The following is a 125,383-nucleotide window of genomic DNA, read 5'->3' as shown; positions in this document are numbered from 1 at the left end:
GGGGTGTGCTACAGGCAACAGGCAAGAGCAGAGCTCAGCTAGCTGGGCAAGGTGCTCCAGCAGTGCTCCTTGCAGGTGCTGGCCTTGCAGCGAGCAGGCTGCCATGGCTGTCACCTTCTGATCCCCAAACTGGCTGATGGTCACCCTGGGCCCGTTCATGTGCTGCGTGATAATGAGGGGCTTGTTCATGTGCTGAGAGTGATAATATAAGAGGTCTGGCCTCCAGACTTTTGGATAAGATCAGTTTCTAGTGGCAATCAAGCTTGTGAAATAACCCTGCTGGGTGATCCTATCTCATGCTGTGGGAAGAATGATAAGAGTTAATTGAAGGAAAGCACATTAAGAGGCCCTGTGCCAATAAAGTGGCCTCCGGGCCTCCTCTCCCACTCTCATCTCAGAGGAGGGATGCCAAATCCAGCCTTCTCCTCACCGTCTCCTCCAGCAAAGCGCTCCTCCCCTCCCTGCAGGTGGGAGTTTACAAAAGCACCTTTTTCCCATTCTTGCAGCCCAGCTGCTGCCTTGAGCCACCAATCAGCAGAGGCTGTGGGAGCGCTTCCCTCTCTCAGGAGTGCAGCTTTAGCCTTTACTCTTGCAGAGGGTTGCTAGAGTGGCTGCTCAAGGGGCTCACCCCCAGCTAAAATTCCCCTCTGCTCTGCTGCTAGAGAGGGAGAGCTGCAGCTCCTCAGGCAGATGGTGAAGTTGCTGTCCCAGTGCAGCTGGGGCTGATTGGACATAGCTGGGCTTCAAGCACCTTCTGCCAAGAAGGAAGCCACCCCTGACGTGTCTGTGCTGAAAGACCAGGAAGGAGTCGACACTCTGACTGCCTCCCAGCTCCACTTTGGAGGGGAGTGTGGCAGTGAAAGTATGAAACTGAGCAAAATTTCTCACCCTTTGTGGGTTCTCCTGGCAGGGCAAAGGCAAACAACCCTAAGCTGGTGAGGATGCAAACCTACAGCCTCCTCACCAGAATTTCTCCTCCTTGGTGCGGGGGAGCTGTTCTCCCTCCAAGAACAGCAGGGACCCGGGGGAAGGAGCCTTCACGAAGCCTGCGGCAGAGCAGCACAACACGGCTGCTGCTCCCCTTGACCTTCTGCTGGAACCAAGAAGGTGCAAAGGGGAGCTGTGGGGAGAGAGGAGCAGACGTGTGAGGAGCTGCCCCATGTCAGGATCAATATGGGGATCTGCCAGCTACTGCCCAGGGCTTCCCAGCTGGGATTTGGGGCAGAGGAGGAGGGCGGGCACCAGCTGAGCTGGCCCAGGGAATAAGCCAGGCTCCATGCATGTAGCACACCGGACAACAGGGCAGATGGAGAGGGAAGGGCAGGCACAGAAACAGCTACTTGAGAAGATGAACTGGATGACCGGGAAGCAGGATTTGAGTCGTAACTTTCTCACACTCACAATCCTGGGTGGGGCTTCTCTTTCCATGCAGAGCTCTGTGATTTATCCTTTGGGCAGGGTTAGCATGTGTTGTGTGCCTTGCTGGGCCTCCTGTTTGCTCCTCCTTTTTTTAATCCCAGGACCAGCTGCCTCAGTTTCACCTTCTGTGACACTTCCCCAGGCAGCACTGCTGAAGTGTTACTTTTTATTCCAGCTTTCCTTTCCCACAAAACACCCACTCTGGGCAGTTTTTTTCCTCTTTGAATGACACCTCGGCACTCCATCTATGCACACGTCAGCCTAAGGGCAGCATGCCTGCCGAGAGAGGAGCGGGGACTTCCAAGGTGCTTCAGTGGCTTCAGAACATGATTCTTCTTTGTCATGATTGCCCTGGGAAGACCCCTTCCAGGTTGCTTTGCTGCTGCCAGCCTTTGCTGGTGCCATCGGGAACGATCTGTGGCTCCAAAAAGTTTGAAGAGGGGTACACCTCTTTGCTCTCTCCTGCCATGGGAAGTGCACAGCAGACGCCCCCTTTCCCGAGTCTCACTGGGCACATGGTGATCCCCATCCTCGCCGAGCCCACGGTGCTGACAAGCCCTGTTCTCCCTCCCTCAGCACATGTAAGCTGCTGCCTTGATCGAAGTACACGCAGAGGGAAGGAGAAGGAAAAGGCTAGGGCAGACAAATGACTAAGGCGATGTTGGATTCTGCCCACCTGGCTGTCAGCAGCACCGAATTCAATACGGTGCTAGTGCCTCATGTGCCTTAGTTTTAGGTGATATTGTTAGACAGTTTCTGCCTTTGGTGCCTCTGAAATGTAGTCTTTGAGATAACAGGAAGAGATAACCCCACAACAGAGGCACTATCTGCATAGTAGTGCTCATTGGTTGCATTTCCCACTCGCTTTCTCTGCCTATGTAACAACAGCAGGCAAGCATTTTGGGTTGATGCCCGGCCTCCCCCACAAATACGTGCTTTCATTTCCAGCCCTTCTGGGTGGCGTGGGGCAGGTGAGCGAGCACGGTGCAAAGGCATGCGAGTAGAGACATGCATGGCGCAGGCACTGCTGATGGCTGGCGGGGAGCAGCTCTGAAACAAAACTGTCTGCAAGGCCTCCCAAAGCTGCATTTCTACCCTTACCACTCCCTGGATGAACACCAGTGAAATGGGGACAGGCAGTAAGGCCGGTGCCTTAGGACAACTAGCCCTTGAAGAGCCCCACGCTGAGATGTAATGCCTGCTGGGATGGTCTGGGACTGCTGCTGTTAGCAGCCGGAGTCAGACAAACCCCTCTTCCTCTGTTAAAGGCAAGGGGAGCTTGCCTGTGGAGAATGGGAATGAAATAAAGGGGCGCTTATTTGCCAGCGAGTTCCTACATAAGGGTGCCCTGGTCTCCAGCTTTTCTTCCACAAAACACATGTGCACCTCACTTGCTTCCATGATGGGCTCTTCCCAAAGCCTGCTCCCATTCCCCATTTGGCTGGGTGCCCCAGAGCCCCCTGTGTTTGCTGGTGGGTCCACTGGAGGGTCCGGCTGGGCAGAAGCTCACTAAGCTTCTTGCCCCGGGAAGAGCTCTGCGCTAGGGGACTGGTGACTTGCTCTGCTCTTACTCTTGACCCCTCATCTCACACTGATGGTGTGTCCTGTCCCTCGGTGGTTCTCTCTGACCCGAGCACTAGGCAGATGGCAAACCTGGGAGAGCAAGGGCAGTCTGTAGGCTTCGGATGCTCCTGTGATGCTCCTGTTCATATTCCTGCTGGGGATGGTGTCCTGATTTCTCCTCTTGTCTGAGAAGGGATTACTTGTAGGTATCAGTTTATGCTGGCATCACTGTTTATTCCATTTCTACTTTTCTGGAGGTTTTACAGCTGTTAAACACACCACCTGAGGGAGCTGTGTCTCCGAGAATGGCTGTACAAAGCTGGGCCGTGTAAATTCCTGTACAGCGCGACACAAGGGAGACTGCAAGGCCTGTGTGCCGCAGGCACACTGGGCACTGTAGTAGCCAAAACTTCAACTTTAGTTGGCTTCAGTGTGATTTCAGTATCCAGGGCCAGTGTGAGTGAATGGCAGAGTGAGGATGTGGTTCCTATTGCAGGGGAAATGCCTGCCTCTCAAACCCCAAACTCAACCAGCAAAACCTCCAACACCCTTTTGCTGAGCTTACAGTTTCTATAGACTCTATTTTTCTTTTAGCCATTTAAAAAAATAAAAGCTTACCCAAAAGCTAGCCATTGCAAAAGAGGAACCAAGTAACATGAAGTTTTTAAAAAAGCACTGACAGGAAGGAAACATGTCTGCACAGCAAGTGACTTGTAGGAGCCTTCCCTGTGGTAGAAATTAAATACTGAGTGTTAGAGGCGTTGCTGGGAATCCAAGGCTTCCAAAAGAAGGTCTGTTTAATATGGAAAAAGGGGTGGAAGTAAATGGTCTCCCCACCCTCTTTCTTTACCAGACATTTTACCTTGCCTAGAAATTCAGGCTGCATGTGGGCTGCCTAGTCTGACACTGCTGAGAACAACAAACGTGTCCCTGGCTATCGCAGCCAAAGTACACTCTGCTAGCAGGCTTATTCTTGTCCATCCCACCCCTCTTCCTTGGCACCCCTGTACCACAGGGATGGCTTGCCTGGGGTATGTTCTACAGAAAAGAGTCTGGATATGTACGTCTCTGAATTTCAAATATTACCTGCAGTAGACTTCTCTACTGATGTTGGGAACATCACACCATGAAAATTGTGACAGCTTTAGGAAAACAACCGAACTGCAGCTGTGAAGAGCCACAGATATGCCAGAGTTAGAGGGGATGTGGACAAGTGAGGAGAGGCATTTCAAGATGGCAACTGTAGAAGTAGCTGTGAATTTCCTTCCTCTCAAAGCGTCTGTGCTAGAGAAGAACATCTGTGGCAGAGCACCTGAGGCAAATTCAGGCGTGATGTCTTATCTAGAGATGAAATACTGTATCACTACTGGCGGGCACGAAAGCAGCTGTCTCAACTGACTCAACATACTTACACATACGCTAAGCAAGGAGAACTGTTGGTCCTCTCCCTTTCCTGAAGTTTTGAAGGACACGTGCTTCTGAAGCCCTAGTAAGAAAGAGTACAGAAGAATGGTTTACAGGCCTAGATTGAGCTGAAGGGAGGCAAAAGCTCTGCTTCTCCGAGTTATAAAAAGAAGATGCTGCATACTTTTGGAAAACAAAACAAAACAAACTGCTGTAGGAAGATGGGATGAAAGAAATGATGCTGACTATATTTCTCTGTGGGAGAGGTGAGGCCTAGCCCTGCGCTGCAAACTGTGCTCATCTCTCACGCAGGACCCGGCGGCTCTGCACCTCCTCCCAGCTGGAAAAGTCATGGAGGTGATTGTGTGAAGAGCAGGCGGAATGGTCTCATGGAGCAGTTGTGCCTCGAAAACAGAAACTTGTCTGCAAATGGTGTGGCTCCCAGCCAGGAACCCAGCGCATGGATCTCTGGCTGTGGGTCTCTTGGCAGCTTTGGCGAGCTGGACACCTAGCTACGGCCACTCTAGGGCCAGCCTTCAGTCAGGTACAACCCAGAGTGGGCCAGGATGGATGTCCTACCTAAAACATGCCACTGAAGGTGTTCCTTGGGGGCACTTGTGTGCATGAAGCATGGGATTTTGTGTTATGCCCGTTTTACACTCACAGCTGGCCCTTTCCAGTGGTCCAGGGCTAAAGTCTCCACCTTGGGTGGTGAACAGCGTGGCTGGAGGAGGGGACACAAAGCTCAGGGGGCAGCTGGGCCATTGCTGCCGAGGGAACTGACAGCTGCGTGGTCGCCCTGGAGGAGAAGGGGTATTTGTGGGCTGGCGGTACAATGACAACAGTTTAGGGATGCCCTGTTTAAGCGCAGCACCTGTTAGCCAGCTTCTGGCGCACACCTCTAGGCGGGGAAGGCAGTCGACAGCGCAGAACTACCTAGCAGCTCCTGTCCAGAGCCCTGTCCTGCAGGATTTGGCCCGAGTGCTTCGTTCAGCTGCGCTGTCAGGTGTCTCCAGGGCCAAGAAGTGGAGGCAGCAGGCGCCCTGCCTGCAGCCAGCTGCGTGGTGCTGGTGTGGGCGCGGGGTGCACCACATGTTGGTGCTGTCATCTATTGGGACTACATGAGCACAGCCCAGCTGTGGCTCTGTGCCCTTCCTCCCATCCCCTTTTACTCCTCCTTTGCACCAATTTACATCCCAACTAATAGGCCTGGGAGCATTTTTGGGGCCATAAGGCTGTTCCCTAGAATAGGCAGTGGAAAAGCTGTTATTGTTACAGGCTTCATACACAGCTTTTATCATGCTTGTGTATCACAGGCTACGCTTTAAGGGAGCTCATCCAAACTCCTTAACTCAGCTGGCCCTCACTTACCTGCCCCCAGTAGAATGTATTTTGTGCCCGTAAAAGAGATGAGCCCAATGCACAAATGGAATAATGGTTAATTGCCCATATATTTTAGGTCTTGTTTTGCACCCAAGGAGATCTGAACGGTCAAGGCTAGAGACTTCTCTTAAACACTTGATTTCTGTTATTTGTAATCAAAACACAACATCAGTCGCTACTTTCTGTTTGTGAACTCCACTATGATCAGGTTCAAGTTTTGCTTCCTCTTGCAGCTGTTCAGACGTGTTCTGCCACTTCCACAACACGTGGCAAACCTCCCCGTGGGCTGCCCCAACTTTTCCCAGAGGGTACATTGAGACGACTTGTCTTCTGGAAGACAAAAGCCAATGCCAGAGGCTCAGCATTTGCGATGTGTTCAAGGCTGAGTGGCAGAGGAAGGACAGAGGTGGGAGTAGGGTCTTTCCTGGCCTCTTAATGGCTTTGTCCTGTACATGCCTCCTCATTCCTCACACAGCAGAGGGATTGGTGGAAAATCTGATGCTGCTAATTCTGGTGGAGGAACTGGAACGTGAACTGCAGACTGGGCAGGGGGTAACAAGGAACTGAAAGCAGTCTCCCAAATGAGAAGAGTTGGCATGGTTTTATTTTTAAAGATGCAGGCATTTGTTAACTGTATTTTAAACAGAACCATAGAACAGCCCAGGTTGGAAGGGACCTCAGAGATCATCTGGTCCAGCCTTTCATGGGAAAGGGAGCCCAGATGAGATTATCTGACACCCTGCCCAGTCATGTCTTGAAAATCCCCGGTGATGGAGACTCCACCATATCCCTGGGGAGGCTGTGCCAGTGATTGATTGTTCTCACTGTAAATGTATTTCTTACATCAAGCTGAAATCGCTCATTGTGCAACTTGTACCCATTTCCCCTTGTCCTCTCCATGTGGCTCCTTGTGGTTTAGGTTGAAATCCTTCACCTTTCCATCTCTGAAACACTTCTGTTCATGCGTGATGGAGGGTGATTTTGGCTGGTAACACAAAGTAAATACAGTTAAGAAGGTATGTGTCTCTGTTGGTCCCCATTCATGCTGTCCTCTGCCCTTTCTTCCTACCTTTCTAGACTTTTTTAGGATGCAAATTAACCTGCAGGTTACATTTGCTTAAGTACAGTAAGTGTTCGGCTTCTGAAGAGCTCCAAGCTTAATTTCTTCTCTTCTGCTGTGTAAGGCACTCCTTGCCCCCTGGTTAACTATTCCAGCTCACAGTGTCACTACGGCGGCTGCCGAACATCAGCGGTACAAGCTGATGGTGAATAGAAGAAGGTCCTGGTGCGATTCCCTTTCCACACATGGTGACGATATGGGGGTCAGGGGGAAAAAAAAAAAAAAAAAAAAGAATGGCCCAAACATATTTACTCATAGAAGACTCTTTTTGGTGAAGGCTGTCAAAAGCTGACAGTGCTGTGTCAAAGCGAGCAGCCAGGACCGAGCCAGAAACTTCACATCGGGGCCACGAGGGCACCACCAGCGCCTTCCTGCCCCTGCCCAGCCACCCTGCACCCTGCCCGCGGCCCAGGACCTCATTTCGGGCCCCTGCCCCCCAGGGAGGTGCCCGGGGCCGGGGGTGCCCCGGGCCGTGCAGCCTGCCCTGGCCCGGCCCGCGGGGGAACCCCGCCAAGGCCAGAAGAGGGCACCCCAAAACAACGGGTTTGTGCGCGGCTCGGTCTGATTTTTTTTTTTTTTTTTTTTTTTTTTTTTTTTTTTCCCTGGGAATTTTCTGCTTTGTGGCATGAAAGGAGAGCACAAAGCCCGGCTCGGTGTGCGGGCAGCCGCCCCTCCCGCCAGCACCCAGCCCCCACTCCTGTTGCCCCAAATTCTCTCCCTTCCCCCCCCCGCTCCTCACACACGCCCATGCCCGCGCCTAGCAATAAGCTCAGCTACAAATCTCACCGGCATATGTAAGTATATTGTAACCACACAGCAATTCAGGGGCCAAAACCAGATCTGTTTTGCTTCCCGCCTCCCCCTTCTTTCCTGAAACATGCAGATTTCAGTAGAACAGCACCTGTGTTCAAACCACAGTGGGGCTTGGAGGAAGGAAAAAACCACCCCACCTCAGCAAGCAAGAATGTCAAGCTGCAAGCAGTGCCGGGCTGGGCTGTCTTTTTTGAGGCACCACTACACGCTGGCCCTCTTTGTGCTAATACTGATTGAATGTTGCTCCTTGAAAAGCCTGGTTTTCCAAAGGCTGAAAACGTTTGCCCCAGAGATGTTGCACATCAGATTTCAAATCACAGGTATGGAGGGAGCCTGAGAAATGTACAGAGCTCAGCTGTGCTGGGGCGTGGCCAGGTGCAACACCAGTATCAACCAGATTATAAAGCTCCTGAGGTTTGTTGAGTGAATTCTGACACATGCAGTCAGAGCACAGCGTCCCTGCCACGCTTCCCTTCTGGGAGCATGAGCATCCCATGGTCTTTCCTTCTCTCACATGTGCAGAGATGCACTCTTTTCACCCAGGACATGTGCTGTTTCCTCCTTGCTTCTCACGGGTGCTTACAGATTCAAGCATGAAATCTCTACCAACAAATGCTTTTTACATGCTCTGCTGTGTGGCTTTGCTGTATACACTTATGTCCTAATTGCATCGCTTCCCTGCAACTCCCTTCCTTGAGTGAGTGTCCCACTCTCTTAGACAACACATGCACACAATAAACATTTCATGCCCTACAGCTGTTCCCAGATAACCCACATATAACTCACACTTACGTGTACATCTCCACTTCTTAAGTGCAGAGACATTGACTGCTCTGTAATAAAGTCATATCGCGCACTGTCTATATACAGACACCTTTTCCACATAGTCCATAGAACTTCAAGTATAAATACACTCATTTTCTTCGCACAGACACACACGCACACACGTACTTTCCATTCTCTGGAACAGACAAGCCTTTGTTGTTAGGCTGTCTCCACTCCTCTGGTCTTTCTTTCCCCCCTTGTTTCTGACTCTGTTTTCCCTAATGCCTGTCTCTCCTGCTTGTTCAGGCTGTCAACTAAGCTGCAAGGTGCTGCAGATGAACTGCTTGAAATCATGTTTGTCCAAGGCCTTTTCCTGAGGTGACGTGTGGCTTGTTAAAACGAGCTCCATGTGTGCTCTCTCTGAATCCCCCCTACCCCATTTTAAGGGTACAAAATGCAGCATTTCGATTAAACATTTTTCCGCTGGTGGGACGCTCCGTGCTGCGAGGGCGAGGGGCTGGGCTGCTCCTTGGGGAGGTGCAGTATCCCTTCCATCATCTCTGTTGCAATAGCAAAAACCCTGACAACCGCTCTTGCAAACACCCTGCTCTTGCCAGGACAGGCCGGGCAGCCGCATCCAGCCTGCCGAGGCTCGCCCACGCCCCGTGGCCTTGGGCCACGCGCTGCTGCCCCATTAGTTTGTCGGGTGGGTGGCTCATATGCGGGAGCTGAGGGAGCAGCAGAAAAACTGGGGTGCAACAAGTGGTGGGGGTGAGTGACGTGGGGTGTTGGGCAGCCAGGAAGGGTTTCAGGGTGGCTTGCTGGCATCAGGAAAGGCTTGAAGCTTGTGGGAGAGCACAACTCATGGTAGGGGGGTCCCTGTTGCTGGAGTAGGGGCAGGCGGCCAGACTGGCTGCACTGCAGCATCAGGGAAGGGGAGGTGGTGAGGATCTTCTGTCACCCCCATGCTGAGTGCTCAGCACTGCTCTCCGGCCATTCCTGGGGAGGTTTCTTGCACCTTGCTGCCTGGTCCACCCAAGGCTTGGTCCACCCAAGGCTCTCAAGACACAGCCTTGCTGGGACTTTTGCAAGTGGAGGGCTGCCGCTGCCACTGCTGCTGCCACTGCCACTGCCACTGCCACTGCCCCGCTGTGGGGCAGAGCCCATGCCCTGGAGAAAGGTCTTTAGCTCCAGCCAGATTTCAGGTGCTCTCCCAGCTGTGTTGTGCATTTAAATAGCAGCTTCCTGCTGCCCATAGTGAGTTAACTTAGGCTGAGAGGCTGGGGCTGTAAGGAGGTGATACTGAGAGGTATGTGTTGGGTCTGTGAGATTTGCCCTGTGCAATAAGAGCTTCTGGATTTGTGCATCTGAACACTAGCAGTGTCCTGTCCTGGTGCTAAGGTGATATCCAGCAAAAGGAGTGGTGCCAAATGTCTGTCTTGCTTCTCTATGTTGACCCCAAATGCATCCCTGTGTTGTGGGAGGCTCTGCTGAAGCAGGGTGAATGGATGCTAACTCAGCTGAAAGGGATGTGCTGTGGCACAGTGTGGTGTGGGAGGGGGCCCCACTTTTGAGGATGTCTCTGGCTCTGCTGGGGAAGGTACGGCCAGGCTCTGTGGTGCCCTGAGGGTGGTAGCACCTTGCTCTAAACAGCCTTGAGAGCAACATTGGAGGCAGACCCTTGGATGAAATACATTCAGAGACATCTCACTGAGAGTCTGGCCTCCCCTGGCTTGTTGTGGCAGTGCTGTGCTAGCAGCCCCCTTGATGCTGAACCCATTTTTCTCCTCTACTGGTTTAGGTCTCCTAGGTCTCTCACTGGGGTTAGAGTCCTAAAGTGGTCACATGAGCTTCACTGTTTTGCTCTTTCTTATTTATTCTTTTCTGTTCAGAACACACATGAAGCAGGAAGCAATGTCCAGCAGATGTATTTCCTGTCCTGCGTGGTCTTCTCAGGACAGTCTACCTTCTCAGCAGTGACACCAGTGCTACTTCCACTCACTTCCATCTTTTCATCCTTCCATCGCAAGCTTGTGGTGAGTCACAACAGTTATATTTATGCCTAAAAGAGACAGGTCTGTGTAAGTTATTTTATTTTTCAGCAAGCTCTCTCATCTGCTTGCTCAGGGGATGGCAGCTGGTGCTGCCACGGTGGGGAATATCTCCAGCTCATCTTGCTCTGCCATTCCATTTGCCTCTTGCACAGGGTTCCCAGCCAAACGGAAGACAGGAGCCAAGTATATCTTGTGTACAGTAGAGTAATGGCTCCAGCTTTCCACCCCCAGCAGCTTGCTGACCTGGAGACCTCTGGGCATAAACAAAGCTCACTGTTAGTGGAAAATTGGTGCAGCCCCCAGAAGGTCCTTTGGAAATGTGTGAGCCCGGATGGAGCCAGCTGCTCTGTGTGGGAAGGAGAGAGGTTAGCCCAGATGATGCGGAGGAGAAAGGCGAGCCAGAGCTGGAGCACATTATTTGTCTTGTGGCCGAGAAGATGAGTGGCTTGGGCTGGATGTGGGTGAATGGCGCGCAGCCACGTTTTAAGGAGTAACCTCCAAGGCAAGCTGAAAGAGCCATAGATGCTGGCTCTTGTGAAAAGGATGTTGGAAACCCCACAGCCCCGGGGAGGCCGATAGTGCTGTGTGTTTCTATTTGTAACCATTAGCTGGGTCTTTGCACAAGCTTACTGTCACCTGCAGTTTTATTTTCACAGTGAGAGGCACAAACCCAGAAAGTGGCCGGTTGCATGGACTGTCTGATGCACAGCTCCTCCCTTTGCTTATGGACTGACATTGTGTTGTAGATAAACATTCAGGCTATGCAATGAGACAAAATCTCTTCTATACAGCCCCTTGCATCCTGAGGAGGTGATTCAGGCTGAAAAGGTTGTTTCAAACATAATCTATGTTGCGGGGCGTGGGCCGGATGTGACTAGGGTACTGTGAAACATGGGTTAAGCAGAGTGATTTGTCGGTGCTAATGGGGAGACTGCAGCTTGTTAGCCTCCTGATGTAATCTGATCGGGCTCTGCATGTGTGTGTTGGGGGTAATCTGTACTCACACACTGAAAGCCCTCCCTCATACCACTGCCATAGCTTCGAGACTCAAAGTGGAGGGTGAGGCAGCATCCTCTTTGTGAAGTGAGTTGAAATGGTCTAGTTTTCCTTCAAAGTTTCTGGGTGACCAGCCATGTTAACACAGCTGCAGCTGTGTCTCCACAGGGATGTTGTTTTATCAAGCTGAAACCAAGAACAATTCCCTCAAAGACACACTGAGGATAAAAGTGATTATGCTAGAAAGAGCAGTGTTTTTACTTGAGTGGTGCTTTGGCTCAGACATCTTCCCTCCAAATTGGAGACCTGTAGCATCAAAGCTTCATTTAGGCTGGAAGGAACCCTCATGGAGGCCATTTAGTCTCAATAAACCCCTGAATGAAGCAGGTAGACTGTCAGGCATCATTGTGCTAGTGAGTAGAGAAATTTTGGAAATAAATCTTGACTTACTGGATTCAGCGGTACTTTTGTGGTAATGTAAGAGGAGTCAAAGGTTTGGCTCAGCTGTGGATTGCATCCAGACTCTTGGATGCCCACATCACCCTTGAGAAGGGTGGTGGTGCTGGTTCAAGCACCATCCCTCACTTCATCATGGATAACACTGCTGCCTTCGCCATTCCCTGCTGTCTCTGGCTGGGACAGTGTTCCATGCCAGTCATTGTGGTTGTGCTCTCTTTGCTTCATCTGGGTAAATAATTGCTTCTTCTCCCCTCTACAGTGACTATATGTCAGTGCAGTGAAGGAAACACAAGGGCTGCATCACATGCTGCTTCGACCTCTTGATGAAAGGGTGGTAGGAATGTGGTGTGTGGGTGTCGTGGTTTGAGCCTGGTCGGCAGCCAACCACCACGAAGCCACTCTCTCTCCCTTCTCTTCCGGCAATAAGAAGGGACAGACAGCCAGGCTTGGGGTTCAAGATAGGACTGGGATGGGGAAAAAAATCACCCTTTATAGTCACAAGCAAAAAGCAGACTCATTAGGGGAAGAAAAAAAAAAAGAACACACATTTATTACAGACACTAACAACACGTAACAGAGTAGGACAGTGAGAAGCATTGCCACATCTTCAGAACACCTTCCCCCCACCCCTCCCTTCTTCCCGGGCTCAGCTCTGCTCCCGATATCTCTACCTCCTCCCCCAGTGGCGCAGGAGCAGGGAATGGGGGGTGCAGTCAGTGCTGCCACTTCCCTTATCTTCTGTGAGGGGAGTGTCCGGAACTTGTTCCTCCTGCTCCATCGTGGTCCCCCTCTCACAGGAGACAGTCCTCCACAAACTTTCTCTGACATGAATTCCTCCCATGGGCCGCAGCGTTCCCCACACTGCTCCGTCATGGGTCACTAACTTCCTCCGACTGGGTTCCCTCCCACGGCTGCAGCCCTTCCCGAGCTGCTCCAGCGTGGGACTCCCCCGCATGCTGCAATCCTCCCAGCACTGAATTACAGCAGTGGGGCTACCTTTTCGCATGAGACCCCGGCCTTCTTCGGGCACAGAACCTTGATCATCTGAGCAGGAGCAACAGGCCATAAATCAATGTCTGCTCCACCACAGATCTTCATGGGTGGCGGGGGGGGCCGCCCTGCCGTCTCACCACAGGATACAGGGGGGTCTCTGCTCCGGCACACCTCCCCCCTCCCTTCTTCCTCCGTTCCTCCACTGACCTTGGTGTTCACATAGCTTCCGCAGCTCCTCCTCACAAGTCTGACTCCTCCTCACCACGTCCCTTCTTAAATACGTTATCGCAGAGGCGCAGCCGATTGGCTCAGTTTTGGTGCAGAGGTGGAGCTGACTTGGAGCCAGGGGGGGAGCTTCGTGAAGCTTCTCACTGGGGGCCGCCCCTATAGCCCCCTCCCCTGCCACCAAAAAAACTCGACCACTCACTCTATCCAGGACAGCAGGGCAGGCACGTGTGGACCCAGAAGCAGAGTAGCTGGGAAGAGGCCACTTTTGATGTCCTGCACCTTCATGCGGGTAGTAGTTTTGCCTTACTGCTTCCTTCTCCTGATGTTGTCCTTTGTACCTCCCCTCCTACCCTTTTGCAGCCAGGGAAAGAAAGGACGGTGCTTAGAAACCTGCCTCTTTAAAAAGCAGATGTTCCTGCTAGCTAGAAGCAGTCATGTCCAGTTGTACCCTTGGTAGGAGGTGTATCTTGTCACACATAAGGTTAATGTCTCTAGTGTTTCTGCTTTCTGTGTCTCTGAGCATGTGCTCTTGGGGGCCCAAACCCTTCCCCAGACCTCCCAGGTTTGCATGAGTTTGCAGCTGTGCTTCCTGCTACTGGTTGGTCTGGATGTACAAAGAGAACAAATGTTGGATGTTATTTAGCACTTCAGTCAGGTCGTGCTGCAGCCAGGAAGCGCAGTAGTTTGTAATGGAGAACATATGGGATCTCATGCAAACACACTCACTCACTCTGTCCTTGTTTCCCTCCCTGTAAAATGGAAATAATAATTCAGTACCTCAAAGAGGAGTTGTGGGGCTTGCTTAGCAAATTAAGATTTGCAAAATGCTCACAGACCTTCATCCAGAAGGGGTGGCAGGAGGTGGCTGTGTTTTTAATTGCAGGAGCACTGCCAGTCTGTCTCCTTCCCTTGCACCCGATGGAGAGGAGGTGCTGGGTGGCCTGTTTGAACGGCAGGCCGTGGTGCACGGGGTGCTCCGTGGCCCCTGACCACACAGGGACTGCGGAGGGTCCTGCCATACAGGATGGGGACAGAGCAGCGGGGCGACCTGCCTGTGTCCATCTGTGATGGCCACCCCACAGCCCTTGCGGCGACAGTACCCGAGGCGGGATCAGCCCCACTTGGATGTTGGATGGTTTCTCTGGCCCTGTGGTCCCTGTAGGTGTCTGGGTCTGCTTCTTACTGCTTGCGTGGAAAACCAGTACCCTCCCATGCAGCCTTCCTTGCACATGTGTGCTTTACATCAGATGCTGACTCCAAGAGCAATAGCATTGAAAAAAGTCCCCACAAGTAAGAATATTTCCCCAGATAGTAACATAAAGTAAAAGTCAAGGGACTATTTATTTATTTTTTTCCTCCACCTCATCCTTTTTTTTTTTTTTTAAAAAAAAGTGACGCTTTCTATTTTGCTTTCAAGGAAAGCAGTACTTGTCTTTATCTTAGAGCTGTTTTTTAAAACAAAATCATTTTCCTTTTCTGTACTGACCTTTCTGAGGCAGATGGAAGAAAGAGCCTTTAGAGAAGAGAGCTGGGTAAGGCAGAACCCCCTCCTCTTCCTCCTCCTCTCCCAGGGCACTGTGTCCTCACTCCCTCTATCCCTCGCTCTTGGCATTGGTTTCTAGGGAACGAGGACATTGGCTCTGTTCTGTTTCCTGATTGATAGGCTCTCTCTCACACACACACACACGTCTGTGGGTTGATATTTCCTTGGTCTGTGTTCTCCTGAGCCCAACACACCAATGTGACGAGCTTGAGGCTCAAGACCTCTGAAGAGCAAAGGTCTGGGCTGCTGTAACACAGGAGGTTCTCTCCAGTCTTCTGTGGTAGGGGTTGTAAGAAGTCCTCCCGGTGCCCAAAGCCGTCTGAGAAGTAGGGTGGATGAGCTGCACCATGACCAGTGGTGTTTGTGTTTGGTCAGCGTGAGACCGGGTCTCCCAGCATTTCAGTATGCGAAGTGTAGGCATGCAGCATAAAGAAATCATCCTTGAAACCCCAGCTGCCACTACCTGGCCAGGAAAACCAAATGGCTGGGAGAGCTCCTGGGGCCGCCAGTGTGAAAGAGGGTCCCTGGCAGCCCCCCTGGGACGTGGGGATGGGGCTGGCACAGCTGCTGGGCTGGGGACTCATCCTGGCAATCCTGCACAGTAGCTGGTGAAAATCTGTCAAAGCTGAGTTGCACTGAGCAAACCAACTTGCCAGTAAATGCAGTGGCATTTTTCCAGAGAAATTTTTGCTCAGCAGAAACTGTGCGGCTGCATCTGATATAGACTCTGTAAATGGCCATTAGCCTGTTGCGGATGAGAGCAATATAATTGAATTTAAGGAAAAGGTTTAGGAGGGAATAAACTTTTTCTTTTGCATAGTTTCCCAGAAACTCTTTTTTTTTTTTTTTTTTTTTTTTCTCTCCAGTTGATAGCTGAAAATGTCAATAGGTTGCAGTTAATACATGGAGACAAAAATAAGAACCAAGGGAGGGCAAATGAGAAGGAAAACTAGGGATGTCCATCTTCACTAGAGCTGGGCGTATGTAGCCATAAACGTTCACAAAATGTGCTTGTGAATAAAACATGCAGCCTGTCTTCCTTAGTGATTGTGACCCATTTTATTCCCAAACACTCTGTTGAAAAAAAAAAAAAATTCTACCCACAAAGATGTTCACGAAAGCAAGCTATCTTTTAGAGTAATGTGAATAAATATAATTGAATGCTCAGGCTGGCGTTATTCTCAAAGCCGTTTTGAAGAGCCCTATCAGTTGCATAATAGGCTCGTGGAACAATTCGGCATGATTGCAAGTAACTCACGATGAGGAGAGGCTGTTTTTCCTGTGTATGAGGCATGGCGCCCAGCTAGAAGTGATACAGGATGACTTACATGACCAATGGCATAATGTAAACGGTGAGTGAAGAGTAGGATATTTTCAACAAAAGGGTCCCGTCTAAGCCATATGTTAAAATGCCTTCATGCAAACTGCTTGTCACAGCCATCTGAAATGCAATCCCGTCTGTAAGTAGGCAGGCTGCTGGCTGATAATTCAGGGACAGATAACGGGGCTGCGTTTGTCAGAGGATTTATTTGCAGTGAACAATTTGATCAGCTTTAATCATACGTGACAGCAACGTGAAGTTGAAAGTTGCGGTCAATCAGTTTGAATTAATCCCTCCATCAATGTCACTGAACCGACAATCAGGGCAAGTTGGTGTGATTTTCTCGCTTAGCCCATCACCAAGAGGAACGGCTCTCCCTGCCCGCAGCCATCCCCACCTTTCCTGCACTGGCCTATATTCCTCTTCATGAGCCTTCCCTGCCCACCGTATCGAAGGCAGAGATGGAAGTGAACTATTGGTTCACACAGAGTCCATTCACCTCTGGCTCTTGCAAGGTCCTCTCCAGTGCGTTTTTAATTTTTTTTCCCGTGTGTAGCAGCAAGTTACATTTCATACGCCCAAAACGCCTGGGCTTTCCCAGCATCTCCCGGATGGCTATTACGCATTGAACTATAATTGCACCGTCAGGGAGTTTTCCTTTCTGATGGTCTGCCAACATGTTCCCTTTAAAAAAATTATATCTATCGAGGTTAGCAGCTCGGGCAGGAAATAATCCAGACAAATGCAGACTGCTCCATCTTTGGGCCAATTAATCTGAACCAGATATCCAGTGCGAGGGTGATAGCGGAAATGCTGAATGAGATCTGTGGGGAGCGGACAGCAATTTAGCAGGACTGTAAACTTGCAATTCAGATGCTGGCAGCAGGGCTCAGTGATTAGGGCCGTGGAGAGGGCAGAGGAGGACTCTGCTGCGGTGGGCAAGGGATGATGCGTCGGTGGGCAGCACCTACAGCGCTCTGAGCTTCAGGCATCCCAGGGCCGGCTCCGTACTGACAACCTGCTAGTCGTTTCTAGAGGAAAAGGCCAGCAAAGATGCTAGGTGAGATTAGCATTCTGGTGGAAATAACCTGTTGGTAAAGTGCAGGAGAGAAGCCTGCCTTGCTCAGACCCCTGCCCAGGAAACAGGTTTCTGTGAAGCACAGCACAGGCTAAAGGGCTGCCCCGCGTAGAGGCCAGATCTTGGTAATGGAGGGAGCGTCCATGGAAAATTAAGAAGGGCACTTTGGGGGCAGAAGCACTTGCAGAAAGCTGGGCAGCTGCCTGGATGGGGCAGTGCAGACCTGCAGCAGAGCCCGTGGGTGGGGAAGTTGTGAGTGCCTTGTTCCTCTGCTCTGGAAACTCAGCAGTCTGCTGCGACTGGCGATTCCTGGCAGCCCTCTGGCAGGACAATAAATTAAGAAAACATGAACTAACTCAGAACATGGCAAAGCAAAGAGGAAAAGACGTGTATTCCATTTTCTTTATTCCATCTGTGAGGATTTGAGACTTTTTGGCTTAGAAAGGAATGAAAAATTGTTCTGAATGCTTAATTTTGACAATACTGAAATGAAATCTTTTGTCTGCCTGAAGAGTTGTTTGGTCATTTTTTTTTTTTTTTTACATGAACAGCTATATAGGTTGTGTTGAGCCCATGAAGATTTTGGTGCCATTACACCTGAATCTGTGTTGGAAAAAGCATTACCAGTTGTATTCAGGTGCAGCATCAGCCCGTCACCAGTAGAAAAGGTGGGGGCCATGGTATGGGGCATGATTTTCTTGAAGTAGTGCCATGAAGTCTGTGATAAGATTAGTGATAACTTGATGAACATTAATCAGTGGGGGAGGAATGTGTCTAGGAAAGGTTTGATAGTGAGGTTTAATAGTAAGGAGGAGATTACCCTGAAATAATGAATTCCTTTGCACTACAAATTGATTTGGGAAAAAAGAAGTTTTCACTCATTCTCGCTTCTGTTTGATTTGCAGTTATAATGCAAATAACACAATACCTATCAACCATCTCTCAGAAGCTGTTCTTCTATTCCTGACCCTACCTTAGAAAAATCCTCAAAGCAAGAGAAAACCTGAGACAAAAATGTTCAGGAATGGGTAGCATGCAATATTTTTATACAGATTTTGGTCCTGCTAGTTGTACTATTTGGGAATGAATTAGATGCAGTAGGGAGGTCAGCAAGAGCTGTTGTTAATAGCCACTCTCTTTCAAGATACATATAAAAAAAACCCAAACACATTCCCTTTATGAAATATATAGCTGAAGTGATAGGAGCTGCTATCCAAATTGCAAGCAGCACAAAAGATGGATCAGGTATTTGAGCTATGGGAGGAGAGGTGTGACCAGAGAAGAGAGTAACTGAGTGTAAGCACAGGAGGCCAGTGCAGAGCAAGGGAGGGAGCTGTATCATTTTGTGCAGAAAAGCCACAAAAATATCACAGAAGCAGATAAAAGAGGATGTAAGCAAACATCAAAGAAGGGCTTGTAGCACCACTTTATAGTTTTAGGGGAAACGAGCCTGAAATAGTGAATGGGAAATCTCTCCTTTGTTTTCCTTCTGTGTTTAGGCAAACAGGCTTTACTGTTGCTTGCATCCTCCATTCTTCTTCCAAGGAGAGAGAGACATCCCCTGTAAGCAGCTTGCTGTGTGCCCTGCTGCAGGACAGGCAGTGGGGGGGTGATGAGGGGCAGCCGGGGCACTCATTTTCTCTCTAACATCCTGCTCTCCAGTTGCTCAAACTGTTCATCTTTCAAGTGGTGGTCACTATTCCAGCCTAGGTCTGTGTAGAAAGGTTGCTTTCCTTGGAAAATGGGAAGAAATGTGGTTCGACCAATTATTGGGAAGAAAATAGGGATGGTCTCAGCAGCCTTTTGGCCAAAATCCGGGAGAACGAAAGGCTGAAATTAGTCAGAGAATTAACTGCTGCTATGAAGAGCTCTCTCAGCTTATGCCAGGAAAGTTGGCTTTCTTTCGAGTACATTTTGATTGCTTTAAAGTCATGTACTGTGCATGCATGGTAATTTTTTGTGTGGCTAAGCTCTCAAAGTGAGCTGCTGAACAAGGCTTTGCAGTCTGCATGAGTGACTGGTTTCTCTGCCCAGTGACATGTCTGGTTAAATGTATCGTGGGCTGTGCAAAACGGGCGCAGAGCCCCGGTCTGACCCCTCTACAAAGCTTGGAGAGGTGCAGAAGACCCTGTACTGCAGCTTCTTGGTGCTTGTTAGAGGTGAAGAGTGTGCTGCTGAAATAGCTGGCAGGACAGCTGGGGAAGATGCCCTTCCCTAGGGCTTTAGCAGCCCTGCAGCTGCTAGAGGTCCTGGAGGACTTCTAGACCTTTCAGGGAAAATGAGGTGGACAAGAGGTATAAAAGCCAAAGCACTGTGAGATGGTAAAGCATGTGGGATATTCTGCTCTTTGGGCAAACAGATGTGATGTCCACAGCTACTTCTGGTAGGCAGCAGTGCTTCAGAGACCTGCAGAACAAAGCTCCTATTTTCCTTCAGTTTTTCATTAAAGACAAAAATAAAACAAGCCTTCCCTTCCTCACAAACTAAGGAAAACTGCAGAAACAGACATCGAGGGGAACGGCTGCCTTCTCTGGGATGGGAGGCAGGATTTCTAGCCAGGGCGGGTGGGGGGAGGCAGCTGTAGGGTACGAGTGGCTTGCCTGAGCCATGGCATGCTGCAGGGCTGAGGCTGCACCCAAGCCAATGCCTCGCTCCCACGCCACCCATCTCCCCCACGCTGCCTCCTCTCACCCCACAGGGACACGCGCCTCAGCCGGCCCCGTCTTGGTCTGTGCAAGCGTTGGTGTGTCAGCGTCTGCCGCAGGCATTAAATCCATTACCCCCCACCCTCCCCCCGGCACCCCACAAGCTGCTGGCTGCCAGCCCCCCCAGGCAAGGAGGGGGGAAGGGGCTCAGGCCCAACACAGGGGTTTCTGAGTGTGGCAAGAGAGGGACAAATATAAACAGAGGTGAGGCCAGAGGGGAGCAGCGAGGGGAAGAAACAAACCTGTCCTGCTCTTGGGCTGTATGTGGAGGCATGTGATGAAGGAAGGTGGGAGCCACCCTGATGCCCCCCAAGAACTAGAGTAGGCTGCTTCACATATTTACTTCCTGACAAGTCGGCACAGAAATCCCTGCCAGAGCCAGTCCTTTTGGACCACTTGACTGCTGCCTCCCTCCATAGCCCGCTGCTTCCTCCTCCCACTGTGGGAAGGGGAGCAGCATCCTCAGGGGGCTGGGTAGCGCCTCGAGACCTTTGGGAGCTGAGTCTGGGTGGCCTCTGTCGTGCGCTGCAGTCCTGGTGTGGCTGAGGACAGGACGGGTAATGGGAGCTGGCAGTGCTGTGTCTGGCATCCCGTGGGATGGAAGCTCAGTCTGAACCAAAGGGGCCATTTAGCGTTGTGAATTATTGAGTGCTTTGCAACGTGGAGGAACTGAGTGAGCCAGCCGAGGTTGGGCAACCTGCGCTCCGCTTTTAGAAACGCTGGCTGACCAGGGGCCAAAACACCCCTCCAGCCCAGCAAAGGCACGGTGCACAGGCTGGAGCCCCCCGCAGCGAGGTGGGGACGTGGAGGCTGATGGGAGGTGATGCTGGGGGTCTCGCTGGTGGCGCGGGAGGTGGGGATGAACTCTCCCTCTGGGGCTGGGGAGAGCAGGCTGGACAGTGAGCTGTGAGCCCACTGCTGGTGCTTAATATTTATTGATGACTTGGAAAAGTGGGGGAAGCGGCAAAGCAGCAAGCTTTGCAGATGGCATGAAATTATTTAGGTTAGAGAAGACTCTGCAGGCACCCGGCGGGACTTACCCAAGGCAGGCGAAGGGGCAGGCAAACCTCGCTGCTGACAAACACGTCGGAGAAGGCTGCCTCCGTGCCACTGCCGCTGCCTCGCTGGCTTCTCGATCGACCGCAGCCGCCTGGGTGACGGTGGTGGGGAGGCTGGCTGTCACCACACACAGTTCAGTGGGAACATCTGCTCAGTCTGCAGCAGCTGTCTCAAAAGAGAACAAAATGGCTGGCTATATAAAGAACAGGATAAAAAAACCCCATGCTGAAAATACCACCTTTCTGCTGTCTGAGCAGAGCAGGTGAATTATGGGCTGGAGTTATCCTCTTGTTGCACGAGTAATGTGGATGAAGAATGGGGAGCAAAATTGGGCAAACAAAATGATGGATGTAGAGAAACTGAAAATAATGATTGTCTTGTTCCCACTTGTATGAGGAGGCTTGTGGTGAGATGTTTGAAAAATAAAGATGAATCAGTTTATCCTCCTAAATAAGCCACAATCAAAGTGACATTGATTGACTCTGATGGACAAAATGGCAAATGTGGGCAAAGGGATGGACACTTCTAAGCAGCACATCATCAGCCCGGGCGGGATGAGATGGTGCAAGATGCCCATTGTGAGTCCAGTGTGATTCAGGGCAGGACTGGACGTGCAGGTGAATCACAAAGACATTCACCTTTAGTGTCAAGGTAAGGAGCTGTCGTGGCAGGCACCAGGGTGCAGCTCCTGAGGGTTGCCCTCGAGGCTCCCTGCAGCTTTTCCCTTAGGTACACTAGCAGCCTGAGCGCAAAGGTGGTGCTGAGCTGGGGGGGGCCAGTGAGTGGCCCCCCGAAGCAGCGCCAGGCCATCAGCCAGCGTGACTGACTTCATGACATGGGGATGGGAGCCATCACCACGTCTGACTTCTTCACAAAAGAGGACTGAGGTGGTTGGCTGAGTCACCAACGTAGCTGGGGGAAAGAGGCAGAGAAGATTGGGGTTTACATCAAAACTCCTGCTAATTTTTGCCTTTCTACCTACCCCTCGGCCCTCAGGTCTGAGGTTCAGTCTTCTCCCTACAGCGGGGTGGCGGCACCTCTTTGCGTGGGGCTTTTGCTGCCTGGTGCAGATGGCTGCATGATAAATACAGCATGCCATGGTTGGGCCTTGGCAGCTAATGGAGGAAAAATGTGAGTTGGAAATAGCTCGTCTCGGAGATGTATATATTTGTAATGCTGAAGAGGAGTTGATTCTCACCTAGGATCTTAAAGCAGTGGGGCTGTAAACAGCATTTGGTCCCTTGCACAGGTCTTTTTCACTCCTCCAGAGGAAGGCAAGGGGAGTCATCGCTCATCACAGGAGCTCGCTGCACTGCTTCATAAAATTATTCTGGGGTGGTTAAATCACTCAAGCAAGACAAGCCTTCGCCTCTGATATGGCTAGGAAATGTGACCTAGTTAAGCCCAGACGTTTTTGAGTGTGATGAAATGGAAGCGACTGGTGCTTGCTGAAATTTGACACCAGAAATAGGGCATTTGCTGCTCTCCTGGCCAGCGGAGCCACTGACCAAGCCCGTGGAGTGTGTGCGGGTGGGTTGGTGGGTGCGTGAGGCAGCACCCTGCCACAGCAACCCCGTCCCAACCCTCCTCATCCATAGCACTGCAGCTGCCCTGACAGGCACAGGGGACCCCTACGGCCCGGGCCGTCCCCCCTCTGTGCCTCACTCTCCTCCGTGAAATCCAATTAAAGGGTGAAATGAATTTCAGAGTCACTGCTAGGGGCCGGGAAATATCTGTGCACGAGGGAAAAAAAGAGGCCTGTCTGCTGGTGCCGGAGCAGCAGAGAACTGGCTCTGGTTTCATTTTAAGCCCAACCCCACTGAAAAGCTGCTGCCGCGGCTGCAAGGGAGCTATAAACATACCATGCAATAACGTTATCTCTTTGATGGATGCTGTAAAGGCTTTGAATGTCTTTATTTCTCTTTTTTTTTTTTTTTTTTTCTCCTCCTTTTACACTGTGGCCTTGTACCTTGCAGCCTCCCTTGCTGTAATATGCTGGTTTCTTTTGTAACTCAAATCCTGCCCCCTCGTCTCTTCCTATCTCTTTTAATGGGCAGAATACCTTTGTTTGCTGCCCCTTTCCTGGAGGAAAAAAGAAATGCTCTACCGTTTGAGGAGAAAAAGCCTTTATCCTCTCCTCTTGCTGCTCATAGGGCCAGTTTATGCCTCTCCAGCACTGATTAGTGCAGAGGTCACCAGAAAGGAGCTCCAGCGCAGGCTGCTTAAGTGCCTGGAGCTCTTATCTCGGAGAGGGACTGGACTGGCCTTGTGAGGACTGCGGTCTTCTCGTGCTTCTGGAGGAGAAAGAAACTTCTCAGTGCTGAAAGTCATTGGTTTTGGCATATTCTTCCTCAGAAATAGTTTCCCTCTTGACAGTGTTACGCTTGGGGCAGTCCACTTGAATGCACTGCTGATGTCTTGGACCCTTCAAGGGGCTGGCATGAGAGCTTGGGAGTGTACCACGGTGGCGTGACCTTGATTTGCTGTTTTAGGAGTGCTGTGCAAATGGCCAGACTGGCTGATGCAATGGATCCTTTCCCAGAAGGATCTACTCCATCCTCCCTCACTTCTCAGCAGCCTTCCTCCATCCCTCCCTCCCCGGTGCTTTCCCCCTGCACGCCCTCAGGCTGTGGAGCTCAGTGCTGCCAGTTAGGATGGAGGCCAAAAGCACAGAGGGGTTTGCAAAGCAATTAGGTTCAGAGGAGAAAAGGTCCCTGAAGGCTAGTAAAGTTGCAGGCACAGCCCCTGGCTCGAGGAGTTGCTACGCCATGATCTGCCAGAGGCTGGGAGGGTCCTCTGGGGAAAGTCACACTCTTCGCCTGTCCTGGCCTTTCTGCGCTTTTTTATTTAAATGTGTGCTCCTGGCCACTGCTGCAGGCAGCATACCAAGCTGGATGTCCACCAGTCTGGTGAAGTGTGGCCATTCTTACGTCCTGATCTCCTGCAGTTTTCTGATTTTGTTCACCCTCCTTCTTCTGCCTCGCTGGTTGTTCCCCTGGTAGGATGACTTCTTCTCTTTCCCACTCTGCTCTGGCCCTGTTCTCGCCTTATACGATTTGTTTCAATGTTCAGCCTTTGCTTGGCTTCTGCTGTGGGTGACTCATTCTCTGTGCCTTGCCTCGGTCCCACCTCTTGGCTGTCTCTTGGACATCTGCTCTGTGCTGCATTGTTCAAATGTAGCCTGCCTGAAAACGGAGCCCCGCTCTGTCCCCTGCAACAACTTGCCTTTACTGCAAATACTTGCCTTCCCTGGTGGGTTGTGGCTTCTCCAAGGGCACAGCAGGCTCCCCAGTAGATAGCATCAACAACAAGGCATCAGTACAGTCCTCTCCCACCCCCAGCCTAAAGGTAACTTTAACTATCTTCCAATCAGCCTGGAGTCACAAGAGCAGTAGAGGGATGGAACAGCACAAGCTCCTGCTGTGTTCATCAGGCTGTCCCTGGGTACTCAGCTAACGAGATTTTCAAGGCTCCTTGGGTGCAAGGAGCCAGGCACGGATAGCTACCTGCTTGCACTGCTGCCCTGCAGCTCCCTCCCTGCTCCTGCACCCCTGTCCTGAATGTGTCTTGCTCAGCATGCTCTGTCTGCCACTCTCTCTTCATTGCCTGCCTTGCCCCAGAACGACACAATTCCTCTGATGAATTCCCTTCTCATGGGAGGAGAGGGAGGGAGAGAGCTGCTTTGCGCTACCTGAGGCCCTGCTGAGAAGGGCTGCCCCATCCCTGTTTGTTTCACAGACCAGGTCCCCTGGAGATCTCAGTTCCTCAGGGGCAATGAGCACAGGGATGATACATTTGTACCTATAAGGATGGAGTAAGAGTATAATTTCTTTTAGTCTTATTTCCAAGTTTGCAAGTTTCCAAGTTTGCTTGTAGGGCTATGGAGTAACATGGAGCTGGTCAGCAAGAGTATAAAATCTAATGAAAGTAGAAGGTTGAGTTTCAGGCCAGTATCATTAAACCAGACAAAGCTTGATGAATGTGCTTTATTTTTTTCCTCCTCCTCTTAAATGAATTCAGACCAGGCCAATATTTCCTTCTTGGTGAGGGATTTCTGAGGTTCTGACTCCATGGAAAGTTTGACTGGCGTGAGTGCGCAGCCAATTTTTGAAGACAGCATTTGTTGAGGGTTTGCTCAGTGCTTGGAGTATAAAACTGAACTAAACATATACATTCAGTTGCTGTGCTAAGAGTAAGGGCTTTATGTGTGTACTGTCCAAACACACAGGAAGGACCCTGCTGCTGTGAACTCAACCAATTGGCCAATTAAATACAAAGGTATGGACTTAAGAAATTCCCCTGCAGATTTGCAGTTGAGTAACATCTGTGCTGGGAAGAGATAAAACCCAGGTGCATTTCCGGGTGAAGGCTTCCACAGCTTCTTAATGTCAACAATAATAAGTCATTTTATAGGTGCTTTTCACCTTGAAGCATCTCCAAATGCTTTGTAGATCTGTGTGTATATATGATCATTTGCCCAGCAATGAAGGGGAGGCTCTGGGGTGGGATGCAGCAGACATTCTGTGTTTATCTACAGTGCTGTTGGGCACCTTCTCCTCCTTTCAGTGCCCTGCAGCACACACACAGTGTTGTTAGCTCTCTCTAACTTCCTCCTCCAACATACTTCCCCTGCATTTATCTTGGCTTTCTCCATATCCCTCCTTGCATCCATTGCTCCCACTCTCGCCCTTCTGTGCTGTGTTTCTTCTGCCTGGACAGCCCTCCCTGCTCTCGCCTGTGCATGCACCATTCCTCTTCCTTGGCAGTCCTTTGCCAAATTGTCCTCCTGAAGCACTCCCCGCTTCCTTCCTCTCCTCCAGACTCCTCCGCACTTGAACTCTTAACTTTCAGTTGAATTTGAATGCCATGCCTGTTTTAGCTTGCATGCCGCCTGGGACAGCAAAGATGTTTTATCTGCAGTGACAAATTGCTCTATAAAGTTACAGTGCTACATGGAAAGAACAACCACCCTAACAGGATTGCAACCTGATGGCTGTGATACGTCAGGTAGAAGAAGGTTAAAGAAAACAAAGGTCAGTGCTGATATATTAAGGTCTGAAAGCAAAAAAACATACTTAAAAGGTTTCCTTATTTACTGCTTTGCATCTAGACACTTTCTGAGATCATCTGTCAATTCCCAGAGTCTCCCGTTACAGGCAGAGGAAGGACAAACTTCACTGTACTTCAGGGGTGACCAGAGAGTACTGATCTTAAGAGCCATCTAGCAAACCTCCACCAGGCTGAGGCTGAGGTTCCCAACTTTCAATTATATCAGTGGCACCATTTAAATTGTCTCAAGTGAAGACTCCAAGGCCATGTGCCCCACCTCACCCAGCCCCTACCACCTGATCCTCTGCCATAGCTGTTCACCTTAACTTTTGCTTCTGGGCTGGGCTTCTTCAGGATTTCAGATGACTTCACCGGAGTGAGTGCTGCGTGAGGTGCTGGGCAGTTGGCAAGCAAGCTGCCCTGAGCTACTGCTCATCATCTACCTGGCGCTTGCAAATCATAGTTTTCCCACCCTTCTCCATGCCTTTATGCCAAGCTTCATCTCCAGATCTTCAACGCAGAGAGTAATTTATGAAGTGCTCGTGTAGCACCTCGCACTGCATGAGTGAGGTCTCTACATGCATTGGCAGTAATGGTTGGATAATAAGTGATCTCCCTCCACCCTGGGCAGGAGCAGAGCTGACCTCAGTGCAACAGGCAGCTTGGAGCCTTTGGCCCATTCCCCCACAGACGTGGTGGATAGTCTGACTCATGTGGCATGTGTCCATTAGAAACAGGCTTGGGATTATCCTCACCAATTTCCACAACAAAACGGGACAGAAGGTAGCCAGGGGACAGTGCCAGGCCTCAGCAGTGAGTTCTTCTAGTCAGCAAAACTAGGAAAAGCAGATAGCTTTGACAGCTCAAAGGCAATAGAACACCACCGGTGCAAAACCTTAGGTTGTTGAATGAGATAGGCATGTGAGGACAGTGGAAAATAGGACTGAAAGGGACCTTCTCTACCATATCGCCCAATTCCCTGCTGTTTGGAGTAGCTATGGTATTGTCCTGGGTTTGAGTGAGTGGTGGGGTTTTTTTTTTTGGTGGCAGGGGAGGGGGCTATAGGGGCGGCCCCCTGTGAGAAGCTTCTCGAAGCTCCCCCAGCTCCAAGTCAACTCCACCTCTGCACCAAAACTGAGCCAATCAGCTGCACCTCTGTGATAGCATACTTAAGAAGGGATGTGGTGAGGAGGAGTCGGACTTGTGAGGAGGAGCTGCGGAAGCTGTGTGAACACCAAGGTCAGTGGAGGAACAGAGGAAGAAAGGAGGGGGGAGGTGTGCTGGAGCAGAGGCCCCCCTGTATCCTGTGGGGAGATGGCAGGGCGGCCCCCCCTGCCACCCATGAAGATCTACGGTGGAGCAGACATTGATTTATGGCCTGTGCTTTTCACCTGGTTGATCAAGGTGCTGTGCCCGAAGGAGGCCGGGGACTTGTGGGAAAAGGTAGCCCCGCTGCTGTAATTCAGTGCTGGGAGGATTGCAGCATGCGGGGGAGTCCCACGCCGGAGCAGCTCGGGAAGGGCTGCAGCCGTGGGAGAGAATCCAGTCGGAGAAAGTTAGTGACCCATGATGGAGCAGTGTGGGGAACGCTGCGGCCCATGGGAGGAATTCATGTCGGAGAAAGTTTGTGGAGGACTGTCTCCTGTGAGAGGGGGACCACGATGGAGCAGGGGGAAAAGTTCCAGAAGCTCCCCCCACTGAAGATAAGAGGAAGTGGCAGCACTGACTGCACCCTCCATTCCCTGCCCCTGCGCTACTGGGGGAGGAGGTAGAGATATTGGGAGCAGAGCTGAGCCCGGGAAGAAGGGAGGGGTGGGGGGAAGGTGTTCTGAAGATGTGGCAATGCTTCTCATTGTCCTACTCTGTTACGTGTTGTTAGTGTCTGTAATAAATGTATGTTCCTTTTTTCTTCCCCTAACGAGTCTGCCTTTTGTTCATGACCATAAAGGGCGATTTTTTCCCCATCCCCATCCTATCTTGAACCCCAAGCCTGGCTCTCTGTCCCTTCTCATTGCCGGAAGAGAAGGGAGAGAGAGTGGCTGCGTGGTGGTTGGCTGCCGACCAGGCTCAAACCATGACAGGTATCCATAAAGAACTGCCTCACTTTTGTGTTAAAGCAAGTTGGGATTTTTGTCCTGATAAAGCCTTCTAGAAGTCAATCCCAGAAATGCACTTCTTGGACAGTCAGGAGCTTCTTCTAATTTCCAGCTGAAATGCATTCCTGGCAAATTTATAGGCATTCGTTCTTGTGCCAGCACTGCCCTTTCACTCAAATAGCTCTTCTCTTTTCCTGGTACTTCCCTCCAGGGTATTTGTAAGCAACAAATATATCTCTTCCCAGCCTACATTTTGCTAGATTCAAGAAACCAAGCTCATCTAGTCTCTTCTTGTAGAAGAAAGCTCTTTCCTTCCCTGGTTATCCTAAGAGAGAAAGGCGCAGAAAAGGCAATTTTAAATTAATTCATCTTTTATATGGGCATACAATATTCTGTACTTCTGCAATGGCATTAAAATCTTGCTAGTTCTATTAGAAATCCTTCATCTGACATGTCTTAGGTTCGCATTTGTCTTTCTCACATCTGCATGCTATTGCCAGCTTACAGACATTTGATCAGCTAGTGCGCTCAGGTCTTTCTCCTCTTCTGTCACTTCCAACTGATGAGCTCCCAGCTGGTAGCAGAAATTCTCGTTATTACTCCCTCAGGGCACGACCTCACATTTTGTACTATTAAATTTGATTCCATCTCTATTGCTTCTGTCCCTTTTTCGTAGGAAAACTGCTCTGATTAGTCACCGTATAAAGCCTTGGAGACCTAAAGACATATTCACTATATTTTTATTTTTAGAAACTGTTTGCTGTTTCAGTATTTTCATTCAGTGAATGATGCTGATGTCTCTCTGTATTACCACATCTTTCTAACACAAACTCCAGGCTGATGTGGAGAAGGGCAGGGGAAAATTGCCTCCCAGATGAAATATATGGCAGGAACAGGTATATTTCCAAACTGTTTCAGGGAAATAATTTTTTAAGTTATTTGTCACTCTGCTGCACAAAATGATCAGACACACTGTCCAATCAGCAGCAAACCAGAAACATACAGGTATGAAAATGTTCTGTTCTACCTAACTATTTTTTCCAAAGTGATCCACCATTGCTGTGAGTGAATTTACTGTGTCTCACTGCCAGGACGCAGCTCTCATCTACAGAGCTGTCACAGTGATGGCTCCCAGCACTTTGGTTTTAACCATTAAAACTATTTTCATGATGTTCAAAATACTTCAGAAACAACTGTCTTTATTGCTTAATTGTTACACTCAATTACTGTGGCAGTGGGCAGCTTATGAAGATCTGTGATGGTGATGAAAATTCATTTATTCTAACCTTTCAATTACAAACAATGCTATGCAGAGATCGTTTTACTCAGAGAAGGTCTGATGTAATTCCAAACAGCCCCCCTGTCCTTAAGATGCTGTAGCAGCTCTGAAGAGTATCTGACACTGCTGGTGCTTTGTGAGGAGACACCTTTGCGTGCTGAAGAAAATTGCCACCGCAAGAGCTATTTTATGGAAAAATGTATTTCGGAAAACAGCTGGGGAGAGGTGCACACAACAGTACTGCAGAATTTTATTTCCCGTGTCTAAATTGTCTGGTATACCGTTTGTGAGGTGTTTCATAGGGCTGTGAGCTCTTTACTGGCTTTGTAGGTGTTTGAGCAGCACCTAAAGCAACAGGACTTCCTGCCCTGAGGGGACCTCTGCAAAGTCCGTCTCTGCAAAAGAGTATCGAGGTTACTTTAGCTGCTTGTAAACCAGAAAAGGCTGATGCATGTAGTATTGACATGGTATTAAAATCAAAGGTGGTTTCAATTTGTTCTCACTTATGCAAATTGGGCACATCCCAGAGGCATGGGACAATTTGCTATGGTGATCTTCAGACGGATAAAATTTGGTTCTCATGAAAGAACAAAATTTTCTTTTCACACTGTGTTTGGCATATGCTTTGAGGTTCCCCTCTGTGTTGGCATACCATGGGGATGGGCTGTCTGAGGGGAGAATGCTCACTGTGTGCCCATGATACAGGTTTTGGTGGCACCTCAATGCCCTGCTCAAAGCATCAGTGGGGCTGGATCTCTGTTCACCCTTTCAAGCTGTGCATCATGTTTTTTTTTTGCTGGCAAAAACTGCCTTCTCTTTTCCTGTCATGTCCAGGCATGCTAACGAGGCACCCGTGACATCTGACAGGGCCTACCTATGGAGATGTGAAAGAAAATAGCAGAGGGAGAGGGAAGTCGAAGCATCATTTTGGAAGCATGAGAACTTCTGAAACATTAATCTGGTGAATAACTCCCTGCCAACAGAATTTCACTAAACCACTGATCTGAATCATGTCGCAGATGGCATCGTCTTCCAAAGTGTTAGCAAAATACAGGGCTCAACCTGCAGTGGCCATGCATCGTTATTTCTGATCCAGTACAATAACACGCCTGTAAAAGACAGAGCTTGTAATAACTGCAGCTCAGGAAAAAAAAAAAAAAAAAAAAAAAAAGCACCCAAACTGTTTGAGATCTGAATAGCTGGCTTGCAGAAGGAGAATTGCCCATTTTGCTCAGTGCAGCAGTGAAGATGGGCTCATAGGATAAAAAGCACCACATGCTCTGATAGACTGTGAGATCTGCTTTGATGCCTTTTTATAAGTGTAAAATCCCGACTAGCATTTCTGAGTGGAAGGCAGAGGTGCTAGGCTTGATAAAGTAGGACCAGTCATGACACAAGCACAAGGAAGAGGAAGACATTGCATGTCAGCCAGAAGCCTCCATTTCTGTTATTTCATGGTGGCAGGGAGAATTTAGGCTTGAAACATTGTTTTAAGTACTAAAACCAATGCGACCTGATGCCAGGATGGATAAATAGTAGTGCTCTTGGGTATGTGATCTCTGGTACTAGAAGCTACATGTGTATTATCTCAGCCTAAGGTCTTTTTGGCACCTGAATTTAGGTGCCCATCCTGGCCATGTCTCAGCTTCTCAGTAAGAAGAGATTAATGGTCCCCATCTCCCTACACCTGATTTCCATGCAGAAGGACATGCTGGCTCCAGGTGAGAGCTGTGGTTGCTCTGAGTGGGTGCTCCTGCGCAAGGCCAGGACCCTGAGGAGAGCCATGGCATACATCCGAGGCACTCTCCAGGCAGCTCTAAAATACGAGCACCTCTCCTGGGGACCTGGGGTCTGGCAGCCTGATCTCAGCTGTAGTTTCACAGGAAGCAGAGCTGAGATTTCCACCTCCCTGGTTTCCCAAGGGGAGCGACAGGCCTCCCAAGGACACTGCTACCTGTCTCCTGGACTTTACCCTGGCATCTGGCCCAGATCTACCACTGAGAAGTCTTTACAAAAGATGGCCAGCTTCTGTTAGATGTCTTTTGCATCCCCCCCCACCCCAGGCCACCCCGAGACAATGATGTTGAAAGAACAATGCTAAGAATTGCAAAAGCAAGACCTTCACAAGCAGGAAGGCAACTGAGGAGAGCCAGAATAATGGTTGCCTTGCGCAATCTTATTTTGGGCTCCGTGAGTGTCTAGCTTTCCTGCTGTTTTAGCCCCTGGAGCCCTGCGTCTCTTAGTGCACAGACTGCAGCTGCAGAGAGGCTGAACAGCAAAACATGAGGATGGAGGAAGCTCTTGCCAGTTGACCTATACTCCTTTCAAGAGGCTGGAAGAAGCTGGAAGGCATGCAGTTGTTGAGCTGGAGACTGAAGGAAGACACTGTCTCACTGGTAAGACATTGGAGTGCTGTCCCAGAGAGCTGGCGTTTCTCCCCGCCTGTGCTGCTGTCTACCTGTGGGATATCATGGACATCAGTTCATCCAGGCTTTCGCAGGTATTCACTTCCTCTGCGTGCTCTTGTTGGCCCGTGCCCGTCTTGAAATCCTAGGGGCGCTGATCTCGTGAGAGTCCTGCTCTGAACCTATACATGCTGTCCTAACATACTGGTCCCTGGGTAGGCAGACCCTAGGCAGCTCAAAGAGGATATCAGAAATGCCTGCCTCTTCCCATCAGGTGGTGAGCTGGTGATAAATGCAGGAGTTGATGGAAGCACCTCAGCATTATAATGGTGTTATTGAATAACCTAAGAGGAAACTAATAGTGCCAGAGTAACCAGATTTGAATAGCATGTAGTACAAAAGGCAGAGGAATCCATGAGCTCAAGGCAAGACCTCTCATAGAAGATCTCAGCCTAGCCAGTTAAAGTCAGGCAGTGTTAGAAGAAACTGAATATAATGCCAAAGTGCATAATAGACACTGTTACCACCTATCACAGTAATGAGATTTCATAAAGAAAAGCCTACCTTGGTGGCTTCCAGGTGGATTTCCTTTAGCAGACAGCTGGGCACCTGGGCTGATTAAACACAGATACAACTTTGAGCAACTGGAACCGCCTATCATGTTTTACTGTACCTAGGCAGTTCTAACCAAAAAAGATGGAGCAAATGCATCCAGTCCATTTTCAGCTTGTCTCTGAGTGTATACACACTGTAAGATAACTAACCATTTAGTCCCAGCAATGAACATAGTGCAGCACAGGACCCCTTAGCAGTCCTTCCACAGGAATGGGCACCCTGCTCAGTCCCCAGGGGTGGGAATAGTTTCTTGCAGGCTCTGCCACGAGACAGAAAGAGGCAGGACGCATAGATTTTCTGTCACCCCATCCTGCAGGCTGATGGAGAAAAGCAGGACAATGACACTTCTTCTTGGCTAGAAGACAGGAGCTGCTATAGTGCTTCCTCTCTACTGGAAAAGGACATGAAAGCAGGACTTGGCCACGAGTCTCTCCACGCGTGGCTCTGCACGCAGTTCAGCTCTGATGCTTCATGGCTGGCCAGAGCTGCAGGCACAGCCCCATCCCTCACAGCAATACGTTGGTGAGGTCCTTATACCTTTTCGCTGGTTTGAAAATCAGCTGCTACCAGTCTCAGTCAAGGCACTTCCAGCTGGAGTTGGGGCTATGCTTGTGATTTTGAGCTGTGATTGCTTGGTGACTTGTCGAAAGCCATCAGAGTGATCAGGGGAAGAGCTGGAGTGAAACCTTGCAGACACTGGGCTTGTAGGCAGGGAGCTCTTCAGACCTCGTTTACCCCCACAGAAAGATTTTGTTTGACTCTCAGGGTGATCTGGGTCCCAGTTCCCTTCCTCAGGACCTCACTGCCTCCCTGACAAATGATGTCACCTCTCAGCAAGAGAATGGCTTCTAGCACCAAGCTTTTTGAAATGTCCTACTTTACAGCCAGGACTCAAGCAGCAGTGAGACAATCTAGTGAAAAGAAGGGGACAGTGCAATTAAGTGAAGGCACGCCAAAGGCAGGGAAGGTTTTAGACTTCTTTCCTTGTGAATCTTTGTAAAGCTGGGACTGAGCCAAGGCCATGATTCCTTAAATCACCCCACACCTGGAAGCCACTGGCGGGCTCACAACACAGGCAAAATGGATGTTTCTGTTACTGGTATTGTCGTCATCGTCAGTCCTACTAACCAAGCAGCGACAGAAAAATGCATCATCCAAAGAACAGTGTCCACCCCCCATTTCTACACAATATGGCTTTAATTACACTCAAAGGATCTAATGACAAATTAGGGCCTAGTCAGTGTGCTTTGAAGTCAACACAAAGATTCCTCTTGACCTGAGTGGGCACTGGCTGAGGACCACAAGCTGCTGGAGGAAGACTGAATCGCTGTGATCCCATACAGGACTCTGCTAAGGGATGGCTTTACCTCCATGAGAAGCTCATTGGTGTCAGAGCCAGCAGAACTGAGAGCCCACAGCTGCCAAAATCAGGAGCATGGATTTATCAAATAGCCCGTTGGGTGGTGTTCCTGTTCACTTATGATCTGTAGAGGAGTTCCATGCTGGTCCATAACTCTCACCACTTACCCACACACCATCCTTTCGCATTCTTAGGGAGTCACCCTTCTAGAACAGCTATTTTCCTAGTTGTAAAATGGGACCAGGACATCAACTCAGTCACCAGCTTAGAATCTGGACTATTTTTTTTCTTTTTTTTTCACTTCACCTAGAAGAAATGGCAATCCACACTATTTTTTAAAACTGGCAAAGCTATCGAATCAGATTCAATTAGGCTCTTTCCACCCTTTACACATGCCTGAAATAAAGCTTCTGTTATTGGAGTTTAGCTGACGATGCTTTTGTGCAAGAAAGGAAAGGCTCCAGTTAGTTTTTATATAACTGAAGCCATATGGAACTGAAATTTGTTGAATCAATAATGAAACATGTCTGTGTCACAGAGCAGTTTTGATTCCAAGACATACAATGGACTGTTTGCAAAGTCACGTTGCTGGTAAAAGCTATTTTTTTTAAAATCGACAAATAATTTAGGGACTCAGCTGCTTAGGAGGATACGGTCTAGCTGATGGCCTGAGAAAGTTTTAAAAAAATCCCCAAACCAGCCTGAGGTTCTCTGTTGACTCACTTTCATAATACATTTAACTACACTGTGGCAAATGCTTGCCAGCCATTTGGGCAAGTTGCTTAAGACATGTTAAGAGATATGAAGAGTAAAAATGATTTAAACGTCCTAATTTCCCATCCATCCTTCCCAACACATGCACAGTAGCTGCACTGAGAGGCAGGTGAGTTGCTAATGCAGATTAAGTTGTCCTTTGAGGAGCTACTGCAATTAATCCACCCAGTAACCCCTGCACAAAGAAATATTTCTGTGACACATCAGTGTTTCCAGATTTGGAAAGAACTTGACAAATGACTAACTGAACTAGCACAGCATGTGAACTGTGGTGGAGAAAAGCGTGTGCAGACTCCATAGGAGGGCATGGAATATCTAAGGGGGTAAATAACCTACTTGCTCAAGGGTAGCATTTGTTTTATTTTATTTAGGTGCTTGGCAGTGGAGGAGGAGGTTGGAGGATGCCAGAGATGCTTCATCGGAGTTTACTGGTGACTAGAATTTTCTTCACTTTCATGTAGCATGCCTGTAGCCACCTGAAGTCCATCTGTATTACAATATGAGGTATTCCCCCTTGTTTTGCTTCTCGGCCTCAGCATCACATGGCTTTGTAATGCAAATGTAAAGTAGTGTTTTGTGGAACTCAAAGAGCTTTGGTAATTCTTTTCAAAAAAACTGAGCTTTTCTGAATTTCCTTTCTTGGGAGCATGGGGCTAGGTCTGCCCTGAGAATATTGTATTTCATAATCTCTTGGTTCCTACTGGCCCCCGGTATAAGACAAGCATAAGACACCCGTGCTTTCTGAGCAGGAGAAGCACTGTGTGGTGATGGACTCCGGGCTGGCAGCTCGGGTTTCCTCCTCAGGGACTGTGGGAGCAGATGCCTGGAGCTCTGTTTTTCCTGGGTTTTCTTTCTTTTCTCTCTGATTCTGTGTTGGGTAATTAAAGACTGAAAGGTTGCCTTAAGTGCAGCCTTGGGAATTGTATTTTACTGCAGACAGTGTTCCATGTTATCAGTTATTATATTATAATAGGGCCTAAAAATCCAATGCACATACGATCCTTTCTCAGAAAGCTTTAGTACTGAAACACATTAACCATGGAGGCAGATAAGAAGATACCTATGATTATGGTGCACTGTGGCACTGTAAATGGAGGTAACGTGAGCCAGCATGTGCTGGAAAGAGGCAGGCACTGGTGGCAAATGGCTCAAATCCCAGTTCGGTGCCTCCAGCACAAAATTTGAGACCCATAGCAAGGGAATGGAAACACCACAGGGGACAAAACTATTACTAACCAAAATAGCTGATGTCAGCCATGGTTCTATGGGAACCTGCCTGTTGGTAGGGATATATATCAATTTCCTGGTGTGGATTTTCCATAGTAATTTATCACTCCAGCAAAAATAAAAACCCCAACAAAACCCAAACAAATGAAGTGAAAAAACAAAAGAGCGCAATGTCTCATAATAAGCTCTTTCAGTTGTGGCAGCAGCTGCAGTTTCTCCTCTCAGATTTCTTTTCTGTTATTCCTCAGAAAGAATCAGCAGCTGCTTAGGAAATATTCCAGAAAGATTCATTGAAAAGTTCCTGGTTGTTTTTCACATACTAATCTGACAGAAGTAACATCTTCAAGGAGGGGACTGGCTCTCCTGGTTTTTGTCCGTTCCTCATTAATCAGTGGGTTCTGATAACGTGGTTATCTAAAAGGAAACAACAGCAGCAAGAATCCAGAAATAACAGGTCCAGGTGATAGGAGACGAACTACGTTTTTTATGTCACATGGGGGGGTGTGGGAATTGCTTAGGTTATTTTAATGATCGGATTTGCATCTCTTTAAAAACTTTAGCTCAACCAAAGTGCTTTCCAAGTGGATGTATCTGGAGGCAACACCCATAAGAGGGATCTTTGCAAGAGACACAACACAGGCTCCTCCAAAAGCAGCATACCTTCAGGACATATTAACTCTGGAGTTATTTCTGTGCTGTTGTGTTCTGTGCTTTAGGGCTGGAGCGTGCTGCTATCAGAGTCCAGCCAGGGACGGTCCAGAGCAGCACCTCTTTCTTTCTCGTGCACCTTTTAACTGGGACGCCTGCTCGACAAGAGCATTTCTCCCCATAATGAGGATGCCTGATGAGAGTCAGGGCTGTTGCCTGATCGAGTCAGGAAGCCAGTAACCGGTGGTTGTTAGACAGGTCAGGGGGGTAGACCTGAGCAGTTGTGTCAAGGCTCAGAGCTCCCGCAAACCGTGGCTGGAAGCTGTCACCTGGAGCCTTTCACTTGCCCTTGGCCCCTGGTTGTAAAATGAATCACATTCCCCTTTCCAGGTCTCTGGTGCATGAGGGCACAATTCAAATGTCATCTTTTGAATGATGTTTGTCCATCATTCAAAATCAGAGCCTGTTTGCCCTTCCCCTGTCCTTCCGTGTCACAGGCAGCCCTGCCGCTGTGCATGCTCCAGGCAAAATCCAAAGCTCATGTTAGCATCCAGAAGTGGAGGTATGGGTCCTCACAGAGCCAATGTGGAGCCTCCAAAGCTCTCAAGACCATGAATCTTCCTGCATGGAGAATTAAAGGCAGAAGTTCCTTCTTCCTCCTCTGTTGTCACTAGGGGGTAGGGGAGAAAAAAAATTAAACCTGGGTAAAAGCAATTTGGGTCTGTGATGTCCAGTGCTGCAGCACACTGTCCACTGAAGTATACCAGCTCTCAGGAATGTGGAAGAGATAATTGGAGGTTAATAGAGCTTTTACTGCTGGCTGCCTGGCCAATTATTTCTATGGAAAAATCCTGACTCTTTCCCTTTATTGGAGTGAGTTCATGATCATCTGTATAAAAGAAAGCTGTATTCAGAGAACACATACACATTTGCATACGGATGGTGTTCTCTTGCAAATTATTTGAATAAAAATAAAAGAAGAATGAAAACAGGAGTTTTCACTCAAGGGAAAAGTTAATGAACTCACTTCTCTTTCTTTCACTCCCTGATTAAATATTATGTTACCATTTTATCTTTGTGCATGAAGAGTAAAGCCCTATTCTGTATTTTGCCAGCTTCATTCATGAAGCTTTGTATTATTTTTACTGCAATAAAAAATTAAAAATGACTCTCTCCACATGAGAAGCAGAATGGAGAAGAGCAATAATTCCCTGCAGTATGGAGGAAGGAGAAAGTGAAAGGCGAGACATCCTCTTTTGTTTGTTTGAATAGGCATGAGATGTGCTCCAACACGTGCTGACGGGAGCAGTTGGAGAAGACTGGCTACAGAAGCTCAACAAGAAGTGTAAAAGGCATTACCTGCTATGTAAGATATCAGTGAGACCTTCCTTTCTGAAGGTGTTTTTCCCTTTAACGCTCATTATTTCTGAGAGCCCATGGGCTCGGTAGCAGATTGTACTGATGTTTTAAAGCTGACTGCTTGATCATTCTAATTTGGATCCTGTGGATTTTCAGTGTTGGTAGCTAAGTGGATTTCAGTGGATTTTTCAGTTAGACCAGCTGAGCACCACTGGTCTTCTTGTTCTGCAGGGGTCAGGTAGCTCAGCTGAGCTGTTGTTACTCACATGGGGCACCACCTTCTTTTAGGTGGCAGCAGAAGCATTGGCAACATTCAGATAAATAAACCCAGATTCGTATGCCAGAAGACGATCCCAGAATTGGCATGGCATTTTATTAACATATCAGAAGGCTTTTGCCATGGATTTGTCAGTCTCTCGATACGTGAAATTTGGTAGGAGACCCTGTCTGAGACAGCACCAGAAAACTAGCTCTGTATGAAAGCAACTTCATGGGTTGTGCCCATCACCTGCTAAATATGGCTGGTTTTCAAATGTTCTTGAAAATGAACATTGTTGCTTTTAATCTAGGAACGGATGCAGGGTTTTATAGAGGCTTAGTGCCTGAATGACTTGCAGTCTTGTTCGAGGCTGTTGAGATGTAAGCAGAGGCAACATGGAATCACAGAAGAGATATCCACGTGAAAACCTTGTAAAACACAGTGTTTTCTGGGGGGGGAATGTAAATTCCAAGTAGATGAGAATGAAAACCAAACGAACATGAGAATGGAGAAAGGAGATTTAACATTTAGAAGAGGACCCCTCCATCCAGGGATTTCATTTTGTCTGTGTGGCTGTTACTGGCCCATTGCTCTAGGTAGCAGGAGCAAGGCTTCTAGCTGCCAGTGAACCATTTTCTTTTTGATAATTATTCACATTGCTGTAGAAACGGAAATTATCTCTATTTTCTCACTTCCCAATTGAAAACTGTAATTGCAGCTGCTCCCTCCTCCTTGTTTGGAAGTTTTACATGCAGAGAGTCATCAGCCAGGCTTGCCTTAAATCAAATCTTCCCATGCAGCCTGGGTTATAATCTAGCAAGCACAGCAGCTGCCTAGTCTCAGCAAGGAGAAAAGCAACACATTTCTCCATCCATTGGTTAGGGAATTCCTGCTAAAAGAAAGGTGCTATGCCTTGTCTGATGCCTTTATAAAAACATAAAGGAGTCAGTTTCCTGAGAGCTTTCACAGATACTGCTAATCATCTTAAATTGAAACAGGGCTTCCAAAACCAGCATGTAAATCCCCGTAACACACCTTCAATTTCTGTCTCCAAGGCTACCCAGCTGCCCTGATCCTCCGTGACAAGCTCTGGAAATGCCATGATGCCTCCTTTTGCACTAGTCCTTCCCTGCTCCTCAATCCCTCTCACTCCTGGGTCGCCTTGCTTGCATGAGACACCGCTCCACAGCATTGCTGCCATGGTTGTAGGCGAAGAGCTGGTCTGAAAGCCCGTGGGAAGTCTGAGTGGCGGGGAATGCACAGGCTCTCATCCCTTCCACCAACGGCAAAATGCTGATTTCCTCAGGGATACAAGAAAATAGCCAGAGGCACCGTGCAGACCTGCCCAGTTTTGCTCACTCATCAGTGCAAAGGCTGGACCGGAGCTCTCTCTAAAACAATGCTAATAGAATTTATTTGCGCAGTTTCTGCCAAACCTTCTTATTCTTCTGTAAGACATACAATTCACAAATAATAGCAACTACTCCCCAGTCACAGAAGTGTATTTTGAGGGACACAATATATGTAGCCTTATTGGACATCTTCCAGTGACTTTATATGCAGACACTGCTTTCTTACTGAGAGCCAAAATCTGCCCTCTTCTGAAGTCTCTTGGGTCTAAATTAGTGAAATTTTATATGTCATGATTTGAATCTGAATGTGTTTCCTTGCTTGTATTCCCTGCGGTCACAGAGTAGTGTCCTGGGTTGAGTGAGTGGTGGAGTTTTTTGGTGGCAGGGGAGGGGGCTATTGGGGCGGCCCCCTGTGAGAAGCTTCTCGAAGCTCCCCCAGCTCCACGTCGGCTCCACTTCTGTTTGGGAAATTGAGCCAATCGGCTGCGCCTCTGCGATAACGTATTTAAGAAGGGACGTGGTAACGGGCAGTCGGACTTGTGAGGAGGAGTTGCTGCAGCTGTGTGAACACCAAGATCAGTGGAGGAACGGAGGAAGAAAGGAGGGGGGAGGTGTGCCGGAGCAGAGACCCCCCTGTATCCTGTGGTGAGACGGCAGGGCGGCCCCCCCTGCCACCCATGAAGATCTACGGTGGAGCAGACATTGATTTACGGCCTGTGGCTTCTGCTTGCCTGATCAAGGTTCTGTGCCTGAAGAAGGCCGGGGTCTCATGGGAAAAGGTAGCCCCGCTGCTGTAATTCAGTGCTGGGAGGATTGCAGCATGCGGGGGAGTCCCACGCTGGAGCAGCTCGGGAAGGGCTGCAGCCGTGGGAGAGAATCCAGTCGGAGGAAGTTAGTGACCCATGACGGAGCAGTGTGGGGAACGCTGTGGCCCATGGGAGGAATTCATGTCGGAGAAAGTTTGTGGAGGACTGTCTCCTGTGAGAGGGGGACCACGATGGAGCAGGAGGAACAAGTTCCGGACACTCCCCTCACCGAAGATGAAGGAGTGGCAGTGCTGACTGCACCCCCCATTCCCTGCCCCTGCCCCACTGGGGGAGGAGGTAGAGATATTGGGAGCAGAGCTGAGCCCGGGAAGAAGGGAGGGGTGGGGGGAAGGTGTTCTGAAGATGTGGCAATGCTTCTCACTGTCCTACTCTGTTATGTGTTGTTAGTGTCTGTAATAAATGTATGTTCTTTTTTTTCTTCCCCTAACAGGTCTGCCTCTTGCTTGTGATCATAAAGGGGAAATTTTTCCCCATCCCAGTCCTATCTTGAACCCCAAGCCTGGCTGTCTGTCCCTTCTTATTGCCGGAGGGGAAGGGAGAGAGAGCTGCTGCATTGTGGTTGGCTGCCAACCAGGCCTAAACCACGACAAATAGGCAAGGAGACTTTGTGCTGTAGTTTACTTGGTGATTTGTTTTTCATCTGTCCTGGTGATCCACAGGCACATTCCCTGTGTTGCCAATATAGGATCACCTTCTAAAAGTGAACATCCTCAAGGATGCGAGATTTGAAAAGGCACAGATCTGTGGAGCAGTGTCCTAGCAGACAACAGGAGCCCCCAGCTGATGTCTCATCTGAAGGTCTGGGGTGAGATACAGCTTCTCTGAGAAGTTAGCGTCTGCATTGCTTCCCTGACCATTATCCAAGACTTACAGAAGAAGTGCTGGATGAGCTGATGAGCCTTTTGTAGTACAGAAACCCCCAAGATGCTGCAGGGTCAAGAGCAAAGTGCCAAACTAGAATCAATTAGGCCTTACGTAGACACTCAAGAATAACAAGCCAAGCAGTGGATTTGCCGGCAGACTGTAACAGCTTGTTATCTGATGTCCCCTGGGCACAAACACTGAGACATCTGCAGTTTTTGACCCTTCTTTTTTTTCCCCTCTGCTGGCTCAATAGCTAGTTAGCTGGTCATCTGATGTGAAAACAAAACAGAGGGAAAAAGACAGCAAATTGTAATAGGCAGGAGATGCTGGACTATTAGGATGCCAAAAGAACTGGAAATAAAATAGCTACACAGGTTGCTTTGCTCCCCTTTATTATTTGTGCATCAAGTCCTTGGCGTTTGTTTCTGGTACTCTGTTAAAAGCAGAGGTTTTGGTTTGCCAGTTGTCACTGAACTTCTATGTTGGTTTTATTTTGCATGTATTTTGCATCTCTGATCTCTTTGCTTGGCACTACAAGCTAGAAATGAACCTGAAAAACACACATTGAAACTTCACTGACTTTCCCTGATTTTTGTCTGAGAACTCAAAGCTCTCTTCATATCATCTCCTCCAGTCCCATCAAGGGGAGGGAAGATCCCCAGGAGACTGACTTTTGGATCGTCCTTTGGACTGAGATCTCTGCTCCTTGGGATGCAGTGACTACACTAGCTTATATCGTGCCTCTTTACAGGAAAGGCTCTCGCTAATAAAGAGTGTGCCCAGATTGTCAGACAGAGTCATGATCACCAGCCCCAGCCTAATCTGTTAATTAACTCCTGTTAATGTAAATGCCCTCGAAAAAGATTCTTTTAAGCCACAGTGTTCAATAAATTAGAAGTCCGCCCTGTCTTGAAGAGACAGCATGTTTCTTCTTTCATGGTTCGGTGTAGTGACAATACTGTCTTGCTGTATGAGAAGGATTTGCCACATCCTATGGTGCTCACTTCTCATCCCCGGATTATATTTTATTTTAAATCAACCCAGGATAACAGGTGACAGCTCAGTGTAAATTATGTGTAGCATTTCAGTCTTGCATAGGCAGAGACCTCCTGGCTTCTCGTTTAGTAATTTCCGTGTCTCAGAATAGCCTAAAGTCAAGGTTGGCTTATGCACCTTGTGTAGGAGAAGGTAACAATACGTGAGGTTCTGGGACCTGCCAGAGAAATGTACTGTTACTGCTTCTGATTTAATTTGATTTATCCTCATTGCATGGATGTCCTTCTCATCGCAATCAAGGTCAGGAAAGGATTTGAGCCTGTTTCTGATGTGGGAAGACAGCAGTCCCACAGGTAAAAAACACAAAGAAGAGCTAAACTCAGATTGACCTTAGTGAAAAAAAGCAAGCTCCCAAAATGGTGTGTAACTGGACTGTATGAAGAAAGTGAATTTGGAGCAGGGTGAGAATTGTACCTGCTCATGTTATAAGCAGAAACAGTCCCCTCTCTCATGACTTCAGTTTTGCCTAGGAGAATCTATATAAAAACAAATAAATGCCAGCAGAAATGTTTCTATTGTTTTCCTTCTCTGTTTCTAATGAAAACTGTTCCTTTAAAAAGAGCAATATCCTCCCCCATGATTTTTGCAGTCACATCGCAGAAACAGAGAAAACCTGAAAGCAAAATTGACGCCTTTTGATTTTTCCCAGTTCAAGAGAGCAAACATGCCAGTGGGAAAGAGAACAAAAATCATGCCGACTAAATCTGGATTTTAAACTGCCTCTAATGATCAACAGCAATCATACAAATATTTATTTATGGTTTTATAGTTTATTTGTGTTTAAACTGACAGCAGATCTCTAATTTGATAGTCAGTGTTCCTTACATAAAAATATGTATCTTTTAGATCAGTTCTTTAATTATTCACTTCTGTAGGAGTTCAGACAGCGAGTTGTTGGGGAATAATTTTGTGATATACTGCCTTAGCATGTACTTTCTGCTCACTAACTCTTCGGTTGCTGATGCTCAATTTGATACTTGAGATCAAATCCAGTTTTCACTGAAGTTGACAAGAAATGTCCAAGGGTTTGAACAGGGTGTTGATTTTATCCTTACTGTTCATGCCATACTAGGAGACGCCATAACATCTAACACCAAATCTTTAATACCTATCTAGTGCTTTGAAGTGCAGCCCCTCCTATTGGATAGTAAGCATTCACAATTTCGACCAAAAAGCAATGGGGGGACTGGAGCCCTGCTGCTGGAGGTGCGAAAGAGAGGCATGAAGTAGGAGGATGTCTCATTTATTGCGTAACAGGTTGGATAACTTTTTTGCCTGTGGTTTGCTTATGTGTCATCAGTGACATGGATGTGCAACCCACAGCCATGGACAGGTCTCTGCAACCTGCCTGTTCTAGTTATTATGGCTCTGACCTGTAGACCATCATTCCGGCCAAGCATCTAGAGGTCTGCTTCTAAATCTATACATATGCAAGGAAATACCACAATATATGGTGTTTTCTCCTCATGTGTTTAGTGCTCAAAGTTTCCATCAAATTCAACAGGAGCTCAGCATGTAATATAGATCAGCTGTTTATGAGTGCTTAAGTAGTTAGGAACCAAACTTCAAGCAGCCAGATTTGAAAAATGTAGTCAGTCTTTAAATGATGTGCTCTATTGAAAGGAGTCTAGTCTAAAAATGCTTATGAAGTCTGAGAGTTTATGGAGTAAAGAAACCTGTAACACGCCGTGTGTGCTTCCTACTTTTCCTGGATTTCATTATGCCTTCCTGCCTCACAGAACAGCTGTAACATTAAACCCACTGAAATTTGTAAAGTGCTTAGAGATCCACTGAAGGGAGGCAGTAGAGGAGTAAAAGGTACTCAATTTTCATTGCCACTATATCAGGCAAGATAGTTTCCAGAGTGTCTTCATAATAAATAAGAATAAATAACTGCAAATGTAGAATCTGTTTTATGCTCATTAATAGGTACCTTTTGGGCTGTGGTTGAGGAGAATCTCTTTTATGGAGAAGGTGAGTGTAGATTTGAAGATTTGAATTAATATTTCAATACCTTTCCTAGGGCCATGGCTTGAAGCGTCAGGGTGTGCTTTACTAGTGCACAAACACTACCCAGGTCTACCAGCATTTGAAAAATAGTGGCAAATAGTTTGTTTGACCATTTTATCCTGTCAAATTTCAACTAGATTTTGAAACAAATCATTCACCAATATTTCTTCCTCATTATTTGGTTAGCTCAATAGCCAGCTGAACAATATTCATCAAATAAATTACTCACTTTTTCCCCATCAATCTGCAAATAATTTATTCACAAATACTTTCTACATGAGGCAGCCAGCTCTAGCCAGGACAAATCAAGGTAATTTCCTACTCTTTTGATCAAATGCCAGTAGGACTTTATCTTGGACAGCTCAATAGAGACAGGTTTTAATGCATAATACATAATGGGTAAGCTGAGATTTTCACATTTCTTTGTGAGTTCTCTGCTATTGCCCATATTTCTGTTCAGCTACTGAGAGAAGGGGGCATATATTTTCCATCCAGGTATGCTCAGAAGCATTTCACAAAACCGCCCATACAGTTTTGAGGGAGTAGGGCTCACATCAGCCACAACTGTGATGGGGCAGCCCCTTGGCTGGAACATGCAAGCTGTTTAATAGAGCAAGGCGAAATTTAGCAACTGTCGAGGAGAGGAAATGAAGGCGAGTACTCTGCCCACTCTGAAACACAATGGGAACCTAGAAGCAGAATGAAATCAAGCAACATGGAATTTGGCTGTCATGCTGTGGATAATGTCCCTAGCTCTTGAGAAAAGGGTCCTTGATGAGTAGGCAAGACACAAGATGGCACATCCCCACGTAGATGTCTCCAGGACAGTGTTCATGCTGTGGTTCCCTCTCCTCAGGGTTCTCACGCAAGCAGTTTGGAAGCCGCTCACAGTCCCCTTCTTGCCCTTACTGGCCATCGTATTGCTGGTGGAGCAGTTGAGCATGGCCTTATCTGCCTGTCTACTTATCCCTCTCTTGTGTTGTGGAAAGCTTATGGCTGCTACACACCAGCAGCAAGGGGCCTCATGTAGCTGAAGCAATGGGGCCAAAAGATTTCTCCCCCGCTTAAGGTTTGCCTTAACGATTCGTACTGCATGTGTGCAGCACTTTTGTAGCCTCTGCCCCTAAACAGGGTGCTGGATCCTTGTCAGGGTGGGTCCTTCCACCGTTGGCTGGAGATGTAGGGGACTTCTGAATGCTGTTTACCCTTTCACTCCCCGCTGCATGTGGCCTGCCACGCAGCCGTCTCGCCTTTGTCCTCTGCTGCTCAGGCAACGAGGTGGGGAGAACAAGGGTTGTTTATCCATGTTGGTCGAAAGAGAAAGTTTGCAAAAGCTAGCAAGTATATGTTGGAGGAGCGGTGCAAACAGGGAGTGGTTGCATGAGGGTTTCTTTAGGATTGGTGTGTGTTCATGTTCATGCACATATGTTCATGCATAATAATGTGTTTAGTATAACACTTCAATCTTGATCCTTCCCTGAGATTGTGTTGGCTAATCTGGTTACCCTCAAATGAGAGATGCTTGCAGCCTATGCATTATGCAGAAATCTAGGTATGAAGAAATGTAGGCAAACATTTCTGCAGCATCATCAATAAATGTGGTATCTACTCAATCAATATATGTGGTATCTACTCAGAACAACAACATGCTAAACACTGAAAGTCAAATGGAATGCCTTCCTGGGAAACAAGCGACTGACCACATATTTACTCTGCATCTCATAAATAAACATGGAGAAAGCACAAAAACAGAGGAAGATATTTGTCTCAACTTTATACTTGGAGAAAGCTTTTGACTCAGCCTGGCTCTCATAGCTGAACTGTACAAAATGGAATTGGCAAGGGGAAAAAATGACATAATCACATACATGTAACAATCCATTGAAAGTAGGACACACAAAAAAGAGAAAACAGGCTTTGAAGGAGAAGGTAGACTAACACAGCGGTCAGCTTCAGGCCTGTTCTTTCTGTCATCTATGCTGGCGATTTATCAGCCTCAGAGAAATGGTTCTCAAATTGAATGAGGGGTCTCAAACACCTGCTTAAATTGTCACAACACCACGAAATGTATTTTAACACACCCTGCTGCAGGGCCACATAGTGAGGAAGGATAAGCACCGGTGATGAATGGCAGAATAAAGATGCTCTCTTGGAAAACACAGATGCAGAAAGACTTGGGGATTCAACATGGGTAATGGACTCCACAAGCTTTTTGTGCAGTGTAGGCAGTTAATGGTCTAATTCCATTTTTAGCTACACAAGAAAGAGAAAACCAAGCGATGACTGGGAAATTATTCTTACTCTGTGCACAGCATGTGTGTATGGACCACAAAGACATTGTATCCAGAGTGGGTACCTGCGAGTCAAAAAGCACTTAGAAACGTTGGAGAGTCTGAAGAATGTTGCAGTGGCTGAAACTGAATCTTACAATGTGAGGCCTCAAAGAGAATGGTATATTCAGTTTAGCATGAAAATGGGGTGGGTGTTCAGTTTTTTAGACAAAGGCATAACAAGTTCTGATGTCTCGAAGTTGGAGAAATTCAACCTTGAAAGAAGTGATTTCTTAGCAGCAAGGATAATCAAAACATTGGAATAAACCAGTAGGTAGAGTAAGGCATTTGCCATTACTCGGAGTCTTTAAGATGAGTTGTCTTTCAAGCTCACTTGGATCCAGCTGCTGGGAAAAAACCCAATGGCTTCTGTATATGGGTCAGATTAATGGGTTAGAGTGGTCCCTTCTGTCTGTAAGTCTGACTATATGGGAGGGAAAGCGGTTCTTACTAAATACGAACTGAAAGAATGAGATTACACTTGTTAAGAATACCACACACCACAGCTCAGGATAGCAGAGGTTTACCTATTCTTTTCACCAGTGTAATTGACAGCACGTAGCAGCTGTGAAGTAGGTGCTGGTATCTGGCAGTTACAGTAAGGGCAACCGGGAGTTCCGAACTGGACAGTCATAAGGAGAATCTTTCCAAGGACATGATGAAAATCATCAAGTCACTGCTCTAACCTTTCAGCCCTGGAATTCAGGCCCTGGATCAGTGATCCCAAAGTAGCAATGGAGCACGGGAAATAGGGAGCACAGAGCGAACAGGGACTGGGGCTTGTGCGTACAGCAAACTTTGCATCCATGACTATATCCGTGTGTACGTATCAGGATCACTGCTGCAAGGCTTAAGAGGCGCAAGGAGATATATTTTCAGGACTAGCGTTTGATGAAGGATCAGCAGTTTAACCAGCGTGACGGACGCTGATCAGTAAGGGTGAGAGATCTCCTAACCTGTTTTCTGAATTTGACGTAAGGGACACGACTTGGTTTACAGAAGCGATGTTTTCTAGTGAAGGAAAAATGTGTTTGAATGCTGGCCAAAGGAGGAGGTGGAGCAGAATGATCGGAAACAGGCAGCAAGAACAAACAAGCATATGAGGGTATTGTAAACATAGATGAAGACAGTCTTGTTTTGTTGGGGCAGCCCCTTCTCAGTCATTCTTGTGGATTCAGCCCCATCTGCGGTTTGGGAGCTCGGAGAACTTCAGCGCGGACAGGACTAAGTCTCCCTGCAAAGAGATCTACTCTGTGCAGGAGCTCCACTAGTTGTGGTTGGAGGGTGAAAGTTTTCCTCATCAATTTTAGGAGGGTCTTGTTTCATTCCTATCAGGCAACACCCGCTCTACTGTAAAGCATTGCAGGATGAATATCAAAGTCCAAGCTAAAATCCAGTCTGATAATCATGCTGTTACGAACACAGCACACACTTCTTGCTAGTGGGAGCAAACAACCTCACCCAAGCCAAGGCATGCTCAAGACCAAGGTGCTCTGGAGACGCTAGAATAAAGCCTAAACCAGCCATTTTGTGCGGGAGCAGCAGCCCAAAACTGTGCACAGGCTCCGGAGATTCCCCACCCAGAGAAATGTGTAACACAGATCCAGCTCCATCGAAGAACAGAAGATCAGGTAGCCTGAAGGGAGCCTGGGCAGCCAACAGCAACACACACACACGAGGAGAGCACTGATTTTGCAGTTAACATGGTGAGGGGACTCAGACAGCAGATAACCGTCCGAGTTACTAGAGAGCAGGCCAGCGCCTCAGTTCTTTGTTTTTGCAAACAAACAGGAAATTAAATCCCCGAGCAAACAAAAATCTCTGTGAGCAGGCCTGGCAGTAAGGCAGCGGAGCGCTGGCATGAGTGCCACGCCGCAGCAGCCCCTTCCTGCGTTGAGCTGGAATGCTGGCAGGGGAAAAGAACCCCACTCCCAAAACAGGGCAGCGCTGCTCGTGGGGTGGCTGCCGGGCCGGGCACTGCCCCAGCTCTCCCACTCCTGACCGGGGCCGTGAGGGGAGCTCCGGAGAGAGCAGGCAGGCCCCGCTGCTGCCCGGTGCGCCCCGTGGAAGGGCAGGGGACACGAACGGGCCCACCCGGGGGTGGTTTGCGAGACTGTGCGTGATGTGGACATGAGAGGACCCCGCCGTTACGGCTGTGAAGGAGCCTCCGTGGTTAGGGGTGGGGTGGGGTGTGTGGGGGGGTTGCGCGTGGACCGGTAGGCAGCCCCCGACTGGGGTTTGTGCGTGGGTGGACAGGGGCGGGAGTGCTTCCCCCGCCGCGTTTGTGGGGTGGGTCTGCGTGCGGGGACCCCGCGCTGGGGGGGGGGGGGGGGCGTGCCTGTGGGGAAAGGGGGCATCAGCCGGCTCCCGCGCTGGGGGTACCCGCGTGGGCGAGGGCAGCGGACACGAGCAGATCCCACCCGGCAGCCGGGAAATGAGCGAGGGCACCGGCGCTCTCCTGGCCCCCCGCGTACGGGGCGGCCCACGGGAGGCGGGGGGTGTGTGTGTGTGGAATCGCCCTCCGCTCGGCCCCGCGCGGCGAGGGGCTCCCGACCCCGGCCGCTCTCCTCCCCTTTAAGGGGGTGGGGGCCGGGCCGGGCCGGACCCCCCGCGCCGCCCCCGCTACCTGCGGGCGGGGGCGCACGGGGGCGGGCGCTGGGGAAAGTTTGTCTCTGTGGTTGGCTGCGCCGCGCGGCGCGGCCGGTCGGGGCGGGCGGGCGGGCGGCTCCGTGTGCTGGCAGGGCAGCGGGAGGCTGAGCGGCCGGCCGAGGAGCGTGCTGCCGCCGGCGGCCCCCGCGCGAGGCGGTTCCCCCACCGGCTTCGCGTAGAGAGAGGCACCCGCGCGGTCCCACCAGCATGGGGCACCGCGGGGACAGGGCGTCCTGCCTGCCTCTCCTCCTCCTCCTCCTCCTCCTCCTCGGTGAGCTCGGGGGGGTGTGCGGCCGGGGGCGGCGGGGAGGGCGGCCGGGGGCGCCGGGCTGGGCTCGGCCACCTCGCTCGCAGGTAGTGAGGGAGGGCCGGGCCCGCGGTCGCGGGCCTCTCGGCGGGGAGGAGCCGCCCGAGGCGCGGCGGAGCCCCGCCGGGGCGCTGCCCGGCTCCGAGGGGCGGCGGGGGGGGGGGGCCGGGCAGCGCCGCCTTCGCCCTCTCCCGGCCCGCCCGCGGGCGTTAACGGCCGGCGCAGCCGTAACGGCTCCGCAGCCCCCTCGGCCCACCACCCCGGCGGGCTCCTTCCGAGGGCCGGGGCGCGGATTGCTGCCCGGCACCTCCCCGAAACTTTAAGGGGCCTCCTCGGAGTAGAGCCGGGGCGCGGGGGCCGCTGCGTGCCGTGGGTTCCCCCCGGGGAGCGGGGTCCCCGCGGGCGGGGCGACGTGACGGTGTAGCTGCTCTGACACGACCTGGTGCGTGGGCTGTTTGCAGTGAAACCTCGCCTCGACGGAGCGTGAAGTGACCCGTTCGGGGCGGGGGGGGGGGGGGGGGGCGAATCCTTCTCCTGCCTGTTCCACGCGAGAGGAGGGGGGCCACCCCCCGCCACCCCGTCCCCTGCCCCGCCGGCAGTCGAAGCCCGGGGTCTGCGGTCAGGCAGGGGCTGTGGGGGGAAGCGATCCGGCTCCTGCGCCCTCCCCTCGGGGCTCGCTGCCTCTGCCGTCCGGTTCTCCCGCTCAAGAGAGAACGAGCGATTGTGTAGGTGATGTTTTACGCCGTGTTCACATAATTGTGTAGCTGTCGTTGGCTTAACGGGTGGCATTGTTCCTTACCGGTGTCAATGCCAGGCAGGCAGCGTGCAGAAATAAAGACTGTAGAAAGATCTACACAAAAGGGTGGGGGGTGGTTGTTTCCCCCCCCCCTCCCTTTTTTTTTTTTTTATTTTCCTTCAACACTGGTCTTGTAGCATTGTTGCTAAAAGTGCTACTGAAGTAGCAAGTGAGTTCAACTAGAGAACAAGAAGATTGTTCAGCTAAGATAGTTATGTGTAGTCTTGAAGCGGTTCTGTGTAGTCAGAAGTGTTTTGGGTGCTGGTGAGCAAACCCCAGATATTACTATGGGCAGTTCTTGATTCTGAACACTTGACTAATTGTAGGTAGTAAGTGGGAGCCTTTTCCAGATCTGGGGTGGAAGGACTGAGTAACTATAACAGTGCACCAAACCCATGCTGCAACGCTCTTCTTTAAACAAAACTCTATTTGCTGACTTAGTTTATGCTTGTACTTTTGACATTGCTATGACTAATTCTTTTTTTAAAGTCTGCCAGAGCACTTTCTTTATGGTTTGGCTGTTGAATCTTTCATAGCCAGGTCTGCAGAGCAGATAGTTACAGTTGAAAAGTCAGCTTCCTAAACCTGGGCTTGTCCCAGTCTCTTTCCTGAGACTGCAGGCGGTGAGGCAATTGGGGCAAAAGGGTGTCTATCTACAAGTCGGGATCCTACCAGACAAAGGTGTCCACTGTGCTTTTTCTTACTTGCAGCTGAGGTTAGTCATCTCGTTTATCTTTACAACATAGGCATTCTGCCAGCTGGGGAAACAGTGAAGAACTAGAGAAGAGCACCTTTAGTGTTTTTGTTTAGCAACAGGGAACGAAATTTTTCAAGAGAGTGGTTTAGTAGGACAAGCAGAAAATCAGGACTTTTACATTATTCAAGGTCATGAAGTAAAAAGTAAAAACTATTAAGGACAATGTGCAACAGGAAAGTTGTTTCCTTCTTAATTTCAGACAAAATAATATAATGTGCAGATAACTGGCCACTGTTTATGATACGGTTTGTCTCTAGGTTCTGAGTTGCTTTTTGGAGTTTTTTTTTTTGTTTTTTTTGTTTTTTTTTTTAATTGGAATGGTGCTGTTAAAATTGAAAGTGCTTTTGTGTGCAGGAAAAAAAGCCCTAAACTTTTCAGCCTTACTTGTGATGCGTGTTGCGGTGTGGCTATCTTCTGATACCATTACTTGGTAGCTTCTATGAGATATTCCTAATGTTAAGAGGTTGGGAAGGTGGTGTTCCTCTTGCTCTGGATGGGAAAAGTAGAATTCTGTGAACATGTGCTTTCTAACAGCTCTTTAATAGAGAAACAGATTGGGGCTTTTTGTTAACTAATGTGCTGCAAGTGTTGAGGAATTATTGTGTAAGGGAGGTGGAGGGAAGGAGTTGAAGCATAGAAGGGTTCATCCCTTGCGTGTACTTAGACTTGATTGTTTCGTTCATATCTCTACGAAATAACCCAGCAAACGGATGCAAATGGCTGAAGTATTTGTCAGTGACAAATAAGAATGTTTTCTCATCCTTTTTCCTAGATCCACTACAGTTATATCTGTTTGGTAAGGAGACTGTGGATCCCGAGATCAAGACTTGATCCACTCTTTTCTCCTCTGTCTGGTATGGTTAGATCCTGAGAAGAGAGGGCAGCATGAGGGCATTTTGCACTGCCGTTGCCTGTTTTATGTGTGATTTCATTCTGCAGTCAATCTGCCTAATCAACCTGTGAAATGCTCTGGAAACCAAAACATCTCTCCTAGGACAAAGATGTGCAAAAATCAAAACAGGTATCTGGTGGTTACCAGGGCTCAGACTGTAAAGTAAACAGCCTTGCAGATCCTGGATATTATTTTTTTTTTTTTTTTTTCCCCTCCCTAGTTCTTGTTTGAGATTCAAGGTAAGCATTTCGGTGTATCTAAAAAAAGCTGTTTTGTTTAAGTGCTATGGGGCTTGAGGAGAGCAGGCACTCAGTAGATCCTGGGGGAAACCCATTGATGATGGGTTTCCCAGAGACAGCCTTTTTCTTACTACCATTTAGACCTCTGTGACACTTGCTGTCCGCTCTGATGAAAGTCAGTTCCAGCATGCCAGATCCCCAGGAGCCTTGTGTATACATGAATAGAGTTGTTTCCTGCAACACGTACTTGATTTTTTTTTTTCCCCCCCCCCCCCCTCTTTTCCTTAGAAGCTACAACAATTAGTCATTTGTATCAAGTTTTAATTCAAGCTCTGCAACAGAAAGCTTTTGGTAATTAGTATAAGTTATTGTGATTATGAACTTGAAGGAAGAGCATGCTTTAATCTTTCCCTGCATTTGCAGGGAAAAGCATTAGAAAATGGGAGCGCCTCAAGGTTTAGGGCAGGGAGACAATGTAAGGATGATTGCCCACGAAGTGTTCAAGGTGTGTTAGAGTGGAATCTGCTTCCTGTTCCCTTGCTGGTGCCTGCTTGCCAGCTGGTGAGCCCAGAGCGGGTGCTGGTGGCCTTTGCTGCCTGCTGGTGAAGAAGGCGGGCTCAGATCCTCCCTGGTACTTGGAGAAGATGCTGACAGCTAGGCCTGCGTATCTCTGTTGTAGCTGTAGAGGTGGTTAAAAAGGCTCCCAAAGGGGAAATACCGACAAGCCTGTCCTGGTCTTGGCAGCTGCAGACTGCTAAGGCAGTAGAAGCACGTAGTGAGTGTTGGAACTGGGTCGGTGAGGCACTGAAGGGCAGGTGGTGGTGCTGAGGAGGAAGAGCTTTCTGTGTGGTTTTGCCATGCCGATGTGTTTTCTTAGTATGTAGGCTGTGGGAAGATGTGGGAATCAAAGGGTGAGCAGCATGCTGACTGTATTTTCCTTTACATCCTGTGTTCTTTTGGGTTGGCAAATGATAGCTTAGTCACCTTTTCAGGTTGTCTTGTGTCTTTGTAGGTTCCTGTCCAGGGCTTCTTTTTAGGGAGTCCATGTGCTTTTTTCTGAAATTCTTCAACCCTGTTCTCCAGTTTTCTTGATTGCTACATTTCAACGTAGCAACAGCTTGCTCTCTTTAGGTAGCCTCTGTTGTATTTGGCTCTAATCCCTGAATTGAGGTATAAACCTGCCTGAACAAGATTTGAAGTAAACAGTAGGGGTCATTTAAAAATGCAGCCACATGCTTGATTAGAGGGGAATGTACTTAAGAAATAATATCTATCTGTCTGGCTATATAAACAAACATTGAGGGACATTTGAGATTTTAATTTTCACATCTAATAAATTTATGTGTTGATTTGTTTCTGTGTGGTGGTTGGTTGTTGTTGGCTTGTTTTTTTTTTTTTTTTTTCCGGTCTCCATAATCATTGTCAAACACCTGCAAAACAGACCTGTATATTTTTTTTTTTTTTTTAGTAGGGAAATGGTTACATATCTCAGTAAGGTACTTTGAGAAAGTGGACATTTCAATTGTCTGGTTTTAGATCTTTTTCACTGATGTATTTTTATTTTTGTGTGGAGTTCTGTGTTTCAGAAGGAAGGCTAAATGGACACATTACCTGAAAATGTGAATTTTTTCTGATTATGTATAGAAATCAATCACTTGAAAGTTAAGTTGGAAAAAACTTGAGAAGGATATTACTGACACAAGCTGGGCCAAAGTAGTGATTATGTCAGTGTCTATTAAGGTTTCTAGTAGTTTTGAAAGAAAGACAGATATTAGATGGAGTATAAAGTAAGAATCTGTATCGTAATGTAAAAAAAAAAGAAATCTTTTTAATACTTTGCTTTTGACTTTTATTGGAGATGTTGCTGTTACTTCCCAGGCCCCTGCTAGATGTCCTGTTTTCTTAGAAGATCTGCAGTAGTAAGTGATAAAGTCTGTTTTCTAGAGACCTGTAAGGTGAAATTGTCTAGGGATACCGATGGTTCGATTTCTGTCCAAGAATAATAAGCAGTTTTCTGCATGACCCTAATTCCTAAACTGAGCAAGGTACCCCAAAAGTGGATCGAACAAGACAGGGAGAGATTGTAACATAAGCAGATTTTGTCTGGGTTGTTAGTATCTTGTGCCCTAAAGAAGGAATGAGCTTGTATCAATGATACACTAAGTTTTCCAGTTGTCCATTTTTTTGTTAGTTGATTCTTTAGAAAACCTCATATTGTAGCTTTCTTCCAAGGCTTGAATACCAACTGAGAAGGGCTTTAAAAATAATGAGATGATCTTTTAATACACCTTATGTGTTAGGTTTTGCAAGGGGCAAAGGTATAAAATCAGTTTTAGACCAAACTGCTTTTGGAGTAGGATGATCTGAAAAATAGCTGCTCAGATGCCAAAAGCCTTGAACAATGATCATCAGCATATCTGAATTAAGATAAGAAGCAAGACCGAAGTTATGGAACTTTAAAAAGTTTCTTGTTTTTTTGAGTTTCAGATCAGAAACTGGCTTATTCATTTACATGTAAGCTTTTGTAATTGTAAAGTATAACTAATTTCTTTTAACTGATGTCTGAGGCAGAAAAAAGGATATTTGTTTTGTTTTCCCCCTCCCGCCCCCTCTGGAATTGGAAGAGGTTTCAAAGCTGGGTTTCCAGTGGAAACCATTATCAACTTTAACTTTGGCATTCTGACTAAGTTTAAAGTGAGCTAGATAGAAGGTAGAACCGGTGTTGCTAAATGTCTTTGAGTTTTGTAAAGTTATAAAGCAGTATGGTAATGCTGGTAGATTTGAGTTGATGTATTTGCCATGGAGACTGCTTGAAATTTGTGGTAGAGCGTTGCAGTTGGTGAGGCAAGTTGCAGGGAAAGTCTTATGTGACAGGGTCTGAAGAAGCAGCGTGGAGAACAATATCCTTTGTATGCAGCAATGACAAAATGCTGCTGCAGAAATATGAAGAATTGCTGAAGCAAGCTCAAGTATTTGACTAGTGATAATCTCTATGGCCAGATGGAATTTGCATGGATGTTCTAAAGGGTCTGAGCTATGGGAAGAATAGGTAAGCAAGTAAGACACACAGTCCCAGACAGAATTTACTTTAAGAAAGGATCAGAGGATGTTTTTTGGAATTAATTGACTTGTGAACTTCAGGAATGAGAACTAATTAAAGACTGGAGCTCCCAGGCAAGCTGTCACAGCTGCTGATAGGCAGGGCTGCCAGCAATGCCTGTAGTATAACTGCTTGATACTTGTTGTTGAGGGCCATCTATTAAATTGTTTATTATTCTGCAAGACTTTAGGCATTCATGCTGAAATTTTCTGGGCTGGGTGTCTATGACAGGTTGACTTTTTTTCCCTAGGAAATATACTCGCCCCATCCCCCTCCTCAAAAAAAAAAAAAGCTCCAGTATTTCCAACTGTTACACTTGGGGAGGGAGCAGAGAGAGAAAAAGCGAAAAAGCTTTTTTTTTTTTTTTTAATTCTCTTATGTTCTAGCCAATTCTCCTTCCTTACTCTTGAAAAAATAATAATAGCAGCTGCTAAGCTGAGAAGTTCTAGCACCTCCATGCTTTAGAGCAAGAGCTGGGATTTGTCTGGAGAGTTAACTTTGCATCAAGAATGTGGCTTTTGCTGTTCTTATGAAAAATGTCCAAATTTGGCCACACTGCAAGACTTGGAAAAGCATCAGTTTGTAAATGGTCGGTAGGGAGTGAAGAGAAAGCACTCTGTCGTTGTTTCTAAGGTGTCAAAGGATTACATCTGGAATTGGGGGCGGAGAAGTGGAAGTGTCCTTTTTATTCCAGTTTCAGACTTCTGTAAATGTATTGTGAAGTCTTTTTTTTTTTTTTTTTTTTTTTTTTTTTTCTCTCTTTCTTCCTCGTCTGCCAAATTGGCCAATCCGATGCTGGAGCAATATGCTGGTTTGTGTGGATCACTGATCATATCTGCTGTGAGAATCTGCTGTTTGTAGCACAAAAATTATATATATCATCTTTCCTATATGTGGCTTTAAAAAAAAAAAATCATCAATGTAAACTTTGTGTGTTTTTTAACTTTTGTTCTCAGGCTTCAGTTCTTCTCAGGCTTTTTTCCCAGGTGTTCTCCCATTGTCCTTCATGCTGGCTGTAAAACAACTGCTGCTATAGTTGCTCTCAAAAAAAAAAAAAAAAAAAAAGGAAAAAAAAAAAAAAACAAAACGGAAAGAACTTATGCCACTCTTTCTGTTTAACAGGCTTGATTAGTCTGGACTTGCCTTTCTGCCGACTTTCCTCAAGATGTGGTTTAGCTATGCTGCTTCATGACTGCAATTTGCATGCTTTTATGCTTTTTGAGTCAGTCTTTTCTTGCCATATCAGTAGCCGTTAAAAAGAGTTTGGTGGAACCATTACTGGGAGTCATGTTGGTTAGTGAGAGTCCAGTTCTGATAAAAGCTAGCTCTGCTTAGGTTTGCCAATCTTGAAAAGAAGAATTGCCGATGTAAAGGACTTTGTTTCCATGCACGTTCCACTATTAGCTCCAACTGCAGAGATTTAGCATCGTGTTTCAGTCATTGATGCAGTGTGGCTGTGGGGAATCTCTGAGCAGGCGGTAACAGCATTGTTCTCCTACACGCATTAAAATGGTTGTTGCAAGAGACATCCACGGGGACCTCTGCCAGCTTCTTATTGATGTGTTCAGTTTCATCTATTGACACACTACCCTTCATTATTACACGGTGAATCCTGTGGCAGTGGAATTTGCTATTAAATCTGCCCTGCAAAAGAGAATTGGCAGGAGCTGCTTTAAAAGCAGCGTGACCCCTGCATTTGCAAAGAATAGATTCTAAATACAAAACAGATGCAGAACTAATAGAGGACGCTTCCTACATCTACAGGGTACCAAGCATAATCATGTTGGGAAAAATTCAAAATTCACATCATTTAAGTTTCAATACCCTTTTATCCATAAATGTATGTCTAATCAGTACATGTGTTTATTTGTGCTTGAATATAGCAAGTAATACTGAGGTGAAAATAGGCAATTATTTGTTAATTGAAACTGTTAGAATAAGCAGCAAGGTGTTAGACTTTCTGTCTGTGCTCTAATGCTCTTCCGAGTGCTAGAGGTTGGGAGAGATGATGCATCTTCCTTTGCATTTTGCCCTTGCCACAAACTTATTTTGTGCTTTCAGGGCACCACCCATAATATTTACCCAGATGTTACAACCTCCACCATCTCCCAAAAGAAACGCTGTGTTCTTTAGAAGCCCAGTGACATACTGTGTGTTGGGAGGTGGTGTCAGTGGATGTAATTTATGTCTATGTAAAGAGCCTTTATGTTGTATGTAGAATGTGCTTGTTCATATTCAGCTCATATAGAGATTTACATTAATGTGGAGCAATAAGTATATTGCATCAACCTTGTTTCCCTTTGATCTCAGGGTTTGGTTCTAGACAAGGCATGCTGTACCTTTAGGCTTAGAGAGCTTAAGTGCTTGAAGCAGGCTTCATCAGTGAGAAAATAAAGAGCATGACAGCTTATCGGAAACAAAATCACTCTGTGATTGTCTGGAGGTGGGAGGTAGCAAGGTAAGCCTGAGTCTTTCATGTCTATCACAAAGCAGGGTTGAATGGACACTGAAGCTATTGACTAAGCCCTGGTTGCTGGCAACTGTATTGATAGGCACCTGTCAATAGTTGCAAAGCTATTGGCATCCCTATGTTTGTGGGTTGGTTTATTTAAAAAAAAAAAAAAAAAGAAGTTGAGAAAATAGCACATATAGCCAGGAGTCAATGGGCATAGAAGTGTGGCTGTTGCTAGAAATTAGAGGTGGGAGAAGGAAGGTGAGGAGAGGGTACTCAGCAGGACATACTTCCCACAGAGAAAGGGAAATGGGGGAATAGCTTGTTTAAAATGGAAGAATGAGTTAAAGGTGTGACTGCATGAAACAGTGGTATTGTGGCAGTCATCACCAAAAAACAGCCTTGGTAAGAATCACAAGTTTCTCAAACCTCTGCAAGCAAATCTTGAAATACCCTAGTTTTTTAAGCAAAGTTTTCTACTCACCACTGGCAGGTAAATGGAACATGTAATTGTAGATTCCTGCTGAGTTTAAAACAAGGGCTGAAGTGTGATGCATGTGACTGCAGGGTATGCTGTGGCATCTGAACTGATGCTGGTGTCTGCCTTTTGAGTCTGAAAGGGACAGTAGAGGGGGAGGCTGCAGTATTGTGGATAGAGTTACTGGGTGGGGATGTCCTTCCAAAGTAGCCAAGAACAAATGAGGTTTCAGATGGTGCCCTTATTCCTGCTCATGGCCAGAAGGCGCAGGGAGTGTGCCTGTTCCAGACTTTGCCTCATAAGCCTACAAATATCAACAGAGATAGGACAAAGTTACTTAGAAAGCTGTTAGAAGTGATTTAAAGTATTTTTCACTGAACCTCCTCTTGGTGTGAGCAGTCAGCTTTTGGTTTGTATGTATATAGAGAAATTTTTCTCCCTGTCTGAAGCTGTTGAAAGAAACTTACTTCTTTGTGCATCAGGGCAAAGTCTAGAAACCTATAGATGGATACACTGGGCACTTCTGTACCCAGACTTGTAAGGTGGGTCCTTTCCTTGCTTCAACAATTTCTACCCAGAATAAGAAACTAGTCCCATTACAGTGCTTTGATGGCATATGCATGTTCCATGAAAGTAACTTCCTGGCTTCTCTTTCTTCTGTATTTCTTATTGTGTTATGTATCTGGTATTGGTGCATTGGGATGAGAACTCGCTTTGCAAATGTGGATTTGGTGAAAGTCTCACGTGAATACTTTTCTCGTATGAATGACAATCTGGGGTCAGCAGTAATTCTCCAGAGTCAGGGTTGCCTTGTTGCTGTACGATCTTGCTTGCAGCCCAAAGTGGGACTTTGGTCAAGTGACTGTCATAAGTACACAGTTGTTTCTTGGAAATAAAGCCCTGCAACTGAGGTTTCCACCTCAGAGGAGGCTGCTGACATGAGACATCCTGTGATTGCGGCTTGGGCTGAAACAATATGGTCAGAGAAGCTGTTTGCTGGGGAGCTGATCAGTCACGGAGCTACAGGGTGAGCCTTGAAGAAGAGCAGAGTGTGCATGGGGGTGGGAAGATGTTTGGAAATTTTAGCAGGGAGGAGGCAAGGGCCTGAGCTGCAGATTCTGTGAATGGCATGGTTATGAAGAGCACTTCATGCTAATGATTTTTTTCATCTTAGCCTGGTGGCATAAGTTTTTTTCTGAACTTGGGTGCACAACTTTCTGCTTTTGAGTGTGTGGGTATGAATCCAGCCTTGTGTCTACTTTTGTTGGGCCTGTGTAAAATGAATTATTGGGTTTTGCTTCAGTTGAGTGAACGTATGTCTGCTGGCCTGAGCAAAATAGCAGCAGGTACTGGGTGGTGTTCTGGTCAACGAGGTTGCTCTGTGAACAAGGCTGAGTGGGCTCCATACCCAGTTTCTGATACAAAACAGCCAGCTGTGTGTGTCAGCTGTGGCTGACACATGCACATGGAGGCTGTTGAGGGGACAGCCCTGTTTGCCTTGTTCTTGACTGTTTTATTTGTATGGGTGAGTGAAGAACTTTGGCCTTCAAAGTTATTTGAGTACTTCTCAGTACCACTTAACATCACCACTTCCCTCTGCACCTCCCCATCAGTTGTTTTTACATGCATTATAAATTTGAAAGGCTCATGAATTGATGATTGCTCAATATAAAGAGGAGATTTTTAACTTGTGGTAATTAATACCCTACCTTTAAGACCTCTGTGTAGTCCTGGATGTATGACACCAGATTATGTCAGGAAATATCCTCATGGTTGTTCCTGTCTGTTCAGCAAAACCCCTAAATTCCTCACAGGCAATTGCATGTACCCACTATCTTGTAATCAAAATTGGTTCCTGAGTGTTACATTTACCCCATTTAAAACAGGTCTCTAGTACTTCCTCAGAGGCAGTAGTGTGTATGGGTAAGGCACGCTGGGTCTGGACACTTAATCTCTAAAGATGTGCAAAATGGAGCAAGTACGTCTACCTGTGTTCCTGTTCTGCTGTGGCATTCTTTGAAGACATCAGGTTCACACACAGAGTGCAGCCTGAGATTAGCCTAGCTAGCCTACCTGTACTGAGGTGGTTCTCCTTTTTCTTGAAAAAGATGGCATGTATGGTTTGTATCAAAATAGATGAAGGGCACTGAATACCTGCTGGGAGACTTGAATAGCACTCATTTAGACAGAATTCTGCTTATCTGGTGGTATGTATTTTTGGCATTCTTAGGAGAGTGGAACCTCTCTCTTGCCCTCTTTTAGAACATCTGTTTCTGTGCATGAAGTCATCTTTTGCCTGACTTCTTTTCCTCCATCTGAATCCACTTCTACCTAAACCATCTTCTCTGCAGCATCAGAAGTATGAATGCCGGCAAGGATTTTGTCAGGTCATCTTGAGTGTTTTGTTCTGCAGGAAAGTCACTGGATAGAAGCATTTCCGATAGGGCACAACGTTGAGAGGCTTTGGGACTTGGGCTGAGCTGAGTTTGAGCTCGTTGATGCAGGATGATAGCAAAGATAGAACTGTGCATGTGAAACTTTACAGAGGCTTCTCATTGCATCTGCCTCAGAACAAGGATCTGTATGTAAACTCTTCTGACTCTGTCAGCTGGTCTAATGAAAGATCTCTAAAGAATATTGCCTTAGACCACTGTTGTTATATGAATACTGCTACTAGATTATACAGTTATTTTGTGACTTGAAGTTGTAATTCTGACGATGATTTCTGCCACATGCGTGCTGAATTATGCATTGCGTGGAAGCTCCTCTCACAAGTCCCAAGTAATAATAAAACTGGAGTTTAAAACCAAGTAAGCTCTAAAAATGAAATAGTTGGCAGAACATTCTTTGAATTTATAGTGATAGTAATGTAGAAATTCCACTGTCCATTTCTGGATTCCACCAGCCCCACCCCCCCTTAGCATCATCTAAGTCTCAGATTGTTGTATGAGGTTTGTTTGTGTTTGTTTTTTTTTTTTTAATGTTGAGATGGAAACTAATTGGAATGAGTTAGTGTTTTCCTTTGCTGTCCTTTGACATTTCTGTCATTTAAGGAGGAAATAGGGACAAACATTTAACTGAGTGACATCCAGGTTTAGCAGGAGCTTGTGAAGTTCGGCTGAGGAAGTCTTTTTTCTTCCTTTTTACAGACAGAAGTTAAGGAGCCTTAATTTAAACTTTTTCTGCAGAATGTTTCTTGTAGTTCCAGTACTGTCGCATGGTCTTAGTCTGGCTTTGATGTCTGCAATTCAACAGTCAGCTGTTGCACATTTCCACAAAAATATATAAATGCTGAAACAGTCCCCAACAGCGATGCTAAATTTATTAGCTTCCAGTGTTGACATTCAAGGATGCAGCTCTTACCTCTGCTGTTGTTTCAGGATCTCTGCAGATAACTTATACTTTGATTTACAATACATTTGTTTGGGTGGGTTTCACTCAAAGTTTGAGCTAAACAGTGTATAAATAGGTCTCCTTCCTGTAGAAAATACAGCTGTGATTATAATCGCAGTTGAGTTCTGCTGCTTAACAGAGGATCGTTTCAGTGATAACCAGTTGACTGACCATGCCTGTGACTCTTCCCTATCAATCATCTATGTACGTGCCTTTTCTTAAAGTGCTTATCAGCTAGGAATAATAAGTGCTTTTGATGATTTACAGCACCATGCCCAAGAGCTTTCTTTTTCCAGAGAATTTGTAATCTGAATAATGTGATGTAAGTACAGCTTTATTAGAATTGTAAACTCCCATAATGATTAGAAGGGAAGAATACATCCACAGGCGGATTAATGGAGATGGTCTTTTCACCAGTAGAGAGACTTTTTTCAATAGGACCTCAGAGAATTCTGGGAGATGTCACTGATTGTACTGAGCAACAGTAGGTGATAGACAGGTAGTGATTTTCTTGCATTGAACTGTTAATAGATGAAAGTACATTAGTGTGAATGGGACAGGCAAAAATACCTTAAACAGAACTGCCCAGGGAAGATAATTACACAAGTGTTAAACTGACTTTTTTTTTTTTTAATAAAAAACCCAACACCAGTTCTCTTTGGCAAAGAGGATCTCTTTTTACGATAAAGGCAGAGTGTTTCTTTTCAATCTAGGGACAGACTGGACTTCTGTATTTAAGATTTCCTAGCAATCCCTTGTTCAAGGTTTATTTATTCCCTGTGAAAGGGACAAAGATCTTGAAATCTGTGTTTTGTCTGGGGAAAGGCAAAACCTGATCTAGTTGTGTGCTTTGTACCCTGCGTTTTGACTCCTGTTAGACTTAGCCTGTAAAACTACAAACAGTGGAGGCATTTGTAGGCTGCTCTTGAATTGCATTATGGTGGGTGCTCTTCTGCTTGAATTCTCTGAAATGTCTTAATTTGATGTTGTGGATTTTAACTGGTTTAAGGTCCTCAGAAATGCTCTCCAGATCATTGATCTCTAAAAACCTCTTCTTATTTCTGAAAAATTAAGTGGGGAGGCAGGGGGTGAGGTGAGTGGAAAGTTTTATAGTTAACCAGAGCTCTGTAAATGCTGCGCGTACCTTCTCTTTAGGTCTTCACTAGCAGCAGGAGTGCCTTCTAGGTACTTTATTACTTTCTTATAACAGTAATAATACTGATTGCTCTCTAATAATAAACAAACTTTGTTATAGGATAGTGCTGTTAACATGATTTATGACTGCCATACCAACAAGAGAACTAAACCCAGCTGATTTTGTGATGTAGTAAACTAAAAGGTGAGCAGGGAGTATAAATAGTACTTTGAATGTTTAAAGTACTGATTTACAAACAGTGAAGAAATTAAAAGATAAATAAACAGTATTGCTGTATTTATGTATGAAGGGCTTGCCAGTCTTCTTGTTATGGTTCTTAAATTGTTGTGTATTGATAACATTGGACATGGCTAGATGCAGAGCTGGGAGGAGGATCCTTTATTTTTTTAAACCATCCATTGAGAAGTCTTACTATATGTATACTGCATCTCTTTCTGAGTATTATTGAAGGCATAATTCCTTTTCTTTTGCCCACTGGGGCTTAGATATAACACTGACTTTTTCAAGTGGTGCTGTATTTTCAGGTGTTACCATGAAGCATGAGAGCAAGGGGAATTTCCTGATATTGCGCAGCATTCAGTGCCTTTCTTGCTTATAATTTTTTTGGTTAATGTTAGAGATCAGGCTTTCAGTTCAATTTTTGCAGCCTGAGTTCAAGGCTTAAGTGCCAAATGAACACCTCATGGTTATAAGTTGATGTGGTAAAAATGTATTTCACATTTATTTTTATTTTCTTACATATCTGTGGTTTGTGAAGGATATGTCAGGTCATATCACCTCAGGTGCTAAGGCTGAGTGAACAGGTCTCCTTGACTTGACATGGCTTCAGGGATATGTTCTGATAAAGGAGGCAGGGCTCGCTCTGCAATTGGACAACAACGTTTCATGCTTTGGCTTTCTGGGCCTAATCAGAAGTACCTGTGGGGAGTGTTAGCTCTCCCCTGCATTGAGTACATCTCCTTTGTTACCCAGGGGGCTGTTTGCCCTTGAATAAAGGGGGCAGTTCAGGGAGACATCTGCTAGCTGGAAATATCAAAGGTGCTTAAAAGGTACTGCTAAGAATCTTCTCTCACAGTTTAAAAGCGTGGACTGCTAGTTATAGCGTCAGTAGCCAAGTTCATCTACAGCTTTCCAGGTGATTTTTAACACCCTTGTCTTTTGAAATTGGTGGTGTACTTCCCACTTTTGTTCTTATGCTGCTCTATATTGTATGCTGCTGTTAGGCAACTGCTGCATTTGCCCCAGACACAAGTTCTTTTCAGTTCATGTTAAAATTTTTTCTTTGTGTTAATATAGCAGCAGGTAGAGACTTCTGAGACTTAGTCTGCAGTGCACTATTGCTTTTGCAGTGGGTATTTGGAACTTGCAGTGTTATCTTTCACTCTTATGCTACATACATGCACCAGATCAGGAACCAGAAGATGGCTGGCGTGCTCTCTGTTGGGATGAACCTTGGCTGTAGAGTCTTTTGTTCTCTTGAACAATGTACTATGGGACATAACTGTTCTTCCCAGTGTAGCAAATGTGAGGATGCCTAGGGTGAATGCAGTCTGCTGTCTGCTTCAATGTAAGCTGATTATAAGTGTTAGTTACTGAATAATTTCAGGATGTACGTGTTTCATCCAAATATTAACAACTACTTATTTTGTACATAGGTTGTTTTATCAAATAGTGTAATCTAGAACAGCTCTGCAAGGACACAGGAGCAGAAAATAAACAATTAAGCATTTTCCCTCTGGGCATCTTCCAAAAACTGTATTCTCCTCCTCCTGCTATTTTAATGTCATGTTGGTTCTCTACCCACCTTTCTGTCTTGTTTCATGCCTCTACCCACTGTTCTCTCTTGTTTCATGCTCAAAAGGATTCACTCTTGTGATTTTTTTTTTTTTTTTTAAGAGTTACTTGAAAATTCTGTGTTCTTTCATTCCTTTTTTTCCTCTCTTCTCACTGCTGGGTACAGCCTAGGCACCAGCCTGGGTGCTACTGAGGAGCAGCAGTAGTAGAAGCGTACTTACTCCAAGCTCCTACTTCCTAAAGCTGTAGAAAGAGAGGGGAGGCTAACATCAAAGATCCATTCAGCCTCGTGTCTTTCCTCTGACAGTGGAGAAGAGCAGATGCCTATGGAACAGTGAGTATGCATAGTAATGACCGTCCTAGTATATTGTCTCATGATCATCTGTAGCTTGAAGACTTCCTAAGTTAGACGTGGTGTCTTCATGTTTAACCTTGGATATTACTTCCAAGAGTTTGCTGGCTAGTAGGTGTTACATTTGGCCACCTCTGAAGTTTTCTTTTATGAAATATTCTGGGTGATGGTGCATATTATCTGATCTCTGACTGTGTGCTAATTTTCCTTTTCTCTTTTATCACCTGTGGTATTGGCCTTCGTATACACAGCATGCTAATGACAGCAGCAAAGTAAATGCTTCTGAGATACATTTCTTAAAAGTGGGAATAACAGAAAACATCTTAAGATGTGTATTTAGGCATGCTTATCTGGAAATTAGTAGCTAATGGCTGAATGCCAAACTTTACTAAGACTCCAAGCAGTAATATGTTGTGATGTAGTCTTTTATTACATGGCTACACATGGCCTTTCTCAAATGTCTAATGGCATAACATTCTCCCCAAAAGCTTAAATGTGTGTGACATTCTGTAGTACTATGTTACTGTGTATACTAGAGAGGCTATTCAGTATTGGTTGTAGAGATAAGAGTAGATACTACTGCAAATGCTGTGAGTTAACAGTGAAAACTTGCTGCCATATAATCTAAAGGGAGAAAAGACTTTCATTTTGTGATGGGGAACATGAGAAAACTGCTGGACTTCTTCAGCCAGGTACTGAATTAATGAACCTTGCTATTCCGCTACTGGAGATAACAAAATACCTGCATTGAATACAGTGCAAAGCTTTCAGAGGTGATGGAAGGCATGAGGCTGTGATCTCAAAACTTTATGAGGAGACTTGGTCCCCCAGAAGGTTAATGCCCAAAGTTTTTTGAAAATTGAACCTCTTCATTTCTTGAACTAGCTAACTTTGGTCACAAGTGTGGAGTGTTTCTTTTTTTCTGCTTGCTCCAGAAGGTGCAAGTACAAAGGAGTTTGCTTCTTTCAGGACTGGGGTAATTGGGACTGGAGTTGTACCAGGTGCATGTCTTGCATGAGGTAGTTTAGCACTTTGCTGGTTTCTGAATCTCTCGCGTGTTGCTCACATGTACATACCTGCCCACCTGTTCCAGAAAGTCTCTTTTTGTCCAGTAAAATTAATCTTCTAGTAAATTAAACAGCAGCCATATGCAATACTGTTTGCTTTCATGTGTGAGAACAGCATTCTAGAGGTAGAATTCAGGGGTATGGACAGCTAATTACACAGCTAATTTGCCTTCAAGCTCTCAGAGGCAGTGAAATGCCAGGAAATTTTTGACTCTTGCAAGCTTTTTTTAAAATTTTGGCTGTTAAATTTGTTGAGCAGAGATAATCAACACTGAAGTGTGGGTGGATTTCATATACTAGCCATACATTTGTTCATGGTTTAGCTCACATTTGTGATTTAGGGAAGAGTTCCCATTTCCACACAGAAGTTAAAGTTAAATGTGAACAGCCCTTTAAGTCTCCTTTAGGAGCACACAGGCTGCATCTTCATGACCATTTTGGTTGGGCTGAGGTTTGAATTTGAGGTGAATCTCCTCACCGCCCCACTTTCTGCACATTGCTTTTTATGGGGAAGCTATCTGAGTGTGCCATTAGGATTTCTTTGGATGTACCTGAACCAGAAGTGTCGCTTTAGAAGGTATCTGCTGTGCTTCGGGTGCCTCTGGGTCTTGGGCCTATGGTGCTGAACCTGATCCAATGGAAACCCCCAAACATGCCCAGTGTGACTCTCAGGGTCTCAGCACCAATTGCCCTCAACAGCCTTTTCTCCTTTTGGACTATGCCATGTGCTAAAGCAGACAGTTGTGCTAGTCTTAAATTTCTGTGTGATGGCGGCTAAGCTTTTTTTCTTTTTAAATATTAGTGAAGTAAATAAGCAGGCTGTCTTGAGTTCCATCTACTGATATAATACCTTATTCTCAATTTTCAGGAGTATTAATGCAACCAACCAGATTGATTTGAATGTTGTTTGTAAAGTCTCTTCCTGTGTTTCCAGAACTGTCTGTGTTGGTATTTGTCTCTTTCAAATAATGAAGAGTGCTGTGGCATGCCTGTTCTTAAAGCCAGCTGTTTTGTAGACCCATCTGGGGGTAATTTTATTTAACTGTCTGTGTGGGAGTTACACAGAGCCTCTCTAAGACCTTGACTGGAATCCCTGTGTGCCTTCTAGCTGTTGTTTTATGTCCCTGACCTCTCATATTTTTCTTATCTGGACCTTTTCCCTCCTCTTGCCCCCTCCAAACCACTGACCCTCTCCTTTGCAAGAGGGAAGCAATACTGTAATGAAAAATGTCTCTTCCTGAAATGGCATGTAATTTCATGTGTCCACTTTTTTTTATGCCAGAGACCAGACTAGCTGCCTTTTCTGGGGCAACGGTTTCTCATTGTCCGTGCCATAGCAAATAATAAAAGCTCAGCAGCAACAAGTACTGTAAATACCTTGCAGTCCTGTTCTCAATTACAGAATTAGTTATGTAAATCTTGTATTAAAGGAGGAAGAGCCCTGATGTCTCTTAAATCATACTCCGCGTGTGCACGCATGCGTACAATTCCTCCTTGTCTAGGAGAAAAATATCTGTGCTCCTAACATGCAGGCTCCATAGAGATTAGCATACTAAACAGTATTGCTCTGCATGACCTGAAATTGGCTTTCGAGTGCTAATTGGATCTACAGGCTTTGAGAGAAGGGCTTGGAAAACATTGGTCTGTGGTTTTCCAGGTAGTAGACAGCAGTATGGATATGGTGGTGGTGTAGGTGCCCAAATGAAGTCCTCGGGGGGGCTCTTGAGCTACGGGGGCACCAGTTGATAGAGCACAAGCAACTGTCTGCTTTGCCTTTGCTGATACTGTCTTTGTTTAGCTGTATGTATCTTTCTGTTTTCATCTTTATGTAAAGAAACAGTGTGATGCAGTGAAATGAGCACTGATCCTGAAACCGGGAATGCCTGTGATCTATTCCTAACTGCTCCCATTCTACTGTATGAGTCTGGTTTAATGAGTTAATCAGTCCAAGTACATCTTCTGCAGGAAAAGAGCTGGCAGTAGGTGTGCTACTGCACTTACCTGCATATGCCGACGAGGCACAGGCACTCGTTCCCATGCTGTAACACCCATTCTGTGTGCGTCTGTTGTTGGCATTTTTAATGTGGCTGCTTGCTTGGAGACTATTTATGGTGAATATGGGATGGTTAGATAATTAAATTACAGATGAAAAGGATTACTCTATAAACATTGAGATCCATCCCTCCACTGGCTCCTGTGGCTGCAAATCAGTTGTCAAGCGTGGAGCCAAGGTGAGCCAGTGCCATATGCTGCCTTGTTCAGCAGTTCCAGCAGCCTTGCTGCCCAGCCACCTCTCTCCGTAATCTCTCACAACAGCAGATGCAAACAGAGTGAAGCTGCCCTTCAGGATCCAAACCAGAGAGTCTGAGAGACTAATGTGTGTGTTGGGTTGTTCGGTGTTGTGGCTGCTGATTTTTGTAATTGGGCTTTGCTCTGTTGCTGTTTTGGCTAGAGCCTATGTGATGCCTTCGCTCATCCAGTGGAATACTTGCTAGGAAACGAGTCTCTGTGTACTGAGATTTGAAATGATCCCCCAGAACAATTTTTGGGGAAGTGGAGGTTAAGATTAGTAATATCTGGATTATGAAAGCATGTGGCTTTTAAAATCTCATCTTCTGATCCTCTTTAGCCTCATTCCAGACTTTGTCTGGAATGAGTGCTGTGTTGGGTTCAATTGTAGTGGATGAGTGCAACCAAATTTAAGCAGGTAAACCCCCCCCAAAATCAACACCAATACCCCCCTGCCCCCCAAAAAAACAAACCCACACCACAGTCAAAACAAAACAAAACAAACCTGCAAAGCCAAACACCAGAAAAACCCACCAAACCCCTGACCAAAAACCCCCACCAACAAACAAAGCAAAACAACCACCCAAAACCCCAACACCACATAATCCCCCCCCCTAAACTGCTGGTGGTGGGGTTTTTTTTTGTTTGTGTTTTTTTTTTAGTATAATTGTGAATGAAATATGAAAGATATTATATTGGATTCAGCACTTGTTATATATGAAAGCATTTTGAGTTTTTCTGGATATTACTTAAAGATAATTTGGAAAACAAATTATTAGTTCACATCAATAAAAATAAATACCTTCTGCTCTTGGAGGAAAAGGGGATGATAATAATGGAAGTTAGTTTGGGGGAAGGGGAGGGGGGAGCGTTCCAGGATTTCCATTAACTGTATAATTTGTGAAACACATGGATCTTGCTATATGTGTATCTTTTTCAAAAGTATTTTGACAAAAATACTTTTTTTTCTAGCTTTCCAGCTTTTTCACCTCTGCTAGGTGTTATGTCCTGTTTAAAATCATACTGGTTGAAATATGTATTCGCTTTTATACTTTAACCTGATGTTGTCTGGGATTTGGATTTTTTTGTCTAGTTGTGAATTTTCACATTCATTGTATGATTTTAGCTAATGTAGATGAAGATTTGGAAATTATCTATTCTAGTCTGATTTTCTCCAGTGAAATACAAAGAAAGTTTGTTTTAATCCTAGTGGTGTGGTGCATTCCACACAGAGCAAAGAAAATGGTTAGTCTCTGCCCAGAGGAAATTGCAGTCTAGAGCAAATGGATTTGGACTACTCTGCTCAGTTCCAACTGCTTTGGGAAAGATTTAAGATAGCTGATAAGTGCAAGTTAATGATGTTACAGAACAGCACTTATTTTAATTCTGTATATTCCTGTTAGAGGATTTAAAAAAGATTGGTCAATGTATGCACTGTTACTGAGTTGGAATTAGTATTACAGTTTTTAACCTGTGTCCTTCCTCCTTACTAAAGAAAATGTAAAGATACTTTAGATACAGCATTTCTGCAAATACTTGCAGCCCTCCTTCCAACTGCATTAGCTCTTCAGCTTGGAGTTGTGGGCTTTACTGCTTTGTCAGCTGTTTTCCCTATAATGTAAGGTATTGAACCTATCCTCTGGCAACACAAATTGCTTCTGAGGCAGAACAACAGAAAATCACCTGTCTTGCATGGCAGTGTGAATACCACTGACAGAGTGCCTGGACTTTTTGGGTCAGATGTCACCAGGTAACCTAAACAGGCTGCCTTGGCAGAGTAGGGTAAAAATGGAGTTCTGTGAGGATATTTGGATGAAAGTAAATGAAGGTCATTAGCAGGGACAGATACTTCAGCTGAGACCCAGGAAGAAGCAGCATGTTGACCCTTGCATTTCATTGTTTTTTTCTTCTCCTTCCCCTTTTGCCCCCAGCTGCATTTTGGAGACTTATCAAAAGCAGTTATTTAGATACAGCCTTTTATCTTCAACTGTCAGTCAGTGGTAGGGAAAGGAAATAGAGATCATATGTGATGGAGTAGTTCAACATCCAGAGGAATCTAAAATACGATCTTTAGTGTTATCTCTGCTGTATTATCTCTGCCTGTTAGGCGTTTGTTCTGTTTGGACCAGTGGTGCCACATTTCTCTGCCTGCCAAGGGCCACTCAGACAAACTAGCCTTCTGCTTTGCACAGCTGGGAAAGGTTTATATGGCTTCTCCTTTTTCCTCTACCTGCCACATACCTTGCTCTACCTTCCAGTAGCATACCTCTCCCCATGACTGGGAGACAGTGGTGTGTGGTGGGATCTGTGCTGTCAGCAGCCAGTGATAGTGTTTTAAACTCTAATTAGTACTACATATGCAACTTGATTTCTGCCTTACAAGCTTCCATTGCAGTTTAGTGGTCTCTTCTTGTATTTTAGCAGGAATAATCCACAGAAGCACTTATGTCAAATTCCTGTGGCTCATTTTGGCAGAGAATTGAGATGGGTTGTGTGCTTGGGTGAAAGAGATGCCAGTCAGCAGGTCTTCAAAAGGGTGGAGCTGATGAGGTGAATAGTGCTTTATTCCCCATAGCCCAAGAGATAGCAAGGGAGGCAGTTCTGCCTGTTGCAGTTGCCTTAGCAGAGACATGGCAGAGGAAGGAGGCTTTCCATTTTCTGAGACAGTTCAATGAAGTTTTTCCAAACTAGAACTTTTTGGGCAGCGATCAGAAGATTTGGTTACTATCTGCAGTGATATAGTGTATTTTGTACGGTGAAGTATTGTTCTATTACTGTCACTATCTTTTTAGAAAACAAGGCCTTCTGACTACTGTTTCCAGAGCTGAACTTGCCAGTTACTATGTATTTATTCAAAGTAACATCATCCAGATACCACTTGTGTTGAGCAGAACAGGTCAGATCTGATTCACTGGACGTTCATCTGGCCCATTGTGCTGGTGTGTTGTGTATTTAGAGTAAGAGTCATGGGATTTTGCTGTTGGTGGGGGTTCTGTTTTTTTGTTTGTTTGTCTGTTTGAATTAGTTTTGCTAAAATGGGTGGGAAAGAAGCATAGAAAATCTATTTAGTTTTTCTGCTGAGTTCAGGTGGTTGTCTCCCTAGGCTCTAACTATAAACAGCAGTGGGAGAGAAGTTTTTCAGAGAGCTTATCTCCATTGATGACAGGCAGGGCTTAGGTAACTAGCCATATAAGGCAGCAAACACTTAACAGCTATGCAGACGGATTCCTGGAAATGGAGGGATGCACCATAGCATGACTTAACTGCTGGCCTTCTATGATGCAGTGACTGTGTTGGTGGATAAGGGGAAAAGCAGCTGATGTCATCTACCTTGACTTCTGTAAGGCCTTTGACGCAGCCCCACACAACATCCTTGTCTCTAAATTGGAGAGATAGGAGATTGATGGATGGACTATTTGATGGATAAGGAATTGGCTGGATGGCTGCATCTAAAGAGTTGCGCTCAATGTCCAAATGGAGAGGAATAAAAGTGATGTCCCTCAAGGGTCTGTATTAAGACTGGTACTGTTCAGTACCTTCATTAATGGCATAGTCAGTGGGACTGAGTGGATCCTCAGCAAGTTTGTGGGCACCACCAAGCTGAGTGGTGTGGTTGATTCCCTAGGGGGAAGGCATGCCATCCAGAGGGGCTCATGTGAACTTCATAAGGTTTGACAAGGCCAAGTGCAAGGTCCTACATCTGGGTTAGGGCAATCCCTGTATCAGTACAGGCAGGGGGATGAATAGATTGAGTGCAGCCCTACAGATGAGGTCTTAGGATGCTGGTGGATGAAAAATTGGACATGAGCCAGCAATGTGGGTTTGCAGCTCAGAAAGCCAGCTGTATCCTGGGCCACATCAAAAGCAACGTGGCCAGCAGGTTGAGGGAGGTGATTCTGCCCTTCTGCTCTTGTGAGAGCCCACCTGCACTATTGCATCCAGCTCTGGAGCCCCTAGCACAAGAAAGACATAGACCTGCTAGAGCAGGTCTGGAGGAGGGCTGGAACACCTCCCCTATGGAGAAAGGCTGAGTGAGTGGTGTGGTTCATCCTGGAGAAGAGAAGGCTCCAGGAAGACCATATTGTGGCCTTACAGTGCTTAAAGGGGCCTTATAGAAAGACAGACAGACTTTTTACCAAGGCCTGTGGTGACAGGGCAAGGGGCAGTGGTTTTAAACTGAAAGAGGGCAAATTTAGATTAGATATACGGAAGAAATCCTTCACTATGAGGGTGGTGAGGCACCGGCACAGGGTGCCCAGAGCAGCTGTGGCTGCCCCCTCCCTGGAAGGGTTCAAGGCCAGGCTGGACGGGGCTTGGAGCAACCTGGGCTGGTGGAAGGTGTCCCTGCCCCTGGCAGGGGGGTTGGGGCTAGATGGTCTTTAAGGACCCTTCCAACCCAAACCATTCTGTGGTTCTGTGATAACTAAGAACTGTGTCCTAGTAAAAGCCTTGTGGTTTGCTTAGGTGCATTTGAAATCCCTTTTTTGGGGTGTGATGAGTGAGGGGGATGAATGGGGAAGACAGCAGGCCATTACTGTGCTGCAAAATATGTTGTTTTAATCCTTGCATGTGAATCTGAATCCAACTGGGAAGGAAGGTACTTGCTTTTTCACCCAGTGTTGTAGATGTAGCTTTTTCTGAGGTATTTTAGATGGCATGAAGATTAGAGCAATACAGCAGCTTTGCAGCTTGATAGCATTTCTGAAGCTTCACTTAAGATGCAGTATGCGTTTCTTCATCCTGATAGAGATAATGGGTTTTAAGCAATTACACCCAGGCTAATTCCTTTTGATAAGAGCTCTACATTATCTAAAAAAAGAATCCTAGCTGCCTGGGAAAGAACAATGTAAACGTCTCTCTCATGGACTCTTTCATTCGCTCTTCTCTGATATCTTTAGATGATATGCTGCAGATCATCTATAAACCATAAAAATCTATCAGTTTTTTAGGTAGGGAGTATTGCAGTCAGGGAGGTGTAACAGTACTGTTGGCTTCCAAGGTATGGAGGGAGCCCTAGGTGCCTCAGATGATTCTGGGCCTCTGTGGTGATTACAGCTTCAACATAAGGAATCAAATTTGATCTCTCTTAAAGGAGCACCTTATTCTCTTCCTGTGCGGGCTGTCTGGTTGTAAGGTACAGGTTGCTTCTGCTGATTAGGGCAATATAAACTTTGTAATTTGAAAGGAGTAGCAAGAGCCTACCACTTTATTTAGCATAGATACCAACCCCTACTGTGTGCTTGTCTACATTGGAAAGAGGAGTATGATGTTGTTGTATGTTAAGCAGGAATGGTAAGAGATCTCACTTATCTAGATTTTTTTCTTTTCCTTTTGAGACCTGTAAAGAAATTCAATAGTTGCATTTCTGGTACTTGAAGAAATTCCTTTAATTCTGCTTAATCTCTCTGACTTTTCCTCACATACATATACAGTGTATGATAGAAAATGTAATTGATTGCATTTAAAAAGGGGGGAAGATACCAAAGCAACATGCTGTTTGTATAAATGTGCTGCTTCTAGGAAAATCATGTAATATATTAAAAAAAAAAAAAAATTGCCTTGACAGTATTGAAAAATTTTCAGAGATTGTAGACATGTTTGTTATAACTTGTTCTTTCTCTCCCAGATAGTCACAGATGACATTCCTGATGTGTAGCTGCCTGATGATAATTGGAGCTGAGAGAAGAGTCAAGGGGAAAAGGGGAAGATTGGAGATAAGGATTATGATCTCCCATGCTGATATGCTTTGGTTCTCCTTCCCTAGAGAAGAGCCTGTGAATGTGTGGCATGCTGTCTGTCCCTTCACCTTCCTGCTCGCTAGGGCAAGTCGCTGAATGCCTCCCAGCGGTAGCCTGATCAGTCTTCTTTCAAAATGGAGGAAGAAGATTTGTGTGGACGTGTCTCTTTGGGACAAAAAAAAAGATGTAAAAATCTTTTTTTTCCTCCATTTTGCAAAATGGCTTCATGCATCACAAACTGTAGTTAAGCAGTGCAGTTCAGAAGTGAGAGGTTTGGGATCTTGTTAGGAATAGGAAGCAGAGTGCACAGCTTTAGTGTTGGGGAATCCATTGCTAAATCTCTAGTATGGCACAAGAAGGGTAGTCCCTGCTCAACCCCCTCATTTACACAGTGCTGCAGCAAAGTGGTGCCTAGATTGAAAATAAATGGAGGAGTTCACGGAGGGAAAATCGTTGTCACCATTTGCAAAGCTGGCTGCAATATTTTTTTCCTGTCGTAAACTGTTGTGAATTTGAAGGGGCTGCTGTATTTCCTTCCCAGACATGGTAAAGTTTAGTTGGCAAATGAAACAACCTTTTGTTTGGAAAGCTGTCTTTAGATGAAGGACATCAGCAAAGCTGTCGGTGTGTCTCCCATGACTGCCTTAGTTGAGTAGCTGGACCGTGTGTTCTAAGTCTTTCTGATGCAGAGGCTCGAGTGCTTAGTCTGAGCCAATTTACTCATTCTTCAGCTCTTACTTTTTTGGCTTTAATTGGCTTCCTACTGCATGTCACATTGCATTTTCCTTTGGCTGGCAGATGTAGAGAGTCGACCTCCTTCTCTGGGCTGCTAAATGAACATGTTTTCTTATTAGAGCTGTCTAGCGTAGGCTAGAGGAAGCACCTTGTGTAAGAGAGTGCTGAAACAGAAGTGTGTACTTTGCAATGATAATACCTTCTCAACCTTGTGGGTGACTCCACAGATTACTTCTCATCTTGTTCTCTCATAAATGATATGTAGATACAAAACCTGTGTGAAGATGTAGCAATGTCCCTCATGCAGGAGGAAATTCTCACCAGCCCTTTCCTTGAGGAGTTGTGTAGCTTGTTGAGAGTTTAAACAGATCATCTGTTCTGTAGATCCTGCACAATTTTGCTGCCTTGTTTTCTTGGCTATCCTAAAAATGACAGGTTGCCATTTAATGTACTCGGATTGACTTCACAACCTATCTATTCAGTCATCTGCTTTCTTTGTTCACCTCTTTGAAAGAATTTAATGACAGCAATGATCTAGGTGGTGGGGCAAATTAAGTACTTCATGGACCTTTGCTAGGCAACAAACGCTAGCTCAAAACTTCCTAGGCTATGTCTGGCCTATCTTGACTCTGTTATATGGCAGGTCCCAGTTTATTATTCTACCTTGAGCCACACTTTGCCCGTGCTCCTGGTAGAGAATTTAATGAATTTCCTTTGAAGAATCCTCTAATCAAGTGCTTGACAAACAGCCATGAAGGCTCTGTGGTTGCCCTACCTTTTGGGTGTTTCTGGCCCAGCCCTTCAAAAACACCAGTATTGCCTGGTGTTCCCATCTCTTGTGTTAGCGTGCTGGACTCCTTACAGGGTCTTGATTACCTTTTGTTTTGGAAGACAGTTACTTGCAGTTTCATTTGGTGGTCTGATAACTCTGTAGAAATAAAGTTTTATATTTAAGCAATTAATCTTGTGCTCAGGCAGGGTTGATGTACAGCACTGCAGTTTATTATACAGAGCCAGTTACTGAGTTCCTACTAAATACACATCTTTGGTGGTCTCAGTGATACTGAAAAATACTGAATTGTCAAAGTTATGTTGTTTTCTGTCACTAGTGTATACACTGTTCTGTCCTGCTCCATCTGTTTCTACAGTTAAATGGGATTCAAGTGAATTAATTAAGAACATGTCACCTTATATTAACAGTGAAATATATTTGGTGTCATGAAAAATAAATGTTTCCAACAAATTTACAGAGTTTGAAGCTCTTGTGTCATGAAAGCTGAACTTTGATTGCTCTGGGAAGATGTAAGGGGGATGCTGCAAGAATAAAACATTTGTAAAAGCTCCTTGTTTATCTGCTAGAGTAAAATGGGGCTCACCTCTTGCCAAGATCAGTGTCTATAGATCTGTGCCTTTTACTACAGCTACATGAAATGTTAATCCCTAATGCACATAGCACCTTGTTTAGTAACTAGGGATACTCTTGCTGTTGACTGCTGCAGGACAAAAGGCAAAACCCTGAATTCATAGCTTGCTATATGCCGAGCCTCCTGGGTCATCTAGAAATGCATCTGATCCTTGGAGTGTCTGCCCTGTGCACACTTCCCCTTACCTGCGGGCAGGGCACAGTAGATGCTCTGCAGTAAGTTCTCCTTCTCTTATCTTGTGATGCTGTCTCTGCCTCCTGCTTTGTGAGAATACTGATTTATCTTAGCAGTAATAAATGTTATTCCTTGTAAAGTATAAAATTATAACTGTTACAGGCTGTCCCTCTTATCTTCTGTAGCTTGTTCCACTGTCCTCCTTTCAACTTGTGTTAAACTGGAATTGCTTGTGGGACTGTGCAGTGAGGAGGGGAATAGTCATTGCTTTACAGCAATAGGATATGGACTCTGAACAGATCCATTGAGGAGTCCCTGTGCCCCTATCTTTCCCTTTGGCCTGCCTTCTCTTATGAAGGTGCTAATCACCCCCTACCTTAATTTAATGTCAAAGAGTCTTCAGTGACCTTGAAAGAAGAGAAACTGAGCTGTCAGTGCTAATCTCAAACACAAATGTGCAGCCCTTGCCACATTAGTCATGCCTTTGTCACCTCTAGATTGGATTAATGCAGCACACAGTATGTGCATCTACAGCTAAAGACACATGCAGAACAGTGTTGTCTGCTTGTTTTAGTGTCACAGGAGAGTATTTTCTAGAGAGATTGCCCTCAGTCAGGATCCTAAACTGACTTCTCACAGTGGTTCTGGAAGCTGGTTTGGCTGTCAGGCAGTGCTTTAAAGCTTACCTGATGCTGTTACTGCTTTCTCTAAGAGGATAAATTGAAGGATTGAATGGGGCTGCAATTGAAGACCTAGTGAGGAAAAATATTGGAGCCCTGGAGCTTGCTTTATTTTTTTTATTGGTTACTTTTCTGTATTAATGATTTTACTATACGGTGCTTGTGTTTCGAGATATGTCCTTAAAGACATCTGGTTGTGGAACAATATATACGCAGTGGAGGTTTCTTTCTCTGATTCACATATGAATGGTGCAGAGAAGTCCAGCTTCCTTATTAGGACTAGTCAATCGCTCGATCAGGTACATAATAACCATCTTCTGGGAGGGATATAAGGGGTAAGAGATTAACCCCAGTCTGCATTACAAATAAGTTTAATGAAGTACTAATGTTGAATACAGAAGGTCATGGCAATGAGGAAATTGGACTATTATGACTGAGCCTGTACGCGTGAACAGCCTGCAAAGCAAAGAGTATGCTGGGACTTCATGAGCTGGGGAGGTAAAGACAGTGTCAGTCCTTGGTTCAACTGTTTGCTGAACTGTAACTGGGGATAAAAATACGTTCTTTCACTTGTAGTTATGCTCATGTGCACAGCTGCCTGTTCAGTTTTTAAATGTCCACAGAAATCCTGATTCTTTAACACATCCTTCTCGACCCTGCTCTAGAGGGGACAAGCTGCACTTTCTAACTGGTTCTCCAGTGGGTGGATTCTCTCCATCAGACTACTTTGCCCACACCTGGATACCTTCTGGCATTGTGGTTCTTAGCCAGCAAGTGGGGTCTTAATCTACAGCAAGAAGACATACAGAGTGATAGGAGGGGAAAGGCTCAACAAATATGTTGTGTTCATGTCACTAGCTGGTGGCTTTCGCAGTGTAGCTGGTGAATTAGAGCATTTTGGGTTGCTGCACTTTGGAGGGGTTGTTTTTTTAAATTTGGCTCTGCCTCTTGGTGTCTCAGATCAACCTTTTGGTCCAAATGCTTTTGATGTTGTTATGGCCGCCTACCTGGTTTTAGCAAAATCTGTGCTTCAGTGTTCTGGCTTCTGTTCTACCTAGCTGCTAAAATATTTTGACATGGACATGGAGCTGGTGGGATGCAGTAGGCTGTTCATGTTCAGAGGCTGAGTTTAGGTTGTACCCCTCTCTTTCTGAAAAGATTTCTCTGGTTGGAACTATGAACCAAAGCAGTTTGCTCTTTTGGGAATTAAGAACCTGCCAAAATCCATGTGTAGTTGCTGGGGCTATTCTGTAGGCTGTAGAGCCAAATCAGCCAGAAAAGTCTCCTGCGGCGTCTTTGCCAAGTCCTGTGGCTAGTTTATGTGGTTCACACTTTTGCCTGGAGCATAACATACTGCTTTGTCAGCCTTCTGCAGAGAACTGCTGTTGTCGTTTTGTCATTTTAGTGAGACAGTCCCAGAAAACACTGTCTGAACACTTGTGTTCTGCTGCTCTGGAGAGAGCCTGCTCTGCTCATGCCCCTGTGTCCTGGGACCTCCACCAAAGAGGGAGTGTGTACTAGAAACAGGTGTGGCTGCAGAAATCTGTTCAAGCAAACTCTGTTAAAATCAGATCTTCCTTGTGAATCAATTAGGAAGGCAAGGAAGCTCACCTGTGTTAGAGAAGCCATGACCCTTCAGGGCAGAAGTGCTAATTTTTGGAGAATGTCAATTTACCATTCTTATGGGCCTCAAGCTAGAGGAGACCCTTTCCTGCTTTGAACTCTCTACTGATGTCAGCAGAAGACTTATAAAAATGCCTGATTAGATTATGCCCTCACTGTAGTAACGAAAACCACTTATTAATGTTGTTTGTGTCTTGCATAGCACTTGGCTTGTAGTAGAGAAAGAGCTACCCATTGGATCTTTGGCTAGTTCTCGTTTTGTTTGGTTTTTTCCTCCTTATGATTTTCTCTCCCTCAGTATTTAGTTACCTAATATGTTACAAATAAACAATGAAACAAAGATTGCCCACACTAAAAATTGTGTGTTTAGGTGTTCCTGCTGCAGTGAGATTAAATGTTAATGGGAAATACCGCTCTTACTAGTTCTAGCTTTCTGCAGTGTGAGATGCCCAACACTATTTCATATTTTTGGGGGGGTTGAAGTCTATACTGGTAATTCCTTTGTTTAACTGTGTGTTCTCTCTCTCTTCTGCCTAGCTTTATGCAGAGGGCGTGTTGTAAAGGTGCCCAAAGGTCCTCTTATTCGAGTCGTGGGCACAGAGGTGGTGATCCCTTGCAGTGTTAGTGACTACGATGGACCCAGTGAACAGAACTTTGACTGGGAGTTCTCTCGAGAGACTGACTTCGTGCGGATAGTGAGTACCTGGGATTCTACATTCACCTCTGAGGAGTACCAAAAACGCGTGGGCCATGGGGATATCAAACTGAGACGGAGCAGCAACGATGCTGTGGAACTTGTGATTAGAAACATCCAGCCAACTGACCAAGGCAGATACAAATGCTCCACGCCCAGCACTGATGCCACCGTTCAGGGAAATTATGATGCAGAGGTCCAAGTGAAAGGTATTTCTGAAGAGTGAGGTGTGCTCTAAATTTGTTTTTGATATTGATCATAGATGTACCCTTAAGAATGTTGAATTTCTGTTGTTTTTGAGCATTGTGATTTTTTTTTTTTTTTTTTCCTTCTTCCTGTTCCTGTTTAATTCTCCTAAAGCCAAAATAAAAAATTGGGAAGTATGGTAGCAAAGGCAAGTGAGGTAAAGAAGTGAAGAGAGGCTGTTTACTGTAAATACCACTTTCCTTTTTTCTGTCTAGTAAATATGTAAATAAAAATGGGAAAAGTAAGCAGTGGGTTTTCTGAAGATGTCTGCAAATATTTAATGTCCCTAAGCCTCTGGGTAGAGAGGCTAACTTCAGGTGAAAACATAGCCTGTCTTCTCTCTCATTTATAGTGTCATTTAGGGATCCTTCTGCTTGAAGGAGGTAATCTTCCTTTTCCCCTTTAGCATGTTGATACTGCAGTCATGCCCTAGCTTTGCTCTCATTTAGCATTCTTCAGTAATAACGAGGGATACTATTTTTTTTCAAGTGTGTTTTACTCCCATGAAAATAAAGATGGTTCTGGATGGGAATAAAGAATGATGATGCTTAGATGAGAAACTAAAGCAAGGGGAATGATAAATGAATTTGAGTGCTTGTCTTGGCTTGTTTAAAATGGAGCACTTCCTTTAATGGATTTTCAGCTGAATTTCCTTGTTCCTGGAATATATTTATGTGTGGAAGAAGGAATGATTGGCCAGGTATTGCTCTGTGATAGTTTTACTGCCTCATATCTGAACAGGTCAGTGTTGGTGGTCTCTTCTTGCTTCCCTTTTATGATGCTTGTGTCTTTTGGTCTTTTTTTTCTTTTTAATAGTGATTTCCGATGGCTTATCAGTGAGTGGTTCAAAAGCACGTTCCTCAATGTCTCTCAGGCTGTCTGAGGGTGACACCTTCAAGTTGCGCTGCTCAGCAATTACAACGTCACTGGAGCACACTCACCTGCATGTGACTTGGCAGATCAAAAGTGGATCGACTTGGCAGGACATCCTATCTTTGACTCACGAGGGCAAATTCCAGCCGGATCCTGGCTATGAAGACCGCTACCGTAATGGAGATATCCGCTTGGACACAGGAGCAAATGACACTTACTGGTTATCTGTATCCCAGGCCTCCTCAGCGGATGGGGGTGCCTACAGGTGTCTTGTGAGCGAGTGGGTGAGAGGGGCAGATAGCGCATGGCAGAAGATTCAGGAGAAGAGTGTGGAGATAGCAAGTGTGGCAATCCAGCGGACTGGTGAGTGTTTCTGATGCGCCAGGGTCATAGCTACAGCAGTGCTATGTCCAGACTGTGATACTTGAGAGCAGAAATTGGGTAAGCTGAACTAAACGAGAATCCATTTCAGGAGAGCCTAGAGTGATGTTTGGTTAACTGGCCTGTTTACATCTGGATCAATAGAAAATGCTTGGCATAATTTTTCTAGCTTTTATTTTGGGGAGAAGTGGGTATGATGGCATGGAAGGATTGACTGGAACTTCTTTGATACCTAGATTTTTCTCATCCTTAGTTCACTGGAGATTGCTTCTGGATTTTATATTTCTTAAATAAACAATGTATTTAACCCCTGAGCACCCCAAACCTCTTCTCTGCTCTCATTAGCATAAGATTGTCCCGTAGCACTGAACAGCTGCACTTGCCCTGCAAAAGCAGCTGGCGATTCAGTGGCAGATGTGAAGCTTTTCTGTATGTTGCTTATTAAAATAGCATAGAAAGATCAAGAGAGAGGAGGAAGGCAGTGATAACGTAACAGGACAAATTATCCAGTGATTTTTATCACTGACACTGGATCGTTGGTCTGATTGCCCCATCATGGTGGCATGTGTCTAGGACAGTAATGGTTCTGTTAAACACATCATTGCATGCTTGACTAAGGAGACAAAAATACATATAGTGCTGTGCTGAGGATATTCAGATATTCCTGCCCATATAGATTTCAGGAGTAGATGCACTAAGCACTTAATTGCATTAGCATTACCACTACTAGTTGGAGGAGGGAAAGCGGGACATGATGCATCTTCTCACTCAATAGGTGGAAGAACAGGCAATGATGGTCCCTCAGAATGTGAGATTATGATGATATTTTAGAAGTGTTCAGATAGTAAGGATATCTTTTCATTTTTGTAATCCTTTAATCACTGTAGGGAATAAGCCAGAACTGCTGGGGGTTTTTTGCTAGCTCATTTAGGTGTAATTTTAGTATCCTGGTAGTACTTAGCCTGTGAAATTTGACAGGATCAATATGCCTCCTGTTTTTCGGGGTGTCTGTTACACAGTAAAGCTTGTAGGTACTCTCCACTGAGGTAGGACTTGCTTAATTAAGAGCTGTAATTCTCTATTTTGTTGCACTTTTGGAGAGTTTGGTTTAAGTAGGTGGGGTTTTACCAGTGGCTGAAAACAGGGTGAGGATGGCTAGGACTAGTAGTAGTGCAGTTTTTTTTAATGTGGTTTGGGTGTGCGGTTTTGTTTGTGGGTATTTCGTTTGTTTTTTTTGTTTAGGGTTTTTTTCTTTTTGCCTTAATTTTTAGCTCCATCAATGGCAGCACTGGCACTTTGCCAGGGGCATGAGGCTTTTTTTAAAGTTATGCTAAATGGGATATGTTATTGTCAAGCAAAATGTTGTGGAAATTTTTACCCACACATCCTGTTGTAGGATTTAAAGAGCATCTTGTGTTGACGCCTGAAACATCTGCACTTGTATGCTAAATGAACTTGAGTGGTAAATGGTATGCCTAGTTGCTGCACTTCCTTCATTCTCACCTGCTGTAAACTGTGGGGTTGAATTTGTAGAAACAAAATGAAAAAAAAAAATATTAACATATGTAGTGAAAGAAGTCATACACAGGTTACTTGTTTAACTATATTGTGGGATTTTTTTGTTTTTGCTCTTCTACTTGCCCATCTCTTTCATCTCCTAAAATCTTTGGGCCTGACTTTGAGTATGTCTTTTTTTTAACAGTGCCTTGTACAACAGGTATATAACACTAAGTGAGGCCTTCAGACATGTCTGTAACCAAAAAAGGAACACTGAGAATGTACATACGGGTAAACTATTAGACTCCCTCTGTATGCATATACTGCCAGATTCTGAATGCCTGTCACTATTTCATGAAGACAGAAGTGTTCCTTGGAGAAATGCTGCTTTTAACCTTGTAGATGAGTCTTACTTTGTATTCTGGTATTAGTCTGTTAAATTAGCTAGGCTTTCCTATTGATTCGAATTCCATGATAGGACAGTGAGGGAAGTCCCAATGAGATACTCATCAGACAGTGGATTTTGCTTTACCAGTTGGGTGTTGGGTGGAGCTTGCTACCCTCTGTTCAGTTTGGCTGCTCTGTGTTATCAGGTGGTAAGCAGTGAGATGAGTATTGTTTGGTTTTATTGGCAATAGCTGTGGTTCCTCAGTTTGGCTCTGGCCTTTTTATGTTGTCTGTCATTCCTGATGATAATCCTAAAAAGCTTTTACAGATGGGTACCTATTATGTAGTAGAACGTGGGTTTACAGAGAAGTCACTAATCTGCACCAGAAACATAGCTGCCTGTTTAAGGCAGAAATCTGTATTCTTGCTTGTGGTCTTGGTTGTGGATCTGCTGAGAAGAGCCACTGTTGTAGCAGCCCCATCTGCTAGCCTCAGTTGAGACTTTAAGAGCAGATGCATTACATACTGTGGGAACGATGCTGCGGAGATGCAAATCTAATCTTTAGGCAGTGGAGAATGAGCAAGTGAAGACATGGTGGCCAGGTAACTTGGTGAATGATTTGCAATGAGATTTACAAACAACACAGAGGTTCGCCTCTCACCAGTAACTAAGGCCAGGTTTTCTACTTCTGGGCTTGAGAGTTTCACCCCATGTCTTTCTTTTAACAAAGCTGTGGCCAGCCTGGTAACCTACAGAATGCAGAAGATCCCATCTGAATGCTGGCTATGACCATATGTGCTATGTGTTTTAAAAATATTCACTGGCCAGTGTGAAAACACAGTTAAATGCATTTTAAATGGTTATTGGCATTGCTTTAAAGTCCCCAGTGTGTGTTGGTTAGAGCAGTAAGTGGAGCCATCAGCAGTACAAGTATTGCTGCCTCCTGTTTGCCTCCATTTCATGTTTGTGCAACACACTGGAGGTCAGTTAGGGCTCCAACATGTGGCTGTGGCTGCTTCTCATCTAAATCTGTTCTGTTAGAGGGGCTTAAAACCATTTCAGCAGAAACTGAACTGAGTTCTAATATAGTTCCTAGTGATTTCAGTGGACACTTTCTCTTCTAAGAGATGGTCCCAAAACTCCTCGATGCTCCTGTGAGACTGGAAAGTCATGTACATGTTTCCTTGCTATGTGAAGGTGACGTGGCTTGTGATTGGGACAAAGCCTTCATGGAGCTGTTGCTGTTGGGTTATAAAACCCCTGATCTCCCTTCTTTCCTCCCCCCGCCCTCATCATGCATCCCTTGCTCGACTGATAACGTGTACTTCCCTTGTAATAGATCATGCAGCTATATATCCAACAGGCATTTGAAGGCAGAGCTACTGAGCTACTTCAGAAGCTTCTGTAATAGAGTGTGAAGTCCTGGAAAACTTAGAGTCGACTCTAACTTTTTTTTTTTTTTTTTACGGGAAAGAAAAAGAAAGAAAAAAGAAAAAATTATTTTTTGTTTTAATTTTTGTCTCTTCATTTCTAAGCTCTAGATGTGGTCATCTCAACAAGCAATGTGTCTGTGACCGAGAGAGACTCCCTGGATCTTACATGCAACATCACAACAGACAGGAGTGGTATTTTCCAAGCAGAGGTGATGTGGTATTTTTCTGTGTCACCTGACGATACCTTGTCAGATGCTCAGGTTTTGTTGAGCATGGACCATGATTCTGTTGTCAGTGATTCAACTCTCATAAGCCTGAGCCATGTAGATAGGAACTCCTATCGCCTGCTGGTGCGTGATGTGGATGTAGAAGACTCTGGCTACTACTTCTGCCACGCAGCTGTCTGGGTACCACTGCACAACGGCAGCTGGCACAAGGTGGTGGAGAGGACATCTGCACCAGTCAGCGTGGTGGTGACAGCAACAGGTGAGTGATTCTGCTTTCAGACTTCATGGGTAATGTACCTCTCATTCCTTGGTTCCATCAGAAAAGGGAGAGGACCTTGCAAAATGTCTTCTGTACTTGTTTCTCTTGTTTGCATCTATCATCTATATGTAGGGTACCCCTCTCTCACATATAAAAATACTGATCTATCCTATGGGGCTTGGGTTTGTATGTTAAAGGGTTTTAGGATCTCCTACTGTATGTCCCACCAATGCATGCCACTTTCTGGTGTCAATGAATAGTTTGCAATTGGAAAATAGAACTTAAAAGCCTGCCTTGTTTTCCAGGGGCTGAAGCTGCCCCTGTTGTCATGTTGTCCTCTTTCACCTTCCTTGTACTGTTAGCAGGGCTCTGATCCAGCAACAAGCATTCTCTCTGAGCTCTGAACACTGATATCAGATGCTTCCCCTGATTTTTGAGGCATATACCATAAATATTATTTATAATGGAAATTTCATAATGAACTCTAATAGCTTTCAAAGTTGTTGGGGTTTTTTGTTGTTGTTTTAAACACTAGACACCATGTCCTACTAATGGATTTAGAACGGAACATGACTTTATACTGCTTTATTCTCTTCCCCCAACATACAACTCCATTTTAGAAGACTGTCACATAGCTGTTGAATAGTGTGACTGTATGAGAGAGACCTGACTTGTGGCTAATTTAATGCTAACAATGTTGATTAGCCTAGTGGCCACCAAACCAGGTTTTCTGCAGTATTTAACATCCCACTAAGTGTGGTACATTTTTCACCATTCAATCCTATAGATGAGTGGATTTTTAGCCCTTTGGACAAGTAAAGGATTTTTGTGCACTTGAGGTTATGGCTTCCATATATTACTTCAGCATTTCTGCAGCAAGTTCTTTTAATTCACCAGTAGGGGAAAAATCTACTTAAACAGAAACTCGATGATCTCTTTATTTTCTCCTTCCTTTATCCCCAGTGGTTCTTAGTGTTTTTTCTTTCTTATAGCAAGGCAATAAGAAAAAATGTGTCAATGTCCACATTTTTTTGAAAGAGGCTGGTTAGAAGTAGCTGTGTTTAACAGTAGTTCATTTAAAGACTTGTTGACTGAATGAGGAACAGAAGCTGTAGGTAAGAGATTCAACAGGCTTACGTGATTTACTTGGCCCAGAAGAGCGGGCTGACAGTAACTTTTCCTATACCCCTTTCCCAAGACAAATCTGTCTTGGAGATCTACTGTCTCATGCTGCAGATTGTAAAGCTTTTGCTTTGCATTATCCTAGTTGAACTCTTAAGCTTTGGAGATCTCTATGCAAATATCCTTAGAAGTTACCTGGGTGAAATACTAAAAATGAAACTCCAGCAAAACTTCTAAAAAGCTTGTTATGTTAGGGATAGGTCTAGATATGTTAGCCTACCCATCCTGTCCCCTAGTTTATTCTCAGGGAGAGAATAATTTCAATTTAGACGCAGTGATACTCAGGATGGTGTTGCAGGGTGCTGTAGGTAAAGTATCTGCACCTGCTAAAATTTCCAAGGTATTAGTTGTGTTGGAAGCATGAATGAACCTAGATGTAAGCGGAGAGAACTGACAGAGCTGTAGTATTTGGTGGTTGTTCTCATCTTTAACTGGATGCAAGTATCCAGCACTCTCAATGTACCCATTCAGAACCTCTTGTCATCAGAAACTGGTGGTACTGTCCAGTTACAAAAGCACAACTCCTCCAACATAAAAGTACTGAATGAGGCCAGCATATAGAGCGCCTACTCTGAAGCCTGGTTGTCAGAAATAAATAGCTGTGTCACAAGGTTAAATCCCAGTGACAATTACTTTAAATTTTGCATTTTAGCATTGTACAGAGCAGTTGAGCCGTGGCTGTTTCCAAGTATACTTGTAATGTGTGCTACAAGTGTGCAAGTGATGAATGTCTTAATTGCCTGTCCTATTTCAGCCATTCACATTACACATTCAACTTGTGCTCCTTCCTTTTCCCACTTGTGTGCGTGTTCATGCATGCACAGGTGCACGGCGTGCTCATGTACTCTCTCATAGTGCCCGTATCTGTAGGATTCCTTACTCTTTCCATTCCAATTTGCCATTATTTGGGAACAGAAGAGAATAAAATTTGCTCTTCAGCAGATGCTTGGTTGCTAGGACAAGGGAAAGTAGAATAAATTTTCAGCATTTTAGGTTTTCAACTGCATCCAGAATTCACCAACTCCTTTTCCTTAATGGAAGTTAAGAGCTGCTGGAGTATTTAGTCATTGAACTGTCAGTGAAGCTGTTCTTTGACAGCTGACAGAGTGGAGGAATGAGGTTTATCCAGCCAGCCCTTTATTCTTTCTAAATACTCTGTCTGAGTGTATGTCAGGGTGAAGCAACTATCTCGAGTGGTGCTGTCAAAGCAAAAACTCTCTTCTTAGTGGCCCTTCCCCTGCCCGCAAGTAAAACAAACCCGAAGTGATCTTTCTAAGAACTTGAGTTTCTTGCAGCTTTTTCTGTGTGTTCTTGTCTAGAGAAGAATTTCTGCTTTCATAGTCTTTGTTGCTGTGAAAATATTAATTGGTCTTGAATGCCGCCTTTTTTGGGGGGAAGGGGGAGGCGGGGGGGAATGATAAGAGAATTGCAGGGTGTGAGCAATATATCATGAGGCCCTGGAGAAGACTAGTCTTTTGTGAATGAGACAGGAAGAGTAGTGTAGCTGTAGGATATATGGGGACTCGCACCAAAAGTGGGTTTTGGCCACCGTTAATAATCTATGCCTTGGCTGCAGCAGAGGAATTTTGTGCATTTTATTTTATCTTATAATGAAAATGTGCAGAAATCTGCACTTACGTTCACTGGTAATAGGTACTACAGACTTATGTAAACAGTACTTTTGTGCTTGTGTGTTACCTAACACTACAGAAACTCACCATCAGTATTTCTAGATACTGCCTGGTGTGTATTAATGCCCTTGTTCTTGCTAGATGCAAGGACACTGCATGCATAACACTTAATGGTGAGAGATCTTTCCTGCAAGCTGACAGAGCAGCAGCCAGTTTGCTTGATACAATTGTTTTTATCCTTTGCATCTGAAGTCCAAAAGTGCATGTGCACGCACAGTTTGCGCAGCAGTTCTATTAAGATGCTTTATTATTTTGGCTTGTTGGTGAGCTAAGCCTAAGTTGTAGCCGTGGATTGCCTTCTCTTTCCCAATTATAGCTTCTGTTAATTTGTTTCTAGGAGGGCAAAATGCCAAATAAAACATAAAGCAAAAAATAAATATGGAGTGCTGAATACACTTACGATGTAAAAGCCATGTGATAAGTATTGGCCGAACAGTTGGAAAGCTAGTCTTTTTTTTTGAATTATAGTAGACAGCAAGACAGAAAAATATTCTAACACTAGTAAATAAATATGTATTTCCTTGTGGCGTGAGATTCTGGCTGTAATCTTTTTCCTTTACTATCTGTGTAGTCTGAGAGAAAATAGTCATGTGGCTGCTTTATCACTTTTAGGCTTTGGACATCCAGCTATTTCAGATTTAAATACAGCAGCTCCATTCTTAACCCATGAATTTCAGGAACTCCTTTTCAAGCTTGATGTATTCCAGTCTCATAACTGTACAGCACTTACTTCTCTATTCAGACTGTGAAGCTCTTCTGATTTATGCATCTTCAGCTGAACCTACTTAGTATTTATTATGCTGCCTGCTGAAACTTACTGTGCAGCACTGTTGGTGCTGCCTGTGGCCAGTGCCAGGGGTGGTACCCATGTCCCCTGGTTTTGGTGTGTGGGTGGGTAAGGTGTTTGGGGTTTGGGTTATTTTTAACATTCTTAAAACTGAATTGTAAAGACATGATGGGATGGTTAAGTGTGGAAATGAAGGTCTTTTGGGATGGGAAAATGGCCTCTTACCCTGGAGAGGAATTGGGGAAATGGGATGTCTCTGATCAATCCAAAGCTAGAGAATAACCAGTCTCCTGTTGCTGCAGGCTGCCCCGAGCATCTGAACAGGTTCAAAAGGTGACTGGCTGGGCTGAAACTGAACCCACATGGTGGGTTATTGGGCCAGGCCTAAAGAAGGGAATGATTTTGCTTGACAGGATGTCTTAGTCTTTATTTTTCTGAAACGGTCTGACTAGATATACAAAATGAAAGGTCTTGTTTGGAAATACAGGCTTAGGGGTACTTGTCAGACTGGTACAAGTCTGAGAGCTGGAGTCCAAGTTTCCAGTCCCCAGGTCTTGTAAGAAGAATGCATATTCTGGCACTTGGCTTCTAACTAGTCCTTTCACAGACTGGATTGGATGTTAGAAGTTAGCAGTATCTCTTAATAAGCTCTGATACTTTTTCCCTTCTGCTTGTAGCTTTTAATATCTTTCTTCTGGGTTTCCTTTCCTGCAGAGCCAGACTACGAGGTGTTTCTGAATGCCTCTAAAACACCCAAGTTTTCAGATGACCCCACAGAGCTCAACTGCAGGATCACAAACTCACAGGACACCAAAGCCAACATCCGCTTCACGGTTTCCTGGTACTACAGGCAGCGCCTGCGCAGTGATGATGTGGTGACAGAGGAACTCCTGGCCACGATGGATGCAGACTGGACTCTGCTGCTTGGGGACAGGAGCAGAGAGCGGACTCAGAATGGGGAAATAATCTTCTCTAAAAAGGCTGCTGACACATTCAGTTTACGAATCCAGTGGACTTCAGAAAGTGATAGAGGAGATTATTTCTGTGTCATCTCTGCATGGAGTAGGCACCGCAACAACAGCTGGGTAAAGAGCAAAGATGTGAGTTCTGCATCTGTCAGCATTTTCTGGGCTACACAAGGTAGGAACTTTGCACCTATTTGCTGAAAGACCTGGATAGCTGAGATAGCAGGCCTTCTGAAGAGAAAACTAATGGGCTCTGGAAATCTGTGTTACAAAGAGGAAAAAACACTATTACCTTGTGTAAAGTACTCTTATTTGTGGAGGGAAGTAACTACTTAACAGCACTCACCAGTTTTATGCAACAGTTTGGAATGGAAATGCAAAGCAGAGATATATCAATCAAACTGTGCTGAGACTTCCAGGAGATGGGCTGTCATTGTGGCAGGGGTGTCATCCAGCAGTGATACTGGGGTCATTGCCCCCTTTCATGACTTGGAGTATTTTGGTCTCTCTAGGATGCATCTTGCTGCTAGCAGCAGGGTTGTCTTGAGGTGAAGAGAGGAATGTCACTCACTTGTCTTCTCTGTCTGCCAGTGTGAGAGGTTTTTTCTCTCTCCTACAAGCCCATGTTTAGAAGGCACTTCTGAGGAAGTTCATGGTCATAATAGTACAAGAGTATCAAAAAATAAGTGGGTGGCAGAGCTAAGTCATTCAGTGATTTGCTTGTATCTTGGCCTGTTTTAGGCAGAAGTGAGCTAGCTCTGGTCAGTATTTAAACTGATTCTGGGAGCATTTCTTAAAAACTAAATAGTTACCCGAATCACTTAATGCTGCTTTAAAGTGAGTGTATGTATCCTGAATGTCCTGTAGGGTGATACTGTTTTGGCTTAGATGGGAGGTCATGCAAGAGGGCCTGTTGGATAGGGACAGAAGGAATAGAATAACCTAGGATGTAAGATCTTTGGCAAAAATCTGTGCTTAGCTAAGCTGCCTTTATCATGATAGATTTGTTTACCAGTCTAGCTGCTCAGCCGGCAACAGGCAGAGAACTATAGTTCAGAGACAAGTAGTTTGAAATCAGTTTAAAGTTGTTTAGGGATAATCCCTAAACAGCGAATTGGAGAGCTTCTTTGTGATTCTGCTTCAGTGGAGAGAGAAATGGTGGGCTGCTTGCTCAGTATTCCCTTCATCCCCTGACCAAGCATGGTCCACGAAAAGGTCATTTTTTTTTCACTGAAGCTGGCTTCTGCAGCAGGAATGAGCGCTCTCATTAATGCTGAATGCTGGTCACAATTAGTTCAGTTGTTATGCCACAACACGGAGTGTGTGTGTGTGTATGTGCATGCACGCGTAATGGATCATCGCCTTCAGAGCAACTAGAGAGACCAGCTGGAGTTGAAAAGTCTCAGCCTGTGTTGACATTTCTGAGGGAAAACAAACCGTGACAGGTGTGAACGCTCCCTTGTTTCTGGTTTTGTTCCAAAAACTCTGCTAATTTTGCAACACAAATGTAAATGTTATAGTCCCCATGCTGAAAAGTGCATTTTGTTGGCAAAACTTGGAGTTGGGGGATTTATGATGTGAAAATGAGCCCTACAAACACCTTCTCCTCCTGAAAAACCGTGTTATATGTATATAAGGAGAGCAGGACAATATATAGGTTTGATTTCCCTTCTTCCCTTCCACCCCTCGTGTGCCCCCTCATGCTCTTTCAGCAGTCTACCCCAGATGCCGTTCTCTGCATGCCCAGTCCCCTGACATACCCTATTCATGTGAGCTCCAGATTCGGCTGTGAGCACAGCGCTGGAGCCAGCAACTATGAAGGAGTTAATCTGCTGCTGCCTCTGCTCTCTGTTGTTTTGACAAGTATCTCTGGTGATTTGAGTCCCTAACTGCTCCCAGTGCTTATAAAAGCCAGCAGCCAGGCTCTCACATGTTTGCCTAAGGAGAGAACAGAAATTTGCCTCTTCCTTGGATAGCTTGAGCCTATATAGAGGCTTTTCTTCCAACTATTTCATTACCGGCATCATTTGTGTTAACTTTAGAGCTGTGCTTGGAGAGAGGGGGACTTCAGAGGAATCCCACTTCAGAAAAGATTGTTCTGAGTTTTTGAGAAGGGAGAGATGTTTTTTTGGTGTGTCTGTGGGTCAGTCAGCCCAGAGGGGTGTTCGGAATAAGGAAACCTTTCCTTGAAATGTAAACATCATGTGGAGGTGTCAAAGTCCTTTCTGTGTGTGTTGTATAATAAGTTGTATGTTTGCCCATTTTTAACTTGAGGGGGTTTATCTTCTTTTTCTATTTTGTTCTGTTGGGACCAATAATGCTCACGTCTTTCTGCTTACTCAGCTTTGCAAATGCAGCCAATGGCTGTCATAGATCACTGTTTTTGACATGGTCCGCCTGATTTGTTTCTTCCCCTCTTTCTTTTACCCTCTCCCCACCAAGCTGACAAAGAAAGCATCTTTATCTCACGTCAGAAGTGAAAAGCATAAATTATATTGTTATTTTTTGCTTATTTAGAGTACAAATTCGAATCAGTAAAAAGGGGTAAAGGAAGGGAGGAAACCTTTTTTTGTCTGGCTCTGTAGGTGATTTTCAACCCAGAAAAAAGTTTGATAGTTTAAAAGATACTTTTATTTTTCAATTTTGAGTATGAGTACTGCCTATATTTAAAGCACAGTTGCTGTTTGCAGTGGAATGCAGAATTGGTGTTTCTTTCTTAAACCAATGCTGTCAACTTTGGATCTGCACGGAAGTCTTTGCAAAAGAGAACATCCCCTTTTAATTGAAATTTCAAATCACAAAGGTACTGTTATTTGAGATTTTATTAATACTTATGTCTTTAATTCCCAAAATAATTGTATTTGACATAATGTTACTTGTCCTAAATGTTTGCCTAGGCTCCCCCATCACATTTAATTGGGAGCAAGGGCCTCTTAATCCTTCAGAAAGCCCTGCGAATAGAGAACAGGTAATATTTCTGCCACCTACTTGTCTTTACCATTGCTGGTGTGTAACAGACACTGCACAGTATGGTCATGCAGTTCCTATTGAGCAAAGAAGTTCCCGTACCCATGGCACCAAGCTATCGGGTGTATGTGCCAGTTTGTGTGTAGGAACAAGAAAGTACCTTAAGTTAGGTGTGCAAGCCCCAGTCAGGGGTGGCCAGGCTCTTCATGCCCATGGCTGTGTGAGGGTGAAGTGTTTATATTCTTTGCTTGGCAGAGGAACCGGCTGGTGAGGGTGGTCTAGGTGTATGCGTGCAGCAGTGGGGAGAGCCGTGGTGTTGTGTGTACACGTATCAGGCTGTAGTGCAGGCCTTAGTGTGCCTGCTGTATTTCCAGAACTCTTGGTATCAGAGCTGCTGGGGCTGCAATTGTACCTCAGGGTGTTGTATAGCCTCCTTCTCATGCGAAGGCAAAGCTGTCATTACTTTAATGTCTGTTGTATTCCCTGTACTTGCAATCTAGCTAGTGCACTGGGGGATGAAGAAGCCTTTATGAATATTGAGATGGTGTTACTTGAAGCTGCTGACGAGACATTAGGCTCTGAGGTTCCTGTTAGCTGTGGCCATCGTGCTGCTTTTCCAACCAGAGTCAGCGGAGTGCAGGGAAGGCGTTTGCTGTTTCCTTAAGCCTCCTTGCCCTTGTAGCTGGTAGGCTTCTCTAGCAATTTGGCTGGCCTAGATTAGGTGAAAACTCTTTTTGGTCACTACCCAGGAAGCAGTCTTGAAGCTGAGCATGCACTTTGTGGTAGAGAGCAACAGAAGAATTATAGTGTGGCTTAACCACTTGGACTGGCCAGTGATGGAAGGCCAGAAGCATGCACTGCCAGGCTCCAAAGTACAGTTTATTACTCAAATTTTATCTGAATCATTTGGCTAGGATTTCTTGTGTTGCTAGTCCTCTGTCTTGGAGTAGTGCCCAAACTGGTTATAAGCTTTGGGTATGGTTTACTTAGGATCTCTTCCCCTACCCATTTCCAACATAAACTCTGCAGATTGCAGCCTCCTGTATAGGACCAACCAGGGTGTGTGTTACCGTGCTTTTCATTCATGAAGCTTTACAAGGAGATGAGATGCTGCATGGGATCGCAGGCATGTGTGTGGAGGAGCAAGTGTGCAGAGTAGCGCTCAAGACACAGACATTGTTTCTTTGGCAATTCCTGGAAGATTAGAAATGAGATCTTAGGCTGTAGTTCTTGGAAGAAAATGTTCTTTGGCCTCTCTGGCGCATCTTATGCTAGAAGATCTTACTAGTAGTTTCTGTTAACATAGAAACATGAAGAAACTTTCCCACTTAATTTTCCTTGCAGATTACTGTTATTTCTAACCTAAGTGCCAAATCTTTGGGATCTCCTCTTTCTTATAATGTGCACTGTTACAAGCAGAGACAACTACTTGCTTCTCTAGGTGGGGGTGATGGAGTGCTAATTACATTTTGTCTGCTGCTACTGCAGAACAATTTTGGCTCAGAACTGTACTGTTAAGAATGGTGATCCAGACTTTTCTAGTTGATAGGATATGGGGCATTTTGTTTGTTTTACTTACTACATATGCAGGTCTCTGATATTATTGCAGATTCAGAAATGTTCCTTTGATCTTTTTTGAAACAAGAAACATTCAGTACCTGTATGTGCTGTTTTTTGTGTCCCCTTCTCTATTCTAGTCTGCATTTCTTACAGTCTTACGTAAGAGGAGGTGCCTCTGCCTTCTGTATTCTTCCAACTCAAGGATCTTTAGGTTTTTTAAAAGGTAGAAAAATTCTTTGGAAGGACTTCCATAAGTATATATCTCCTTGTTCTCTGTTCATCATCCTAATTTCTAACCCTTTTGACTTTTACCACTGTTCTCCAGCTGCATCTCTGGGCCTCAGATGTTCTTTTCCACAAACTCTACAGATGGCATTTCTACTGCTGTCCCATGCTACCACCACTCCTTTCTCCTTTTTTCTTTAGCAAAAAATAATTGGGAAAATCAGCGTTTTCTACTACCCTCAAACGGAAAGTCAAGAAAGAATGCCTAGAACAAAGTTTGCTCTGTCCTTACAGGGGACAAGACACTCCCTTGTGTACTGCTGACTGACCTGGGGCTCAGGGAGCATCTGAAATAAGGCATTTAGAGGCCAGGTATCAGGAAAGAGTTGTTTCTTTTCAGCTACATCTGTACTGCTGTGATCATGTGAAGGTGTTTGCCTTAAGCACGTGTATGAGAGATGAAATGCAAGGTTTCTTTTTTGGAGCCTTGGAGCCAGCGCTCTGACACGAAGATCAACAGCATGAAAAACATTTGTATCAGGAGGGATTTTTGCCCAGAGCCTCCTCATAAGGCCTAGAAAACAGCAATGCCTGGCAGAAAAGTATGGCTAGCTGTTTGTGCTTCTGCTTTTAGGGCAAAATATAATTGTCTACTATATTCCTAAAGTATGCGTTAAGCTGATCTGTGCTGGACTCCTAAGTGCTGCAACCTTATGAAGAGGGTGACACCAGAATCTCATGGACACAGAATGAGAAATTCATGGATTTGAAGTCTAGAATCAGATGCATGATGAGCTTTCTCACAAGGGAGCAGAGAATGACTCTGTGTGTGCAACTTCAATTGTGATTGTACCCTGACTGCCTAAATGTGCAACTCTTGTATTCCCCCTTGCTTAGTGGGTGGAAGTACGAGGGGGGTATGGTGTTGAGTATCAAGTAATTCTGTGCTCAGTTAGACCACTAGAAGCAGCTCAGCCTTCGCCACTCCTGCTGTTTCTTTATATAACTTTGTACTGTGATCTGCTTTGTACAGTACTGATTTAAAGTTGTCATACTGGGTTTCTCATCTTGTGGGCTGTGTTTACTCATTGTGAAAACTGCTGCTTGAAGGCAAAACACTGCAAAATGTAATCTTGACAAGTATCTTGTTGCTTTTGTGGGGAGGGCATAAATATTACCGTGTTTAGTTCAGTTTTGGGAAATATCTCACCATTGCTTATTTCCCTTTTCCTGAGAAGTTTCACCTTGCATAAAGGTGATCTATGTAGTTTTTTGATTAATGTGTCTACACTTATTTTTTATAAAGGGGGGGGAAGGGAGAATATGCTGCAGCAAAGTAAATCCAGAAAGTCGGGCTGGCTGTATTTTTGCAATAGTGCTACTTTGGGAAGTGGCTGTAAACTATGCATTCTGTCCCAGCCCTCGTGTCCTTAGGAAGAACCTGGGTGTTCAGGATGTCTCTTCATCACAGCGTCAGGAAATGAGCAACTCCCTTTCCTTTTATCTGGTTCTGATTTTAGTCACTCCTTATTTTATCAATTTCTCTCTGTGAGCTTGTATATTTTGTTGTTTTGGGACTGTGCTCCTAGATGTATAATTTCTCCAAACCCTGTAATTAAGGGATTCTTGGGATTGAGGAGCCGGTAGACTTGGAGAATGCTGAAGAAAGGGAAGGAAACCGAACAGTAAGTGTTGCTGGCATTCTTGATGCCAAATGGCCTGTTGTGAAATGGCTTCTGTTAGGCTTATACTCAGGATGAATGCATGAGAAGCAAGTGAAAAGAACGCATGTGGAGGCAGAGGTATACCAGACTTTCAACACAAAGGTGTGGATATGGGGGTGCTGGGGATGGAGACTTCTCCTGTTATCACCAACTTTTTGTCGTACAGTTCCAACTGATCTTGGGAGTTCAGCTGGATGTGTCTGGATTGCTGTTAGGGTGGATTTTCAAGGGAAATAAAAGAAGCTACACTAAGTGCTGCTGATTAAATTAGTGGCAGCTTTTGTCACTACTCATAAGTACTTCAGCGGTGTCCTTGGACCCTGTTGCTGAGGGTGCTCTTCCAGATCCAGTGTAAAACTGGGACTCTTGAGTCTTGTCTGACTAATATCTTTACTCCTGAATAAAAAAATCCTGGAAGTTCTGTCATGCTATGACTTGTGTATTGCATTTTGTGTTCACTATTTGGTGTTCATTTCAGTTCTTGCATCTTGACCCAAACTGTTGTGTACTGGTATATGTGCGCTGTTCAGTAGCATTCTGGGATGTCCATATGTGTTTAGATAAATGTGCCGGGGTTTGTCTCCCCCAAAAAAGTGATTTGCTTATTTGTAATCTAGACTGAAAGGTACTGCAGAAGTATCTGCACCTATTTATTAACCCCTCCCTTGCTGCTTATTTCCTTCCCTCTTCAGATTACACGCTTACCGTGGAGGCGGTGAAATTGAAGCCATTCTTTGTAGCAGGCCACACCTTTGAGATGACATGCAAAGTGTCTTCGAAAAACATCAAGACGCCACGTTATTCTGTCCTCATTACAGCTGAGAAGCCACTAACGGATCAGTCGAATCCCAATGGAACCACTCGCATCATCTCCTTGAACCAGGATTCAGTAGTGCGGTTGGAGGACTGGACAGACCAGACTCGTGTGGACGGTGTGGTTCTGGAGAAGGTCCAGGAGAATGAGTTCCGCTACAGGATGTATCAGACCCAGATTTCTGATGCAGGGTTGTATCGCTGTGTGGTGACTGCCTGGTCTCCAGGTGGTGGTGGCATGTGGCGTGAAGCAGTGAATGGCTTATCCAACCCTATCCAGATAGACTTCCAGATGTCAGGTTGGTATAGAATCTGGCTGCTATGTGTCTAAGCCAGAAAGGGAGAGACTTCTGTGATGTTCTCCCAGTGGTTCCCCTGTCTGATAAATACCTAGTCTTTGTAACATGGAAGGGGTCCCCAGATGGTATGATGGCTGAGCGCTATGCTTGTCTCCTTTGGTGATACTTGTGTCCTTTGTGCTATTGATTGTTTACAGAAAGATGTTTAATGAATTGGATGTAATCATAACCCCTGGGTTTTTCTTTACTAATGCAGCTTTTATGGTCCCGCAGGCTCAGAGCTGGTTCTCGGTATGGAGTAACTGCTGCCACATGTGGGAGCTTTATCACTGAATTGCTGTTAGGTAGTGGCTGCTCTGAAAGAACATTAATATAAACTGGATTTCTGTATTAGCATAGCATTAATTTGCCTGAGCACACCTTCCTGTTGATGTAATTGCAGAAAATGGTCAAGTCAAGGCAATGGTAACATTTCAGCCATCTCAGCAAGTGTATCCTGCCACTGGAAGACCTTAGAGGCCCCTTGTGGCTGGGCTACAAAGCTCCACAAGTTGGGATGAATTTCACTACCCAGAAGTGCATCCTGTTCCTCACATCCTGGCTGAAACCCTTACCTTCAGCTGTAACAAAGCCTGCCCGTTGAGATTTTTCTAGAGAAGCATGCCGGTTCTGGTACATTGTTGGGTGGAGGGAGGGAGGGACAGCATTGGTTTGGAACATTAGAGATATATGTTAAAACTGACCTCCTGTCATGCTGTGTGGGTGGGAAGTGCTGTGGGAGTTGTTTTTGTAATGGCGGTATGCTTATGAGTGAAGGGCTCATCTCATGATTTGATAAGCCAAGCTGGTGACTTCTTGAGCAATTTTGAAGAGCTCTGTGTACCCCTGAGGTGCATCCTATGCTGGAGTTCTTTAGTTAGCTGCTTTATCTCAAACCTTCTGTGCCTCCCTCATGCCTGTTCACAGGCACAGCTTGGGAGGAGGTCTCTCCTCACATCCCTTGTTCATGTGAGTTATTCTGCTTATAATAGCAGGGCTATAGGGCTTTTAGAAGCTGTGTCTGTGACTAGGCAAGAGCAGCCTGACCTCTGGTTGCATCCATAACTAAGGTAATTGTTCTCTGCGAGGTGATTTTTAAAAACTAAACTTCCTTATACTAGGCACACTGGCAAAAGGACAAGGGCTGAGTGTCGGGGGACAGCCTTGAAACGAGAACATCACTTTGTAAGAAGCCTTGGAGTGTAGCATCCTGATACAAACCCTAATGAAGAGGTAGTCTGACCTAAACTGGTCAGAGAGAGGACGTTGACTCAGCTCAATGCTGCTTTCAATTTTAGGTAATTTCTGGTTGGCTTTTTGTTTAGTTTTATGGTAAGTTACTGTTCTGAAAAGAATCTGTTAGTTGCTTATGTTCCAAATGCCTCTTAGAGCACTACTGTCACAGATGAACATTGCTGCAGATTTGCTGTCTTCTCAGGATGGTTTAACGGGCTATATTTTTAGCCTTATTACTTGATACCTGGGTTAGACACAGTGGAAGAGCAGCATTTGTAAAGGGGTTGATGCAAGAAACCAGCAAGAATGAAATCTGTCCCAAACCCCTCCCCTCCAAGCTCTTACATGGAGGCTTTCTTTCACAAAAGTGATAGTTGGTGACTCTCCCAACACTGCTTGTGTTATGTCACTCTGAACTCCCATCCAAAAAGTTTGGCAGGCTGCTGTTGATACCCATGGTTCAGGGGGAAATGTGAGCTGTTTAGGGGAGGGAAGTGTGCGTGTTGCAGTCTTGACTTTTTGCTGTCACTCTCTACTCCCAACCTCTTCACCCAGATAGGGTTTCTGGAGTGTGGAGTGAAGAAAGGGAGTCAGCCTGTAGAACTGCCCTGGGAATGTGTGAATTCCAGTAGCAGGGATGGAGCAGATGGAGGGATGGTCCTGAAGCTCTGTCAGCCTTTCATTCTTTACAAAAAACAAAACAAACCCCAAATCCAAAACGAAGGGAGAAATGAGATCCCAGGCACAATTTACTGGAGGGTTATTTCCCAAAATAATCTTGACATCTAGCAAATTCTATCTTGAAATACCTTCCTTTTTTGATGGATGAACTTTGTGTCCTTCAGTTGTTACTCAGATATCCTTTCTGGACATTCATCTCTAGGCATGATGAGGACATGTGATGAACACAGAATGGATTAACTGTGCAATTATATTTTCAGTTTGCACCATGGTGGATGAAGTGAAGAAATGAGCAATATGGAAGTAGTGTTTTCAGCAGAAGGAAGCCCTTAAAGGGTTTTACATGAAGCTTTTAGGGGTAGGAGGAATTTAGTTCCCAGTTGTTTTTATTGATTCCCCTTTGATAGGGGGTGTGGAAACTTGCTAGGATTGTAAATCCTTCCTTCCAGCTTGACTCTGTCCCAGATCTCAGAGTTGAATGATGTTTCAAGGAGAGGTTTTTAGGCATACACATTCCGCAATGTGATCTATCTGAATGGCAGGAGGCCTGTAAGCTTTTTATATATGAGCTGGGGACTGTGCACATGAAACTTCAGTGTTTCCTGCCACAATAGGCTTGAAATGTGGCAGTGCTCTGAAATGTTTTTCCATGAACATCTGTGGAAAATGTCTTGCTCAGATTCTTTCCATTCAAGGCAGAACTTTCTGGCTGCAAGCAGAGACCTCCTCTCTTGTTTCTCTACTTGCTGCTGCAGAGGGATGTATTTATTCCATTTGGTTAATGATTTGAAATGCTAATGTAAGAGCATTTGTTTGAAACTTCCTGAACTAAAAAATGAAATGTGGATTTTGTCCACTGAATTATATAAACTGGAAATTGAGGGGTATCGGTGGTGGTGAGGAAAAGCCTAGTAGGTCATTAGTTTTCAAATATTTAATCAATGGCAGATTGTTCTCTGGTGGATATATTTTAAGACCAGAGAGGATCTTTTGAATCCTCTGGTCTGGCCTTATAAATAACATGGATCACTCAACTAATTTCACAAAATGAATGCCTGCTGTATGTCCAGTAGCTGTAAGCAAACTAAGCTTATTTGGGGGGCAAAGGGGAAGCTCTCCCATATGAAGACTTTAATATTCTTCAGTGATTCTTTCTGCTTTTCCCAGACTAGAACAGAGGTTCTGCCATCTCTTTTTCAAAGGTTGCCAAGTAATGTGAGGGACAAGAGGAGCTGCTAGTGTTTGTTTTGAAACTCTCTTAATTTCATAATTTCTGCTAAAAATCAAATGCATCCTCTCTCCTCCTGAGCTCTTGGATGATGTATGTGTACAGAGCCTTTCTTTCAGCCTGGAACACACCTGTCTTCTGTTCCTTGCTGTTGTTCTGAAGCCAGTGTGTCAAGCCAGCTTCTTGCAAGATTTGTGATTCTACCCAACCGTGCTGAAATCTCTTCGTTGTCTTCTGGTCACCTGGAGGTGTTGCTCCAGTGGCAGTGCTTTTGCACTTCAAGGGCTGAGCAGTGAATGAGAGAGGCTGTCCTTTTTTTTTTTTTCAAGCTCCTCTTTGCCCTCAGCCTTAGCTGAGCTGGCCAGCAAAGGTGGGAGTCAAATAGCTGGGAACTTGGGTGAGGTCAGAGTGCTTATCTGATGCAGGTCTGTGTACAGGTATCTGGTTCAAATGGCTCCTGCTGGCCTGCAGCTGATTTTTTTAATGCTGAGGCACCTGATCTCTGTGAAATCCACCTGATTTATCCTGGCATCATAAATTCTTCATTGGCATTTGTCCTTTAATTTTCTATCCCTTTTACCTTGAACCTGACAATCCTGGTTAGTGTTTAGAGTGTCTTTGCCCACTATACACTCACAGGGATTTTCACAGAAGTGACTTACTCTCCCTTGAGAGAAGCAGGGAGAAGGAAACTTTTAATCTCATATTGAGAAGTATGTAGTGAGAGCGAACCGTTTGGAGCTTGGCTTTGCTCTGTGCTGGCTTCCACCCCATGCCATTGAGCACAGCTCTGGAGAGACAAAAATAAAAGAGAACTTTAAGGAAGCGTCTCAGAATCTTCAACTCCGGATTACATCTGCATGTGAGCTCATTGCACAGTAATGTATTATCATTCACTTTGGAAGAAGCTGAGATAAACCAAGAGCTGCTGAAATATGAGCTGAGTATTGATGTTGAACTTGCAGTTAAAATGGAATGATGCCCTGCAATGACCCTGAGAGATACTCAGTTTCAAGAAAGGAGAGCAGAAAGATTGTTAAAGGAAAGAAACCTTATTCATATAAATGAATGAGGAGCAATACAGCAGAAACTCTTTGGCAAGAAAGGCTGGTATTTTCCAGCCACTGTTAATGGGCAGGAACGTGCTTTGTCATTGTGTGCCTGTGTGCATTAATTTGTAGCTAGAAGTAGAAACCACAGACTAAACTACTGGGGGCTTCTTCCAGTAACAGCTATTTATGAGGCTTGGGGTAAAACTTGTTAGGGAACAGCTCCATGAAGAAGCAGGGAGAGGGCAGGGAGCTGGAACAGTGTGGGTGAAGGAGCTCATTATCTGGAGAAAGGCAGGTCATGAGATTCTCAGTTCAAGAGTGAATGATTTGGTGCCAGGACAGATATGAGTAATATTTTGGAAGACAGAGAACTTGTGGGTTGCATCAGTTTTTTCCCCTGTTGTGGTGCTGGCTGACTGCAAGTAGGGAAGCTGCATGCAGTGGTTGCATCCTCCCTGCTGGGTAACAGACTGTGGGTGCAGGCTTCTTGGGTGGAATAGCCTGCTCTGGATCTTTGTCAGTCGGTTGCTTGACCTTTCTCCACTCTACTTTACTTGTCTGGAAAATAAAGATACCTCATGTCTGTGGGGAGACTGTACTTTATTTTTGCGGAGAAGTACTGGCTAAAAAGATACAGAAAAGGCAAAAAATGTCACCCAAGACAATTGGTAATTAGGATCTCTTCTGTTGTAAATCTAGATGTTAACTGGCTTTTGGTTGTTCTCCCTACTTTCCCCCTTCTTTTTCTTGCAGAGTTAAGGTGTTTGGATTACTGAGCAGGGAAGGAAAGCAGGGGAAAATGGGGTGACATCCGGTAAATAGGACTCAGGAGGGTTTTTTTGGTTGTGGTTGTTTGTTGTTTGTTTGTTTGGTTGGGTTTTTTTTGTTCTTTTCTCTCTCCAATATGTGTAAATCCTTAAGCTGAGTAAATTAACTCAAACTTCTCCTTTCTACCCTGCAGCATGTTCAGTGTGGATCTGATTGAACACAAAGTAATAAAACAAAATCGGTACAGCTTATAAATATTTTTTCCTTTCATTTACATATGTGGAAGAATTTTCAATGCACTTTTTAGCTGAAAACTATATCACTCTCTAGGATTTGGATCCTGGAGTTTCCTTCCTGGATCGCATGAATTCAATGGTTTGAGCAATAAGATCTGCCATAAAAGGGGATGTTCAGAAGAAATTACATGAAACAGGTCCTGATCCTGAAACCTGATTTCTCTTTAAGGGCTTCTAGATTTGTGCTAGTAAACTTCTAACCTCAGTTCCTTCCTTTGTTTAAAATTATATAGTGTTTTTCAAGCATTCAGAAGTCAAGAAATGCTCTGAAAAAACTTTTTATCCCTATCTTGATTGCAGATGCTTTTTAATAAAAAATTGTTATTACTTTAATATAGAAGAAAAATTCTTTTAGGGGTTGTATCTAAGCTTACATATAGCCTTATTATAGTGAAGAACAGAGATTTTTGGCTTAGTTTAAATCAAAGGTCTGAGCAGAAGATGGCAATTTAGGGAAGGTTGATGCTTAGCTCTTGTAATTGGGCATGCTGATTTGTTTTGTAAATCTGTGCTCTTTAGTTTCTGAATTAGTTGAGGGCATGGCACTTATCTTCAAACCTGAAGTTATTAAAATCCAGTTGTTTCTCAGCTTTCAAAGTTGTGAGCAGTTTTCCTGCAGTTAACTTTGCTTTGTTCTTGATGAGCTTTACAGGGCATGCTTGATCTGTCAACCCTGCACCTGAAACTAAATTCTGGTTTGTTTATTCTTCTGAGTGACCAGTAGGTGCCAATAACAGTATTTCAAACAAACTAATTGCCTAAGATGGCAAGGTGAGCAAAGCCACATCATGTGTTATCTGTAGAGTTCTAGTCTTCTCAGTGTTAATGTAGCATGAACTCAGATCTCATTGAAGGAGAGTTCATGCCACCTCTCCAGCCCTTCCTGTGACACTGCAAGTGCTTGAGTGTGATGATGCTGAGACCCTGATAATTGGTATCATCAGTGTCTACTGGGAGTTGCCTGTTACCACATACCTGCATCTGTAAGCTTGGAGTTGAGGTGTTTTTTTTTTTTGTCTTAGAGGGTAGAAACTTAAGAAAAGAACTTGGGTTTTGTGTACCAAGCTCTGCTTGGTGGAGTCTAGACTTAGGGCTTCCTGAATACTGCCGTGTGATGTTAATGTGGATCCTGTTGTTTTGTTTGTTCTTTTTTCCCCACCTTGTAGAAGATTTTTGTGGCACATTTGTGACCTCTTGAGAGGTCCTCATGAGCTTTGAAAATGTGTCTGGAAACATCCAGTGTTTGCTCTGGTTCTGTGTTTTGCCCAGGTGCTTTTCTTGAGCCTGCAGTAGAGCAGATGTCCAGTTAGATAAGGTTGATGGTTTTGCTTGTAACCCTCTAACAAGCTGGTTTGCTGCTGCTTATGTTTGAGGTTATCATGCAACTCATTCCTGCTTCTCTCATCCTGTTGCCAGACAGGTTCAGCTGAAGCCAGAGCAAGTTGTTTAAGCTGGGCACATAAATCAGGCAAGTTATCAGGTTAAAAGCACTGATCAGTTGGGTGTTTTTTAGAATAAAACTCAACAAGACCAAGACCAGAGCCCTTCTATAGAAAAGGGAGGCGTGCAGATGACTTAATGAGGGATTGGGCCATGTCATCAGTTTCTGTGAATCTTTCCCAAGCTGCATAGTGACTATAACTCTGACTTAAGACTGTCTTATCGTGGAGGGTAGGGGTTTTAATGGTGTTTTTGGTCCAGTTCAGGGCTAATGGGTCTCTGTTGAAAACAGACTCTTGCCTTTTCAGGTTTTTTATTTTTTTTTCAGGGGTGTGGGAAATGTAAGAAGATGCTTTATTCTGTCCTGTCATGCCTGAGGGCAGCCTGAGGCCCAGGATGTGGGGCATTTTGGCAGAAGGCCTCAGATACTTCTGAATAAAGATGCTGCTTCTAGGAAGTTGCAACCACACAGTTCTCAAGACTGAACTAAGAAGCTTTCACTGTAATGAAGTTTGCTTAGGTTTAAAAAAAAAATAAAAAATAATTGTTTTCACTGTTCAGCTGGAGAGGGAAGAGCACAAGCCCTGACATTACTCTGTTGAAATCCAGTTCTTCTAACACAGGACAGTGATTTCTCCCTGGAGGTACAGATGGTAATTTGCAGGAGATGTACCCTAGTAGGGAAATAACTGAAGGGGAATAACTGTGGCTTACCAAGGGGAAGTACAATCATGAAATAACAGAGCAGCTTCTGCCTAGCAGCTTTCTTACTGCTCAGGAAGCTTTGACTCCTCATGTGGGAGGCAGGTTAGAGATGCACTTGGTGACCCAGAACTGAAGAGTATGTAGGGAGTGCTGCATTACCATCATACATGGCCTTTCCTGGCGGAGTGACCAAATAAGCTTAGCTTTTACCCTCCTGACGTTCAATGACCAGGAGTGCTCAGACTCCACTCTGTATTAGTGGTTTGTTGGCATGCCAGGGTTTGAAGCCAGTGTCTGCTGAATGCAGTAGATGCCTGGACTTTCAGCCTAGAAATAAGGCCTGAAAAGGCCTGTATATATGTATTCCTTGTCTTTCCTTGTTTACCCTGCCAGAGCACGGGTAAGGCAGCCCATCCTTTGCCAGGCAAAGTTGGGATCATGCAGTTCATCTCCCTTGCTCAATCCCTGCCAGCATCTAGCCAGGACAGAGCCTGTTTGTTGGAGTAGATCATGTCCCATATTCCTCAAATGATGTCACCTCACTTGCTGCTGGGATTTAGGATAAACCCTGAGTTATAAACAGTACCAGGATTATTATGGTGCTGTTTTGCCTTTGATCAGTACAGTAGAGGGTATGTGCTGGGAATGCAGGGATGTTCATGGCAGATTTTGGCAGTCTCTTTGTTTCTGTTGCTGTGACAGTTCACACACAGCTTGAGACTTCTGTGGTTACAGTTGGCTGGAGTGCCCTGGTCCACGCTGCCTTCAGTCCCCTGTGACCTTGAACATCTGTCTGCACAACTCCAAAGAAGATGATGGAAAAGGTCTTGTTTTATCTGAAGATGAAAAATCAAATAGGCTGCAAAGGGAATGTGGCTGGGGTATGTGTGTGCATGTGTGTGTAAATGTCAGGAAACAAACTGAATTCACATAGAAAGAGTTTGGATAGAGGCTGAGGAAGCAATCAGATTAATCTTTCTCTATTTCCCCAGAAAATGATCCCATCATGCTGAACTTAAATTAGGGCTGCAGCCTGTTTGTGAAGTCACTACCTGAACAACTGAACTTCAGAGCGTTCTGGGTCTCTTATTTCCTTAAATATGTTCTAGTATAAGCATGTAGGACTCTCAGCTGGTAGTCCACATGTAACCTCTATTGCACCTCTATGACCTACCTATCCTTGCTTTGTGGAATACCTTGCAATCTTAATTTTTAGTAGGATTTATAGTGTCAAAATGGGTACAAACCTCTGGGATTATACATCTACGTACTGTCCTTGTGTACAAAGTACAACTGCTTCTGGGGCAGAGAAAAGGGCTGTAAGAAATTCATGGTATAACAGAGCAGCACATCGTGCCTAGTGGAAATTGGGGGGGAGGGGAATTTTGGAAGCCACATAATTATTGCATTGGAATTAGAATTCATTTCTTAGTGTGCTGTGTAATCTCTGCTGACCAAAACAAGCCAGGCCCTTGCAGTCTAGAATAGTTTCACCAAAAACGACAGCTCTATCTTCATGGCACATCCGAGTTTCTTTCCAGAACCTCAGTTTGAAAGGGAGGTGTTAAATGTGTGCAGAGTGGTGAGTTATCAGCAAAGCTTTCAACAGAAACATGTTGGGAGGGCAAGGAACAAGTAGGTTGTCTTGGATGATTTCTTTAAGTGTTCTCCATCAAAAGCGTTGTTTACCACTGATCTTGAGTGGATTTGAAATTTACAGTTCCTGTACTAAAACAGCAGCATGTTAAGAGTAGAGGAGGGCAAATCTTTCAACAGCTTTTCTTTCCTCCCAAACCACCCTTATATGCTTGTTACTGCTGCTGCTGTCCCAGAGGTAGCTGAGCGAGGTAATGATAGCAGTTAATGGAGTCCAGGAAGGGTAAAAAGGATTACTTCTTAATCCCAAGTTCCTTCTTGGCTTCCCTGGCCCCTTTCCCCAAAGGCATCCCAGAGGCCACCATTAACAGCAGCTTTTCTCCTACTCAGCTCCTTTGCCTTGTTTAGTAGAGAAATCACTAAGGGTATTTGGACACTTCAGTTTCTGCCCTGGGAAATAGAGTACTAGCAATGTTGGCATATCTGACTAGTTGTGGTTTTGTTAATTCTGCACCAGAAATGTAGTTGTCAAAATTTGGGGAATTTTTGTTTTTTAACTTACGTACCTCAGAAGTCAAACATCACATGTTGTTACGGTGTCTGAGCATTTCATAACAGCCTAATGGTTTTCATCAGTAACATCACCACTTTGCAGCTGAAGGAGTTACTGTACCCTTGGGCTCTGAGATCTTCTACAGAAGAAACTATTTGTGGCAGAACCTGAAGGAAAACCCACGGAAAAGTGTTATCAGATGCACTTGTATTGTCTGTGTTTCAGTTACATAGTGGAACCATCTGTACTGGTTTGCTCTAACTTGAATTCCTATTGTCAGCCTTAGCCAAAAAGATCTATGCTGGATTAGCTCGAAGATCTGAAGTCTCGTGCTCTTGGAGTCACCAGTGGAAGCCAGTGGAGGACAGTAAAAGGCAGTCTTGCACAGCAGCCTCTGTGTTGGATGACAAGTCTGGCAGTTTGGGCATTTTGTCTTAGTGCAGGAATTAATGGCCAAAAATGAGTAACTATTTTGTGAAAACTTACATGATGGATTATCCCTACTTGAGCTCTGTCTCCACAGACTAGCAGGGAATACTTCAAAAACATGCAAGAAAGGTTTTGGACACTGAAGAAAAGCCTGTAATGAATAATTGTGGTTATTCTTTTCTAGGTCCTGTGTTTAATGTCTCGGTGCATTCTGACAACCCGACCATTTACCAGGGTGAACTGGCAGATTTGCTGTGTATCGTCACAACGGAAGGAATGGCACTTGAGCCAGGTATTTTGGCAAAATTATTTCACTTGTAACTTATTTGCCTTCACCAGGCAGAATAATACCAGTAGTTACAACCCTATGTCCTTTGAGTGAGGCTGCAGAATTGAAAACCAACAATGAAAATCCTGTAGAACTAGATAAATACAGGAGTGCATGTTTGCTTTACACAGCTCAATTTTAAAACAAGGTATTTTGTTTCACATTCTGAGGTGAGGGGGGAAAAAGTGTTGTTACTGCAAAACCCCTCTGTGTTGTCTGTACCAGCTGACCCTACTGCTGGCAGTCTCAGCCTACAACCACTAAGGGGGCTATGAAAACTACTCCTGTTTCCTTTAACTGGAAAGGAGATCCATTGGCAAAACCTTTTGGGAGAAAATGGTCATCTGTAAACAAATCTTAGTCACCTGGCCAGTCAACTTCACACTTCAGAATAAATTCAAGGCTTAATGTGTATCTAAAAGTAACAAAAATTGACTGCTGCAGCCTAAATGCCAAAAATGAATGTTTATTGCGATGTCTTCAGAGGTGAACCTCCTTTTTTGTGTGGAAGAAAGAAGCACAGTACCTAGTTGCTGTGGAAGGGATTGGTGGACACTTTAAAGGCAAATTTTTATGAAGAGCTGAAAAGTTCAGAGAATTGCTTAAAACCTAGCTGTTTACCAAGCATTGCATGAGCTGCTTTTCATCTGAATACTGTGAGAATACTTCTGGTTATTATACCCAAAATTTGGGTTTATTGCGAGTTGAGTTGTTTTGGAAGTCATTCTCTCTATATAAATATAAAAATGTATTTAAAATAAATCTATAAATATGTATGTAAATATAAATATATAAATGTATATACCTAAATATGAAGAAGCCATGATTCATGCAAAACTTAAAAATCTATGCGTAAGCCACTACAAAAGAGGTGCTGTGCAGAAAATATTACTTATAATGCAGTAGCTGATGAGGTGAAGTAACAAGCTTAGTAAAGGCCCATCACTTTGAAATTCCAAGATGTCTGTTCTACAGTAAATCTGAGTGTAACGGGGAAGCAATTTGCTAGATTACAGTTGTGTGTTGCTGGTGAAAAAAAATTATAGAAGTCTGTAGATTGTATTATTGAAATGCTTGGTAGGGAGGAAAAGCTGAGTAAACTTTATTGCTGTCAAAAGATTCATAGCCTGGGCTATTGGACACAGTGAGCAGCAGTGTAGGCCTGTATGTATACCTCAGTCTGTCCTGTGGTTTTTGCTCAGCAGGAAGCCTATTCCAAGTTGAGGTGTGCCCAAGCTCTTACAGGTATTGTTGTGAGGCAGTACCCAAAGCAGCTGGCTTCCTTTGCAAAGCAATAATTGCTGGCAGGGAGCAGCTGCTGCTTCTGCTGGTGTTTGACAGCTAAAATAAGCTTGGGGTTGCCTTGTGAAAGAGGTCTCAGCATCCCTGACTCACTTAAAACTTGAAAAGAGGCCTCCTGTCAGTGCTCCACTGAGGTTAATTCATGATTTTTTTTTTTGTGTGTTTGGTAGTTAAGGCTGGCAGAAGCACTAACAAGATAAGGATAATCAAAGGGATCGAAGTAAAAAGGTGTTCTCTTTGAGGAACTTCTCATCATCACAATTAAGCTTTAACTGGGCAACTTCATAAGGGTTCATGGATGTCTGTTGAATGGTGCCTGGAGTTGGAAATGATGTTTCTAAGAGTCATGAGCAGCCAGTGTAGAATTTTAAATGTCAGCACTGCAATCCGTTTCATTGCTGAGTAATGTTGTCTTGAACATGGCAGATCTCTGCCTCTGTGGGTTGTTTGTTCTTTTTTTTTTTTTTTTTCTTCTTTGTTTCTGTTTTTGTTTTGGGTTGATTTGAGGTTTGTTTTTTTTGAGTCTGTAATGGGACAGATGAGGCACAGGCAACAGATATGCCTAGAAAGGAGTAAAGTGTGGCATTGTGGCAGGTTTTGAGGGAACCTTTCAGTCTGTGCTCGGAGCCTCCAGTTGCTGAATGAGTGGGATTTGGGGCCTAACTAGCCATGCTGTGTGGAGAAACCCCATATGGGCCTGAGAAGCTGGCCCCTCTGCTGTCCTTGCTGGTCCTCCAAATGAGACGGGCAGAAGAGCTGCAGGGCACAGCTGGAAGCTATACAACAGCTGTAGGGTGTGCAGACTTCTTGTTAGCCTGCTTGCTTGGCCTTGAGAGATGGATGGGACTAGAGCAGTGAGATAACAGAGCAGGATAGGTGAAGAAGGGCCTTAAGGGCTCATACAACAACAAACAGATGTAGTTCCCCAGTAGTAACCTTATTCCCTTATATCCCATCTCTGGTCTGTCTCTATGCTGAGTCAGTATCTCAATTCACAACTGGCATAGAGAACTTGCTTTTTAAATTGAGTGCCAAACATTAGACAGACTGTGAAAATAACAGGGCTGTCTCATCCCAGTGCAGAAATGAGGTATGTTGTTGGGAAAGCCTACCCCAGGTAATCAGATAATCAGAACAAAAGTTGCCAGCATCTCTTTGAAGAAAACAGATTACATCAGTACAGACATGGTCTTTCTGTTTGGGAATGTGATGAGAAAGGAGAGGAGAGAATTTGCATTTGACCTTCTTCTGAGGGACATGATGGTTTTCAAAGGCCATCTACTCTTGTGTTGTCAGACCTGCTGCAGGGCTGTGTTTTGGGCCCTCTTGTGAGCAAAGAAGTATTAGGGAATTTCATAGGATGTCTTAAATGCACATCCAAACCACTTTCAACACAGTTGGTATGCCAGCCAGCTCTGCTCTTGTACACATAGACACTCAACTTTGCAAGCGTGCATGTGGATTAGTATGTATGCTTCCTGTAATAGGTTGAAGTGTCAGTTGTAACCTCTTCTCCCTCTTTGCATGCACAGTCAGAAAAATAAAGTGCTTCCAAGTTGCTGAGGAAAAATTAAATGACAAACGATGTTTGCAAGTGCCCTTCTTTGTTATAGTTAGATCCATTTATTTCTAGAAGTGTTACTTATGGGTTGAATCTTTGTTTGGTAGAGGCAATTCACAATACTCTGTGTGTGTGTGTTTTTGTATACCCACCCTGTGGGAAATTTTCGAAAGGGTGGAACAGATTTTGGCATGACTACTGCCTCCTCTAATTTCCTCTGCTTCGTTGAGACCCTGCTGAAATGGAGTGTGTATTACTAAGCTCAGTACATGGCAGCAACTGCTTCATCTAAAGAAGTGCTCCTTTGGCTTGGGAGCTGTAGTTGGTGTTTTGAATTGATATGAGGGGAGTGTGTGTGTGTCAGGGGGGAATAGTAGTTCTTGTGTGCCCTGAAGATACAAAAGCTGCTTCTGATATTTCTGTTGAATACACATTTTTGCAAATGATCTCCCTAGACTTCCCAGATCACCCCTTCTTGGGCTATGTGCTTAGGGATTTAAAAGTATTACTTACTGTGCCTGAAAGGATATGGCTTTTTTTTTTTTTTTTTATCTGCTCCAGACAGACCCAGTGGGCACTCTGGAGAATTTAACAAAACCAGCTTGTTTACCTCTTGTATGGCTTGAAGTGGTTTGCTCAGCTCTCTAGGAAGCCCTATTCAACCTCATTTAAATGTAGTAAACAAAAAGGGTCTCAAAATTGTGATTCAGCACTGTAACAAGATGCTGAGAGCACTTCATTCTAAGCAGTGGAAGTGTATGGTTCCTAAGAGCTGGTCTAGAAATAGGATTCCCTCTTTTGAGGAGTGATTGGCCAGGGAAGCAGCTAAGACCCAGACAGTTTAGTCCTGTGTGTCAAATTGAAATGTGCATAAAGATGTGCTTTACATGTTGATGATACTCACTAACTGAGGAGGGGAGAAAGGATAGCACCACTGTTAATCTGCTCACAGAGCTCTGAAGTGTCCAGCACCCAGTGCTTTGTGTTCCTTTATGAAAGCACCTGAGATGCATGACCTAGGGGTACTGAGGTCCTTGGTGGCCTTCTGAGCTTGGCACTGGGATGTTATGCTTTCCTGTAACTTATAACATTGTGGAGCACAGAAGGAACTGGTGAAAGAAACCTTTGTAATGTTAAGTGTGAATGTGGTTCTTGTGATTGGATTTGGTTTTTGTAGATTGGGGACAAAAATTGTGAGAGTGACTAGTCAACATTGGTGCAAGGTGTGTGTGGAAAGGTACAGATGCTTTTGGGAAACCTAGTGTGTGACCTGTTTTATGTCAGTAAAACAAGTATTTATTATCACTTGAGAGCTGCTAGGCACGTTCATCACTAATCTTTAGAGAGCACCTGACTTATGTCCTGGTTTTGCTAAATTTTCTTGTGGTTTTACTGCATGAAAACCAGAGATATATAGAAATGAATCAGATGACTTTGCTGTATAAAGCTATTTCAAGGAGGATAGTGACAAAGAGTACTTGGAGCCAAATCCTCCTTCTGACTGTCTGTAGTGAGTCACTAATTGCACACTGTGTATACTGACTAATAAAACATGTTGGCATAATACTGTTGTCCCATGTTGTAATTACAGAAGATAGATTCAGCTATTTCAAAATGACAGCAAGTGCCTGCACTCATCGTTGTATGTGGAGGGAAGGGAACCTCAAATTAACTGAGACTGAAAAGAAGGAATTCTTCAAAGGTAGCAAGTTGCCTGAGAATCTGAAGGCTCAATTTAAAAAAAATATATATTTTTTTTAATATCTAAATTTATTGTTTAAACCTTTTTTATCAAGTGCAATACTGTATTCAGTGTAGTTGGACTTAGCCTGGAAGGTGTCCGTATGCTCCTATGGTACCTGGAAACACAAGAGCTAATGGCAGTCTTGATGATCTTTGGAAGGATTTGGTCATTCCCAGCATGACTGCTTGTCGACCAGTGCTATTACCGTATTTGGCATAAACAGGCAGAAGAGATGAAGAGTAGTTTATAGAAACAGAGCTCTTTCTAGCAGAGGCCCTGTTTCCCACAGGCAGTTGGATGAGTACACAAAGCAGAGGTCAAAGTTTGGTCCTGTTAACTGAACATGTGTTTATGGTAATTTTTATTAACTTTGCTTTTGAGGGAAGCTGTCCGAGTGCTATGCCAAGTAACTAATAATAGTATCTGCAGTAGGATAGGCAAGAGTGATTGTGAGGGCTGCTGGTTCCTATGACCAATGCTGACCCCCATGTAGAACTGTGAGACCTACTGCTGCTGTAGGGCTGCAAAACAGGCCAGGTACTCCCTTTAGGTTCTGTGCTGTCACCCAGAACACCTGGCCATGGCAGGCAGGGCAGGACACTGGCTGCTGTCCCAGAACAGTTTGGTCAGCCAGTGTCTCTGGTAGTGACATCTGCTTTCTCATTTTTCTGTTTCATTTTTGAAGATGTGTGTAAAAACAGTGCATCTTACGAGGGCACTAATTATACCCCAAACAGTGGGTGAAGTTTTGTCTGCAGTAAGGAGGAATGTTCTATCTGGCCAGCTGATGCTATACTTCAAGTAGCAGAGCTGAGATTGTTCCTTTACTTATCTTTACTTTAAAATATTATTTTAAGGTTCCCTTCTTTCCCAAAGTGCTAGCTTGCCTGATGGAGGCTTAAAAATCATCTTCACTTATATTTGTAAAGAATTTGAGTACAGCAGCAGGTTTAGGACTTTAATTTTTCCATTAGCTCAGAGATCAAATGTGAAAGCTTAGAGAAGAGTAAACTCAATGAGCTGAAAGATTGGGTTTAAATTTCAGGTTGCTAATACTGTATTTTTCAGAGATCTCAATACTAGCAAATGGAGGTTTGATACATTGCCAAAATCACTGGGACTGCCTTAGGTGTGAAAGGGTTGAGCCCTGTCCACATATCCGACCAATACCCAAAACTCAGGACAGAAATAGTAACCTCTGTTTCCAGTTTGGTTCCATCAGTTTGCTAATGTTCTAGAAAGGAAGACCCCTTAATGAAACAAGTGATCAGGCTTTTCTGTCTGTGTTCCAGGTCATGCCAGGTTGCAGACTGACAGGTGTTGCTGGGCTCACATTAGAAAAGAATAGCAGTGATTTTTAAAGTAGATACTTGACTACATCAGCCTAATAGGGTTAAGGCTAAGATCTTCTAATGGGATCAATAGGATCTTGCATGAATGTAGAAAGAGCTAGATGTGCTTACGAACACTGACTACCTATCAGCTATGTTAAATGTGGAAGGTGTTATAAATACTTTTTTATAGACAATCTCCTTGGGTGGTAAAGCTGGTACAAAGCATGATGCCTGATGATTTGTGACAGTAACCCACAACTCTGGAAAAGATGTGTAAAAGCGTCGTGGTCAGGCTTTGCTCCCGAATGCCTTGTACTTTTGTAGATAATTTTTTATACTCTATGTAGAATCTCTGTATTTATTTAGGCAGATTAAATATAAGGAAAGGGCCTTCAGGAAAGAGCCTTCTGTCTTTGTGCTTGTATAGGCCCAGCACGAAGATAGCAATTGCAAATCACTCTCTGCTAGCAAATACCTAGCACTTCCACTCTCTTCTCACTGTAGGTACAGCACAGTTACAGAACTTCTGATGACACTACTCCTGCTTGGTGAAACCTTAGACCAGAGATTAAATATAAATTTTAGGATAGCAGGCAGGAAAGCAAGAAACCTCTTCTTTGTTGTCCCTGTAGCAAGTTACCCTTTCTGTGTGGCTACATTTTTCCTTCCAGTGAATTTCATTGCAGGTCACTGCTTAAATCCTCTGAGTAAGGGCATGTTCAGGGCACTCGCTTTATTTTTTCTTTTTCCATTCTTTTCTTTTTTCTTCTGCTATCAGACGAGTGTTAGCTATGCTGCTTGCAGATTAACCTTGTGATGAGGAATGGCGCTGTGAATATTTTATCAGAGCTCACCAACATGTCTAAATTCTTCTTTGTCCACAAATGCAGATGATATGGCCTTTGATGTCTCCTGGTTTGCTGTACGCTCCTTTGCATTGGATAGAGAGCCCATCTTGCTGGCTTCTCTGGACCGGAGAGGGATTGTGATGCAGAGCAGGAGAAACGGGAGCAGTGATCTCAGCCTGGAGAGAATCAGCCCGCTGGAATTCCGGCTCCGCGTTCATGGCTGTGAGGACCATGACTTTGGGAACCACTACTGCGTAGTGACCCCGTGGGTACGATCTGCCACTGGCGTATGGCAGCGGGAACCTGACATCAAAGCCAAACCTATCTTTCTGTCCGTGAAAATGGATGGTAAGAAATTGCAACATGTATTACACACTTGTTTTTCTTTTTAACGCCTTGTCTGACAGATATTCCACATGACTATTTTTAAAGGTGTCTGTGATAATCTCATTAGATTTTGTTATCCTTTTCTATTGTTTGCAACTTCTGATTCCAGATTCTGTTGATTAGATAGGCCTGAACAGATCTTGATTGTAAGACTGGAGTGTTTTCTTTCCTGATCATTTTTTGGTGATGTTTTACATAGCTGGGACAGCGTTCAATCAAAGAATAGTATTCTCTCCAAGTGTTAGCCCTTCTGCTGCCTGCAGGAGGAAGCTCTGGTTTGCAGATGGGGCATGCTGAAGTAGTCATTTTGTGGTTAATATGAAAGCTGAGAACACAAAGTCAGAGTTCTGACTCCTTCCTCCCTCTTGTAACCAAGACATGCTGCTCCCTGCACTTAATACCTTGTCTGCTTTCCAACCTGAGCTGCAAGTATTGCTAGACTTTGAGAAGCAGGTTGCATGCGAGGTGCTGCATTCAGCATGTAGCTAAGAAGGAAGATTAATGCAGGAGTAGTTTTCAACTAATTTTCTTCTCAGTATTTCCAGGAAGGTTCATATTGGGGAAGTTCCATGAACTTGAAACAGATCAGAAGTTTTTGTTCTCCCTACTGTGTTGATAACTATTAAAACTGTACTTTCCAAACTCCTTACAGTTCTTGGCCCTGCCTTTTAACTGAGCAGTAGGAGCTTACAAAACAAATTTCTTTTTTAGGTACCAGCTTTGGAGGTTGGTTAGACAGGGTTGCTGGATGACAATGAATATACTGTACTAGTAGTTCTAGTCAAGCAAAGCATAAAGGAGTCCACTCATTGCCATTTGGGAACATATTACAAAGAGCGTAGCCGTAGTCTGCCTCTGATGCGACAACTTTGCAAGGCTTTTGTTTGGAGGAACAGGTAATGGGATACCTCTTGGAACTAGCTTTACTTTGCGATCTCACTCCAAGGCTTCTCTGGTGCTTCCAGACTCTGAGGCTTTGAAATGGTGGAGGAAGAATTAGGGTGAAGAAGTAAGGGAGTCCAATAAGAGATCAATTTTTCCAAACCTTAAAAGACAGAAATCAAGAAGGAAAATTAGTGTAATTTGCTTCTGAAATAATTAATCTTCTCATGACTGAATAATGTGAGATTTTTCTCTTTTTTTTATGCAAGAACAAATAAAGGGGATCTCTGAATTTCTCAGGGATAGCTAATGACTTTTCCTTCCTCTTTCAGTTCTGAATGCTTTCAAGTATCCCCTGTTGATTGGCATCGGTCTGGCCACTGTCATTGGACTCTTATCCTGCCTCATTGGCTATTGCAGCTCCCGTTGGTGCTGCAAGAAGGAAGTGCAGGAAACGAGACGAGAGCGTCGCCGGCTAATGTCGATGGAGATGGACTGAGCATGGGAGCAGGACACACTTGCATTGTGGGAGAGACTCACAGGGCTCTCGGACTGTGCTGAGACACTCACTTACAGGCCCAGACAAGACAGTGCGTTTCCTCTCTGATTTCAGCCTGGACCTCAAGCTTCTCCTTGTTACACATTGTGTCCTGAGAACATTCAGGCCATATTTAGCAACTTGGAGTTCTCCTTTTCCAGCAGCACTTTCTGCATAGGGATCATGTCCTCCTAATGTGCAAACTGTTGAGCCTTCTGTCACCAGGGCCCTGTGACAAAATTCACTAAGTCTTTTTTTGTTTGGTGGTTTTCTTCCCCCTGCTCTTGGTTTTGAAAAGATGTCCCTGTATGAAAGCATGACGGACAGGGTAATGGGTGGGAAGGGGGCTGGTAGAAGTGTTAGACTTTCATTGTATTAACAAATCTACTTTTCCCCTCTACCTGTAGCACACTACATCCTATTTCCTTTCTCTGTCTGCCTTGGTATCTCACAGACTTCTCTGTGTTGGCTTGAAGGCTGGAGAAGGTTCCTCTGCTGGTGCCTCATGACATTGTTCCAGCAAAGAATTGGTTTATGGTTGTCAGCATGCCTTCTCTTCCCTGGCTTTCGAAGGGTTTGCTGTTAACCCCAAAACATAACTTGCCTGGAGGTCTTTGAGACACCTTTTTTTGAATTTCCTTCTTATTTCGTTTTCAGTGCTCAAAGCTCTTAGCTGTGGTGAATAGGGGCTAACTTGGCAACCCTGAACAGTCAGTCCTCATACAAGCATTTGCTGGGTGTTTGCTTATGGCCACCTTCTTTTCTTCCCACTACAGCAGTTCGCATTGTGCCTGAGACCCTGTTCTGCTTATGAGACAGGGCTCGTGGTAGCTGGGGACAAGGCCCAGTCTTCTGCTGGTCTCTGCAGAGAGGTGTGACACCTTGCCCCACTGGTGATGGTGTGACTTATGAAAAAAAAAAAAATTACATGGATCTTTGTATGCAGTTGGCCAACTGATCATGTTTAGAGAAGATTTGTAAACGATGTATTACCAAAAACACAGACCAGACTCCAGTGCTGCTTCTGCCAGTCACTCAGTAGTAACCCTTGAACCTGTGAGCAGAGTCTTGAGATCTGCAGTAGCTGAAGTGCAGCTCAGGGTAGGAATAGGAGCAAGCCCAGGAGTGCAGCGAGAATCCTTCAGGTTCCAATGGTCCTGGTCTTGTGCATGGGCCTGCAGCAGGGCTTTCCCCATGGGCTTGAGACCTATTCCTAGGTGCTATAGTATAGAAGCCCTGCTTTGGTCTTCCACATACACTGACCTGGCTCCTCAGTGGGAGCAGTACCTTTTCTAGGCAGTTCTGTCTTCCCAGCACAGCTGGTGTTTTAAGCAATAAAAGTCAGAATAAAGATACTGTGTATAAACAAACAAGGAAGTAGGACTGTAGTGCAATCTGATGTCACAGTCAAGGTTTGGCTCACATCAAGAAGGGTGAGAAATGCAGAGTTGAGGCCAGGGCTCAATCCTTTCCAGTTTTGTTTGGGGTTTTTTTGTTTGTTTGGCTGTTTGTTTTTTTTTTTTTTTAAGATAAAGATGCTAAAAGAGAGCATCCGTGGAAGGTGGTGGCTGTGGTGTGCTGTTGCCAGTTTAGAAATTAGTTATGTGCTAGGTGACCTGCTTCACTAGTAGCTCATCCCACTGCACATTCCAGGGGAGCTGCAGGTCTAGTATCCATATGATGAAGGCTTCACTTTGCATTGGTATTTGTGGAACCTTGCACACAATGCTGTAGCTATTCCAAAATTGGGGGTTTTTGCAGTAAGTTTTCTTTGTGTGTTTGTTTTTTTTTTTTTTTTTTTTTCCCTTGTCTTACATTATGACCTTTGTTCTGAGGCTGACATGAGGGTTTTTTCTAGAAGGCAGTTCTGCTTCCCACATGCGAACACGCTTGCAGTCACTTACGTATACATATGTATGCATAGAGATGTCCAGTGATTTTTGGAAGCTGAATGTGAGATATCTTCAAAATGGACTTTATTTGCATAGTTAGGGCTTGCAACTTGTTTTTTGACTCTTTAAGTCATTTCATATAGCATTCCAAAACTGGGACACCCAAAACCTATAAGCTCTGGAAAACGTTGGCCTGAACATTCGTAACAACTTTGTCTGGCCTGATGTTTTCCTCTCTGGAGGAGCCCTGAAAAGGCCTATGTTTCAGGCAGACGTAGCTGCCTCTGCTGAGCAACAGGACAGAGTCTCTAGCTTCTGCTGTGAAAGCCCAGAAATCTGTAGCGATGCTTTCCAAAGGAAGGGAGTTGAGAAAAGAATTCACTCAGATATTGCTTCGACAGCAAGAATTTTTCTTCCTTTCCTGTCTGTCTGCTGTAGTGAAATCTTGCTTTTTCCTGGGATGTAGTGAAACACCATTGTGATGTGTGGGATGCTGGCTGTCCTTCCCACACTGATCTAGCAGCTTCTTCCTTGCATTAACATCTGCTTTCTTCATGGAAGGCCTGTGGCATTGGGGCATCTTGGGAGGGGGGTTGTAGTGGTGGTGAAGTTCGAGGCACAGCATCAGTCACTTTCTGTCTTTGCAGACTGCTTGTTTATGTGCTCTTGGTTAAGTTTGAGAGAGAATCAATGCAATAATTAGGGAATGAATGAGCAGGGAACCACCAGCTCTTCCCAAGCACACAACATAGCACACTTTCTCCCTGCTGGAAAAAACTCAGGGTTATTTTGGTCAGGGCTCCCTGCTCCTCTAGTGAAAGGTACCCATGCCCTTAGCTAATGCTGACTTTCCTTCATGGCCTGTAACAAACGATCTTTGTCATTCCAAGTGAAGCAAATTTGCTGCTAGCTTGTACTGCTGCCAGCCCCTTGGAAGGCAATGCTGCATCCCTTTTCACCCTGTGTTTGCTGTAGTTGGAAGGCTAGAAGCTGAGGGGCTACACTTACCTTCTGCCAGGTTTCCTTCTACTTGTGCCAATTTTGTATTATCTCATTTTTTTAAAAATAGAGTGGGAATCTTAGCTCTAATGAAAAAAAATCTAGGTCACTTTTTGTGTTTTTTATTATTATTTCCTGTGTGAACCTGGGTTTGTGTGAGTGGAGGTGTGTATGTATTAAACCTGCAGAGTATCAGAAGAGTAAGCTGCCTGAGATGCAGTGCAAGCATCCATATCCTCCCTGCTGCAACCTGTGGTATTGTCAAAGTATCCTAAGGGCTCACGTTGATCTTCCTCTGTTCACATTGCCACATCTCCTGGTTAAGCTGGTAAATTCCTCCAGGCACTTGGAATTTTGATCCAGGACAAGCTTGAACATCATATAGCAGAAGGGCAAGATATTTTCTTTCTTTTGTTTTAATTTCAAAGTTATAAAATAAAGTGTTTGGCACAATTCTGGAATGCAGGTACTGAATAGTTCTAACAATGCTGTGTAAAATGTTTCTTTTTATGTTTAAAATAAAGAGCGAGCCTTTTTGATTATGTCTGTGCCGTGGGTCTGGATCTTTGAGCTATGGGCAGTTTTCCTGGTACCTTGCATATATGCAGGCACTATTGTTGAGGCAAGGGTATCAAATGTAAACCTTATGGTCCCATTTCCATCACTGTTTACCCTGTAAAATAAGCATGAGGCCTATTTTACAGTAAGTTTTAAATATTTTCCTGCATTTGTGTGATGAATTTGGAAATGTGAATTGTGTTCTGAGTCTATCCTGTTTTTACCCCACTTTGTCAGCCTTTTTGTTGGGGGAGTTTCTTTTTGTTTGCCTAGGGCCAGGGGTCACGTGTGTGTTTAGCATCTGCTGTAAAACCTGGGCACTAGATGTTGAGTCTTCCTTAAACCCTTCCTAAGGCTTCTCATTTCCAAGGTACCAGGAGGGAAATCAGTAGTGTTGGACATAAACTTCCTGCTTACCTTGCTGATGGCTGAATTTAGGATTTCCCCCCGCTCCAGCAACCATGTAAAGACACCATGATATAGTACAGCAAGGAGGCGACTTGCTTTCCAACAAGAAGATGCTTGAGGCAGTAGTAGTTTGGGGAGGCCAAGACAGGCTTTGGCAGGGTGGGTTTGTGTTCAAACTGGTGCACGTTCTGTCTGAGACTGCTGCAGTGCAGGCCAGTTGACAGCGAAGTGTGTACCTTCAACTTCTCTCCAGATGGTGTCACAGCTGGCATGGCAAGATGTCCCCTGTGGAGTGTGCTTACAGAGAGCTGGGAGGTGGCACTAAGCAGTGAGTTCTTAAGGAGTGACAGGTGCCATCAGCTGAGATAGAGAAATTGTCTCTGATCCCTCAGCAGAGCCTTTGGCAGCTGTAGATGTTTAACACACGTGTCTGTGACATGAGTCTGTGATAGCTTTATGAAATCTTCTTGCCTCCCCCACACCCTGGGATTTTATTATAAAAAAGGAAGCTGAAATTTGAAGTCTGGAGATGAAGGGCGATACTTGCAAGTAACTCCCTGAGTGTTGCAGTGAATGATGGGAGTTACCAAGTCCCCAGCATCACCTTGTATCTGCCATGGGTTCAGCTCAGCTACCTGCCAACTGTCATAGAGGCAGTGTGAAAAAGCACTTTTGTGCCAGAGCCTGAGAGTTTAGTTGCTTCTATAGCACCAGGCTCGGGCAATGTGCTTGGCTGTACTTGTTCTACGACAGAACCCAGTTGTGCTGCGATGGCTCTGTTCACATCAGGGCCAGTCCTGAAACCTCTGCTGGGCTGAAGCCGACTGGTGTTGGGTAGGATGTGTGAGATGACCTGTCTCTTCTTTGTCATGTGAAGGTGAAGCACAGTCATGCAAATCTTCCAAGGAAATGTATGGCTTTTGCCTTTTCAGTGGGACTTTCTCCATTTCTGTGATTACAGGGGGCTGAGGTCGGCACAGCAGGTATCAGGGCAGATGGTGTTTCAAGAAGGACCCTTCAGCAACTGACTGAAGCTGTGAAGAAAACTGAAGAAAAAGCCACTGCTCATTCTTGTGCAAGGTAAATACATCTTAAATTCACCATGTAGCCTTCTACTGGACAGCCCTTTGCCAGAGATCTCCTGTTACTGAGGAAAACAGCATTAGGCTGTAGCCAGCAGATGATCGCTATTGAGAGCTCCAGGGGAATGCCTGGGTTATTGAGGAAGCCAAGTTCTGCGGATTTTCAGGTCCCTCAGAAGAGCTGCCACAAAGACAAGCTGTTCTCTTCTCCCTGGCAGCCGAGTTGCATTCCACAAAGTGCCAGAAGTGTAAGTGCATGTCTGCTTCCACCTCTGCCAAGGGGGTAGAAAGGCAGGACTTTCAAAAGCAGACTTTGTGAAAGCAAGTTAGTGTTATATCAGACTTTGTTCATGTGGGATTTTATAAGCTCTGGCATGTACTGGGCCACTGACTTAGTCTGGGTACACCTCTGCTGGCTTCAGAAGTGAATAATGAAGCTGCAGATAGATGGACATGAAGTTCTGTTTCTTGTTGGCAAATTAACCTGGCTCATGCCCTCTGATTCCTTATTCAAATGATCCTGACAATGATTTGGCATATTCAACAGACTGCAAGGAGTCTCAAAGATACAAAGTTCCCAAAAGTATCTTAAAGGGTTGGGCTGGAGAGAAGGGATGATTCTTCCAGAGCTCCTCCAGCAGAGCTAGCAATATGAGCGTACCAGTTACAGGGCATCTGAGAACCCACAGAGATGTCTGAGAGGACAGCACTGGTGTTGCTTTTGTGGCTCTTGTTGCCTCTGTGCTGACTTAGCCCATCCCGGCTGGTCATGGTGTGCAGCAGCTGGGATGCTAGGGCTATGTAAACAGGGAAAATAGCCATGCTGCTTAGTATCTGCCTGGATATATGAAAGCTGTATGTGGCTACAGCTGAATGCGAGTACAGTAGTACTAACCTCCCCTTTGGTGTTCAGGTACATCCTCTTTCTTTCTGTCCCCAACCTTATTTGACCATTTCTTCCACATTTTGTTCCCTCTGCCTCCCCTCCTTCATTTCCCGTTACTCCCTTCAGGAGTCTCTTCCTGCCTTTGTCTCTCTGCATCTCTAAAGGACCATGCTTTCTTGTGCTCATCTCTCTGGAGGGGAGAGCAGGGGTATGTTGTGCTGTATCCTTGAATCACCTGCTGAGAGTTCAAGCTGTGGAACTCCAGCCCAGTGCCCACTGCAGATCATCTGCAAGGCTGGCACCACACACACACATCCACATTAACATTTTGTAGTCTCTTTCCTCATGAGGACTCCAGGCAATATACAAGGAAACTAAGCATTTCTGATGAGGAAGTGACTCCAAAGAGACATTCATTTTCCCCTTGCCAAGGCAGAAGGGACAGATTTTTTTTCTAAATAAGGTGGTTTTGGCCTTCTTTCTCCCATGTGGTTGCTTGCTATCATAACACAAATGCTGCTCAGTGTCTGTGAGTTCCAGACAAGTGACCTCTGTGGTGAACATTGTACCTAGTATGAAGCGAAGTCGTTTCTCAAGATAACAATGATGGAATTAATCTTTAACACCTAAGCTAGCCACCCTGGACTTGAGAAACAGATACCTAAAGAATGCAATTTACCTGGCCTACTTGAGACATGCATTTTAGAGTAAGAACCTCAAGATACCCATTTCTCACCATTAGCTGTGGAGGAAAATACAGCTCACCCAAAACATGAGAATTAGGCAAGGTAAGTGTATAAAAGTATTGGTCAAGCAGGTGGGGGCTGAGAAATGAGGTAATGGCAGCTCCCTCTAGTGATGTGCTAGGGAAGGAAGGAGGACACTGTAGATAGCTGTAGTCATTACTCAACCAAGAGACAGATGATGGATCCTCAAGATCTCTGCAACAGCCATTCTCATGTAACTTATGTTTTTGTGAAAACAGTTCCAGGACAGATTCTAATCTAGATTTTGTTACTTGTATAACATCTCTGCCTTTGCATAAGGATAGTCCTTAGATGATGGTTATCAGGATGGATCCAATCTACTCTCGTTGTGGTTTTTATCCTTGCGCAGGCTCCCAGTCTTCAGCCGTGCAGCTTATCTGCTGTGTGACTACTGGAGTCAACCAAGTCTCATACTGAGGTCCATGGCGTGTTATCCAGAGTGTCCAGTCCCTCTGAAGGTATTATGTCTAGTAGCTGTACCGATAGTGAGTGACCAGACTTCTTGAAGTACTTAAACCAAAATCACTGCCATAAGGTGAGTCTTCCAGCAATGAAAAGGATAATATGTCTTTCTACTTTTCAGCCTTCTTTCACAGGAATGGACTTTACCAGCTGTTCTCTGTCTCTGCCCACTCTCTTCCCCCATCACTGTGGGCTGGCAAGCACACCCTCTTCCTCAAGCTCAGAAATGTCTATCTGATGTTTCAGGGAGAGCCCCTTGAGCTCTGAGTGCCCAGCCTGTCAGAAGTATTTATTTTCTTTAGAAATAAGATGTTAAAGTCCTTTTGAAGCTGATGGCTTTCCCTGTATCCTTCCACATGTGTGTTGAGGTGTCCTTTCCTGGTGCCATTATATTTTTTTTTTTCCTCTCTTCCTTCTGTCTCTCCACAGTCCCCTGCATTCATCCAGAAACATCTTTTGTAAGTTGCTATTCATTAAATTCTACTTCCTCAACCTGATTGTATACAGTGTTAACAAGATGGCTCTCAAGACCCTTGGACATGGCATTGCTGTGTTCAAACCCTCCCTTACCTTGTGTCAGTGGTGGCAGCAGCATGTCATCTGAGCTACGCCTCTTCCTGACTTGACTGAGACCCACATTTCAGTGGTGAGAGATGTTCTCCAAATCTTTGGGATTAGCAGGGGTGGTGCTTCAGGCTTTCTGAGGTGGAAGGTGTCAGGAAAAAGTAACGTAACTGCTGCTGTGTTGCAGTACTGACTGCATACTTTATCAAGCTGTTCAGTGGCAACACTGAAGGAGGAGTTGCTTTCACACTGAGACTGACAGTCCAAGCACAAAGAAATAAGATCTAGTGTGTACAGTTGCAACTCTTCCTGACATCTCCATTTAATCAAAGCTGTGTACCCCACAGGCTTTCCCTGGAGTTCACTGTAGCTACTGCCTTTTGTTTGAAGGAAACTTGTTTGGCTTAGTGTAAATATAATTTAGTCTTTCTGTGACTATAGCCAAGGCATCCTCCTTTAGTGTGAATGGGGGATACCAGCAGCCACAGCATCAGTATTGCCTACACCATGTTCTGCTGTTCTGTTCTTGGGATGCTTGTGCGGCAATGAGGGCAACGTGGGATGGCCCAAACCCAAGGAGGGTGAAAAGATGGCACGAAGAAACAGAGCATCTACTCCATGGCCAGGTACAGCTGTCTGGTAGCTAAACACATACAGACCACTAAATAGCTTGTTAATACTGCATTTTGAGTTAAGGTAGCCCTGGCAATGCCTCAGGCCCCAGGTTCAGTTTCCTTAGACACCTGCATATGTGTACTTGGGGAGAAGCTTCATATTCATAGATGAAGTATGCTTTAGGAGCTTCAAGAAGAACTGAAGGTGGCAGTTCTGGGATTTTAAAAAGTGCTGCTCTGGCTCTGCTATTGGACCTCACGAAACTGCTGCTTTTCCCATGATCTCAGAGGACTGGGAGAGAGGGAGTTGTTTCAGGTAGATAAGCAAAGGCTTTGGTGTTAGGTGAGCTGTAAGTGTAGTTCAGCCATTGCTCCTTGCTTTATCACTTCAGGGGCATAGCTGTGTATCACTCCCACGTTGTTCATAGTGCTGGGCTGGCCATGCTCCTCCAGTGCAGACAGTGCTCTAGTGTCCTGGCTGGTAAGGATGGGACTTTCTGTCTATGCAGGTGGTGGGGTTCCCCCAGGTAGCCCTTTGTGCTGCTCTGTGGGACCTGCAGCCTCTTCCCTTTCAGCCCCAGCCCTGCAGTTGCCAGCCTACAGCCCCTGGATGCTCTGCTCACTGCAGCGGGTTCAGGGCAGGGAAAAATGCATGTGCTTTCAGATTCACACACTGCCATTGGAGGGAGGCATGTGCTTCCTGAAGGGCCTCAGAGACCCTCTACCTCTGGGGCTGGGAAACACACATTTTGTGCATCTTTCACTCGAGCCTATTAGGAGAGCACCTCCTTACTGTATCCACTGGTGCAGTGGATTTTTGGCAGCTGGAGTTGTCATTTTTCCCAGCTTAGATGTATTTAACAGTTGGCTGCAGAAATGGCTGTTTAATTCCATTGCTAACATTTCCAGGGCAGCTATTTAATTTTATTTTTTTTTTTTAAACCCACTTGCTTCTGGAAATCCTGTAATCGAATCCAAGCTCTGTCAATCTAATTAGTTTTGAAGTGCAGCATCTCCATAACTTAGAGACCTAAATAAGCAGCTTAATATTAAAACCTAGCTTCTCTCCCAACATGTAATACTGTTCAGTAGGAACTTCTGTTGGAGAATACAGAACAACAGCCCGCTGTGATTGCTCTCCCTCTTTCTCTCTCTCAACCTCCTTCCTCTCTTCCCTGGCCTCTGCCCTCGCTGTGTCCATTGGGTACCAAAACGACCAGGCGCAACCCTCTACTGCTCTGCTTCAAACAATCTTCTGTGATGCTGCTTGCTTAAAAGATGCTGATGCTGCTTCGGACCCCAGCACGGAGAGGTCCGGGGTGGTGCGTAGCAGCTCCTGGTGCCGGGCAGCAGGGCTGTGCTTGCAGACTGCACAGTGACGTGATCAGGCCCTGCGTGTGCTGCGGTGGGGGATCGCTGGGATTTACTGAGGTCAGGCTGTGCTGCTGCCGAGCCAAGCCCCGCAGCCAGAGGAGCGGGGGCCGA

The 125,383-nt window shown here is 45.1% G+C and overlaps 1 protein-coding gene across 2 annotated transcripts; it reads left to right on the top strand.

Annotated features, from left to right (window-relative positions):
* The first annotated feature begins 49,147 nt into the window (after positions 1-49,147).
* On the top strand, positions 49,148-119,099 carry PTGFRN (prostaglandin F2 receptor inhibitor). Of its 2 annotated transcripts, none has more exons than XM_042788731.1 (9): positions 49,148-49,333; positions 79,046-79,411; positions 80,265-80,684; positions 84,123-84,506; positions 88,881-89,306; positions 96,426-96,719; positions 106,927-107,034; positions 113,902-114,207; positions 115,461-119,099. In XM_042788731.1, exons 1-9 carry the CDS (start codon positions 49,270-49,272, stop codon positions 115,625-115,627), a joined length of 2,535 nt encoding a protein of 844 aa, XP_042644665.1. In that variant the 5' UTR covers positions 49,148-49,269; the 3' UTR covers positions 115,628-119,099. The 2 variants fall into 2 exon arrangements, with proteins under 2 accessions (XP_042644665.1, XP_042644664.1); XM_042788730.1 differs by having other exon boundaries at positions 96,300-96,719.
* Positions 119,100-125,383: the final 6,284 nt, after the last annotated feature.

Source organism: Tyto alba, unplaced genomic scaffold (genome assembly GCF_018691265.1).
Source record: "Tyto alba isolate M040663 unplaced genomic scaffold, T.alba_DEE_v4.0 Super-Scaffold_14, whole genome shotgun sequence".
NCBI classification, from domain to species: domain Eukaryota; kingdom Metazoa; phylum Chordata; class Aves; order Strigiformes; family Tytonidae; genus Tyto; species Tyto alba.
The sequence above is the reverse complement of the archived record's forward strand: the minus strand, read 5'-3'. Positions and strand labels throughout refer to the sequence as shown.

Bases quoted from the DNA above. Each gene is read 5' to 3' on its own strand.
- PTGFRN (XM_042788730.1), top strand. From the start codon at position 49,270: ATGGGGCACCGCGGGGACAGGGCGTCCTGCCTGCCTCTCCTCCTCCTC. The intron at 79,412-80,264 runs GTATTTCTGAAG...TCTTTTTAATAG, and splicing joins TGCAGAGGTCCAAGTGAAAG to TGATTTCCGATGGCTTATCA. The intron at 96,720-106,926 runs GTTGGTATAGAA...ATTCTTTTCTAG, and splicing joins GATAGACTTCCAGATGTCAG to GTCCTGTGTTTAATGTCTCG.